Below are 144179 nucleotides of genomic sequence, written 5' to 3'. Positions count from 1 at the left end.
TCAGTGTTGTGGGAGATGGTGAACAGCCAGTCACTGTGGGAGATGTTGAACAGCCAGTCTCTGTGGGAGATGGTGAACATCCAGTCGCTGTGGGAGATGGTGCACAACCTTTTACTGTAGGAGATAGTGAGCAGCCAGTCACTGTAGGAGATGATGAACAACCAGTCACTCTAGGAGATAGTGTACAGCCAGTCGCAGTGGCGAACAGTCAGTCGCTGTTGGAGATAATGAACAGCCAGTCACTCTGGGAGATGGTGCACAGCCAGTAACTGTAGGAGATGGTGAACAGCCAGTCACCGTAGGAGATACTGAACAGCTAGTCACTGTGAGAGATGGTGAACAGCCAGTCATTGTGGGAGATGGTGTACCACCAGTCATTGTGGGAGATAGTGAACAGCCAGTCACTTTTGGAGATGGTGAACAGTCATTCACTGTAGGAGATTATGAACAGCCAGTTACTGTGGGAGATGGTGAACAGCCAGTCACTGTGGGAGATGGTGTAGATCCAGTCACTCTGGGAGATGGTGAACAGCCAGTCACCTTAGGAGAAGGTGAACAGCCAGTCACTTTGGGAGATGGTGTACAGTCAGTTCCTGTAGGATGTGGTGAACAGCCAGTCACTGTAGGAGATAGTAAACAGCCAGTCACTGTGGGAGATGGTAAACAACCAGTCACTGTAGGAGATGGTGAGCAGCCAGTCACTGTGGGAGATGGTGAACAGCAAGTCACTGGGGGAGATGGTGATCAGCCAGTCACTGTGGGAGATGGTGAACAACCAGTCACTGCAGGAGATGGTGAGCAGCCAGTCACTGTAGGAGATGATGAACTGCCAGTCACTTTTAGAGATGGTGAACAGCAAGTCACTGCGGGAGATGGTGAACAGCAAGTCAATGTGCGAGATGGTGAACAGCCAGTCGCTGTAGGAGATGGTGAACAGCTAGTCACTGTGGGAGATATTGAACAGCCACTCACTGTGGGAGATGTTGAACAGCCAATCACTGTAGGAGATGGTGAACACCCAGTAGCTGTGGGAGATGGTGAACAGCCAGTCACTGTGGGAGATGGTGAATATCCAGTCGCTGTGGGAGATGGTGCACAACCTTTTACTGTAGGAGATGGTGAGCAGCCAGTCACTGTAGGAGATGATGAACAACCAGTCACTCTAGGAGATAGTGTACAGCCAGTCACTGTGGGAGATGATGAACAGCAAGTCACTGTGGGAGATGGTGAACAGCAAGTCACTGTGGGAGATGATAAAAACCCAGTCACTGTGGAAGATGGTGAACAGCCAGTCACTGAGGGAGATGGTAAACAGCCAGTCACTGTGGGAGATGGCGAACAGCCAGTCGCTGTTGGAGATAATGAACAGCCAGTCACTGTGGGAGATGCTGATCAGGCAGTCACTGTAGGAGATGGTGAACAGCCAGTCGCTGTGGGAGATGGTGTACAGTCAGTTCCTGTAGGATGTGGTGAACAGCCAGTCACTGTAGGAGATAGTAAACAGCCAGTCACTGTGGGAGATGGTGAACATCCAGTCGCTGTGGGAGATGGTGCACAACCTTTTACTGTAGGAGATGGTGAGCAGCCAGTCACTCTAGGAGATAGTGGACAGCCAGTCGCAGTGGGAGATGATGAACAGCCAGTCAGTGTTGTGGGAGATGGTGAACAGCCGGTCACTGTGGGGGATGGTGAACAGCCAGTCACTGTGGGAGATGGAGAACAGCCAGTCACTGTGGGAGATGGTGAACAGCCAGTCGCTGTGGGAGATGGTGAACACCCAGTCACTGTAAGACATGGTAAACACCCAGTCACTTTTGAAGATGGTAAACACCCAGTCACTGAGGGAGATGGTAAACAGCCAGTCACTGAGGGAGATGGTAAACAGCCAGTCACTGAGGGAGATGGTAAACAGCCAGTCACTGAGGGAGATGGTAAACACCCAGTCACTGAGGGAGATGGTAAACAGCCAGTCACTGTGGGAGATGATGAACACCCAGTCACTGTGGAAGATGGTAAACAGCTAGTCACTGTAGGAGATGGCGAACAGCAAGTCACTGTAAGACATGGTAAACACCCAGTCACTTTTGAAGATGGTAAACACCCAGTCACTGAGGGAGATGGTAAACACCCAGTCACTGAGGGAGATGGTAAACAGCCAGTCACTGTGGGAGATGATGAACAGCCAGTCATTGACGGAGATGGTGAACACACAGTAGCTGTGGGATATTGTGAACGGCCAGTCACTGTGGGAGATTGCGAACAGCAAGTCACTGTGGGAGATGGTAAACACCCAGTCACTGCGGGAGATGGTGAACAGCAAGTCAGTGTGGGGGATGGTGAACAGCAAGTCAATGTGCGAGATGGTGAACAGCCAGTCGCTGTAGGAGATGGTGAACAGCTAGTCACTGTGGGAGATGTTGAACAGCCAGTCGCTGTGGGAGATGGTGAACAGCCAGTCGCTGTGGGAGATGGTGCACAACCTTTTACTGTAGGAGATGGTAAGCAGCCAGTCACTGTAGGAGATGATGAACAACCAGTCACTCTAGGAGATAGTGTACAGCCAGTCGCAGTGGGAGATGCTGAACAGCCAGTCAGTGTTGTGGGAGATGGTGAACAGCCAGTCACTGTGGGAGATGTTGAACAGCCAGTCTCTGTGGGAGATGGTGAACATCCAGTCGCTGTGGGAGATGGTGCACAACCTTTTACTGTAGGAGATAGTGAGCAGCCAGTCACTGTAGGAGATGATGAACAACCAGTCACTCTAGGAGATAGTGTACAGCCAGTCGCAGTGGGAGATGATGAACAGCCAGTCAGTGTTGTGGGAGATGGTGAACAGCCAGTCACTGTGGGAGATGTTGAACAGCCAGTCACTCTGGGAGATGTTGAACAGCCAGTCACTGTGGGAGATAGTGAATATCCAGTCGCTGTGGGAGATGGTGAACAGTCAGTCAGTGTTGTGGGAGATGGTGAACAGCCGGTCACTGTGGGAAATGGTAAACAGCCAGTCACTGAGGGAGATGGTAAACACCCAGTCAATGTGGAAGATGGTAAACAGCCAGTCACTGAGGGAGATGGTAAACAGCTAGTCACTGTGGGAGATGGCGAACAGCAAGTCACTGTAAGACATGGTAAACACCCAGTCACTTTTGAAGATGGTAAACACCCAGTCACTGAGGGAGATGGTAAACAGCCAGTCACTGTGGGAGATGATGAACAGCCAGTCATTGACGGAGATGGTGAACACACAGTAGCTGTGGGAGATTGTGAACGGCCAGTCACTGTTGGAGATTGCGAACAGCAAGTCACTGTGGGAGATGGTAAACAGCAAGTCACTGTGGGAGATGATAAAAACCCAGTCACTGTGGAAGATGGTGAACAGCCAGTCACTGATGGAGATGGTAAAGAGCCAGTCACTGTGGGAGATGATGAACAGCCAGTCACTGTGGGAGATGGTAAACAGCCAGTCACTGTAAGACATGGTAAACACCCAGTCACTTTTGAAGATGGTAAACACCCAGTCACTGAGGGAGATGGTAAACAGCCAGTCACTGTGGGAGATGATGAACAGCCAGTCATTGACGGAGATGGTGAACACACAGTAGCTGTGGGAGATTGTGAACGGCCAGTCACTGTGGGAGATTGCGAACAGCAAGTCACTGTGGGAGATGGTAAACAGCAAGTCACTGTGGGAGATGATAAAAACCCAGTCACTGTGGGAGATGATGAACAGTCAGTCACTGTGGGAGATGGCGAACAGCAAGTCACTGTAAGACATGGTAAACACCCAGTCACTTTTGAAGATGGTAAACACCCAGTCACTGAGGGAGATGGTAAACAGCCAGTCACTGTGGGAGATGATGAACAGCCAGTCATTGACGGAGATGGTGAACACACAGTAGCTGTGGGAGATTGTGAACGGCCAGTCACTGTGGGAGATTGCGAACAGCAAGTCACTGTGGGAGATGGTAAACAGCAAGTCACTGTGGGAGATGATAAAAACCCAGTCACTGTGGAAGATGGTAAACACCCAGTCACTGAGGGAGATGGCGAACAGCAAGTCACTGTGGGAGATTGTAAACACCCAGTCACTGTTGAAGATGGTAAAGACCCAGTCACTGTGGGAGATGGTAAACAGCCAGTCACTTTTGGAGATGGTGAACAGCCAGTCACTATGGGAGATGGCGAACAGTCAGTCGCTGTTGGAGATAATGAACAGCCAGTCACTCTGGGAGATGGTGCACAGCCAGTAACTGTAGGAGATGGTGAACAGCCAGTCACCGTAGGAGATACTGAACAGCTAGTCACTGTGAGAGATGGTGAACAGCCAGTCATTGTGGGAGATGGTGTACCACCAGTCATTGTGGGAGACAGTGAACAGCCAGTCACTTTTGGAGATGGTGAACAGTCATTCACTGTAGGAGATTATGAACAGCCAGTTACTGTGGGAGATGGTGAACAGACAGTCACTGTGGGAGATGGTGTAGATCCAGTCACTCTGGGAGATGGTGAACAGCCAGTCACCTTAGGAGAAGGTGAACAGCCAGTCACTTTGGGAGATGGTGTACAGTCAGTTCCTGTAGGATGTGGTGAACAGCCAGTCACTGTAGGAGATAGTAAACAGCCAGTCACTGTGGGAGATGGTAAACAACCAGTCACTGTAGGAGATGGTGAGCAGCCAGTCACTGTGGGAGATGGTGAACAGCAAGTCACTGGGGGAGATGGTGATCAGCCAGTCACTGTGGGAGATGGTGAACAACCAGTCACTGCAGGAGATGGTGAGCAGCCAGTCACTGTAGGAGATGATGAACTGCCAGTCACTTTTAGAGATGGTGAACACACAGTAGCTGTGGGATATTGTGAACGGCCAGTCACTGTGGGAGATTGCGAACAGCAAGTCACTGTGGGAGATGGTAAACACCCAGTCACTGCGGGAGATGGTGAACAGCAAGTCAGTGTGGGGGATGGTGAACAGCAAGTCAATGTGCGAGATGGTGAACAGCCAGTCGCTGTAGGAGATGGTGAACAGCTAGTCACTGTGGGAGATATTGAACAGCCACTCACTGTGGGAGATGTTGAACAGCCAATCACTGTAGGAGATGGTGAACACCCAGTAGCTGTGGGAGATGGTGAACAGCCAGTCACTGTGGGAGATGGTGAATATCCAGTCGCTGTGGGAGATGGTGCACAACCTTTTACTGTAGGAGATGGTGAGCAGCCAGTCACTGTAGGAGATGATGAACAACCAGTCACTCTAGGAGATAGTGTACAGCCAGTCACTGTGGGAGATGATGAACAGCAAGTCACTGTGGGAGATGGTGAACAGCAAGTCACTGTGGGAGATGATAAAAACCCAGTCACTGTGGAAGATGGTGAACAGCCAGTCACTGAGGGAGATGGTAAACAGCCAGTCACTGTGGGAGATGGCGAACAGCCAGTCGCTGTTGGAGATAATGAACAGCCAGTCACTGTGGGAGATGCTGATCAGGCAGTCACTCTGGGAGATGGTGCACAGCCAGTAACTGTAGGAGATGGTGCACAGCCAGTCACCGTAGGAGATACTGAACAGCTAGTCACTGTGAGAGATGGTGAACAGCCAGTCATTGTGGGAGATGGTGTACAGCCAGTCATTGTGGGAGATGGTGAACAGCCAGTCACTTTTGAGGATGGTGAACAGTCATTCACTGTAGGAGATTATGAACAGCCAGTTACTGTGGGAGATGGTGAACAGCCAGTCACTGTAGGAGATGGTGTAGATCCAGTCACTCTGAGAGATGGTGAACAGCCAGTCACCTTAGGAGAAGGTGAACAGCCAGTCACTTTGGGAGATGGTGTACAGTCAGTTCCTGTAGGATGTGGTGAACAGCCAGTCACTGTAGGAGATAGTAAACAGCCAGTCACTGTGGGAGATGGTGAACAACCAGTCACTGTAGGAGATGGTGAGCAGCCAGTCACTGTGGGAGATGGTGAACAGCAAATCACTGGGGGAGATGGTGATCAGCCAGTCACTGTGGGAGATGGTGAACAACCAGTCACTGTAGGAGATGGTGAGCAGCCAGTCACTGTAGGAGATGGTGAACAACCAGTCACTTTAGGAGATGGTGAGCAGCCAGTCACTGTAGGAGATGATGAACTGCCAGTCAATTTTAGAGATGGTGAACAGCAAGTCACTGCGGGAGATGGTGAACAGCAAGTCAATGTGCGAGATGGTGAACAGCCAGTCGCTGTAGGAGATGGTGAACAGCTAGTCACTGTGGGAGATATTGAACAGCCACTCACTGTGGGAGATGTTGAACAGCCAGTCGCTGTGGGAGATGGTGAACAGCCAGTCGCTGTGGGAGATGGTGCACAACCTTTTACTGTAGGAGATGGTGAGCAGCCAGTCACTGTAGGAGATGATGAACAACCAGTCACTCTAGGAGATAGTGTACAGCCAGTCGCAGTGGGAGATGCTGAACAGCCAGTCAGTGTTGTGGGAGATACTGATCAGGCAGTCACTCTGGGAGATGGTGAACAGCAAGTCAATGTGCGAGATGGTGAACAGCCAGTCGCTGTAGGAGATGGTGAACAGCTAGTCACTGTGGGAGATATTGAACAGCCACTCACTGTGGGAGATGTTGAACAGCCAGTCGCTGTGGGAGATGTTGAACAGCCAATCACTGTAGGAGATGGTGAACACCCAGTAGCTGTGGGAGATGGTGAACAGCCAGTCACTGTGGGAGATGGTGAATATCCAGTCGCTGTGGGAGATGGTGCACAACCTTTTACTGTAGGAGATGGTGAGCAGCCAGTCACTGTAGGAGATGATGAACAACCAGTCACTCTAGGAGATAGTGTACAGCCAGTCACTGTGGGAGATGATGAACAGCAAGTCACTGTGGGAGATGGTGAACAGCAAGTCACTGTGGGAGATGGTAAACAGCCAGTCACTGTGGGAGATGGCGAACAGCCAGTCGCTGTTGGAGATAATGAACAGCCAGTCACTGTGGGAGATGCTGATCAGCCAGTCACTGTGGGAGATGGTGAACAGCTAGTCACTGTAGGAGATGGCGAACAGCAAGTCACTGTAAGACATGGTAAACACCCAGTCACTTTTGAAGATGGTAAACACCCAGTCACTGAGGGAGATGGTAAACACCCAGTCACTGAGGGAGATGGTAAACAGCCAGTCACTGTGGGAGATGATGAACAGCCAGTCATTGACGGAGATGGTGAACACACAGTAGCTGTGGGATATTGTGAACGGCCAGTCACTGTGGGAGATTGCGAACAGCAAGTCACTGTGGGAGATGGTAAACACCCAGTCACTGCGGGAGATGGTGAACAGCAAGTCAGTGTGGGGGATGGTGAACAGCAAGTCAATGTGCGAGATGGTGAACAGCCAGTCGCTGTAGGAGATGGTGAACAGCTAGTCACTGTGGGAGATATTGAACAGCCACTCACTGTGGGAGATGTTGAACAGCCAGTCGCTGTGGGAGATGGTGAACAGCCAGTCGCTGTGGGAGATGGTGCACAACCTTTTACTGTAGGAGATGGTGAGCAGCCAGTCACTGTAGGAGATAGTGTACAGCCAGTCGCAGTGGGAGATGCTGAACAGCCAGTCAGTGTTGTGGGAGATGGTGAACAGCCAGTCACTGTGGGAGATGTTGAACAGCCAGTCTCTGTGGGAGATGGTGAACATCCAGTCGCTGTGGGAGATGGTGAACAGTCAGTCAGTGTTGTGGGAGATGGTGAACAGCCGGTCACTGTGGGAAATGGTAAACACCTAGTCACTGTGGGAGATGGCGAACAGCAAGTCACTGTAAGACATGGTGAACACCCAGTCACTTTTGAAGATGGTAAACACCCAGTCACTGAGGGAGATGGTAAACAGCCAGTCACTGTGGGAGATGATGAACAGCCAGTCATTGACGGAGATGGTGAACACACAGTAGCTGTGGGAGATTGTGAACGGCCAGTCACTTTTGGAGATGGTAAACAGCCAGTCACTGTGGAAGATGGTGAACAGCAAGTCACTGTAGGAGATGATAAAAACCCAGTCACTGTGGAAGATGGTGAACAGCCAGTCACTGTGGGAGATGGTGAACAGCAAGTCACTGAGGGAGATGGTGAACACACAGTAGCTGTGGGATATTGTGAACGGCCAGTCACTGTGGGAGATTGCGAACAGCAAATCACTTTGGGAGATGGTGAACAGCCAGTCACTGTGGGAGATGGTGAACAGCCAGTCACTGTGGGAGATGGTGAATATCCAGTCGCTGTGGGAGATGGTGCACAACCTTTTACTGTAGGAGATGGTGAGCAGCCAGTCACTGTAGGAGATGATGAACAACCAGTCACTCTAGGAGATAGTGTACAGCCAGTCACTGTGGGAGATGATGAACAGCAAGTCACTGTGGGAGATGGTGAACAGCAAGTCACTGTGGGAGATGATAAAAACCCAGTCACTGTGGAAGATGGTGAACAGCCAGTCACTGAGGGAGATGGTAAACAGCCAGTCACTGTGGGAGATGGCGAACAGCCAGTCGCTGTTGGAGATAATGAACAGCCAGTCACTGTGGGAGATGCTGATCAGGCAGTCACTCTGGGAGATGGTGCACAGCCAGTAACTGTAGGAGATGGTGAACAGCCAGTCACCGTAGGAGATACTGAACAGCTAGTCATTGTGAGAGATGGTGAACAGCCAGTCATTGTGGGAGATGGTGTACAGCCAGTCATTGTGGGAGATGGTGAACAGCCAGTCACTTTTGAGGATGGTGAACAGTCATTCACTGTAGGAGATTATGAACAGCCAGTTACTGTGGGAGATGGTGAACAGCCAGTCACTGTAGGAGATGGTGTAGATCCAGTCACTCTGAGAGATGGTGAACAGCCAGTCACCATAGGAGAAGGTGAACAGCCAGTCACTTTGGGAGATGGTGTACAGTCAGTTCCTGTAGGATGTGGTGAACAGCCAGTCACTGTAGGAGATAGTAAACAGCCAGTCACTGTGGGAGATGGTGAACAAACAGTCACTGTAGGAGATGGTGAGCAGCCAGTCACTGTGGGAGATGGTGAACAGCAAGTCACTGGGGGAGATGGTGATCAGCCAGTCACTGTGGGAGATGGTGAACAACCAGTCACTGTAGGAGATGGTGAGCAGCCAGTCACTGTAGGAGATGGTGAACAACCAGTCACTTTAGGAGATGGTGAGCAGCCAGTCACTGTAGGAGATGATGAACTGCCAGTCAATTTTAGAGATGGTGAACAGCAAGTCACTGCGGGAGATGGTGAACAGCAAGTCAATGTGCGAGATGGTGAACAGCCACTCACTGTGGGAGATGTTGAACAGCCAGTCGCTGTGGGAGATGGTGAACAGCCAGTCGCTGTGGGAGATGGTGCACAACCTTTTACTGTAGGAGATGGTGAGCAGCCAGTCACTGTAGGAGATGATGAACAACCAGTCACTCTAGGAGATAGTGTACAGCCAGTCGCAGTGGGAGATGCTGAACAGCCAGTCAGTGTTGTGGGAGATACTGATCAGGCAGTCACTCTGGGAGATGGTGAACAGCAAGTCAATGTGCGAGATGGTGAACAGCCAGTCGCTGTAGGAGATGGTGAACAGCTAGTCACTGTGGGAGATGGTGAACAGCCAGTCACTGTGGGAGATGTTGAACAGCCAATCACTGTAGGAGATGGTGAACACCCAGTAGCTGTGGGAGATGGTGAACAGCCAGTCACTGTGGGAGATGGTGAATATCCAGTCGCTGTGGGAGATGGTGCACAACCTTTTACTGTAGGAGATGGTGAGCAGCCAGTCACTGTAGGAGATGATGAACAACCAGTCACTCTAGGAGATAGTGTACAGCCAGTCACTGTGGGAGATGATGAACAGCAAGTCACTGTGGGAGATGGTGAACAGCAAGTCACTGTGGGAGATGATAAAAACCCAGTCACTGTGGAAGATGGTGAACAGCCAGTCACTGAGGGAGATGGCGAACAGCCAGTCGCTGTTGGAGATAATGAACAGCCAGTCACTGTGAGAGATGCTGATCAGGCAGTCACTCTGGGAGATGGTGCACAGCCAGTAACTGTAGGAGATGGTGAACAGCCAGTCACCGTAGGAGATACTGAACAGCTAGTCACTGTGAGAGATGGTGAACAGCCAGTCATTGTGGGAGATGGTGTACAGCCATTCATTGTGGGAGATGGTGAACAGCCAGTCACTTTTGAGGATGGTGAACAGTCATTCACTGTAGGAGATTATGAACAGCCAGTTACTGTGGGAGATGGTGAACAGCCAGTCACTGTAGGAGATGGTGTAGATCCAGTCACTCTGAGAGATGGTGAACAGCCAGTCACCTTAGGAGAAGGTGAACAGCCAGTCACTTTGGGAGATGGTGTACAGTCAGTTCCTGTAGGATGTGGTGAACAGCCAGTCACTGTAGGAGATAGTAAACAGCCAGTCACTGTGGGAGATGGTGAACAACCAGTCACTGTAGGAGATGGTGAGCAGCCAGTCACTGTGGGAGATGGTGAGCAGCCAGTCACTGTGGGAGATGGTGAACAGCAAGTCACTGGGGGAGATGGTGATCAGCCAGTCACTGTGGGAGATGGTGAACAACCAGTCACTGTAGGAGATGGTGAGCAGCCAGTCACTGTGGGAGATGGTGAACAGCAAGTCACTGGGGGAGATGGTGATCAGCCAGTCACTGTGGGAGATGGTGAACAACCAGTCACTTTAGGAGATGGTGAGCAGCCAGTCACTGTAGGAGATGATGAACTGCCAGTCAATTTTAGAGATGGTGAACAGCAAGTCACTGCGGGAGATGGTGAACAGCAAGTCAATGTGCGAGATGGTGAACAGCCAGTCGCTGTAGGAGATGGTGAACAGCTAGTCACTGTGGGAGATATTGAACAGCCACTCACTGTGGGAGATGTTGAACAGCCAGTCGCTGTGGGAGATGGTGAACAGCCAGTCGCTGTGGGAGATGGTGCACAACCTTTTACTGTAGGAGATGGTGAGCAGCCAGTCACTGTAGGAGATGATGAACAACCAGTCACTCTAGGAGATAGTGTACAGCCAGTCGCAGTGGGAGATGCTGAACAGCCAGTCAGTGTTGTGGGAGATGGTGAACAGCCAGTCACTGTGGGAGATGTTGAACAGCCAGTCTCTGTGGGAGATGGTGAACAGCCGGTCACTGTGGAAGATGGTGAACAGTCAGTCACTGTAGGAGATGGTAAACACCCAGTCACTGTAGGAGATGGTAAACACCCAGTCACTGTGGAAGATGGTAAACACCCAGTCACTGTGGAAGATGGTGAACAGCTAGTCACTGTAGGAGATGGTAAACACCCAGTCACTGTGGGAGATGGTGAACAGCTAGTCACTGTAGGAGATGGTAAACACCCAGTCACTGTAGGAGATGGTAAACACCCAGTCACTGTGGAAGATGGTAAACACCCAGTCACTGTGGAAGATGGTGAACAGTCAGTCACTGAGGGAGATGGCGAACAGCAAGTCACTGTAAGACATGGTAAACACCCAGTCACTTTTGAAGATGGTAAACACCCAGTCACTGAGGGAGATGGTAAACAGCCATTCACTGTGGGAGATGATGAACAGCCAGTCATTGACGGAGATGGTGAACACACAGTAGCTGTGGGAGATTGTGAACGGCCAGTCACTGTGGGAGATTGCGAACAGCAAGTCACTGTGGGAGATGGTAAACAGCCAGTCACTGATGGAGATGGTAAACAGCCAGTCACTGATGGAGATGGTAAACAGCCAGTCACTGTGGAAGATGGTAAACAGCCAGTCACTGTGGGAGATGGCGAACAGCAAGTCACTGTGGGAGATGGTAAACAGCAAGTCACTGTGGAAGATGGTGAACAGCCAGTCACTGTTGAAGATGGTAAAGACCCAGTCACTGTGGGAGATGGTAAACAGCCAGTCACTTTTGGAGATGGCGAACAGCCAGTCACTGTTGAAGATGGTAAAGACCCAGTCACTGTGGCTGATGGTGAACAGCCAGTCACTGAGGGAGATGGTAAACAGCCAGTCACTGTGGGAGATGGCGAACAGCCAGTCGCTGTTGGAGATAATGAACAGCCAGTCACTGTGGGAGATGCTGATCAGGCAGTCACTCTGGGAGATGGTGCACAGCCAGTAACTGTAGGAGATGGTGAACAGCCAGTCACCGTAGGAGATACTGAACAGCTAGTCACTGTGAGAGATGGTGAACAGCCAGTCATTGTGGGAGATGGTGTACAGCCAGTCATTGTGGGAGATGGTGAACAGCCAGTCACTTTTGAGGATGGTGAACAGTCATTCACTGTAGGAGATTATGAACAGCCAGTTACTGTGGGAGATGGTGAACAGCCAGTCACTGTAGGAGATGGTGTAGATCCAGTCACTCTGAGAGATGGTGAACAGCCAGTCACCTTAGGAGAAGGTGAACAGCCAGTCACTTTGGGAGATGGTGTACAGTCAGTTCCTGTAGGATGTGGTGAACAGCCAGTCACTGTAGGAGATAGTAAACAGCCAGTCACTGTTGGAGATGGTGAACAGTCAGTCACTGTAGGAGATGGTGAACAGCCAGTCATTGTGGGAGATGTTGAACAGCCAGTCTCTGTGGGAGATGGTGAACAGCCAGTCAGTGTTGTGGGAGATGGTGAACAGCCAGTCACTGTGGGAGATGTTGAACAGCCAGTCTCTGTGGGAGATGGTGAACATCCAGTCACTGTGGGAGATGGTGCACAACCTTTTACTGTAGGAGATAGTGAGCAGCCAGTCACTGTAGGAGATGATGAACAACCAGTCACTCTAGGAGATAGTGTACAGCCAGTCGCAGTGGGAGATGATGAACAGCCAGTCAGTGTTGTGGGAGATGGTGAACAGCCAGTCACTGTGGGAGATGTTGAACAGCCAGTCACTCTGGGAGATGTTGAACAGCCAGTCACTGTGGGAGATAGTGAACAGCCAGTCGCTGTGGGAGATGGTGTACAATATTTTACTTTAGGAGATGGTGAGCAGCCAGTCACTTTTGGAGAAGATGAACAACCAGTCACTCTAGGAGATAGTGGACAGCCAGTCAGTGTTGTGGGAGATGGTGAACAGCCAGTCACTGTGGGAGATGTTGAACAGCCAGTCACTTTAGGAGATAGTGTACAGCCAGTCGCAGTGGGAGATGCTGAACAGCCAGTCAGTGTTGTGGGAGATGGTGAACAGCCAGTCACTGTGGGAGATGTTGAACTGCCAGTCAATTTTAGAGATGGTGAACAGCAAGTCACTGCGGGAGATGGTGAACAGCAAGTCAATGTGCGAGATGGTGAACAGCCAGTCGCTGTAGGAGATGGTGAACAGCTAGTCACTGTGGGAGATATTGAACAGCCAGTCGCTGTGGCAGATGGTGAACAGCCAGTCGCTGTGGGAGATGGTGCACAACCTTTTACTGTAGGAGATGGTGAGCAGCCAGTCACTGTAGGAGATGGTGAACAACCAGTCACTCTAGGAGATAGTGTACAGCCAGTCGCAGTGGGAGATGCTGAACAGCCAGTCAGTGTTGTGGGAGATGGTGAACAGCCAGTCACTGTGGGAGATGTTGAACAGCCAGTCTCTGTGGGAGATGGTGAACTGCCAGTCAATTTTAGAGATGGTGAACAGCAAGTCACTGCGGGAGATGGTGAACAGCAAGTCAATGTGCGAGATGGTGAACAGCCAGTCGCTGTAGGAGATGGTGAGCAGCTAGTCACTGTGGGAGATATTGAACAGCCAGTCGCTGTGGCAGATGGTGAACAGCCAGTCGCTGTGGGAGATGGTGCACAACCTTTTACTGTAGGAGATGGTGAGCAGCCAGTCACTGTAGGAGATGATGAACAACCAGTCACTCTAGGAGATAGTGTACAGCCAGTCGCAGTGGGAGATGCTGAACAGCCAGTCAGTGTTGTGGGAGATGGTGAACAGCCAGTCACTGTGGGAGATGTTGAACAGCCAGTCTCTGTGGGAGATGGTGAACATCCAGTCGCTGTGGGAGATGGTGCACAACCTTTTACTGTAGGAGATGGTGAGCAGCCAGTCACTGTAGGAGATGATGAACAACCAGTCACTCTAGAAGATAGTGTACAGCCAGTCGCAGTGGGAGATGATGAACAGCCAGTCAGTGTTGTGGGAGATGGTGAACAGCCAGTCACTGTGGGAGATGGTGAACAGCCAGTCACTGTGGGAGATGGTGAACAGCCAGTCACTGTGGGAGATGTTGAACAGCCAGTCACTGTGGGAGATGTTGAACAGCCAGTCACTGTGGGAGATAGTGAACAGCCAGTCGCTGTGGGAGATGGTGTACAATATTTTACTTTAGGAGATGGTGAGCAGCCAGTCACTTTTGGAGATGATGAACAACCAGTCACTCTAGGAGATAGTGGACAGCCAGTCGCATTGGGAGATGATGAACAGCCAGTCAGTGTTGTGGGAGATGGTGAACAGCCGGTCACTGTGGGAAATGGTGAACCGCCAGTAGCTGTAGATTATGGTGAACAGCCAGTCACTGTGGGAGATGGTGAACAGCAAGTCACTGTAGGAGATGGTGAACAGCAAGTCACTGTTGGAGATGGTGAACAGCAAGTCACTGTAGGAGATGGTGAACAGCAAGTCAATGTGCGAGATGGTGAACAGCCACTCACTGTGGGAGATGGTGTAGATCCAGTCACTCTGGGAGATGGTGAACAGCCAGTCACCTTAGGAGAAGGTGAACAGCCAGTCACTCTGGGAGATGGTGAACAGCCAGTCACTGTGGGAGATGGTGTAGATCCAGTCACTCTGGGAGATGGTGAACAGCCAGTCACCTTAGGAGAAGGTGAACAGCCAGTCACTGTTGGAGATGGTGAACAGCAAGTCACTGTAGGAGATGGTGAACAGCAAGTCACTGTAGGAGATGGTGAACAGCCAGTCACTGTGGGAGATGGTGAACAGCAAGTCAATGTGCGAGATGGTGAACAGCCAGTCGCTGTAGGAGATGGTGAACAGCCAGTCACTGTGGGAGATGGTGAACAGCCAGTCACTGTGGAAGATGGTGAACAGCAAGTCAATGTGCGAGATGGTGAACAGCCAGTCGCTGTAGGAGATGGTGAACAGCCAGTCACTGTGGGAGATGTTGAACAGCCAGTCACTGTGGGAGATGGTGTACAGTCAGTCCCTGTAGGAGATGGTGAACAGCCAGTCAATTTTAGAGATGGTGAACAGCAAGTCACTGCGGGAGATGGTGAACAGCAAGTCAATGTGCGAGATGGTGAACAGCCAGTTGCTGTAGGAGATGGTGAGCAGCCAGTCACTGTAGGAGATGATGAACTGCCAGTCAATTTTAGAGATGGTGAACAGCAAGTCACTGCGGGAGATGGTGAACAGCAAGTCAATGTGCGAGATGGTGAACAGCCAGTCGCTGTAGGAGATGGTGAACAGCCAGTCACTGTGGGAGATGGTGTACAATATTTTACTTTAGGAGATGGTGAGCAGCCAGTCACTTTTGGAGAAGATGAACAACCAGTCACTCTAGGAGATAGTGGACAGCCAGTCAGTGTTGTGGGAGATGGTGAACAGCCGGTCACTGTGGGAAATGGTGAACCGCCCGTAGCTGTAGATTATGGTGAACAGCCAGTCACTGTGGGAGATGGTGAACAGCCAGTCACTGTGGGAGATGGTGAACAGCAAGTCACTGTAGGAGATGGTAAACAGCCAGTCACTTTAGGAGATGGTGAGCAGCCAGTCACTGTAGTAGATGATGAACTGCCAGTCAATTTTAGAGATGGTGAGCAGCAAGTCACTGCGGGAGATGGTGAACAGCAAGTCAATGTGCGAGATGGTGAACAGCCAGTCGCTGTAGGAGATGGTGAACAGCTAGTCACTGTGGGAGATATTGAACAGCCACTCACTGTGGGAGATGTTGAACAGCCAGTCGCTGTGGGAGATGGTGAACAGCCAGTCGCTGTGGCAGATGGTGAACAGCCAGTCGCTGTGGGAGATGGTGCACAACCTTTTACTGTAGGAGATGGTGAGCAGCCAGTCACTGTAGGAGATGATGAAAAACCAGTCACTCTAGGAGATAGTGTACAGCCAGTCACAGTGGGAGATGCTGAACAGCCAGTCAGTGTTGTGGGAGATGCTGAACAGCCAGTCACTGTGGGAGATGTTGAACAGCCAGTCTCTGTGGGAGATGGTGAACATCCAGTCGCTGTGGGAGATGGTGCACAACCTTTTACTGTAGGAGATGGTGAGCAGCCAGTCACTCTAGGAGATAGTGGACAGCCAGTCGCAGTGGGAGATGATGAACAGCCAGTCAGTGTTGTGGGAGATGGTGAACAGCCAGTCACTGTGGGAGATGTTGAACAGCCAGTCTCTGTGGGAGATGGTGAACATCCAGTCGCTGTGGGAGATGGTGCACAACCTTTTACTGTAGGAGATGGTGAGCAGCCAGTCACTGTAGGAGATGATGAACAACCAGTCACTCTAGGAGATAGTGTACAGCCAGTCGCAGTGGGAGATGATGAACAGCCAGTCACTGTGGGAGATAGTGAACAGCCAGTCGCTGTGGGAGATGGTGTACAATATTTTACTTTAGGAGATGGTGAGCAGCCAGTCACTTTTGGAGATGATGAACAACCAGTCACTCTAGGAGATAGTGGACAGCCAGTCGCAGTGGGAGATGATGAACAGCCAGTCAGTGTTGTGGAAGATGGTGAACAGCCGGTCACTGTGGGAAATGGTGAACTGCCAGTAGCTGTAGATTATGGTGAACAGCCAGTCACTGTGGGGGATGGTGAACAGCCAGTCACTGTGGGAGATGGTGAACAGCCAGTCGCTGTAGGAGATGGTGAACAGCAAGTTACTGTGGGAGATGGTGAACAGCCAGTCACTGTGGAAGATGGTAAACAGCCAGTCACTGAGGGAGATGGTAAACAGCTAGTCACTGTGGGAGATGGCGAACAGCAAGTCACTGTAGGACATGGTAAACACCCAGTCACTTTTGAAGATGGTAAACACCCAGTCACTGAGGGAGATGGTAAACACCCAGTCACTGAGGGAGATGGTAAACACCCAGTCACTGAGGGAGATGGTAAACAGCCAGTCACTGTGGGAGATGATGAACAGCCAGTCACTGACGGAGATGGTGAACACCCAGTAGCTGTGGGAGATTGTGAACGGCCAGTCACTGTGGGAGATTGCGAACAGCAAGTCACTGTGGGAGATGGTAAACACCCAGTCACTGTTGAAAATGGTAAACACCCAGTCACTGAGGGAGATGGTAAACAGCCAGTCACTTTTGGAGATGGTGAACAGCCAGTAACTGTGGGAGATGATGAACAGCCAGTCACTGACGTAGATGGTGAACACCCAGTAGCTGTGGGAGATTGTGAACGGCCAGTCACTGTGGGAGATTGCGAACAGCAAGTCACTGTGGGAGATGGTAAAAACTCAGTCACTGTGGAAGATGGTGAACAGCCAGTCACTGAGGGAGATGGTAAACAGCCAGTCACTGTGGGAGATGGCGAACAGCCAGTCACTGTTGAAGATGGTAAAGACCCAGTCACTGTGGGGGGTGGTGAACAGCCAGTCTCTGTGGGAAATGGTGAACAGCCAGTCAGTGTTGTGGGAGATGGTGAACAGCCAGTCACTGTGGGAGATGGTGAACAGCCAGTCACTGTGGGAGATGTTGAACAGCCAGTCACTGTGGGAGATAGTGAACAGCCAGTCGCTGTGGGAGATGGTGTACAATATTTTACTTTAGGAGATGGTGAGCAGCCAGTCACTTTTGGAGATGATGAACAACCAGTCACTCTAGGAGATAGTGGACAGCCAGTCACTGTGGGAAATGGTGAACCGCCAGTAGCTGTAGATTATGGTGAACAGCCAGTCACTGTGGGGGATGGTGAACAGCCAGTCACTGTGGGAGATGGTGAACAGCCAGTCGCTGTAGGAGATGGTGAACAGCAAGTCACTGTGGGAGATGGTGAACAGAAAGTCACTGTAGGAGATGGTAAACACCCAGTCACTGTGGAAGATGGTAAACAGCCAGTCACTGAGGGAGATGGTAAACAGCCAGTCACTGTAGGAGATGGCGAACAGCAAGTCACTGTAGGAGATGGTAAACAGCCAGTCACTGTGGAAGATGGTAAACAGCCAGTCACTGAGGGAGATGGTAAACAGCCAGTCACTATGGGAGATGGCGAACAGCAAGTCACTGTAGGAGATGGTAAACACCCAGTCACTGAGGGAGATGGTAAACACCCAGTCACTGAGGGAGATGGTAAACAGCCAGTCACTGTGGGAGATGATGGACAGCCAGTCACTGTGGGAGATGATGGACAGCCAGTCACTGACGGAGATGGTGAACACCCAGTAGCTGTGGGAGATTGTGAACGGCCAGTCACTGTGGGAGATTGCGAACAGCAAGTCACTGTGGGAGATGGTAAACACCCAGTCACTGTTGAAAATGGTAAACACCCAGTCACTGAGGGAGATGGTAAACAGCCAGTCACTTTTGGAGATAGTGAACAGCCAGTAACTGTGGGAGATGATGAACAGCCAGTCACTGACGTAGATGGTGAACACCCAGTAGCTGTGGAAGACTGTGAACGGCCAGTCACTGTAGGAGATGATGAAATGCCAGTCACTTTTGGAGATGATGAACAACCAGTCACTCTAGGAGATAGTGTACAGCCAGTCACTTTAGGAGATCGTGAACAGCCAGTTGATGTGGGAGATGGTGAGCAGCCAGTCACTCTGGGAGAAGGTGAACAGCCAGTCGCTGAAGGAGATCGTGAACAGCCAGTCACTGTGGGGGGTGGTGAACAGCCAGTCTCTGTGGGAAATGGTGAACAGCAAGTCACTGTGGGAGATGATAAAAACTCAGTCACTGTGGAAGATGGTAAAGACCCAGTCACTGAGGGAGATGGCGAACAGCAAGTCACTGTGGGAGATTGTAAACACCCAGTCACTGTTGAAGATGGTAAAGACCCAGTCTCTGTGGGAAATGGTGAACAGCCAGCCACTGTGGGAGATGATGAACAGCAAGTCACTGTGGGAGATGATAAGAACCCAGTCACTGTGGAAGATGGTGAACAGCCAGTCGCTGAGGGAGATGGTAAACAGCCAGTCACTGTGGGAGATGGTGAACAGCCAGTCGCTGTTGGAGATAATGAACAGCCAGTCACTGTGGGAGATGCTGATCAGGCAGTCACTCTGGGAGATGGTGCACAACCAGTAACTGTAGGAGATGGTGAACAGCCAGTCACCGTAGGAGATAGTGAACAGCTAGTCACTGTGAGAGATGGTGAACAGCCAGTCATTGTGGGAGATGGTGTACAGCCAGTCATTGTGGGAGATGGTGAACAGTCAGTCACTGTTGGAGATGGTGAACAGCCAGTCACTGTGAAAGATGGTGAACAGCCAGTCACTGAGGGAGATGGTGAACAGCCAATCACTGTGGGAGATGGTGAACAGCCAGTCACTGTGGGAGATAGTGGACAGCCAGTAACCTTAGGAGAAGGTGAACAGCCAGTCATTTTGAGAGACGGTGTACAGTCAGTCGCTGTAGGAGATAGTGAACAGCTAGTCACTGTGAGAGATGGTGAACTTCCAGTCATTTTGGGAGATGGTGAACAGCCAGTCATTGTGGGAGATGGTGAACAGTCAGTTGCTGTAGGAGATGGTGAACAGCCAGTCACTGTGGGAGATGCGAAACACTCAGTGTCTGATGAGGATGATGGGTATGGCGAACAGCCAATCACTATTGGAGATAGAGAACAGCCAGTCACTCTGGGAGATGGTATACAGCCAGTCACTGTGGGAGATCGTGAACAGCCAATTGTTTTGGGAGATTCTGAATATCCTGTGTCTGATGAGGATGGTGAACAGCTAGATGGTGTACATCCAGCCACTACCAGTCACAGTGACAATCATGTGAGTTACAAGATTTCTTAAACACAGTAGCACAACCTTTGTTCCTAGTGACCCAAATATCAATCATTCATTAAGTTGCCTTTGTAAGATTGTGTATAACTATTGGTTATATAATGTTATATTTATTTTATGAATGACTGGGGTATCAGGGCTGCTTTTTTCAGATGGGAGGATGCGGGTGCCCTTTCCCCCTTAACTGTAGCCTATGGGGAGTGGGGTTGCCTGCAATGTCATTGGAGCTTGGTCAACTCGGTATAAGCATAACAGACCTGGTATGTGCGCGAGATCAGAGTAGGTGGTTACACCTATTTCTGGTCTGACCGTACTGATGGTAGGCATGCCGAGGGCATTGCTATTGCTGTCTCCAATAGACTGACCCCAATTATATTGCAGGTCACACCTGCTACACATCACATGGGTGTGCTATATGTAGTAGCTGTGTACGCTTCAACTGGGAGTGGCAACATTTCAGTGAGGGAAGCATTCTATGCCCAACTTAATTCGGTGGTTGATGCCATTCCTGAGAGAGACACCGGAGTTATCCTGGGGACTTTAATGCTACCACTGGTTCTAGTAGGAATGGATACGAGACATGTGTCAGTTCCTATTCGTCTGGAACACAGTACGAAAGTGCTTTCCAACTTCTAGACTTCGCTAGGAGTCGAGGTTGTGGTTCCTGGTTCCAGAGACCCAACCTTAGACGCTGTTCATCGTATTCCAATGACGGCGTCACAAGGAGATGGGAGATGGCGAGTGTTCCGAAGCGCTCAGTGCTTCAGCACCGATCACATGCTTGTTGTTGCTACTTTTAGGCTTTATTTCAGTCTCTAGAAAAACAGCTGTTGTGCCACGTTTGGATGTCCGTCAGTTGAGGAACCCTGTCATGGCAGCTGAGTGTGCAGCAGGTCTTGGTCGGGTGTGGATGTGCTGAGCGTGCTTGGCGATACAGAGCAGCTCTGGTCAGACTTCAAATCCACCGTTCTGAAAGTGTCAGGAACCCAGGAAAAACAGGCTGGCGATCTCCAAGGAATCAGTTTAAACAAATGAAGCAAGTCGCCGGGCCAGACTTGATGGAGACGTCAGACTGCACAGGGAGTTGAGGAGACACCAAGCCAAGTTCGAGGCGGAGGTCCTGGAGCTCTGTGAGTCGGTTGACAAGTCAGGCTTATAGAGCAATCTGGAAGCCATGCAGCTCGGCACCTGTGATGCACAGCTCTCCAGTGAAGACGGCAGATGGACGAATGAGTCTGAGATGAGTTCTCGCTGGGCGGAATACTATCAGGAGCTATTTCAGGCCAACCCTGCAAACGATGAGCTCAGGGTTGATGGACCTTCTGCCCTGGAGGTGGACTCTCTCGTTAATTGTGACCCACCTTTCTTAGTGGAAACTCGGAAGGAAATGGGCCAAGTGCGGGATGGGAGTTCCCTCGGGGAATGTTGAATCCGTCCTGAGATGCCGGCCAAATTCTGCATGGAGACGGCCTGGGGAGACCAAGAGCATCGTGGCTGAGGCAGATGAGCGTGTTTCTTGACGAGTTATGGGGCATATGCTGTGCCCAGGCTTGGACACGGAGGAGGCCAAAGCAGTGGGCGCTGAGGGGGGACGCATCAAGGTGCCACCCCGGCATGTGTCTCCATGAATGAATGTATGACTGAGGCTGTTTTTCTCTCATGTTATTCCAGGGTCATATATGTGGTTGACAGTTGATGATTGCATGCAAATATGGTAGCAGAACTGGGTGAATAATACTTAGTTCCATGTGTCAAAATTTTTATAGAACATATTATTTAAATACAGGGGTGGCTACATGGAGAAATAGGGAATATGAGAACAGAAGCTACTAAAAGTGGTGTTGAATTAGGAGTCCAATTTATTATTGGGTCAAAGGAAAAGGGTGTTTCTCCTGAACAAGTCAGAATTGAGGAGGATTATACTGTTGTAAAGGTATGTTTATTTCTAAATATGAAATATTTTGCGAAAGATTTGGAAATTGTTTGGGCATGTTGTTATTTCCATTATTTACAAATTACAAATTGTGCTCCCTATTAATGATAGTATAAAACCTATAAAAAGAATGGTTTTCTGTTTTTTAAATAAATATTACTACATGGTTAGAGTGATGTTTTTGACCAGTACTAAATTGTGTTTATTATTTAACTTAAGCTGGGAAAATAAACTATAGTTTCCTGTGATAGGTACTCAATTTTATTTAATATAACTGGAAAAAAATGTTCTATTTACATAATTTTTGTTCAGTTTCTGCCCCACATATTTAACATCATATATTTGCATATCTGTACATCTTGGTATACAAAAGTTGCAATTGGGATAAGACAACTGTTAATTTATAAATTAACTTTTATAATTGTTATTTGACCAGACCCGATTTCTGGCAATCGTTGAATTAAAGAACTAAGCTTTTGATCAAAAATTAATCTTACTCTTACATTAATTTCAATTGTGTTTAATATAGGATTGTACCAATTTCACTATATGAGTTTAATAAACTGATTCTCATTACAATTTAATCCAATATGTTAATTCGAAGCTTATAAATACAATTTATGTATTAATATTAGATAAATGATGCACCTGTACAAAGTCTACCTTTAGCTGAGGCAAAAGCAATTTTGGAAACTTCAGAAAAGCATATATCCTTGGTCGTTAAAAAAAGCATAGATGAAGTGGAAGATACTGAACTGAGTATCCAACACTATGATATTAAACAACAACACAACAATGAAAGGTAGTTATTTGGACTTGATTTTCAGTGTGTGAATGGAACATTACTATGAATAGAAATCAATTCATGCTACCAACATGGCTGTGATGCCTCACGCTTGACTTCTTTTTCAGCAGGACTAATTCAGTTCATTATCATGCACTCATAATTGGACACGAATGGTTGCCATGTAAAGAGGACATTTCACTTGCACTCATCCAGATGGACATAGCCACTACTTTATCTGGAGGGATTAGTACTGTTCATTGCATGGTGCCGTCAGCTACAGGTGAAGAAATCGCAGATGCTAGACGTTTTGGCATAGAGCTGGTCCTACCGAGACTGCAAGATCATTTGAAACATGAAAAACCGACAAGTAGATGGTTGTTGCATCCAGAATCCTACTACCCTCACCTCAAAGAGATGAAACATATCAAAATCATTGTTGGTCATGCTTGCAAAGATGGTACCGTGGATGCTGCAAGATGTATTCAACGTAATGTATTTCCAAATGCAAAACTTGCAATATTTAACCACTTCATCCCAGAAGATACACCAGCAAAACCTTGTGAACTACAAACATTATACAATAAAGTAGAGGAATATGCTAAATATTCTAACCTGGTAGTATCAATTGGTTCAAAAGTATACCGTCACTTTGAAAACAAATACCGAGCTTTCCCTGACACAACACATTACCTATACCATCCAGGTATTCATGAACTATTTTTGGATTCCAAAATTAAGAAACCTGATGATAGCCATGACATTGAAGTTCTTTCTGTATACTCCTCCTTGGCATCTGAATCACTTCAAGATTATGACATCGTCAGCCGTGCCATGGGAGAAGTAGCTGATCATTTTCATGATCAATATCATTCTGAGCCTTCTTGGAAATTCCGTAAGCACGATGCATCTATAGACAATTTGAACTATCTGACAAAGAAAGCAAACGCGTCCCACCTCAAAATTAGCCTTTATCCAAGAGGCTCTATATCTGACATTAGCACAGATTTAAAGCAGTGTCATCTCGTGGTACATGGTCCCAAAAGTGACCCATTTGGTGTTGTGAGCCTAGCTGCTATGGCAGTTGGAGTTCCCACACTTGTCAGTAAAGAGACCGGCATTGCATATTTTATTAATGAATATCTTCCAACATTTTCTGATATTGTTGTTGATGTTGGCCAACATGAGGATGAAACCAAAGCAGTAAAAGAATGGAAAAAGAAGTTGCTGAAAATTCTAAACCAGAAGAAATTTCCCAGGATCTTTGAACGAGCAAAAAGGCTTAGCAAAGAAATGAAAAAGTGCACCCAGGATGTCATATCTAAAACACACAACAGACTCCAGAGTTGGTGCCAAAGTGTCGTAAGTGACTTAGCCCCACAAAGTAAGTTCAATTAATTTATTATTAATTAATTTAATAAGTGTTATAAATTTTAAAATGTGATAATCATACTCAATACCCAATATTCATTCATTAGCTCGTTTTTTCGTTTGTTCATTAATTTATTTATTTATGATACATTGACAGTATGATAACACTTTCTTTCTATTTGATGTTTTAGACCGAGTACCGACCTTTACTGACCTAAATACAACTGTGCATGACAAAGAAGTGGAATTACTGGATGCAGTTAGTCTGATTTATGAAAAAGTGCCAGACCATGAGTTAGCAGATCGGATTAATGATATATATCATGAAAAGGGCCTAAGAGCACCAACAAGTAAGTAGTCATTTATACTGTGTATCATTCAAAATTCACCACACACGAATGAATGAATGAATGAATGAAAGAATGAATGAATGAATGAATGAATGAATGAATGAATGAATGAATGAATGAATGAATGAATGTTGGGTATTGAGTATGATTATCACATTTTTGTATTTATATGATGCATTGATGTGGTCAATTGTTTTCACCATATTTTGTTTCATTGTTCTATTATGTTTTTCATTATGCATGATGTTATTTCCTTATGATGAACATGATTAACTTTCGCTTTCAAGAGACGTTTAGAGGAGTCAACGTATTACATCAGACCTCGTATCTTTGCAGACACTGTCTGAGAGTTACTCTTCAAAGTTGACAAATTTGGCCAAGGTCGGAGTTCACATTAACATTTACCACAGAGGGTCGAGCCTCAAATGATTGATCTGGTCAAATAAGATTTAGGATTGTTTTTGGAATGTCACGTTTTAGCCATTGAATTATTAATAAGCAAATGTCAGATCATAAGAAGGACGTTTTGTATTAATGTTATGTATACTACCTTTAGCTTATTGTCTACTGAATCCTTTTTTTGTTTTGTAGTTCTTCGGGATTTGTTTGGCTGTAAATCTTGTAATCATTGTACCGAATGCGTTAATGTCTTCATTAATTAATTGTAAACCATCTCTTTTTTGCAGCATATCATCTGCCAATTCGAGTATCTTTTGAACAATTCAATCACGACAAGATTAAAGCAGTCAGATTGAAAACGGCACTGGATGAGTATTATAAAATCATTGATGCTCTCTGTGTCGTTGATAGTATTGAAAGGAAGAAATTAAACACGCTCTTAAAACAACGATATAAGGCAATATTGACAATGGTTGACCATGGTTCATTGATGCTAAATCTTCTCTTTTTGTCTGAGAAAGACAAAGATTATTTTCAACATCAGTGCGAGTCTGGCGAAGTGCAAAATGTCATGTCTGGCATACTTATCACACAAGCGATGCGACAAATCTTTGATGATGCTGATGTTACTGCAGCCATAAATGTAAACATTTTGCAGTCAACAGTAATTATCTCAACAGACAATATACAAGGTTTGTGCAGTGTATATGGATTCTTATTTTTGTCATGATTAACGAGAAGCCATTGTTCACACTGTGTGAACATATGGTACATTATTCCCTTGAAAGAATAAAATAGTCACACAAATGGTATCAAATCGAATCACAATATGCTACATCTTGTGTAAGATTTAATAAAATTTTCATTTATTACAGCTCATGGAAATATTCCAGATGTTCATCAAAGTGGAACTGCAGCGTGTGACTACTATACTCTCAATACAAGTGCGTGGACATTACAGCAGTGTGATATGTATTATATTCGTGTAGTTTTGTTAATCATACCTAGAGTTTTAATGTGTATATTAAGCCAGATGTGAGTGATGGCAACACTTCATTTATTGTTTTGTTTTTTCAGATGAGATTGAATTTCTAGTACGAGTTGGATCATATGTCGCAAATGTCAATGAAGAACATGATATTACAGAAAAAACACTACCTATCTTTAAAAATATTAGATCCATGGGCAATCTTCCATCTGTAATGGAATATTTTAAGAACGGAAATGGTTACAGTGTCAAACATTGTATTGTGGCTGATTGTGCACTGAGAGTTGTGATTGAATGTTCCAACTCCAAGGCATTTAGTTTGTTATGGGATACTTATAAAGAGGGAAACATCAATGGATTGTTCCAGAATGACATTGTGACAAGCAATGTTATCAAAGAATTCAGTGCAATAGAGATCATTTTGGAGACAACCGTTGAGACCTGGAATTATAAAAGATGTTTTTTCGAATTTGGAATTCTTGACCTAAATGGTGAGTTTGTTACTACACATGGGTGTGGTATAGTCTCTGCTAAATTATCTTGCCAGTCTAGAATATCTGTATAGTAATTATTTGTCTTGACACATGAAATTATAGCCTTCATTCCTTTACTGTATGTATTTTTGGAGGCTAACATCACATCAACAAAGAATGGATTTGGTAGAAATAGTGTGTATATCTCAATGAATGACTTTTTGGGGTGGATCAGTGCATGTTTGGATAAGTTGCATATTAATGCTATACATAACAGTATTTTTTAATAACAATAACTACAATTATTTTAGTAGATGTGAGTGGTGCGATTGTACGAAAAGTAAGTAAGGATATCAACGAAGTCAGTTTGTCATCAGACAAAGAAATTTCACGCCAAGACAATTTGGAAAAAGAGGTATATACAATATTACATTCGTGATTGAATAATTCTTCGGGTTTGAAATGTACTATGCATCTTATACATATGTATATATATGTATATATATATATATATATATACTGTACATATAGGACAGTTCTTGAAAAGTAGTTTAATATCGTTAATTGTATTGTTTAACCTCAAATGTTTGAATGGTGGCCACGCTTATTTTGATCTTATACTATTAATTGTTTTACAGGCATATGAAATGCCACTACTTCATGAAGCTGCGATGAATGATGATGTTACATTAGTACAAGATATGCTTTATTCTGGGGCAAATGTAAATGCTTTGTCAAAGGTATGTGCTACACCATAAATCCATCATAAATAATATCATCTCAACTATAATTTTCTGTTCTCACATCAATCAACATGTAATTGTTTTGTTCTATTATATCAACCAGTATACGATATTGATTGGTTTTCATGTGGTATGCACATACGAAATAAAAATTACCGATATACCTATGCCGCATCGCCTTAAATTATGTACTTCGCCTACTTGTATGCCAAATTATGACGCATGTAAAATCCTGCTACTGATATCAAGCGTTATCAGAAAGTATGAATGACACATATTCTGGAGATTGACATTTTTAAATTTATGAGTTGTCTGGCAGATCAATGTACAATTGCTCAAACGGATTAAACCTTATGTGTCTCACGTTGTACTAGTGACAAGAATTAGTGCATGAAGACAACAATATTATGGAAGTAATTTTTTTCGATGTAATTCTCTAATTCTTCATTAAGGATGGTAGAACTGCACTTCATGTTTCTGCTGAAGCAGGATGTATCAATGTTACAAGATTCCTGCTTCACAGTGGGATTAATTGGGAAGCTACTGATAAGGTACAGCATATTTTTCATACAAGAACTTGCAAATATTGATATTTTAATCCGAAGTGTTATCAGTTCAATGACTCGTTAACTCACGTTGCGACGTTGAAACATACACAACTTTGATTGTTTATTTTTATTTGTTCCAAACATAATCTAATGAACACACCCTCATAATGACCAGATGAATATGTGTAACCTGAATCTATAATGCCGCACACAATTACATGCATTTAAAACCAGCTTTTCATTCTAAATTCTCAATCAGAATTACCAGGCTGATAGTAAAATGATTATAAACTGCTAGAGATGCTAGTCCCATTGTTTTGGGTATGGGTTTGTGCCTCATACTCATTTTCATCAGCAGCTTAGCCTCTCGATGTCTGATTGACCATGAGTTATGGTAATGAACAAAAAGAGAGCTGGTGTATTTTTCGGGGGTACCAACAACAGACCTTCTCTATATCCGTAGATAAACAAAACAAATTACTGTCCGAAGGCCAGCTTCTATAGTTAGTTCGTCAGTAAGCTGAAACATGTCAATGGTCAGGCGAAGGATCTCTGAATGTCATAATTGACTAATGTTCTAATGACATAATATTCTTTTGTTAATTAATAAATTATTGCCTCTTACTTATCTTTGGTTTGTATTTTATATAGGATGGATATACAGCACTGGATTTAGCCAATATTAGAGGTCATACGGTAATTGAACACATAATAGAAGACACAGTACAAGCAGAATCGTCAAGAAGTATCTATGAACATAGAGGGAAAGCTGATACACAGGTACAGGACAATATTTATTCAAGATTTATATATTTAAATTTGAAAGTCAAAGCGGTTTTATTTTTCTTATTCATCTCTTGAGTGTAAACTTGTTTCCTGATTACTATAATGCAAACATTAAAAAATAGGTACATAGGACCGCTTTTATACATAACACAGCTACAAAGAAGCAACCACAATTGTCGAGGAAAAATGCAAATAAAAGATTTGTGGTAAGGGATTAAAAATATCAAAAATTGTTTCTGGTGACAGAAAGAATGTACATCATAGGCAATCATCTGATACACACCTTTAAACAATAACATGTGTTTTAATTTGTCATTGTTGCAGACATTCTATAAAGATTTACATGATGCTGCTTCAGAAAATAATGAAGATTTGATTGAGGCCATATTAATGTCAAAATTACATGTTGATGTAAGATCGCCGGTAGGTAAAATGAGTTTAACAATAGCTCACTTGTTTCAGGTTACATATAATTTTAATAAAGATACATCGATTCATGACATGCGGGAAAAGCATATTATCAAAATTGCTTTCTTATAACAAGCCTTACAAAAAGTTTAGACGTTCGTATTTAAAGACTGCCAAAATGATTAATAATTCCATCAACAGAATGGTAGAACTGCTCTTCATGTTGCATCATCAACAGGATCTCTGAATGCAGTGAAAATGTTAATTAACAATGGGGCTGGTAGAAACAATATAACACAGGTAGGAAAATGGTAAAACAGATAAAGACATTCATTTATTGAACCAGTAAAAAGTTGTATAAATGGTCATGCCAATGTTGTTGGGACACTATTAGAAGCAATTTTTGATACAACTATTCAAACCAACGTAACAATATATGTGTTTACTTCGTTTGGATGGCTGTATTTAGTGTGTCGTGAGATTGATAGAATAAGCGTCATATTTATATATTGCAGAATGGTATGACAGCTCTACATCTAGCATGTCAAAATGGTCATGCCAATGTTGTTAAGACACTATTAGAAGCATCTGTTGATACAACTGTTCAAGCTGAGGTACCAATATTTGTGTTTACTTTGTTTGGTTGACTGTATTTAGTGTATTGTAAAATTGACAGAATAAGCGTCATATTTATATATTGCAGGATGGTGTGACAGCTCTACATCTAGCATGTCTAAATGGTCATGGCAATGTTGTTAAGACACTATTAGAAGCATCCTTTGATACAACTGTTCAAAGCAAGGTAACAATAGATGTGTTTACTTTGTTTGGTTGACTGTATTTAGTGCATGGTGAAAATGATTGATTGAATAAACGTCATATTTATATATTGCAGGATGATGGGACAGCTCTACATCTAGCATGTCTAAATGGTCATGCCAATGTTGTTAAGACACTATTAGAAGCATCCGTTGATACAAGTATTCAAGACACGGTAACAATAGATGTGTTTACTTACTTTGTTTGATTGACTGTATTTAGTGTATCGCGAAATTGATTGAATAAACGTCATATTTATATATTGCAGGATGGTAGGACAGTTCTACATCTAGCATGTCAATGTGATCATGCCAATGTTGTTGGGAAACTATTAGAAGCATCTGTTGATACAACTGTTCAAGCTAAGGTAACAATAGAAGTGTTTACTTTGTTTGGTTGACTGTATTTAGTGTATCGCGAAATTGATTGAATAAGCGAATAATATTTATTGCAGGATGGTTGGACAGCTCTACATATAGCATGTCAATATGGTCATGCCAATGTTGTTGGGACACTATTAGAAGCATCCATTGATACAACTGTTCAAACCAAGGTAACAATAGATGTGTTTATTTTGTTTGGTTGACTGTACTTAGTGTATCGTGAAATTGATTGAATAAACGTCATATTTATATATTGCAGGATGGTAGGACAGTTCTACATCTAGCATGTCAATGTGATCATGCCAATGTTGTTGGGAAACTATTAGAAGCATCCGTTGATACAACTATTCAAACCCAGGTAACAATAGATGTGTTTACTTTCATTGGTTGACTGTATTTAGTGTATAGTGAAATTGATTGAATAAACGTCATATTTATATATTGCAGAATGGTTGGACAGCTCTACATCTAGCATGTCATAATGGTCATGCCAATGTTGTTGGGACACTATTAGAAGCATCCATTGATACAACTGTTCAAACCAAGGTAACAATAGATGTGTTTATTTTGTTTGGTTGACTGTACTTAGTGTATCGTGAAATTGATTGAATAAACATCATATTTATATATTGCAGGATGGAGTGACAGCTCTACATCTAGCATGTCTACAAGGTCATGCCAATGTCGTTCGAACACTATTAGAAGCACCCGTTGATACAACTGTTCAAGCAAAGGTAACAATATATGTGTTTATTTTGTTTGGTTGACTGTACTTAGTGTATCGTGAAATTGATTGAATAAACATCATATTTATATATTGCAGGATGGTGTGACAGCTCTACATCTAGCATGTCTACAAGGTCATGCCAATGTTGTTCGAACACTATTAGAAGCACTCGTTGATACAACTGCTCAAGCTGAGGTAACAATAGATGTGTTTTTAGTTTATTTGGTTGACTGTATTTAGTGTATTGTGAAATTGATAGAATAAGCGTCATATTTATATATTGCAGAATGGTATGACAGCTCTACATCTAGCATGTCAAAATGGTCATAGCAATGTTGTTAAGACACTATTAGAAGCATCAGTTGATACAACTGTTCAACACAAGGTAACAATATGTGTGTTTACTTTGTTTGGTTGACTGTATTTAGTGTATGGTGAAATTGATTGAATAAATGTCATATTTATATATTGCAGGATGGTAGGACAGCTCTACATCTAGCATGTCTAAATGGTCATGTCAATGTTGTTAAGACACTATTAGAAGCATCCGTTGATACAAATATTCAAGACACGGTAAGAATAGATGTGTTTACTTTGTTAGGTTGACTGTATTTAGTGTATCGCGAAATTGATTGAATAAACGTCATATTTATATATTGCAGGATGGTAGGACAGCTCTACATCTAGCATGTCAATGTGATCATGCCAATGTTGTTGGGACACTATTAGAAGCACCCGTTGATACAACTGTTCAAGCAAAGGTAACAATAGATGTGTTTACTTTGTCTGGTTGACTGTATTTAGTGTATTGTGAAATTGATAGAATAAGCGTCATAATTATACATTGCAGAATGGTGTGACAGCTCTACATCTAGCATGTCTAGAAGGTCATGCCAATGTTGTTCGGACACTATTAGAAGCATCTGTTGATACAACTGTTCAAGCAAAGGTAACAATAGATGTGTTTACTTTCATTGGTTGACTGTATTTAGTGTATTGTAAAATTGATTGAATAAGCGTTATATTTATATATTGCAGGATGGTTGGACAGCTCTACATATAGCATGTCAATATGGTCATGCCAATGTTGTTGGGAAACTATTAGAAGCATCCGTTGATACAACTATTCAAACCCAGGTAACAATAGATGTGTTTACTTTCATTGGTTGACTGTATTTAGTGTATAGTGAAATTGATTGAATAAGCGTCATATTTATATATTGCAGAATGGTTGGACAGCTCTACATCTAGCATGTCATAATGGTCATGCCAATGTTGTTGGGACACTATTAGAAGCATCCATTGATACAACTGTTCAAACCAAGGTGACAATAGATGTGTTTACATTGTTTGGCTGGCTGTATTTAGTGTATAGTGAAATTGCAATCAATTTGAATAAGCGTCATATTTATATATTGCAGGATGGTGTGACAGCTCTACATCTGGCATGTCAAAGTGGTCATGTCAATGTTGTTGGGAAACTATTAGAAGCATCCGTTGATACAACTGTTAAAACCAAGGTGACAATAGATGTGTTTACTTTCTTCGGTTGACTGTATTTAGTGTATAGTGAAATTGATTGAATAAGCGTCATATTTATATATTGCAGAATGGTGTGACAGCTCTACATCTAGCATGTCATAATGGTCATGCCAATGTTGTTAAGACACTATTAGAAGCATCTGTTGATACAACTGTTCAAACCAATTAACAATCGATGTGTTTACTTTGTTTGGTTGACTGTTTGTAGTTTATAGTGAAATTGATTGAATTAGTGTCATATTTATATATTGCAGAATGGTGTGACATCTCTACATCTAGCATGTGATAATGGTCATGCCAATGTTGTTGGGACACTATTAGAAGCATCCGTTGATACAACTGTTCAAACAAAGTTATAAATATATGTGTTTACTTTGTTCAGTTGACTGTATTTAGTGTATAGTGAAATTGATTGAATAAGCGTCATATTTATATATTGCAGGATGGTTGGACAGCTCTACATCTAGCATGTGATAATGGTCATGCCAATGTTGTTGGGACACTATTAGAAGCATCTGTTGAGACAACTGTTCAAACAAAGGTAACAATATATCTGTTTACTTTGTTCAGTTGACTGTATTTAGTGTGTAGTGCAATTGATTGAATAAGCGTCATATTTATACATTGCAGGATGGTTGGACAGCTCTACATCTAGCATGTGATAATGGTCATGCCAATGTTGTTAAGACACTATTAGAAGCGTCCGTTGATACAACTTTTCAAACAAAGGTAACAATAGATGTGTTTACTTTGTTTGGTTGACTGTATTTAGTGTATAGTAAAATTGGTTGAATAAACGTCATATTTATATATTGCAGGATGGTGTGACAGCTCTACATCTGGCATGTCAAAATGGTCATGCCAATGTTGTTTCGACACTATTAGAAGCATCCTTTGATACAACTATTCAAACTAAGGTAACAATAGATGTTTTTACGTTGCTTGGTTGACTGTATTTAGTGTAAGAACTCTTAAACGGGTTAGTTGAAAAGGATAAACAGACAAAGGTGATACAGATATTCATTTTACATATTATAATAGCCCGTACACTCATATATTTATTCATTGTATGTAGCATGTAACTCTTAAACGGGTTAGTTGAAAAGGATAAACAGACAAAGGTGATACAGATATTCATTTTACATATTATAATAGCCCGTACACTCATATATTTATTCATTGTATGTAGCATGTATATATGATGTATGTTTTGTCAAATACGCATTGGCTCTACATTAATATTCTCGGTATGTATTAAAAAAATCATTACGACACCGACATGCTATCAACTACCTAGCAAATAAATAAATTAATTGTCACTTTAATTTTATAATTGTACTTGAAGGATGGTTGGACAGCTCTTCATTCAGCATGTCAGCGTGGTCATACAGACATAGTTGCGATTTTACTAGATTACTCTGCGAGACATCAGTTGCGAACAAAGGTAACATTCTATTAGTTATGTTGATAAGTAGAAGTTAGTTTCAACTCACAAACATTGGACAATATATAATATATATTCAAAAGGTTTACATGTAATTGGATCACCTAGACTTTTTAGGTGTTGTCACTCTTCCTGCTAGTACAAACGGGAAAGCAAATACCATTCAATTACTATACAATTGTTATTTGTATTGACAAATTCAATAGATTATAAAATTATTGCCTTAGTCATATTCATCTTGAACTCATCTTAACATTTATTTTCCAGGAAGGATGGACAGCTTTACATCTAGCAGCTGACAGAAGATGTTTTGACATAATACAATTATTAATAAAGAAGAATGTTGACACAGATGCACATGACATGGTACTATAATAATTTGTTTTCTCAGTAATGATGGCAACATGCAACAATATCACGATTATTCACTAATATTAGTCGACATAAAACCTTTGCTATATTTAACTGAATTTATATTTATAGAATGAATGGACTGCACTCCACTACGCATCTGCTAATCGCTATCCAGAAATAGTATCTATACTTGTAAATAAAATGGTCAACAAAGATGCAAAAGACATGGTAAGTGTTCAGTTTATGCTACACTACACTGGTACAGGTAGTAATGTATTTCCAGTCATGTTGCTTTTGTATTTTATTACAGAACGATCAAACTGCTTTGCATCTGGCAGCTGAGAATGGGCATGTGAACGTGGTTAAAATATTATTAAAAGCAGGACTGGTGAAGTCTGCAGTTGACAAGGTACTGAATATTTCAACGCATATCCTTAAAGTATAGCGTGCCATAATTCATTTCAAATATGAAATGATGACCGACATGTTTGAAGTTACCGGCTACCTATCTTTGGGGCTTCACACGCCAAGCATTTAGGCGAGGAAGATGTATATTACAAAAGTTATTGAGAGGATACCGTATATTACACACTCAGGCAGTATACAGTTACATCTACGCATTGTACTGTACTATCCCTGTAATGCATAACATATGTATACTATATCATATTATAGTGAGTATATTTTGTTCGAATATATGTATATATGAAATATATGTATTCATATATTCATAGGATAACAAGACTCCGCTGGATTTAGCCATGGATGCTGGTCATGATAGCATTGCTGTTTTACTTCAAGGCACAGGAAGACCTGACCAAAAGGTACACATCTACAGAATATTTAATCATTTATTTTGTTTATTTCTCGAGTACTTTCACATTTTAATTACACACAGAAGAGGTGCCACTGAGACAATGTACCCTACTTTCATTGGCTACTTGACATATATATATATATAAATATCCTTTTAATATGTGTCAATGTAACTTTTATACTTATTTTATTATTCAAAAGTTATTCACAACCAGTAATTATGTTCAATATGAGAATGTGGTACTTTTAAATATTTAATCTATACAGGGAGATGATACTGTTTCCATGCCATCAGCTGTTGGTGAAGTTGACAGAAATGTTTCACCCAGAATACCATTCAATGAGATTTTACAAGAAATAATTCCATGTCTGCCAGGATATCTCCAAGACAGACCCCGTAATAAAGAAATTCCAGATGTGTATAATGAACTAAAAACGTACGACAGTAAATTCCAATTTACTGAATCAAATGCAAATACATGTACAACACAATTTGTATACTAACAAACTATTCAGGCTGACGAAGGATATTCGTGCAGATTACTCACAAATGATTGTTATGTCATTGTGTACATTCTAGAGGTTAGGTTAAGAGAAATGTTGTTGAAATTGTTTCATTTTGACTTAGATTGATTGACAGTATTCAAACATAAAATAGGGAATGACAACTTTTCTTTGTAAATCCAATTGTACATTTATGTTAAAGGAAGTAGTTCAGTCCTGTTTCAAAGAATATTATACACAAATGAAAGAATTCAGTAGTTGCATGATAACTATGATTTGAAAAAATTATTAAAATAAGTTTCCGACTATGGATTGATGAGTTTTATCAATGAAATTATGGCTGAATGATTTTAGAATAACTTTTCAATAACATAGTGCTGACTTAATTGAATTATTGGATTACTAGCTTGGTCATTGGGACATAGGTTGTATTTATTCTAGATTACATTACATGAATTTTACTGTACAATAATTCAATATATGGATTAGATCAACGTTTAAGTGTTGGAATAAAGCAGCATTTTGTCTGAGCATTTTCCCAATGGGTCAGTAAATACCATGATTATATTAGATCCAATGGTTTGGAATAGGCAACGTATATTTGATTGGTGATTTGATTTGATTTGATTTGATTTGATTGCTGATGTGATATACATCTATCGTTGTTAAATACAATAAGATATAAAATTATTAATCATACACAGGGTTCTCCCCAGGGCTTTTTAGCGCCGAGGTCCGCGGCGCTATACCTGTGAATCTCGGCGCTTCACTTGGGACCTCGGCGCTATGTGTTCCCACCTCGGCGCTTGATTTCATATTTGACATGCCAATATCAGATGTGAAAAATCTTTGTTCGCCACGTCGGTCGGCCCCGACCGTCACTCAAAATTAGTGACCACCACGGACATGCTTCCGACGAGGACTATTGTCTGATTGTTAGTATAATTACGTACCGACCGACACGCATCCTGTAAGTCGTGGATTATAATTTATAAACAATAGACCTAGTCGCACGATACGTAGCGGCTAGTCAAATTTGTGGAATTAGCACCTCTTTGTTTGTAAGTAAATACTTTCTGCGATAGACACAGTCTTTAGATTGAAAGTTAAAATTATTTCAAAATCAATTCCACCTCGATATAACATGGTCAAATCGGAGTTCACGATCAGTTCACGCTACTCAAGAAAAAAACGTGTTTATTGCGTGATTTGGTAAAATACATTTGAACTGTTATCATTGCGAATCATGTAAAAACTCTTCTTTCAAGACCTAATTTACCTTTTAAAAATTGCAAATCACCTATTTCGAAAGCTATCATGCAGTTGTCAATTGAAATCGATGCCAACACATCGTGCTCCGACATCGCTTTACTTCCGCAATGTAATCTTTATGATCACTACCATTCGGAAAACTTCGGGTTCTACCGGCATTACCATGCGGCATTTTGATTGGTTAATGGCATTCTTGACCCATCGGGTCAAAGGACACATGCTAATGTTTCACAAACATCATGGCGGGTCTGTTTTTTTTTACCGAAGCGATCAAGTGATCAAAAATAATCGCTCCCGATAAAAATAAGTCGGATTTTACTTACATTTCATATAAAAAAAAAAAAAGAAGTAAAATTTGTTGAGGAATTATTGCTATAACTGGTGTATAACATGGCCAAGTAAGTTATGTCACGTCGTAACTTTGATGATCGTTTTGAAGCTTTATTTGTTCGCTCATTACTGTAATCATGGATGTACATGCATGCTGTAATTGTAAACGTTTTAGAAGTTGATGGTACGAATAATAAATTACAACAATACGTCAATTAATTACGTGATCGATTTTTTGAAGGAGAATGTTTTTGGAGTGAATAAAATTATGAGATTCGTGAACATAAATCTGGCTTAACGTTTTGAATGCGTTTCCTTCAACGTTTTACAAAACAATTAAATTGCAACAATAATTTATTTGTGTTTTTAGTCTGCAGCATTTGTATTTCGAGAATGTTTCAAACTCTTCTAAATTGTGAAATATAATGTGTTGATTCCATTAAAAAAAATATTTGCCCTGTGACTGAGCTCACTAATATTCATAATTGTAAATAAGTTCTGTTAATCAATGAAGGAATTGCATGATATGTAAATGATATGCAAATTATTATGCAAATTAGCCCCGGCGCTATGCTTTTTTTCTGGGGAGAACCCTGATACATGGATTGTATGATAAACTAAAAATCTGTCCCTGTATAAGACAACCAATCAAATAATCTGTAGTAGCTAAATGACAATGTGTATATTGTTGCTTGTCTTGCTGTTCTTATTATGATTCTTTAGTTCTTTTTACTGTAGTACAAGATTAATAATCCGATCAATTGGATTGGTCGTGACTTAACATAATTTATGTCGGGAAATTTGTGTGAAAGTAGCTGTTTTCGCTAATAATAAGATTTAATTTTCTTTCTTTTTTCCACATTCCTAAAGATAATGTAGATATATTAGACAAGAGTATGGTTTTATTAGTTATCAACTAATGTGTTTTTATTTTACCGTGATCATATCTTAGGAAACAATTAAATATATATAAATTTAATACCTTTAAAGTGTATTTTTTATTTATAAGGTATGCGTACAACTGTGTGTGTCGACATGGATGAATGTTTAAGTGTTATGCATTACTAAGTGAATCACAAACTGACGAAGATATTGGTGTGCAGCGGAGTGTACATAAGATGTGCAGCAGAATGTGTTCAGATATTGTGCGATACAGTTGTTGATAGTATGCAGGAACTGTGTGTATTGTGGTCTGGTAAAATATATACTTATATTAGTTATCATAATTACGAAATGGGTTTGATCACCCAATTCATGCTATACTGGGCTAAATAAATATTAAGTCTACTTGAAAAAAGTAATATGGCATGCTCACCCACTTGAATGTCAGGTATTGGAAGGGCGATGGTGCCACTTGGCCAAGTTAGTTCTGTTTTGACAGATGACATTACTGATGGAATGCTAGTATATAATCCTCCAACGAGAAACTAATGTACCAGCACTTTACTTCCTCGCCAGGTGATAGATGTATAATGCTCAAAAATGTATAATGTCTTCATTAGCAAGATTGTCATACAGTCCTGTCACTTTGCTTGAAAATAGTTTCAGCGGCTTAAGACTTGAATTGAATTGAGAACTTGAAATTTGCATATTGATAACGTAAAGATGAAAAACTTTTGGCACCACAGACATGGCCCTGTGTGGATTTGCAAGCAATTGAAAGTCATGGATCGATCAAATTTTTTAGCATTGGCTGACCTCATGAACTCTGCATTACCATAGCTGAATCCACAACCAGCCAACAATATGGCCGTCACAATTCTATGTGTAGAATAAAATTCATTTATTGATTTACATATAGACCATACAAAATTTACATATTTCTTATGTAACAATTATGTAATAATAACTCAAAAATATAACAGTTTAATCCTAAGCATGGTTTTTTTTGACGTGTTGGCGTGTTCAAATATGGACGTGGAAAATATATTCCGGTGTCGTAACATTCAGAGTCAATGCAACTACAAATTCATAACGCCTAACAGTCAGACTAATCAGAGAGTTGTTTGTTGTATATCGGCAGGTTATTTCGATGTGGCAAGTTTTTTCTCTTACGTAGGTTTAGACTCAACTGCACATTTGAACACTTTTCGCACTTTAGATCAGGCATGTGCAGGGTAATACGTTTTTATACATTGTTCTGTTCCTCCAATGGATGCTGGTCATGATAGTATCATTGTTCTTTTCCAAGACACAGGAATACATGAACAAAAGGTATACAATTACAAGATTTTTTTCACAATTCCACACTTTTTCATCGTATCAATACTGTTCGTCTAATTGTATATTTCGCATATTTCGCAAGTGATTTCATATTTATATTACACACAGCTATGGGATAGACATAAGAACAATGATTTCCTCTAACTTCTTATTGGTTACTATATTGGAAATGTTGACCTAAGAATATAATAATTAATTGTTATAACTATGATTTGTGTTCAACATAGAAAAGTATTTGCATTTTTAATGTTTACAGGGAGATGACACCTATAACAAGCCAGTAGTTGTTGGAGCAATCAACAGAAATGTTTTACACCGAATACCACTAAAGATGATTTCACCTGAGATCAAACCCTATCTGTCAATGTACTCCCCTGATGACAGACCCCACAAAAGAGGTATTCTTGATGTATTTTCCAAAGCACCAAACAGAATGTACAATGATATGTACACACAATGTCCAAATATGTACTCATTTACTGAGTCAAGGGTAAATTCAATGTCATTGTATGTATTTTAACATAATGACCAGGTCATGTGATTACTCACAAATTGTTATTTACTGTTGTCATTATATACAGGCTATTACATCTGCTGCTTGTAGTTGAAATTGTTTCATTTTGGCTTATAACACATTTTGAGTAACATAAAAAGGGGAACATGGAATAATTTAGTGACTTTTGATTCCATTGGAAAACCAATCTAGATGAATAAAATCAGCATATAAAATCATATTTTTCGAAACATTAACCCAAGTCAATGGGTTAATATACCAGCAGTTACTCGGATCCACAGTTTCCATTGGCGTAACGTATGCTGTGAGTGAATTTGATACAAAGGGATGGTTTGGAATGGGCCATTTCAGTTTATATCTGCACCCCCCCCCCCTTGATGTGGTCGGATTTCCAGCACTGTATGATGGGGAAAATACCCCGGAATTCCAACGTATATGGAGAAACAGAATCTGGAAATCCAGACGAGTATGGAAAAAAATTCCTGGAAATCCAGGCAGTTATGGCTACTAAATAAAATATGGCCTAGTTTATCTCGCCATATACCGGTTGATGAGGTTGGATTTCCAACAGTATGACTAAAAAAACTTGACTTATGACTGTATATGGTAAAAAAAATTGGGCCAGTATGAAATAGTTATTACTGAATTTAGATAAGGATGGTGGCACGAATGAGCTCATCAACACTGTGAATCAGGACTAGTTTGGATTTCCATTATCAAATATAAAATTTTGAACTTGGTAAATTAGCATATGATGAGAGTTATATTTGGTAATCCTACTCTGTATGGTGTCACAAAAGAACTCATCAACACCATAAGTAGGAACTATAGTTTTGGATTTCCATTACTGTATGGTGAATGGTGATTTGGAAATAAAACTTTGTATGACTTATACACCCATGGAAATTATACCCTGTATGAAGTAAACACACATGAAGCTCATCAACAGGGGGTGCAGATATGAACTGGAATGGCCCAATAGGGAAAATACGTTTTGTTGGTGATTTTTTTTTCTACTGTAAAAACTGTGAGTTTAATGTTTAATTGCAAAATGCATATAACACATATAGCTCGCAAAAAAAAACTATATATATTAGCTTTTGAATATAAGGGAATTAGATATGTGTTATTTTTTATAAAAGATTTCCGGGTCCTATGGTTGCTTAACTATGCATTAAATGAACAGTTTTTTCAGTTGTTAATAACTAGAAGGTAATATGTATATTTGAGCTTGACTTGATATTGTATTCCATGGCAAATTGTAATTTTATTTCAAACATACATTTGCAGTTAAATTGTTAAAGCTATTAGTGATGATTGTTTGTTCAGATATTTTTAATTAATCTTGTAATCTTGTTTACAGCAATTTGTCAACAGTTTTAAACTTTGAGCTCTTATATATTCTTATCATAATTCTATACTTCCCTTTTTGTTGTGTAAGTTTAGTAAAAAAGCCAATAAAAATAATGTCGAGTGAGTGAATTTTTAAGTAAATTAGGTAGACAAATGTAAGTGAAATCCATATTTCTTTTAAAATTCTTTAGAAATTGTGACATAAAGAAAAGATGTAAATATGTTAGACAAGAGCACAGTTCTTTAAAACCTTATTTTGTGTTGATTTTTTGTATTGATTTGTTATGCTAGCGACTTCACGTTCGCACAATCGGTTCACTATTGTTTAGAACAAACAACTTGCATTTTTAGGGTGGAGATTATGAACATATATTTAATGAATTTGACAAATAGATTGTTTACTTATTGTATTTAGTAGTGGCAACTTTGCAAGGCTTTAATCGTGAGACACATACCTGGTAACCTATATTAATCGTGTCAACGACTGCAGCGATTGGCCAATCGCATTTTTACTCTGCCACGCCTTAGATTTTTGACTTTTAAGGAAGAGAATTTGTAGAACTGTGTAGCGAGGGGTTATCTCAACTGTCTGTTTAAAAGAATAAAGCTGGACTTTCTGTAATGAACTATATGTGTATTACTTTGGGTTGAATCCGCTATATCTATGTGTAGGTGGTATTAGCTAAGTGGGTCAAGTTCCCCGAAAACAATGTCAGTGTTCTTAACATATGAAATAAATAAAAAATAATGTTCATCTCACATTTAAGGTGTATTTATAAGGCATGCATGCCACTGTGTATGCTGGGTGTGTGCCATGACATGTATGCAGTATTAAGTACATTGAAAAACGACGGCAATTATTGAGCAAAAGGGTAAAGTATGTAGAGAAGAATGTAAGTAGCATGTGATATTGAAGTGCATAGTAGTGTAGATTACATAATTAAGAAATGGGTTTAATTACCGAATTCATACCATACAGGGCTACTATTCCTACCAGTCAGACCTATCAGTGAGCAGTTTGCTGCGTGTTTGTTACACGTTTTTCTTGACATATTAAATTCTACCTCTTACATATGCTGTTATATTTCAGTACATGCATGTATTACATATATATGATAACATGTGTTTATACCTTGATCTGTTCGTCGAAATTAAACATAACGGTTTGCACATTAAGTTGTATTATTAGCGGGATTGCAATTTTGAAATTATCTATTTGCTGTATCTTTCAAGTAACATTTCTTCATCTCCAGCTTATGGTGTGTATACATGTCTCAACTTTCAAAGCGGGGGAGTCGTCACCTACGCATGCGTCAGGTAGCCATAGCGTGTCATTGCTTACAAACAAGCGTCTACCCATGAGCCTTTGCGTTCTTAGCGTATGTGGCTCAATTCTCACGTGTGCGCAAGTGACGATCGACCCTTTAAGAAACTGCAAAACATGCAAGCCATTTAACGAGTTTCGAGTAAGACATAGCTCATTAGCTGCAAACCTAGTTAAGCAAGGTTACTCAAGAAATAGACCTTCAACAAAGTTTTTCTGACGACATGAACAGATACTTACCAAACATGATTTTTATGTCAAGCTAACCAGCATTCCTAATTACGACTTGATACTTTAGATGTAGTGTTGAACCAAGGCAGTTTTCACCACTTAGATGTAAGGCTCCTTAACAGTCAAAGGGCACCATGTCAACAGAAATCAACTGCTTTATAAACTTAGCTAGGAGTGACTCGTAAGGACTAGGCCCGAAAACGTGGTACTTACTCATCACATCAGAACTAGATAAACTGTCTTGTTAACTGCATGGGTCTCCTTTCGTTTAACCAGAAGCAACCTCTTCATAATAGACTTGAAATTGACGGTGATGTCTAGTAGGAACCGATCAGTCATAATCAAACGTGTTGCTTGCTTGAAAACAGGAGAGGTAAACAGCTGATTTTAAAATAGGGCTGTACGGAAAATATGCGAGCACCCCCCCCCCCCCGAATCGCCCTCTACAGTTCTATCACACAAAATCCTATATAGAGTTAACACATTTCTTCTTCAGGGCTCATACCACTAATTGAATTTCCATAGACGACAATGTTAACATATGACGAGATTGCTATATGAAAATGACGAAGAAAGTTGAAAATATGGCTCAAAAATGGGAAATCAACATGCCAGTAATCAACCATATGAAAAAAACTAACATGTTGGCCAGCTCAAACTCTTGCAAATCTCAGGTAAACAAGACACACCTACTGTATTTGGATTGCACCAAGAGAAATCACTGGAAAAACACCAAGATTAGAACATCCATTAACACACAGAATAAACCCACAGGTACACAGCCGCTAAGTAGTAAACAAAAGACCACATGTTGGTCTCACCTCTGACCCAGGTGATTACGCCCTCAAACAGGGAGCACCTGAGAAAAATAATATTTAAAAAATTTCATTGGTTCTTGCTGGGCATTTAAATTGAGGGCTACGAGCAGCCATTGGTTAATTAGTGGCATGAGACCTTCATAGTCTGCATGTGCGCAAGATAATCTCACTTAGCTGCGTTTTCTTGCGTATCGTGTATATAACGACTAGGTATTATCTATCCCTACCCTGGTGATTGTAATAATAACAATATAATTGAAGTAATGGATTTCCCACCGAAATTGGGAAAGATCTCCCTAAACAGTCACAGGGTGGCGACTCTTTGTACAAAATGTGAAGAATTGCATATGCTCATTAATTCAGTTGAGGACGAACAACATTTTATCCTAGATTGTGAATTTCTCAATAAAGAAAGAGGGGAGCTGTTTCAGGAAATAGGAATTAAAAATAAACTAAATAAAACAGATAATTTCATTAAAATAATGACGTGCTTCATACCCCTGGCAAAGTTTCTAAATAAGGCAAAACAGAAATCAGGTATATGATAGCTATCATCTCTACATTGGGAGAATCCTGTAACTATCCTTAATTTGTTTTTCCTATTAAGCTTTTAACATCTTTTATTTTTAATTTTATCTTATAGTCTAGCTACTGTATTTTTTCTTATGATTTGTATTTTATTTACCATACTGCACCCTCTGATGGCATAGTAGTGTAATAAAGTTATTATTATTATTAATGTGTTTTGATAATGCAGAATGATCTGTTGACAGCAAGTTTATGTTTCATTTGCAATCTACTGGCATTTGCTAGGGAGGGGAGGAGGACCACTTGTGGAGTTTTAGTACATTTACAGGGTCCAAGTTATCTTTATTTATTTTTACTTTATTTTTATATTGAATGTTTCTTACGTTCTAGTGCAGGAGTTTACTTAGAAGGTGGATGTAGGCTAAATGACCGGCTTTCCACGAAACGAAACGTGAAAAAAATTAATTAAATTAAACCAAAATTTTGAACGACTTCAAACATCGCCACATCACAGAAATATATTTGTGGAGAATATTAATTTCCACCTCTTTTTCCGCCTACTTTGCAACTTGATTCATTTGTGCTGACATGACATGACAGCCATTTTGGAATTGTTGAACACTGATGGCGCTATTCATTGTGTGTTTCACAGTGTGAAATTTTCTCAGATATTATTAGGCCTATGAAAAAAAATGCGAGTTAGGGTTAGGGTTTTGTTTTGTTTCGTTTTATTTTGTTTCGTGGAAAAGACTTAGCCTAACTGACCTTTGACTCTCATCAGTAGCACAGAGAGTAGGAAAAATATATTGTCAAAATATAGTTCGTCTTTTATCTACCCCTGAAGGACCATTCATAGCCGGTTTACTGAATGGAATGCTTCACTTTATCAAGGTTTACTTGGTAAATACCAGTGTAAATTATCAGTGCCTACTGTAAGCTGGAAATTGATAATGTACACTGATGTTAACCTTATGAAGATGATGATATGAGGGAGGGGTAGATAAATGACAAACTATATTTTGTAATATCTGTTGATAATACCGGTATATGTACAAATATCTTATTAGGCACCCAATATTAATAGTACATTTTGTATGTGTGAAATAATACAATTTAGGTGATTACTTTCTTGATTTCTTGATTGTCAAAATCTTAGTGAAACTTTGCATTGACTACCCGGTACTTACTCTTATAAGTAGGTGTAGTCTGCCAGTAGCAGCATGGAAATGCATTTCATTTATGTGTCTTAATATCATGTTTTTTTTTCAGGTCTGGTTATAATAAAAAAAAAATTATTTCCACTACTAACTAGTTTTCACAGGAAGCATATTAAATGCATCTTAACATTCTATTTTTATAATGCCATAATTAATGCAAAATAAAAAGTTCAGTGATTTTTATTAAAAAACAATTGAAAAGGCACATATGTATAGAACAAAAATATACATCAAGATAACTTGAATAATGATATAAAATACACAAACAAAAACTCATATCAAGAAACCTGAATAAATCTGAATATAAATAGAATATGCAATATTAAAGAATGTGACAATAAAGTGATTTATATTAGTAACCATACATTGCAAATGCCTGGCCTTGAATTACAAGTGACATTTTTATTTACCATAGCCATAGTGGCGGTGGGTAAAGTATGAATGCACTGTGTAACATATACTGTACTGTAGCCCACAGATGATGGTATAGTCTATATTTATTGTGACTAATATGTTAAAAACTTGATAATGCATTCAATGTGTTGAGTATTATCAATCAAGTCAGCATATAAATACATGGTCATAGTTGAAAAATTACGAACACGTACACTGTGTAAGAAGTGCATGGACAGATTAAAGGGCGATGGTAGTCATGCAGCGGATTTTCAAATTTCATGTACACAAATGGTGTATTTTACATGTGTTGTGTCCCATATCAAACACGAAGCAACAAGACAACCACTGCCCTTTAATGTATTTGGGATGCAGGACTAATTGGTTTTTTTTTAAATATATCTTTTTAAAGACAGTCATAAATTGTAGATTTTTTCCATAATTCATTTGGATTAACTATAGAAGCAGTCAGCTAATTAAAGATAACACATTAAGATACAGGTTATTGGCTGGTATAATGTAAATATTGATACATAAAAAAAAGCAAACTTCATATTGTATTGTACATACATTTTACTGGGATTCTTTATGAACAGAGAGTCAAAAGATTAGGTTGCTAAGCAACTAGGTGAGGTCACTGAGCAACTTGGTGAGGTCACTGAGCAACTTGGTGAGGTCACTGAGCAACTTGGTGAGGTCACTGAGCAACATAGTGAGGTCACTGAGCAACTTGGTGAGGTCACTGAGAAACTTAGAAAGGTCACTGAGCAACTTGGCGATTGGAGTGATTCAATAAATGCCTTTAAAATATTGAACCTTGAAAAGTTCAATATAGAACATGGTTCTTCAACTGTCTTTGTAGCGTCATATATGTAAATTTATCATCCATGTGGTTATGTTATACCTATCTAAATATGGGGGAGGTCACATGAGCTGTGCCACATTAAGTCACTGTAACAGCTTACAGTAGTCAAATTGAATAAATGTAAAAATAAAACACAAGTCAGGGACGTACTTCTCTCAATTCCAAAATAACATTCTATGAAAAATATCAACAACAATAAAATCTGATACAGCTAAGTATTTACAAATGTATTCCTAATGGTTTAGTAATAATCCAAATAAAATATATCTGATATGTATATTTGGTTGTCTAAAAATCTGTTAAATAAAACCAGCTAAGAAAATATATACAAATTAAAGTCAATATTTTCATCAAAATTATATGCAGCTAAGATGATGAGAAGTATAATCAACAAAATTTGGGCTATACAAAGTCAAAGGCTGCATGCATCCAATCAGATTGTAAGAAATTATTACACAAGTTTCAATGACCAATGAAATTAAATCATCAAAAGTTAAAGTGACCAATCAAAATGTGCAAAATGACTTTGGGAAAGAACAAGTTTAGATTAATGATGAGAAAACTGTTAAAAGTGTTATAACTATTCATCAAGAATTTCAAAATGTGACTTTTTGTAAACAAAGTCAGTAAAAATGTGTATTTCCTTATAGAATTCTACAATTGAACTTGAAAAACATTTACCCTTAACACCATTAACTTTATTTGTAAAAAATATTGAGATTTATTTTATCAAAAGATTGAAATATAAAATGTTTCAAAATCCACTGTTGTGATAAAACCCTGTATAATGCATCAGCTTTAACTACAGAGTATCTAACAAACTCTATTGTATTCATGAACAATAAACCACTTTAAATGTAAGACAAATTTTCATATATTTCGCAAGGTGGTGATAATCACAAAATTTTCTAGCAGTGGAAATTTCTCTCGAGTCTTACAATAAGGAGTGAAAATTCAAAATTGAAAATTAAACAATTTACGGAATTCATCACAACTCAAAAATACGCAAAGACCAGTGAATTTTCTTACTGCCATCTAAATATTGCCTTCAATATTCCAACTGACACCTCAGAAAAAATACGGCCATAGCTCCATGCATTAAAGGTTTCATTAATATCAAATCAGTGCTATCCTGAGATCTCATATTGTTTTTCTGTTTTGTTAATCCAATGGCTTCAGTGAGTTAAATTATTCCACTGTTAGGTTGAAATAAATAAATCAAGAAACTGTAAATGAAGCTGATAAGACATAAAATATTTTTATCTAACACCATTCCAACCACTGCTAGCAGGTGTTAATCAGGGTATTTTTTGGCATCTTTGTGACTTTCTTGTCAATGGTCGAAAACCCATCATGTTTGAAACTACTTAGCAGGAATACCCAATATTACACACCTGTATTAGTGATGATCTAAGATAGCCACCAATAGTAGCGACCATCTAAGATAGCCACCAATAGTAGTGACCATCTAAGATAGCCACCAATAGTAGTGACCATCTAAGATAGCCACCAATAGTAGTGACCATCTAAGATAGCCACCAATAGTAGTGACCATCTAAGATAGCCACCAATAGTAGTGACCATCTAAGATAGCCACTCAATGTACTTTCACAAATTCAGATGCCCTTCATAATGGAGATTGGTTACTCAATCATGTAGGACAAAATGGTGATAATTTCTCAGTTTAAAGGATGATTTTTCAACAGATTTTTTTAAAGAAGGAAATTAATAAAAAAAAATATGTCAAAAAATGCCCTTGAAAATGTCAGTTTAAAGACTGAAACATGAACTTATCTTCCATCATTTTCGCCTTTATACATGTGTTTATTCGACCATACTGGTGCCAAAAGGGGGATCACATGGTCACATTAGACAGGTGGCCTTTATGATAGAGGTCAATTTACATGTGAATTACCCTGGTGTTAAATTACAAAAGAAGGACATATGACAGTAGTTTCATTTTGTCAGTGAACTCACTATGGCTTTGTTTATATGTATTTATATATGTGTTTATATATATGTAAATTCTCTACCAAAAAAAGCAATTTACCTGTCAGTCTTTTTGAGTCAATTATCATTTTGTACAACATTTTAGTATAACAGAATATAGGAGAACAGAATCACTCTGAAGCAGAAATCACATGCATTGTGTTGACACACCTTCTGACTTTAATATTCAGGCAACAGTATGTGTGTTTTCATTTCTCTTTTAATCATCCTACAAGCTTTGGAAACTACATTGTATTAGGCCCCCAATTTTAGGACCCCCATATTACGACCCCCCCCCCTAATTACGAACTCCCATATTCATAGTTCTTTATGGCCATAGACACACACTCATAGTCCCAACATGGTTGGTCATATGGCGCATCAATAAACATATACTGTTGCCCTCATAACAAGTCAATATAAATATATATTGCCTTCACTGTAAATTCATAGTAGTTTACTGACTCATAAGGGCATTTGCCTCTGACTCTTGTTGTTGAATCTTGCGGCGCCGATTTCTACGTCGAGCCAATTTATCCTGTAAGTCTTGATCAGCCCTCGCTTTATTTACTTTTTGTGCTTTTTCTAATTGCACTAATTCTTCTTCATGTTGTTTCTTCAACTCTTCAATATTACCTAAAAATAAGAAATATACATTTCTTATAAGATGTGTAGGAGTAACTTCAGTAACATATTAGCTTCAACTATTGAAATGTTTAATCCATTAAATTAATAGAAGCACCACAACATAAACAATGTCTAATTCAAAACAACAAACCTGCTACTGTACTTTTAAGGTGAGTATTGGAACAAAGGACACTAGTTATGAAAATTGAATAATCAAGTACAATCAAATAAATGCTAATACCGTTGTCATCATTCACAAATTTGAAATCCGTATAATTTCTTCATTGCAAATATTTGTAATGAGGTCACATGACAATATATTGTTATTAAGTATTTTGATCAGATCTTCAATAAAGCACTGGTTGAATTTCTAAATCTCCAACAATGTTCAATATAGACAGAAGCACGCTGGTAACCGCTGGTAAAGCAGCAAATTTTTATTATAACTGATAATAATTGCAATTTTTACCAAAAAGATCATCTGAGGTTGGTGGTGGCGCTAATTCACCAGCTGGAAGGGGAGTTGGAGCTGCAGCACCATCTTCTTTACTTTCTGGAAGGCTCTGAGAAAAGTCAAATCAAAGACATGCTTAAAAACTAAGTTGCTATATATGTGGTACACACTGTACACATCAGTGTGCTCTCCAATAGGACTGATTTTGTAGAAAATCAAAATAAAATCAGCCAGCTTGTTGACTACTGGGAAGAGAGGTCTCCATGGATTAATAAACATTGTATGTGGCTGAAGGGAGTTTCTGAAGACACAAACCAAAATGTTGTGGTCTCAGATTTTATTTTGTTTATAAAATGAGAATTTCGTAATTCCATAACTACATCTACAATAAGATGTTTTTCATGATCACTATAATATCAGTATAATTTCACTAGTGGAATAATGGTGTTAAATTAAGATAATTCATCAAGACAAATTAAACTGAAGTTTAGTTGCTCAGGCCAGACTTTTTTTATTCCTTGTTTCTCATGTTTTTATAAGGCAATTTTTTTGAGGCGAGCGAAAAAAAAAAAAAAATTAATTCTTTTTTTCCATTAGATTTGAGTGATTCTCAAAGAATTGTAAGTAAGATCATTGATCGAATAGAAGAAATGAAATAAAATTTTATTCCATGTATAACCTTGTTTCTCATATGTGCAAGACTTCGGTACTTTGATCATGATACTCCCACGGAAATGCAACTTGGATTTGGTATGCGGCAGGCAGTAAAAAAATTAAGATAAAAATACTATTTTTTAAGCAATCTTTTGCGTTAACAAGTCGGCGGGCGCGAGAAATTACGCTGAAATAAAATTTTATTTTATTTCATTTTCGGCACCTGTTCATTCCGGGGGTTCGCGAAACAAGGGATAATAAAAGTCTGGCCTCAATAAGATGTTGATTTTTGGAAGAATTTTCATTATTATAACATTATTGGTTTGAATTAGTTGTGAATAAAATGTGTTTGACGCAGGTTAACAAAAATAGAAGAAAAAATTCATGACAATTTGTCCAAACTGAACTTTTATTACTGTCTTGTTCAATAAACTGTGATAAAAATAATACTGTGATATTTAAACATCATATTTCTGTCAAATTAATATGTTTTACCTGTGAAAGATCACCAGCCATGGAAACAGCATCAGCCTCGACCAACCTTGCCAATTCAGCATCAGGATCATCTTGAAAATCTGGAAAAATTTTAAGAATTTACAAATGTGTGCAGAGCGCCCTCTAGTGTCAGAAACCTACTTCAATGCAGCACACTCAAGATATATTTTACTGGTTTACTGTTATCCTCATGGTATATACACCAATAAAGTCAGAGATGAAGAAAAACATTAAATTGAGAGAAATAAATGATTTAATCACAAAAAAGAAAGCCAGCCATGAACTCAATGCTTGAATTGAACAGCGCCACCAAGTGTCAACTTACCTGAGGATCCAATCTGCGCATTATACTCAGTTGTGACATCCGTTCCTTGACTTATTTTTATCTTTTCTTTAATGAGTTTGATTCTTTCCGCTCTTAATTCCCTCTTCTTTGCATCTACAGCTTTATTAGCTGTATTAATATCAGTCATAATTGTACCATTAATAACCTGAAAACACATTACCATGATACAATCAGCATTTTTGTGGTTCAACTTTTAATGCAAAATTTCCAAACATGGGCGTAAAATCAGTATATGGGAAAAAATATGTAGAAAATCTGTATTTGGAAAGACATCAAGGCACAAAAACAAGTGATGTCTTCATAAAGTAATTCTCCTGTGTAATTGTTAACACAATGCCTGCTCCTTTTTTTTTCTATTCATCTCAAGTCTCTATGAAAATTTTCAGCATGTAATAAAAATGCATTACAATTCTCATAATAGTAATAATTTATTAATGTATACGATCACCAGGTGATGGTTAAATATGCAAAACATAAACATATATCCTGTGCTTAAAAACAGAAAAAAGACAGTTGCATATTACTGTATACTTGTTTACTTTATAGCCAGTCATTTCATGACGTGGGTCATCGTTAATTGGGCCATCGTTTAATTTTTCCAAATAATTACAGTGTCCATTGTGAATAGGGTGTAAACGGCGAAACTATGCTTCAACATGATACGTTCACTATCGTGAAAGGTATTATTTATAGGTATATATTTTTTCCACACTCAAGTTACTTTTCAAATATTGTGAATCACCAGTTTTTTTAAACAATGTTATCGTCAATATTTGGAAATTCTCAGAGAATTGCGTCAATAGAACACTGCATTCTGTTAATAACAGATTTGACCTTGTCAGGACGTAGCAGAAATTGTTTGCTTGAAGAGTTTGTGTATGATCAAAAAACATTCAACAACAAAAATGGTATGTAAATAATATTGTAATAAAATGTAAGTATTTTTGTGATCATTTTTGTTTTTTTTAAATTTAAGTGCTTGTTGTGGGATTTAATGATGATGCAACTCATTTTTCAATTTTGTTTTTCCCAAAAAGATGAAGTATTCCCTCTAACGTGGCACATGGAGAAAGAAAATTGACTTCTATTTTCTGTAATCATTTTTTATTTTATTTTTATCAAGAGTAAATAATGGAATGGTGTTCTCTGCTTCAAAATAGTTGAAAAAAAAAGTAAAATAAAAACTTGCACCAACAAGAGAATAAGTATGGTGTTCAAACGAGTAAAGAATTCTAATTAAGTACTAAACTAGCAAACTGAGTATTCTTTACCAAAACTTGTATTAATTGCTGAGAATTATCAATATCACTGCTGAGCACTGAATGCCCTGAAATTTCCCTTTGTTTAATCCAAGGTTTTTACAAGTACCAATGTTAACCTGATTTGGAACAATCATCAGAAATTGGTTGCTATGTGCACATTCTGTTTATGTGAGACTCACCACGTGTACATAGTAAGGTAATACATACCTGATCAAACCATTGTACAAGTGCTGCAGCTCTACGATGTGTTGTAGCAAAACACGCCATGGCATGCTGATGTCTATTTGCATCTCTCATATCACTGAATATATTAGCAATAGCGGTGTTCAATGTCTGCATTTCTTGTGGTGTACAGTATGGGAATTTAATTGTGTTTAAGTATCTCTGGGCACTGGTGATGTTTTGTGATGCTGCAATCAAGTTGTTTCTAGTTTCAGCTGAAGCTTGATATAAATTATTCATATTTCTAAAAAATATAAATATTACAAAAAAAACATGAGATTGCATTAAAATTTAGTAATTGCATTACATAGTCCCTGTGAACTATCAAATTTAAGAAATATATAAAGTTTGAGCATAAACAGTCAAAGAATATCAGAGATATGGCTCTGGAACAGCAACCATTAAAACAAAATGGCCACCTGTCAGCCATTTTGAATCTGATTTAAAAAAACAAAATGATGTAAATCAAGATCTCATCATGTGTAATGAATGTAAATAGTTTGAACGATATACGACCATACATGATCAAGATTCAGTTCCAGAATGGCAGAAATGCTAGATTTTGATAAATTAAAATGGCTGCCATTCGAATAGAACCTTAGTATATATGTGATGTAATTGTGAAGTTTGAGTCTGATCGAACCAGGTATGTCCGAGATACAGATGGAGATACATGGTAGCACACACGCATGTTGAGAAATCGAAACATGAATAGATCCTCACAAGTGATGCACTTATATTGTGGGGCTCATACCACTAATTGAATTTCCATAGACGACAATGTTATAAACATATGACGAGATTGCTATATGAAAATGACGAAGAAAGTAGAAACAAGCAGCCTCTTGGCTGAGATAGCTCCGCTGTTAGCAATGCACATTCCAATTAAAGAACTGAAGACATCATTAGAAAATGAACAATATGTATAGTATCAAAGCAATCAGACTTGCAGTTTTTAACAAGAAGTCGAAAATATCACTTTCTACCAAAAATTACAAAAATATTCACCAAAATTAGAGAATTGAAGATATCACAAAATGAACAAATCTGAGAGAGGTCCACATGTAGTACATATATATGTAATATCAAAGCAATCAGACTTACAGTTTTTAACAAGAAGACGAAAATATCACTTTTTACCAATAATGACAAAAATATTCACCAAAATTAGAGAATTGAAGATATCATCACGAAATGAACAAATCTGAGAAAGGTCTACATGTACCAGGGGTAGTATCTATATATGTAATATCAAAGCAATTGAACTATTGGTTTTTAACAAGAAGTCGAAAATATCACTTTTTACCAAAAATGACAAAAATATTCACCAAAATTAGAGAATTGAAGATATCAACATGAAATGAACAAACCTAAGAGAGGTCTACTCAAAATACATATACACCAAGTATCAAAGCATTCAGGCTTGTAGTTTTCAAGAAGAAGTCGAAAAAGTAAAACATTGACACGAACGACAACGACGGACAATCACTCATATGATAAGCTCCGCTCGACAAAGTCAACAGTGGAGCTAAATATGGCTCAAAAATGGGAAATCAACATGCCAGTAATCAACCATATGAAAAAAACTAACATGTTGGCCAGCTCAAACTCTTGCAAATCGCAGGTAAACGAGACACACCGACTGTATTTGGATTGCACCAAGAGAAATCACTGGAAAAACACCAAGATTAGAACATCCAAATACACACAGAATAAACCCACAGGTACACAGCTGCTAAGTAGTAAACAAAAGACCACATGTTGGTCTCACCTCTGACCCAGGTGATTACACCCTCAAACAGGGAGCACCTGAGAAAAAAAATATTTAATAAAAAATTTCATTGGTTCTTGCTAGGCATTTAAATTGGTTGATTAGTGGCATGAGACCTGTGGCAATAGACATTATTTGCAAATGGCTGCAGAGATCTTGTTGCAAGTGAGTCACATGACTTACTATAGCCCCCAAGCATGCCATGATTATTAATGTAGACTGATATTCTGATAAGACAGGACACTTAGGGTAACATGATAGCATCCATCTATTATCAATAACCATCAAATTGTATCTGCAGATATAGTTCTATCCCATAATATCAGCAATGATATCAAATACCATGCTGTCTCATACAATTTTCATATGAGCTGATCATAACGATGGCAAAGCTTCAAATTCTGTGGCTAGACATATGAACGACAATTTCTCAATGCAAAAATTAAGGACAATAGTAAAAGTTATGTGCATTTCTCGATGTATGTGGCATGGCACAATGAGCACTACTTCAATTTGAAGTGCACAGCTATGTCCGGTTATGTTCCGTGTGCAATCATGACTGGATTCATATTTCTTTACATGTTTCTGTTCCTAAAAAATGTTCAATGTTTGCACAACAGGAAAAGGGCAAAACATACAGATCAACATTTGAATGAAATGAAACAACTGTTCATACATGTTATTCATATCTGGATTAATGGTTTTCAAATTGACAGCAAAACAACTCAACATATTGAGTGTAGCAACAGTGGTGGAATGCTTTAACATGTGTATATCTAGGGGAAAATATAAATGAAATCTTAATATCCTGACAGTTTGAAAATGGTGGGGGAGGGTGATTTTGCTTGTTCACAAATTATGTGAAATGAGATATACAGCTCAGTCAGACCAATACAAATATTATGGTAAAAGTTAATTTTATTTCAATGGCTTAGACTCACATATTGAGAAAATGAAATTTAATTTTCAATTCAGAAAAAATAACCTTAATTTCATTTATGTGTGGTGTCATAGGTACATGCAGTCTTGCAGTCTCAATGGGTATTACCGGTACCAGATCCCCTACATTATTTGAGCCATGAAAATATAATTATTTTCAAAGATGGCTGAATTGTTAGAAAGAAAAGTAAAAAAAATTGAGTGGCTGAATCATTAAAATTTGATTTTTCATTATTAAGAGGTGAATTGATAACCAGGTGATTGAAAAGTATAACAATATTGTCCAACTAATAGAGGAATAAATTTATTATGATTACCACTGGGGGATAAGTAGCAATTATAAAAAAAAATATTCATACAAATATGAGAAGGCTTGACATTTGAAAAGATGTCTTGTGTGCAGACTTTAATAACAGAATTGTATCTAAAAACACATTTCTCTCCACCAATTTCCCTCCAACAAAAAATAATAAAAGATGAGAGACTTACCCTGGTGGTATCCTAGCGACATCTCCCCATCTTTTCACAGAGAATGCCAGTTGATTGGTTGCATGATGCAGAAGTACACGAGCATTATGCCATTTATATTTAGCAACCAATATCCTCTGTTGTCTTTCTGTTAACATATCTAACTCACTTTCTAGTTTATATTCTGCATCACTACCATATTTATTATTGAATATACTCTCTAAAATAAAAAAAACAAAACAAGTTTTTAAAGTACACTCTTCTTCCTGAGTACCCACTAAAAAGTCAAATAAATACTTAAACATTTTTTATTAACATTTTTTTCCAAACTGAATTTATTATTAGTTTTCTTTATAGTTACTGTAAAACCATTTAAGGTAGCGGGACTATTATTTGCATACTTGTTTTCATCTTCCAGTTGTGACTAAATGACTACAAAGGAAAGTATATATTTTTAGAATCGCCAGACTTCAAGCTTTTCACAAGTGTATTTTGCATGCTCGTATCTGCATTCTATGACGTGTTACTCAATCAAAGGTGAAAAATTACTTTTTCTGTAAAAAAAATAATTACGCATTTATGCTGGCAATAAGAAGTATTTTTTTTCACTTTTCCTAGTTGTTCAATAGTCAGGTAATGTGAATGTGTCTGGTCAGTTTTATTCAAGCAACGCGTTTTAAAAAATAGTGTGCTGAATTTCAATTACTGTTTTAGTCGCATTGCCCACAACTCAAACCACAACTCGTTGGTAAATAATCGATGAAATAGTTTGTCTGGACACATTCAAGTTCCTCTCACTGTCACCTTAAAGCTGTGAAAATTTGGTGTTAATTCGACGACAATAAGTATACGTTATTTTTTGTTAAAGACCTTGTATTTTGAAAAACATAAACTCCTAGAAAACGTCCATGAAGTAACAGCAAAGATTTTCAAGCTTGTTTATCGGCACAATCAATTTGTTTTCCCATCAAGGTCTGTTTTAACATGTGTAGGGACACCCAAATGTGTAAGGCTATTGGAAACCAAAAAAATAAAGGAATGGGATAGCTATAATTGGATAAATTCGACATATGAAAACACCAAAATCAATGATTTTTTTTCAGTGGCTGTGTGACCTTGTGTCTAATGCATTCATATGCAAATGACTAATCTGTGAAACAAACAGGGGCGGAGACAAACCACTCAAATGTTTGGAAACACTCATTGTGTGTCAGATAGCTACTGATAACACATCCTAACATTGCTTTGTCTTGAGTTTATCTTTGAAACTTATAGGCACACAGATTAAACCTGTGTTGCTGATTTTGGAAAACACTACTGAGGCTGCCTTGCTTCCCTTCAGAAAATCTACATTTTAACCAACTTACATGACATTCTATATTATGTTGACTTTATCACATGAAAGTTTATAGTGCATTTTATCAATTAATAAATAAATATGAAAATCGTAATTTTCAACACAAATAATAGTCTCGCTACCTTAATTTTACTGACATTTAATGTAATTTCACTATTTTGATGTTTTGAGCATATTCACTGTGTTTTACAAATTTGTCAAGAAAACAATGAGTTTTATTGTTATTTTACATGTAATTTAGCGGATTTTACTTATCAGCAAAAATAGCAAAATTAAAACCCAGTGAATAATTAATGCATTTACAGAATATATAAGCATTACAAAAACCTGGAAATGTTCAGTGCATTATATTATCACCTTATCAACTAAATATTTCATTCTTTTTTTCCACTTACTTTTAAAAAATCTTGAAACCAATAGTTTTGTGATCTTTCCCGAAGCCAAAATTATTGTCAAACATTTTGATTAAAACATACATTAAGAAATAATCAACTTGTGTTTGGCTCAATTTACTTTTTAGAAGATTTGAGTTTATTTTGTTTACAATACTCTCAGTGCAACAACATTCTCTTCATCTTTATAAATATTTATAAATTTAACAATTGAAACTGAAATGAGAGGCTTCTATTGGCTGAAAACTTTTTAAATGACATGGTTGATTGGCTGGTTGAATTCAACTGCCATTGAAATTTATAAATATTCATGAAGTTAAATCAAATGCCTTTGTTGCGCTGAGAGTAATGAAATAATTAAAAGCTATACATGTACTCACTTAATAATTTATCTTGTTCGTTAACTAATGCTTTAAGATCATCAATATCACCCTGACCAGCTTCCTGTTCTAGCAACAACTGTTCCAATCGTTTTTTCTTAGCACTGAGCTCTTTGTTTGCAACTTCTTGTTTATTCAATGCATCCATATATTCTTGTTTTTCTTTTGCCATCTGCTCATCATACTGCATTTGTGACATCATCTGTTTAACCGATGTATTCTTACCAAGGTCTACCACATCTTGGTATTCTTTTCTCCTAAAATTAATTAATGTAACAAAACCAATTGTATAAAAAAATGCTCTGACATGTTTATGGATGAGATTTTGGTATTAAACAAAATAAAAATCAATGGTACATATGTATAAGAGGTATTCACTGGAGTGAACATCCAGGCATTTTTACTGCATGACAACTGCTAGTTGTTGAGACTCTCCTGAACAGTAAAACAAGATTACCCCTACATGTGCAACATATATAAATCTGTGGGTTGTTCAGAATTAATTGTCTTATAGTTGGGATTGTGTTGTTTTTTCAACTTTAGCTGTTTTCACTAGATCTATGATTGAATACATGGGACAGTGGTGTGCCTCAATCTTAGCAACATAGAACATTCTGTAAAGTAGCTCTGCCTCTAAGAATAACAGATATGCCATATATATGCTTTATCAAAGAAACATGCATACAAACCATTGTATGCTGTGTCATTAAAATATGACTTGACCACACATGTATCGGTATGCGTTACTGATGAAGCAAATATTTTATGCATTTAGTAGCAATTATTAGCTTGGTGTCTGCATGACAACCATTTTTATTCTGCACATTTACAATACTAATATAAAATAAAATATTTTGCTCATTAACCAGATAAATTGATTGCAACATCATTCAGAATTTAATTGACAGTTGCACTTTCATTTCCGCAGCAACTAAAAGTTGATATATAGCATGTAGATAAATGTAAAACAGTCCATCACTGATTTAAAGCAGCGTATTCTGATTACCAGTGTGAAAATGAACTTTATGGCCACACACTGGTAGCAAAAACAAAATATCGCATTCATTTCAGACATCAATAAAGAGTGGATAAGTAGAACAGTAGTTGAGTACCCAGGCTAACATACAGTCAAATGTGTTTGCGTATATGTATATATGTATAAAAAACACAATTATATTCACATCTACATGTGTATTTATTTGTGGTTACACAATACACTTTTTACCCAAAATTCTTTGATTTATTGGAAAACGCCTTCAACTTAGAATTCAATACTTATGTTATAATGTTATAGTAGCATAGGTTCATTCAGGTGTAAAATTGAGGTATGCGTATGGTCCTAAAAAGACTTTGATGACATAATTAAGAACCCATTTCCTGTTATATAAATCACACAAGAATAGGAAATACATTCTTTGCACACAATGTACTGAAAGTCTTCAGTACTTTATAATGACACAGATTATATTGCCATGGAAACATGAAGTGATATTATTTGCTGAAAATATAACCTTGTTTTTATGAAAAGATGTTGCATTAGATGACCTAGGTGATGTTCAATTTAATCAAAAACTGCATTGTGGGTAATAATAAACTAATCACTGAAAATTATTCAAGAAAAAGACATAAATGATTTGTAACTATGGTTACCAAAGTCAGTCTATGTATGTATGGATGGAATTAAAAGATATACTTAGTCTTTCATACATCTTCAAAACTGGGATAGTTTTTAAAAACAGATTGAAAAAATTGGTACGTTTGACTGCAGAAGATAATTACTAGTAGCAATATAATGAAAGCATTATTATTATTAACTGTGACAGAATAAATGTAAATTATTATCACTATGAAGTGCTAAAATACAGTTTATATGACGGAAGATGTGCATGGCTACACACTATTCAAAAGTCTCAATTCATTCATCAGACTTTTATGGCCAAATGCCTGAGGAGGAATCTTCTGACACATAACTACAATACGCATCACGATACTCTCATCTTTATGTGGTTACCATGGTGATGTAATCACCAGCCTGGAACAGTACACTCCCTGATATTGTATTGTACAATAGTAACTATGACAACATGATATTGCCGATTGTATTTCATTCTCAATCATCCCTTTTTTGTACAGGTGAACTATAAGAGTTCTCTACATGGCTTTTAATAACTGCACTCTGATTTAAGAAATTTTATACATAAAAAAATGTTTTCAAATCTAATCTAATTTGACTGATGGCAGTATCAGCTGCCGATAGCCTTTCATCTCATCATCCTAGTGTTTACTGATTAATGTGAACTTCGATATTATGAAGGCTCTCAATTTCAAAACCAAAAACTATAATGCTTTAGACCTTGAGGGATGGATTAGAGTGTAAAGTGACAAATACGTAACTATATTATTTATAAAGTGAATCTCTATAAATTATTTCAGGTCTTAATAAATATGTACACTGTGTACATGTGAATAGTTTTGTAAAGCAGGAATACTGTGGAATACTTTATTTTCGCTGGAATTAATTTTCGCTGAAAAGGCATTTTAAGCGTTTTATATGGAATATATTTTCACTGATTTTTGATGAGTTTAATGTGAAATATATGAAAAAAAAGTATATTCGCTGGATTTTATTTTCACGGAATAATCCTTCAGCGAAAATAGCGAAAATAAATTCCAAGCGAAAATAAAGTATTCTACAGTATTCAAGAATTAATTTGAATTAATTTGTAAGAGTCGTTATATGTTTACATTTATGTCTTCTTTTATGCGAATGTCACAAATGTCATTCACTGATCAATACAAGCTCACAATCTGCTGTTATATATTAACAGGAACACATACATAAATATTCAATAACAGAAGCAGGGAACAAGTCATTAAGGTATAGATGCATGTTCGTGGGCACTCAGAGTGAATTTTTTTTTTTTTGCTTTTCTTGACAGTCTTGGCTAGATAGTGTTGAAATTTCGGAGCATTGTCAATAATGGAACATGCCCAAAAATGGATTTTAAAATATAGGGAATCGAGGCACGCGTATGTGATTAAAAGTCTCGAAAGTTTGTTTACGTTGCTCTTTGATTGACAAGTCACTATTGATGGTATATGCAAATGAGTTGCTGGCCTCAGTTACGGTTACCTTCAGAATGAAATACCGGCGTACTTGCCACCCAGAAACTATTAGCAAGCATGTAGCCAAATGTAAACAAATATAACACCCAAGACATGACAAGATTCTACTGAGAGATAATTTAAAAGAGATTTTATGAACAATTAAAGCGGGGGAGTCGTCACCTGCGCATGCGTCAGATGGCCATAGTGTGTCATTGTTTACAAACAAGTGTCTACCCATGAGCCTTTGCATTTTTATAGTGTGTTATTATCGTCGCTTGGGACTCAATTCTCGCGCATCCGCAGGTGACAACCCTCTCACTTCAACTAAATTTTGAAAATTCGTATATAATTATGTCATCTCTGAGATTTAGTTATTCTGCTATATTGGTAATGTTACTGCTGTTACCTTACTCCTGTGACAGTCGGTTTATGATTTCAGGTCACATGTGAAATGCTGTAGCACCTGTTCTATTGACATAGATTGATTCTCTGTTGAATGACATTGTTACAAAAAAAATCTAATTTTCAGTTGAATTGGATGATGTGTGTCAACCTTGTTTAGAGAAATTCCAAAATCAAAACCAATTCACAATGTTAATGATTGCGACATAGAATTTCAATGTGTAACTTTCAAATAACCAAGAACTAAAAACTAGCATGTTCAGATTCTCAATGAAATGAACACATGTTTGAGGTTTATTCCCTCCCCATTTGGGTCCCCCTCTGAACTTGTCTATGACTTGCATTATAAATCAAGTTATAAAACACACTATATTTCTCTTGCTGTAACCACAAAGATACCAGGTTATCACCAAAAAATATCTTCTTGCAAATGAGGCAGATTTATAGTTTTATCATTGTTTCTTTGTAAGGCTAAAATTGTTTTATTCACAAGACGGAATTTGATATGTCAAAAAAAAAAACTGTCAACAAACAAACTGGTTTCTGATTGGTCTAAATGTTAGGTGTTAGGGTTGGGTAGCCAATCAGGAACAATCTAGTAAGAAGCTTACATATTTACACACATTTTAAAACACCAAATGTGGAAGTCAAAACAAAATACTGTAAAACATGTTGAAATAGCTGTATACATTGAATTAGCAGAAATACATAGATTAGTTAAAATAACATGCAAATTAGAAAGACATGTTTTACAGTAGTTTTCTTTTTACTTACGTTTGTGCTTCAAGCTGTCTGAATTTGTCATCGCATGTCTTGATTTCCATCTGTAGTTGATGTATTTCTTCTGCTTTTACACCATACCTTCTACCCACACCTTTGGATTCAAGTAACTGGATATCTTTCTCCAATTCCATCCATTTCTTCAACAAACCTTCATTAAACTCAACCTGTTCAGGCTAGAACAAAAAAATCATTTTCTCAATATTTAATATTTTTTATTAATTTCAATATTTAATATTTTGCTCAATATATTATTTGATGCAAATTTTTGATCAGAATTAAGCTAAAAACAAGTGGTACTTAACATCAAATATTGATGTAACATATTTCTGTTTTTTGGTCATCATTTCACCTATTAAGTATAAGTAGGTAATAAAAACAAGCTGTTTTGTTGTCAATTTATCTAAACACTGCATCTGACATTTTAAGTATCAACCGATGGGTGGTGTCTGGGTATGATATATTTCGATGACATTACAAATCAGACACAACATCACATCACATCGTCATCGTTGTGCTAGCTTCTCATATTGAAGAGTTGACTGCTATCAGGTAACACTTGCAATTACTCAGAAATGTCAAATCCCCATATTCTTTTCTGTTTAAAGCATTTCTAATTCAAAATGTTTTGATGATTGTTCTTTATGAAAATGCAAAAATTCATGAAATTAAAAAAACAGACCAATTTAAAATGAGGCATTCCAATAAGCATGATCAGTTTTTCTTTACATATGGTTGCTATGACAAAAAGTAGGAAAAATATACACATACTAAATTTTGTATAACAAATGTTATTTTAATCAGTATTATTATTAAAATATTAAATGTCAATCAGACAATTTGTGCAAATATTAAAAATTTATCATAAGAAATATATTAAATTGATATATTCTGTTTGCAGATTTTATTTAAACCGATATTATTATATTATTATATTTCTGTGAGCCAAATAAAATTATCAGCTCCAAGTGATTGTCTAAAAACAACTAAAACCTAATTATAGATTAATGCCCTCATTCTTGGAGCACTGACTAAATTTTTACACAAATTATGTTTATTTATCTTGTTTACAAGTTTTGTTAACACCTTTTGTTTACATATTAATCTATTGTCATAAAAATCTAGCTCTAAATGGCAGCACATGATGGTTGCTACAAAAAAGCCCTGGTGAAATTCATCTATATTGTAGTTTTTAGTAGCTTACAAATGCACCAATCAGCATGCCTCCCAGTGAACAGTGAACCAATCATTCTACTTGTATAAGCTGATAATCTGTGCCCTTGTTGTAAAACGAATGCTGATTGGTCATCTGCTTTTATGACATTTAAATCTTAGTGTCAAAGCATAGAACTTAAATTAATTGTTGGTGTGTATATTTTGCCAAATTAATTTTGGGACCCAGTGGAAAATTATATATGATGAGCGGGATGAAATTTCAGATATTTTACATACAAACACCACTTAATATAATTGCATGTACTTTGTTGCTTGTTAGTATGAGGGTTCAAACATTCTCTTTCTCAGAGCTCCTTGAAGTTAGAACACTAAAAGTATCTCTGCGACCACACACCACCATTTTTGTTGGTGAAACGCCACAAGACTTTGATTACACATATTCTTGGCATGTTTTTATTATTAGCGGGCACTCATATTGCTGGGTGAAATACTGAGGTTACACTCTGCTGATTGCCACTGGTGAAGAAATATAAACAATCAAAAGTATGTTGTAGTTTGATGGCTAACTCGTCCTACTGCCGCTTAGTTTGTGCTATGGAAAGTCAAACATGAGCTTCTCACCATGGAGCCAGCCAGAATCTTACAAATATTGATTACCCTTTTGTCAGGTTCCAAAATCGAACATCAGCATAGCAATGTTTTGGTGGACATTTTTAAAATTAGTACCATTGTAATCCATCTACCAACCAACAGCGAGCATAAGTTCCCAAGATATATTCTAAGAAATAAAACTCTGCGTGGGAGATTGTGTTTCAATATCACATTCTATTATGGCAGAGTATATCTTCAAATTTGTTAATCTAATATATACTGTATAAACAATTTATTTTTTATAGTAAGAATTTTTGCAATTTGATAATTTAATGGTGTTTGTGAAGACAAAATACACAAACTCTTCTAGAGATAATTTAAAATTTGACAAAGCTAAGTCATACATAACTTACCACGTACCATTCAATAGCGCATTTTGGATAGCAAAGTCCATTGAGGTTCATTTGATACTCAAAATATGGAATGGTGGTTCATGTAGGGTAAGTAAGACTCAGCTTAGTAAAATGAAGGTGATTGTGACAACACAATAAAATCAGTGCTGTGGTGTATACAGTTCAAGATAGTAGTAGAAAAATACTGCCTACCCCGAATCCCGACTTGAAATGCTGATTAAAACAGAAACAAAATGTTTTACCTCATCATCCGACTCTTCTTCTGGCAGTGGCTGTGATACTGGTTTGGTTTGTTGTGGTTGTACGGATGCTGTTGGTTTACCTTTAGACTGAGTACTTGTACCAGCATCCTGTGAAATTGCACAACCCATCTGTGAATAAAATTAATATAATAATTCAAAACAGGTCAGCCAGACAATCATGAATGGAAGTAATCTCCATTAGAAGGGAAAACCTACTGTCAAATTAAACGAACAGCAGGGAGCAAATATAGAGCAGGCAGGTACTGAAAATGTAAACAGTAAAGTCATATTGGTTTAAGACAATAGTATATTTACATACAGTCTACTCTTTAATGATTGATGTGTCTGTTCATATCGGTAAAATAGCGAATATCAAGATTTGCTATAGATCAGCATATGTAGTGATTCAATGTACATAGTGATCATAGTGTGTACATTGGTTACACATACACTATAGTAACTTAGTACACTGTCAGCTGACTTGAAGAAACAATAGAGTTGGGTCAAATTACCTACTTATATTTGTTTGTTCCATCACTTCATGACTCTGAGTCAGAAAAAGTAGGGAAATATGTTACAAGAGGACCCCTGGTTCAGACTTACTATTGGAACTTGAAAGGGCAGTGTTCGTGCCACGTCCTGTTTGATATAGGACTCATAGTGACGTACACAGCACATATTAAATACATTGTTTGTTTATATGGAATTCAAACATATGCTACACAATGACCACCATCATTTAATAATATTTAATTAATCTGGAAGATCAACAGCTGTAAAAATACATAAGTGTCTGATATATGATGTTACTGATTAAATTATTCTTCCAAAATATTAATTATATTAATATTAGGGTATCAACAGCTATAATTAAATCAACTTCGAAAACTGACCCAATTAAAATGCTTGACTAAATCATATAAAATAAATGCAAATTACTGTTACATTGAATTTACCAACTGTTTGTGTAAATGCATTCTGATCATTTTAACTTTTAGGGGGTGATGGTCGCCACACCATGCCATGTTCGATATGAATTCCTCAGTGATATATGCAATGCAAATAAAATACATTGTTTGTTTACAATAAAATTGAACATTACGAGATGAATTCTACCTTTTAAAGTCACAAGCCAGTTTTAAAGAAGGTGGACCAATCTGCTTAGCACACATGTGTTTTACAACAGTGCAGTATATGATTTATGTCACACAATTCAATGCCACTCCTACCACTTACCGTCTATTGTCAGAGTTCAATTTCTGATCACAGTCTAGTTAATTCAATATTGAATTATTTACACCAAATGACTTTATATAACAAAATAAAACAGTTACCATGGCAACATTAAGTGCAGAAAGTGCTACTATAATCTGGCTGTTACTATTACTGGAATTGACAACCACATTACTATATAGGAAACTTTGATTATCAATGACACAAATTGGATTACAAGTTCCTATGATGGATTTAAAGCAGGCAAACCTCACAATAAGAACAACAAGTACCATAATTTGTAAGCAGTAATTTCAATTCATTCTTGAAAGTATTCAACTTGATTACTAATATGAAACATATTTAGGCAGGTTACTCAGCTCAACTTAGATATATGATTATTTTGAAAACAAGCTAAACTAGCTTTCAGCCAGCAAAATGTTAAGTTGTGCCTGAACTGCACTACATGCAGAGGTTTTTCTAGAAGAAATGAACAAGAGGGAGCACACACAGGCGAGGGAGTGGAGCAACATGGTGAATCGACCTGGAAACGCCATATCAGAAAGTTTCTGCGCTGTTTTAATGGTGTATCTATCGCCATTGTAATATTTTTGGAGTAATTTTAGTGTATTTGGTTTCCAGACACAATGTCAGCTGGTGTTGCTGGGAAGTTTTCACAGAGAAAAATATATTTGAGAAAGGTTTCATGTTGTACGGTAGCACGGAAGTCCGCGGCTCAAGAAATATATTTATGACTTGAAAGTTCAATCGGTAATTCAGTAAAAGGGCACCAGCCAAGAGTATCAGGGCGCTGCGCTCGTTATCCGGTTTAGAAAAACCCCTGCTATATGTATAGTGGTTCCTGGAAAAGTCTATTACCAACTGTTACATGTACATGTCATTTTTAAATCAATATTTTCTGCACATGGTGAATACATTAAATTTGGTCAGACAGTCTTGCTTTAATAGGAGTTTTTTTTTTTTAATCTTTAGAGAAATGTCACAAACTATTTAAAATGGTAGCTTAATATAGTTGCAATCTAAAAATTATATTTCAGTAAAGAAGACAAATATTGGAATAAAAATATACTGAATTGATTTGACACATTTTTTTACTACTTAAAAAATCCATAGCCTAAATGCTAGTTACAGCAAACCAATGTAAAATACATATAGTATATAGCATCCACCTCAAAAAGAAACTGTAGAAATAAAAAATATAAATATATTTGCTTGCCTTGATTAAGTTGCAAAATTTAGTTGTGAACACTTAACATCCAATTATCTACCAGTACTATCATTTTGGTATTTATACACTGAGATTCATTTGACCAAACTGGCAGCAAAAGGATAAAGGGCAGTCACTGATTACATTAGACAGGCAGTCTAATAGGGTCATTTTACATATATTGAGACTGCCAAAAGATGGGCACAATTTTTAATTTTTTTTTTTTTTAATTTAAGCAAAATATTTCAATGTCTATTACTTATAACTACATACATATACCGGTATATGCTGTATCAGAACACAATTTTAACAGCAGAAGACATAACTCTAAAAATACATTTACTGTATGCTGGATTATTAAAATATGACTATAGACATACCTCATAAGAACATGTGATATACTAATAGAATAAATACGGTAGTTATTCTTATGGCCATATCTGTATAGAAAACTGGTATATCAGTACTGTACTTATTCCCCTAACATTAACAACAATGTGACTTAATATATGGTAAACACAAATGACATGATAATCTCTCTCATGTTTCCGAGTAATAATCTATAATACAGGAAAGTACTACTAGATCAGTCTATGGAATGTTCTGAAGGACACAGTGATTATGGACAGTGACCTTGTCAGGTTATTACTTGAAACTGCCATTTGAAATGCTTTTTCAGTCAATCAAATGTTCTTATATTTATTTAGACAAATTACAATTAACAAATATGTTTACGTAAATCTCTGTCATTAAATATCAGCAGGTAAAAATCAGACTGTAGTAGGTAAGTACTAGTAAATGCCCTTAAACTATGGACGATTATTGTTACAAGTCTGCGCTCAAACCTTTCTAAATGTATGAAGGCTGCACATTATTATCGTTAAATGTTAATATAATAATTGTTGACGTAATGGAACAAAAATATACAAAAATGACGCTAACCACCTGTTTTTATTTGCATTTAATATTACAATAACAGAACTACCTGCTGGCTCCGATTCAGCAGTCTTACTGTGCAGTTGCCTGTGTATCTCACACATGTTTAATCATTTCATAATTGTAATATTACTACCGTTTTACAACACATTGTAGTGACTGGTTATGAGTTCATGTAATGGATTCACTGAATGATGGCACTGCAGAATGACAACAATGAAACCTTGAGTCGTCTGCATGGTTGAGGTCCACGGACTCGACCAAACTCAACACATAGTGTGTACATTGATAGTGACAAATCAAGTCGGCAGTTGAAGACGACAACAAAACACTGTTATCTAGTTACAGCTTGGACAATATGTTCTGATTTACCATCAGTCACTGACTATAAAGTCTTTGGAAACTTAAAATCAGATTTAAAACTCACCTTTCCGTTTAACAAATCTGGAAATCCGGTAAAAATCCAGGCCCCTGTCCTCGGCGAACAACCAGTCGAGCAAAGCCTCGCTTTCTATGGATCAATCTAATTTGCATATCAATATGTGACGTCAGCTCACTATAGCAATGGACATAAACAGACAACATCAGAAGGCAGAACGTAGAGGTTGTTATTCATGGTCATGCCTTCGTTACGTACATAAATACTTGAAAATAAAATAAACAAAATGAAACTGATTAACGCAACAAAAATAATCAAATTTACAAACTATCCTAAATTATCTCTTCGCCATTCAAAACATGTCTTATCAACATTCACCGAGTTGCTTCCGGGACGGAGACAGCAAAGTGAAAATGAGCAAACTGTATAATAAATTATTAAACTTCTAACGATATTTAACAGAAATAAAATATACTCTTCTGTCACCATTAATATATAAATATGCATTATGATATTATCAGACTGGCGGGGACTGACAACGAAACACGGCCATAAATGTATATGTTTTGATGTTATAACAAAACATCACAGTATCATAGCAACAGCTCTGGAATATATAAGACACGATGTCAAGGTTCATGATTCAAAATCAAGCTCAATTACCCCCAGATTTTAGTTTCGTTTTCATATACCAAGTTTTTCACAGGGATTAAAGGGTGGTGGTCGTCGCGCCACGCATGCGCGAGATATGGGTCCATATAAACAAAGACGGTGATTTTGACGGTTGCGCACACCAATGAGTGAAAACCGAGAGGTTACCAAGCTTTATTTATTTATTTATTTATTTATTTATTTATTTATTTATTTATTTATTTATTTATTTATTTATTTATTTATTTATTTATTTATTTATTTATTTATTTATTTATTTATTTATTTATTTATCGAAGGTATCGAAGAAGTCGTCAGCGATAATTAGTGGAGTGGCGCCCAGGACAAAACTCGTACTTGTGATTTCAATAGAAGAGCGCACTGGTTCGTGGGAAAATCAATGTTTATCAACACAAATATCGCACATGCGCGGTACGACGACTACCGCCTTTCAAACTTGGCAAAGCATCAGGAAATTCTCGTGTCCAACTTTATTATAACACGGTATGGAAAGATAGTTTTCAATTACTGGATGGTCTATCATTATCGCATGGGAAAACTTTGCCCATATACGTGTAAGAATATGTGTTAGAAGTAAAAAAAATCAGATACCTTCAAGATGACGAACCAAGGCGAAGCCGAGGTTCTTAATTGAGCTTCGAAGATCACTAAAACTTACTATATTCACCTAAAATATCAACATCATTTTCTATTTTCTAAACTACCCAATACATAATATTTTCACCTTGACTTAACCACAATTAGTTTCATTAGAGCAATCATTTCATATTAGTATAGTAATAATTTTGCAATAAAACGAACATGAACGTAAGTGTCTTGTTCTGAATCCGGGCGTTTTTAATCTACAGCAAATTGTATAACACACACGGCGGTTAATTAAAAAACAGCAATCTCTCTATGGTTCTCTAAATACACGTGATTTAAAAAAAATGGTCCATGGGTGCGTTATTTTCTATATATTGTGGAAATACAAGTATGGAACAAACCGTGACGAACAACGATTGTACTACTCATCACCTGTAACACATGCCATCGGGTAGTCTGTCGTAACGTTCACGATTGTATTACCTGTAGGTCTCCACAAGAACCATACCTTTGGTCAACATTTCGCGTTCCAGTCAGTTTGCGCATTTTTCCAAGTAACACGTGTACAGCCCGATTTTAACTATGTATGTATTTTTCTGTAGAGATTGTAATCGATTCACTTTTTCGATTGACAACACGAGACTTACACGTTTATGGTACCCAGTGTATTCGAATAAGGCTAAACAATCACGTGACAAATTATAGAAACCCCGAGAATGCTGAATAAATGTTTTGCCACGTCTCAGATAAAAATATTGCAGTATATCAGGCCAAACATTGTCCACATTTTTTATATATGGTTTGGTATCAACGACAATCCCACGTGCAGTATTTTGATACAAATTAAATACGGTCATAAATTATGATTATCTGCTTTTACTATTGGCGCAACAGACCCATTTCCTTCATTTTTTAATGAATATTCATAAATGGAAGTATAAATCTAACCAGCCAATCAACGAGAGCAGCACGCAATTTGAAATCGTTCCAATGTTATTCCATCGGCCAATAGAAAATTCTCAATTCAGTGAAATTGTTAAATTTGTGAATAAATATTTATAACGATGAAGGAAAAATATGATGTCGATAGTAACATTTCAGGAGTTAATAATTTACGACTCAGGGGTACCATATGCGCTATCTTATCGTTGATGGCGCACTAGCATCTGAAATTCCAGCTTTATGAACAATATTAAGAATATACGTCAGGTAGACCTGTATAATAAATATATGTTCAGCAGACTGTCTAATAAATGACTAACGTTTAGAGTGACTGTACGAAGTTTCACGGCACGGTAAATATCCAGGGTAGCATACGTAGATAAACTATAATGTGCCTTGATTTTGTGAGCTAGATATACTAGTATCACAGTAAAATTTATGGAGCTAGCCTGCTTCGTACATTACAATAAATTATTAATGAAAATTACACTGTGACAGAATATATAATAACTGATGTAAAATAATTTACAACAATCAACTATGTTACAGTAATAACATGAATCTTAGACGCTGCATATTGGCACTATGAGGAGACGATATGTCTATAGCTAGTTGATTATTCTACTCGTCACCTGTACATGCCGTCGGGTATTCTGTGTTAGAAATGGAATATAGCAGAGTGGGACTGTTAACGTTTAGAAGCATCTATATTTATATATACATGTACATGCAAGGAATTGGTATAAACTCACATAATGTATATTTTATATTATGCACTCAATAAATGAAACTGATAAAAAAGCAAGATTCAGAGCTTATCGCAGAGTTCACACAGGTACATCGATGTCTGATGTGAACCATCACACGGACGTCCATGGAAATTGTAATCGCAGCTAGACTGATTAAAAATGTACATAGCTAACACAATTTTGACTTTGAGGAATATCATGTGTTGCGCCCTCCAGTGACAGTGACGTCAAAATGCCGTATGCGGGTGAAAGCAATGACAAATGCATATTAAATCGATAATTGTGTTTTGTTTTGTTTTGTTTTGTTTTGTTTTGTTTTGTTTTGTTTTGTTTTGTTTTGTTTTGTTTTGTAATCGTTCATCATCTAGAACATGGTCAAATATCTTGGAACACAATCTTCATTACTGGGGTACTGCAGGTGAAAACGATTTGATCTCCTGGGGACAGTAGACATAAATCTGGGTTGAGGGGTGCCACAACCTTCTGACAGTGTGAGCGTTTTTATACCCATTCATTGAACAAATTTATACCCAAAGCACAATTTCTAAAACCTATATTTATCCAAGGCAAGCGACTTGAAGCTTGAAATAGCCCACAGTCGAGCAATAATAAATGCATGCATACTGGTATATTTTTATAAACATCATAGTGGGGGAAATAAATAAACTTGGCTTCGTTTACATTCTTGTGTTTAGATCTTGTCACTTTGGGATTATAGGTTATATGATATGTCTGTGATTAGTAAAGAGTTTCCCTTATGTCACAAAATTATCTAATCTAATGCCAGTGTAAGTCCATTCAAGATGCATATGTACAAAGTATCAATTCAATCAAATTAGTAGTCATCAAAAGATGTCAAATGGCGTTTTTGGCCAAATAATATTCGCTAAAATGTCAGATTTGACACGATATCGGCACGAAATATTCAAGTCTATTAGAGGTCCACCCAAATACATATATATATACGTCCAAGTATCAACCCAATCAGAGCAGAAGTTTTCAAGAAAAAGTCGAAAATATCCATCTTCGATGATAGCAAAGCTAATAAAGACAACAGAGACTTTAATTTTATTTATTTTGTCAAATGTTGCCAAACCAGCACTTAAAGGTACCGCGCCCTCCATTTTACTGTGTTTGCCTGAACTACATGAAAGGCGTTGCTGGGGCGTGATTGAAACAATTTGACGATATTTACGCGGGATTTCCATACTTGCACATAGATCCACTGTGACAATTATTCAAAAAGAGCTACCCCAGATCTGCCAGCTATTTATACAAAGAATTTATACCTTTTTTGGACATTAAAGAACCTCGATAAACAGGACCCATTCCAGTGGCACGTCGATCCCTTAATCCCGGTAATTTCTATATAGTGCACCCCGGGAACGATCTTCGTGTACAATTTACGTCATATTCAACTTTATGGTATTATTAACAATCAATAAAAATTATTATTAGTTCGTCGCTAGAGGGCGCGAATTACAAGAAATATGACGGAAAAATTTTGCATTGGGACGAGATCTGCTCACCAACCTCGCTCCTAAGGCGCGATCCAAAAAAAACAATTGATGAGAAATTAAAAGATAAGTTTACAACTGAGTGGAAAAATGAAATAAATAGGAAAAATCAAATTCTAAAAATAAACTTAGAACCTACAAACTTTTTGAAACCAAATTAGAACAAGAAAAATACTTAACAATTATGAAAAACAGTGAACTTCGCAAATCCTTAACAAAATTTAGACTTGGCAGCCACTGTCTGAAAATTGAAACAGGCCGGCATACAGGATTGGATTTTAAAGACAGAGTCTGCAATATGTGCGACAATGACCATGTTGAAGATGAACAACATTTTGTCATAAATTGTCCTCATTACAATGAAATAAGATTAAAACTTTACATTGTAGCTAATAAATGTATACCAAATTTTGACAAATTTAGTAATGAAAATAAATTCATATCATTACTAAGTGACGAGAAAATGTCAATTCCTTTAGCGCAATATTTAAAAAACTGTTTGTTTTAATACAAGCCAGCAGCACCTACATAAACTAAGCCAGTAACACATTCCTTGTACTATACAAATTGTTATAATTTTTTTTCTTTATGCTTTGTTTTCTTTACTTTTTATGTAGTTTTTTTTTTTTTTACTAATATCCGATTTGTAACCCTGTTCATCCCCTCCGGGGGATGTTGTGTGTTAATGAATAAATAAATAGGTGATCGGGGGCATTGAAATCTAGACCCTCTGAAACGCTATTATCTGCATTTTGAGGGGCACATTTTGCTGACACAAAGGGTTTCAGGAGATGAGATGTCCCAACATTTTTTTTCGAGGGGGAGATTGCGATTGCCCCCTCTGCCCCTTGTGCCGCCGCCACTGGTCTGTATGACACACTTTCAAACTTATCGCCTTTTTTAGAAAATAGCCCGAACCACAGTCCCTCAACGTTGAGGGACTGTGCCGAACGTCACATTGTTGGGCGAACTGGACGAACTGGGTGCGAAATCTGTGGTAACCGCGCCATCTACGTCGATCTTAAAAACTATGAAATACGCATGTGCGCTGAACTTCAACCCATACATGGTTTAAATCTCGATCACTTCCGAGGGAAGGACGTACTTTTCTTCGACTTTCTTATGAGATTTGTCAGTCTGTTGTGGTTTTGCTTCTCTAACTCCCATGCTCTGATTAGAACTATGCGGTAAGTTGAACATGTGCCACCGACTTTTCTAATTACCTTGTCATAATCGGCGAACTTGGACGTTGAAACTGATCGTTCACTGAGATACAGGCGCTGACTGCAAAGGTTGTAATCACAATTGGAAGTTGTGTTTGTTTTTGTCATCCGTGTCGGTGTTGACACGTCACGTTTTATTATTTAACTTTGTGACACCTTTCCATGTTAGTATATCGCAATAATGTCAAACGATGCCGGTGTGATTGATTAGAACACGCCGGGATGTTGAGTAGGCATATGGCAGACGTGACTCGAGGAAAATGACCTTGTCGCATGATCTCGTGCGGGACGTCCAGTGCTGTCACAATATAAAAATTACCACTGAGCAAAACTAAAATGAATGTTCAGAATCACGAAGTTAAAAACCCAAACAAATATTGTGAATTACATATGTTTAATGTTGTAGTTTGGATATGTACTCTGGATAGTATACTAGTTGGTCATAGTCTGGTTACCAGGGTAATACAGAAGTGAGCTGGTCACCAGGGCATTACACAAGTGATCTGGTTACCAGGGTATTACAGATGTGTGGTATTTTATTCTTGTTAGTGTGTCCATTGAATGAGGAGATGAGAAGCGATGATTTTCAATCAAAATATACGCCTTTTTGGCACCTCAACATGGATTTTAATGCGTTTGATGTTGTGTATGTGAATCTGAATCAAACAACTGTTGCACTTGGTGCAGAAAAATTGTTAAAAAACTCTGATAATGTGTGGTGGTTATACTGTTGTTTGTTGATGGGAATCCAAGATTCTGTAACCATGTGACCAAGTATACTGAACAAATTACTATGTTTTCTCAACTCAATTCACTGTATAAAATTTAGTTTGACCTTATTTGACCAAAAACCTGTACTGATCAATTTATTGTTTATTGAATGTTTTACCAACACAAAATACACAAAGTTAATTGAGTAGTAGTTTTGGATGTGAGCATACTGCAGATAAAATAAAGGCAATGTTAAACATGGTGTACTATGGAATAACATTTGTATGGGCTCAGACACCAATGTGTTAATTACCTGAAAAGCCATGCACAATACAGCTTAAAATAGAAATGAAATTATTACAAAAAAAATAATTTGCAACCCCAAAAAAAGCAAAAAAACACAATTACTAATCAATCAAGCATGGTGGTAGCCACACATATGGTACCCAACATCCGTATTCTATTATTCAAACCATCCATGTATTCCAAAAAGTATTTTATTTAAACCTAAATATAAATTTGGGTCTATAGAAGTGATTCTAATATTCAAAGATGTGTTTATTCTGGATATTATGACTCACAACATGAAAAAAGGCGATGTTTATTTTGAATTTTTCAAATCATGTGTTTTATTTTGTTCTTATACATGTAATACACCATATGGTGTAAACCGAGACGTACAGTTTGTAGCTCATCAATTTCCCTCAAGATATATGTGAAGCTAACACTGTCTGAACCAAACAAATGGAATAGGTAGACAGATGTTGGGTTTTAACTAGCAAAACGAAAATTTTTAACAAAAAATGTGTCTATCCACAAACAGATCATGACATAAAATTAATATTACTTCACTATTAGAAAAACAAGGCGCACTAGTTTTGTGTTTTGTCCACCTGAATATAATTATCAATCTTGTTTATGGGTTGCTGGCTGAAATGCTGAAGGTACAGTGTAGTTTTTGCCTAAACTACATGTATATTTATCGCACTCTTGTAGTCTATCTTTTGCATTCTCCACTTATGACGCTCACATCATCTAATTTCATCACGCTTTCTACACTGGGCCCGAATACAGTGCCACAACCATGGAAATAATTTCCTGGACGTTACTGTTCATTGAAGCTAGGCATCAATTTGTGTGCTTCTTGTATTAATTAGCAGCGATCATGGTTAAAATGTGCGATGCAAACATGAGATTAAAGCATGATGGGAAGGTAATAAATATTGGCCAAGTTTGCCATCAATGGGCTATACATGTAGGAAAGCGCTAAATATGCAACTGTCTTGTAATAATTGCGTGGTGTGAATACTAAAACAGGTTGTGCGAAAGCTGTATTGTAATTCTATGGGGAAAAAAGATTGTGTGCCTTGCATCATGGGGTGTCCTATAGAAACTAGTGAAAATGACATCACTCGTATTAACCATTTTTCAATTTTCGTTAATTTCATCAAATGATTGCAAAAGGAACCATATATTTTATCACATTTCAAAAAAATTGTTGGTTGTTATTGTAAACTTCATTTAGCAGAGTGCCAGACTCTAATGATTAGTATAGTTGCTAATATATTTATTTATGTATTCCTGAATGTTTACTTTACTATTTAATTACCAAACGACCAATCATATCACAGATATTTGCTTGGTTTACCCAGCAGCACTTTATTGGAACCGAACTATTGCTTCTCTCACCAATTTACAGGAACATTTAAATGGTTGTGGCTGTACATATTTGTGGAACAAAATTTGGGCTGGTTGTAGCAGCGCCTTTGAGTGGAGTTTCTCGTTAGGTAGGGCTGTATTTATACATGTATGGTCATTTTGATAGCTCAAGCTGCTGTCCCATTAAATTCTGTTGTTTTAACGAGGTAAATCTTGCTGTTGAAGTCTATGCAATTTCTGTCTAATAACCCAATAAACTTTGAATGCATCATTTTCTATGTTAACCTTTTCACCACCAGAATTTCTAGCCAATTATTTCTGCACTTTTTTCTTATATTCTTCAATATTTCTGGAAATGAACACTAATTTTGAAGCCGACAGACAAAATTTGAGTCAATTTTCACTCAACATATTTGGTTATTTTTCTTCCAATCTTCTGAAGGAAATTGCAGACTATAAACAGGATGATTTTGTAAATTTGTGATGAAAAGAGGGAACTGGTGGTGAAAAAATTTCCATATTTTTTCCTATAATTTTGTTAATATTAAACACAATTTGCAGAATTTCCCATTGATTCAGGTCTTGATAAATTCTATACAAAAAATATTGAAAAAATTATACAGGGTTTATTTTATGATATTGATAAACGTTAACTTTTGCTTTATTTTCTAGAAAAGGATGTTTTGTAGTATATTTGGAATACCAATTTAAAACTGTTATAACTTTTGCTGGTAGAAATTTGTATGACAAGTGGTGTCAACAGGGTATATATTTTATGACAATAACATGTACATGTATCCCTGTCTTTCCTACCTAAAGAACCCACAGTGAAATTTTCACAGATGCATATTTTTGAGTTTTCCAAAAAATAAAGCATTTTAAAGGGCGGCAGTCGGCGTGCCGCGTCCTGTTCGATACGGGACTCATAGCGACGTATACAACGCGTGTAAAATACATTGTTTATTTACATGAAAATCGAAAATCGGTGCATGACGACCACCACGCTTTAAATTAATATATCATGTTGATGTGTTGGGTACTATGAATACTGTAAAATATTTAATTTTCCCAGTTGGATAAAATTCAGTGAATAAAGCTTTTTTCTATATTTTAAATTCAATCATCAAAATTCAGTGAAAATATACTCCATACAAAACACTCAAAAAATCTTTTCAGCAAAAATTAATTTAAGCTAAAATAAAGTTTTTTATTGTACAGCGTACTGGTATTATATATAGTATTCCATATGCACACTTGTGAAGTGTTAACACTCAAACCGGGTTTTATTGATGTTTATACAATGACTATTTGTACTGTAAAATCATTCCCATTGAAATTACCACTATAAATTACCACCAGTTTTAAATCCAATGAATTTAATAAAATAATCAATACTTCCTCTCGAGTTATTATATGCAAGTTCTTCCATATGTTTGGTTTGCTGATATTTCGTGTATATGTATTTTTAAAAACCAAAATTTATAGGGGAATAATTTGCATATTTTTATGTATTTTTCTATAATATTTCTTTGTTAATTTTAGACCTAATGTTATTTTATAAAAATACAGATTTATATGATTTGATTGATTGAAATAATTATTTATAATTATGTTTATATTTTGTGTAACTGAATAAAAATGGACCTTAGCAATGATATGTGTATATGTAAAAACATAAAATGATACTAGAATGTCTGCATTCAGATCCGTACATGTGGGTATAACTTTGTCATTTAAAATCAACTGACCATAGAACAGTTACTATTACATAATACTGTTTTGAAAGCTTACTGTTATTTTCTCACTTTATCAAAAATAAAACTCAACTGCTGTAAATTCATTAATTATTCACTGCGTTATAATAATTTTGTTTTTGTTTACTTATTAATAAAATCTGCTGTATTAAATCTATGCATAATTAAAATAAAATTCATTATTTTACTAATAAATTCTTTAAATCCCAGTGAATTTGGTTAAATTATCAAAATAGGAAAAATAAATTCCAGCGAATATATTATAAACTATTACTTTACAACTTTTTTACGACTAACTCATTAAATCTGATTCATTCCACAACTTGTACCTGACCCGACCCGACCCGACCTGACCTGACCCGACCCGACCCGACCTGACCTGACCCGACCCGACCTGACCTGACCCAGCCCAGTTAAATAATGTGCTTTACAACATACCTTTGCATGAAATATATTATTAAATATATTGATATATTTAATTAATATACTAGTATATGGCTGATATTAAACTAAAATATATTCAGGTGGTATGATTGAATCCAAATCAGTTTGACCTTTGACACCAAAATATGTTCTTTTCTCACAGTAGATAAAAATAATTTGTCCTGTAAAAATTACTTTGCTAGATATTAATGAGATAATGTACTTAATGCTTTGAATATCATATTTTTACTCTCCAATATTTTGATCTTATATTTTTATCAATTTAAACCAAGTTGTTAAATTATCTTTACTGGCTACATAGTCTTGACCAAAATGTTTGAAAAAAAAGATATTTTGGAAAAAAAATATTTGTATTATTATTATAATTATTATTATTTTTTTAATCGTAAAAAATGTTCACTTTTGTATTCTGAAGGTGCAAGCTGTGACTACTTGTCCCACAATTGCCATTGATAATATTCATGTCAAAGGTTATGCTATTCCATTACTGACAAACATGAAGGATGTTTAAATACTGCCAAATACTGTATTTTAGCTAGAATTAATTTTTGCCGAAAGGCTTATTGGGTGTTTTGTTTGGAATCTATTTTCAATGATTTTTGACAAGTTGAATGTAAAATATAGGAAAAAGATATAGTATTTGCTGGATTTTATTTTCACTGAATCATGCCTTCAACGAAAATAGCGAAAATTAATTCCAAGCGAAAATTTAGTATTTTACAGTGAGCCATTTTTTGAATTTCTTTAGATTTCAGTTTTTGCATGAAATCGAACACAAAAACAAAGAACAAACAAAGCCTGTAGTATTGTAGTGTTAAAATATTCAACAGATTTGAAAGTATTTTTGGGGTATTTCAATGCGTAATACTGTGCTATAAATATTTAATGAGGGTTAATTTTGGACAGGTATTTCAATATTATTCTATAAAAAACAGATATTCAAGCTCAAAATCAAATGATTTGATTTTTACGACTGATGCTTGATTCTTTCCTGCATAATGTAAGGAATTTTTCAACTCAGTATTGTATAATTATTGTACATAGAACATGTGATAACTTTTCATTATTTTTTAAATACTCGGGTACACACAGTTCTATGCATGTTGTTTTCAGCACGTGCAGATCTAAGGGCGGATCCAGGTCAGATTCGCCAGAAAGTTTCAAAAATAATAGGAATTCTCCAGAAATCAAATCAAATCATGACAAATATTTCAGTTCTGCGCTTCTATATGCAAGCTTGTCTCCAAAACATCACCATGTGTTTGGAAAGCAGGGCTTAGATTGCTGAGTAAACAATTTGCTGGGAAAATCAAACCCAGTATCTGCCTGATGCAAGGTAAACATGTTAACCACTGTACCATCGTTTCACTTAATTAAAGTTTTTTTTTTTTTTTTCTAATAGGCTCCACCATATTTGCTGTATTAGAATAGAATCACATCTCTTCTCTGTTTCATTTACTGTATTCTGATGTAATGAATCACCTTATTAATAAATAAAATTATTATTACTCAAATACTGTAAAATATTTTATTTTAGCTGGAATTAATTTTTGCTGAAAAGACTTTTTGGGTGTTTTGTATGGCAATTTACTTTTAGTGATTTTTGACCAGTTGAATCTAAAAAATAGGAAAAGGGTATATTCGGTGGATTTTATTTTTACTGAATCATTCCTTCAGCAAAAATAGCAAAAATTAATTCCAAGCGAAAATAAATTATTTTCCAGTATAATTATTATCAATACTACAGATGGTGTTACACGTTCCATTTTGTACATGTATATACAATGAGTTTCCATACCATATGCTATCTTATTATATTTACTGAAAGCAGGATTTCAAAATAAGCACATTTGCAGTCCGAATGTACATGTTTTAGGTTTAATATAAAAAGTTTTCTAATGAGACAGGTGGATAAAATAAATTCTGTTCCCAGTAATCACAAAAAATGTTTGTAGGCACGCAGTTTTTTTCTTGTTCATTAAATAAATTGTTGAAAGAGATGACGTACACATACTTTGCAACGTTTGATGATAAATTTTGCTTGATTTTTGATAGGAAGTTAATAATATGAATATTTACATATACAATGCTTGTTTAAAATATTGAAAACGTGCAGTGTCAGGAATTCAATTATAGTGCCTGTGAAATGCCTGCTATTTTCAGTCCCAAAATCATTTGTTGGTACATCAATATTATTTGTTATGCTATTATCTACAAAATACAATTTTTAACTGAAAAAATGGGTTTCAATCCCAATCTACTCCAATTTTATTTTTATTTATTTTAAAACGAGGCTCCTCTTAACTTCTCATTTTCAAACTCAAATACCTTTTGTAACATATGAAGGGGAACTTGCTGGTCAGCGTACATTGACTAAATTGCCACTCATGTATTTATTTCTCAAGGAGGAGTGGACCATATTATCAAGTTTATTGTATAGGGTTGAGTTAGATACAAAATATACACCAATTTATCTCTCCAGGCGTAGCTGGTCGCCGTGATCAACTGTGTACTGCACAATCATAGTAACTTGTATAGTGGTTGATAAAGTCGGTTGAAGTGCTGACATCTATTGCCATGGAACTCTCCACGTTCTGTCTATTTGAGTTATTGAGATTGTCATAATTACTCATTATGTCATATTATGTGGTTTAAACATTAAAAATACCTGGTCACAAAATATTGACAGCCCACTTATTATGCAGATCAAATTGCAAGAAAAAACCACAGAAGTGTGAAGTCAAGACCAATCACAAAACAGTTCATGAACTTTAGACAGCATAATTCAAAACAATTAATTTAATCGGTTTTCACGTCACGTCGTAACACATAACACAAACTATATGGTCTCTATAATACGTTATTCAGATTCCCAAAATATTTGAAACGCTTGCCAGACGCTTCTCTCTTTAATTAGTCCCCGTCGGACGTAGTCCAAAACGAGGACTTATGTTTTGGGTACCTTAAGTTTTTCTTCAAAGGTGGTACAAAGACAAGTCATAATAGGAGACATCTGCACATTGATTTATTTTTGATTTGGTTGACCTTTGTTTGACTGGCGGTCATTTTTTTAAAAAAAAACATCAAAAATCAACATTTGAACATTTCATCAATCGTTTCTTGGGGCATGCCTTGACTGATTTCATTCAAACTAGGCATTGACATCAGTCGTGGTGGGTTACTGATGTATGTCATTTTTCTTTGTGATTCAATTAAAAATGGTGGACTGGTGGCCATTTTGTTTTTACAAGTGTTCTGCTCATTTTACAGAGATGATTGTACAGATTTAGGTTTTGTACAAAGATATAATGGGTTAAATGTTGTTTTCAGTTATTTTTTTGTTTTCATCAAAATTTAGCCAACTGACAGCCATTTTCATAAAATTTTTTGTCTAGCTGTATCTCCTGAAGGTAAAACCATTTTTTTTATGAAGTTGGTCATGAATCACAATTATTGAGATATAGTTGTATGGTACATGTATCATGAAACAAAATACTGTGTGTGTTACAGTACTGTATTATGTTTAAATTTTATGTTGTATACACATGACACTTTGCAATGGGCATTTTATCACGATTGGGGATATCATGAAACAAAATACTGTGTGTGTTACAGTACTGTATTATGTTTAAATTTTATGTTGTATACACATGACACTCTGCAATGGGCATTTTATCACGATTGGGGATATCATGAAACAAAATACTGTGTGTGTTACAGTACTGTATTATGTTTAAATTTTATGTTGTATACACATGACACTCCGCAATGGGCATTTTATCACGATTGGGGATATCATGAAACAAAATACTGTGTGTGTTACAGTACTGTATTATGTTTAAATTTTATGTTGTATACACATGACACTCTGCAATGGGCATTTTATCACGATTGGGGATATCATGAAACAAAATACTGTGTGTGTTACAGTACTGTATTATGTTTAAATTTTATGTTGTATACACATGACACTTCGCAATGGGCATTTTATTACGATTGGGGATATTCTCGAAAAATATATGTTCATAATTTTATTGAACTTTTATAACTGGCTTGCAATTCCAACCATCAAATAGATCCAAAAAGTATAGTGTCAGAGCATTTTGGCTCATTTTTAACAAATTTAAAATCATCTGGATAATTTTGTTTACTTTGCATGTTACATACATGTACATGTACACTTACAAATATACCCATAAAATATTAGTAAGAGAATTTATGTAATCAGGACAAAAGAAAGCATAATTATGTCTTTAAGTTTATGTAGGAATCCTAATAAATAAGATTTAAAAGTCACAACTGGTGACTTTGCAATATTAGGGACTGTCCATGGGGAGGGGGATGCTGCAAGATTTTTGTTTCTCGCAAATATTGTATTTACATTTTTTATTTACATTGACTATTTATACACAACAAGCTCAAAGCAACTGAAAACATCAAAACATCTGCGTCCTGGAAAATCAAGTCAAAAACAACTGATATTCACCAAATCTTCTATGAATTTTTGATAATGTCATTAATTCAGTCCAGCGGTTATTAGACGATGAACAGTTGGTGATACATGCACATGTAATAGCCAAGGGATGAGAGCATTTCAAAAACATGTTTTATATGTACATGTACAGTTTGAGTGTATTAGTCATACATGATCTCACACGTATGCATCTCAATGGTTTGATAATATGTTGACTGAATCGTAGCATTTCTGCCATTACGACCCAGATCTTAGTTACACAGACATCCATTGTAAATCTTGGTACAGGACCATAACTATGGGAATTGCAATCAAATTTGACAACTACATTTCATTTTTTGTTTCAAAATGGCTGGCTCATTTCAATTTTGCTTACTTATTAAACCAACAGGGATGACTTGTTAATAGTTGAGTCATTAAAGAGATGGATAGCTTAAAGGAGAACCGATACTATAAATAAGGGGCAAGATGGCCACCGTATTAGTATGCTAATCCGAACCAAGCCGCTTACATCGTGGCGGGAGCTCCGTGAAATGTGCCATTTACGATGTTTGGAGATCAAGCTGTGGTTCCAAATACATATCCACAAGAGCATGAATATGTACGCTAACGATTACACTCATCTGGTTGGGCTTTTGATGTATAAATTGTGTTGTTTTCGGTCGAAACGTCACGACAAGTAAAAATTACGAGTTTAAAATGGCGGCTAATATATGCAAAATGCCTGTCAACCACAGTTTGAGTAAAAGAAAATGTAAATCCCCTAGATGTTTATTTAATCTACAAAGCTTGTTGGTTTACAAACAGCATTATCGTTACATGGTTTGCCTGTGGTCTAAGCATCGGTAACACTGGGACATGACGATATAAAACAGTAAATAATGTCAATAACATTAGGTTACGGGCCCTCGGATACCCATTTCAATAACTGTAGAAGTAGAAATTATTCGCGTGCTTTTAATTTTGCGGTGAGTCCAAAAGCGCGAAATTAAAACCATGAAAATGTCCTGTTGGAATGCAAAACGTAATACCTAAGTCAAAACAACACTCGCCCCTGACCCACGATCTTACAAGTTTTACCGTAATCATTGACACCTCTCCAAGAGTACGATGTTTATTGTCTTCGTTTCGACAATGAGCTGTTATCACCATAAATAATGTTACATTAGTCTTCAAATCTTCAGTTTATCTTTGAAAACAACTAATTTTTTTTAACAAATCATGACGTTCTCCTATCAAAATCAAATGTAAAAAATTGTACTAGAACATCTCTTCCGTGTTGAATGAGCTATGGTAATTTGAACACGTTGGCATCACCCAGTATTTTGATTGGTTGATTAGCGATTTGACCAAAGTATCGCATCGAGCATTTACATGCGACCGGAATCATTCGCTTATGATGCAACTATGTTGAATTTTACTTGCATTTCATAACATTTCGACGAATTTAGTTTTTGTACCTTATTAATAATCACTACCAAGTAATAATCAATTGTGAAACGCAGCATGATCGGATTGCGCTACCGTGATCATTTTCTACTAAGCGATACAGTTGTGTTCGTTTTTATTTGAAACTTCTTTTAGCATATACTTTAGTTACCAACAAAATAAAAAAAATAAATGCATATTACATTAACTATGTTGAGTGTGTTTTGTCACCAGGTGATTTTTTTTTTTGATGAACTGAACTGATTCGTATGGCCAAAACGATGTTGGTTATTAGTTTATGGACATTTTTCCTTTTGATCGTATGGCAAACACTTGTGTTTTCTAAGGGTTGATACTTATAGTATAACTTTCTAGACCGTCTGGAAAAAAATGAGGGGTGCAGTGAGCTGCAAATGGTAGTTGTGTACTAAATACTGGTAGGCGTGCAGGAAATAACCGTTCTGTTAGAGGTTGCAAATTTCAGATATCAACAAGACATTGGCAGACTGTTTCATGCGGTGTTACCTTTTTGTTTTTATTTTTTCACGAAATACTTGGACAGCTCAAAACCGTGAAATTAAATGTTTCCACAGCACAAATCAGTGTCAGAGTACATAAAGTAAATACGCCATGCATGAAATGCATGAACAACCAAGTCCTGGCACAAGAAAATAAGTCAGTTTTTGTTTCTGTATTTGTCTGCAGGACGAAACGGTGTCCAGACAACACGTCACAGGCAGTCATATCTTTTATAATAGATCATTTTCATTCATGTGTTGCATATATGTCAAGAAAATTAAATCAAGTGTGTGTGTGTGTATATTTATATTCTGTTTTGGGATTCTTATTTTGGCCCTGAAAAGGGCCGTTTGATGCTGATGTCTGTTCAAGACACTTGATATTGCTTGATATATTTGTTTTGGCAGCATAACCAGTAGTTGTAGTCGCGCCATATATTGAAACAACGTCGACTTTGTAATAATTACAACGCTGTAGATTGGACGTTAAAATTGTTTTGACTAAACACGCTCATCTTTCTCGCCATTCAAATGATTTTGTCTGTAAACTCAACCCCACGTTCGCCTGCCAGACCACAAGAACTCAAATCTCACACGAGATACAAGCTATATATTACTAATGATTTTGTTATTTTATCACGGGGAATTTCCGTGTAATAAGTTTCGCTCTCAGTTTTAATGTATACAAGATTAGTACTGTCAATAGACCGATGCAATGAAAACAGACAAATAAACTTGTTTTGTGTTTAATATCTGGTGAGCTATCATCAACTTGAATGATTCTAGTTTCGCGTTATATTTGCCCGTCGATGTATATATTTAGGAGCACGCGATGTTTCAAATCATGGCAGATGAAGCTAGCTCTGTATTTGACGCAAATAACGTGTACTTGGTTTGAAATTCAATTGTTATGTTATATTTAAACAAGCAAATTGTAATCCGTTCAAAGGATGTTTATATCAGTTGTTGATTTGTGGGATTAGCGGGACAGGGGGAAAGATAAGCATTCATTTACTTAGTGGACAGAGGCAGAGTTAATTACCCATGAGCACTTGGTGCAATCCATGGGATTGACCGGTTTCCCTTTAAAGTTGGTTTCACGTTTGATGACTTGTTCTGGATAGATTAAAAGTTACTTTTAAAAATCATCATCGAAATTATGCAAGCATCATTGTCCACGTCAATTTCAGTGAGAAGTTGTATGTTATGTGTTGTGTTCTGCATGACTATTGTCTAAATCATGTTTAATTATTTACTTATACATAACAAGTACTGTTCACTTCCAGACCAATTGATATGTTATCAGAATTTCTGATATCTACAATAAAGCAGAAAGTTTTTAAACTTTTAACCTTGGAGGAGATGGAGGACGGGGGGGGGGGGGTCATCTTATTTGTAGATAAATTGATATGAGTTACGCTAAGTTACACTATATTTAGGACATTTTATGAGTTGTCACTTGTATTTTCTTACGTTTTTGTGAGACAATTTGTCTCATGATTAAAAAAACCCTGGGACAAAATATTTAAGCATGAGGCAAAGGTTTGATGTCTGGTATGAACACTCCAGTGAAACAATCATGATTAACACTAATTGTTTTTATTCCAGACTTTGTACACATTTCATCGTTATAGTTTTATAATATCATCGAACGGTTTCTGGCTTTAAATTACATCATCATGGTTATACAGTAATCCGCTGATCAGTGTCCAACAATGATTACAATGAGGTGGAGGAAGATTTACATAATTGGTGCTGCATTGTTTCTTTGCTGGAACATTGTCATGTACTATGTTTTTATTAACAGTAAGCAAACTAAAGGGGTAAGTAATGTACTTAATTATGTATTTTTATTCTTGTGTGCACGCACTGCATGGTTCATGTGAATCAGTGGTATGCATCGAAAGAGAAAAGATTTGTGTCATTTACTGAATTGCTTTTAACACAGTCATTGTACATTGTGCAATACATGTAAAAAAAAAATGTTCATAAGATTGATCAATACAGTTTTCAGAGTGTAAGTGGATTCCCAGTTGTATGCAGGAGGTTAGAACATGTTTTATCGTATCACCTATGTTTTATGATAGGACAAAAACTTGAACTGTTTATTTCTACATATATATCTATGGCCTGTTTTTGTTTTGTTTTTTTTCACCACCAGTTTCCTCTTTTCGTCACAAATTCATAAAATTGTCCCATTTATAGTCTGCAATTTCTTTCAGAAGATTAGGACGAAAATAGACAATTTTTTTTCATAAAAACTGAAAATTGACTCAAATTTTGTCCGTTGGCTTGAAAATTAAGGTTCATTTCCAGAAATATTGAAGAATAAAAAAAAATGTGCAGAAAAATTTGGGCGAGAAAGTCTGGTGGTGAAATGGTTAAATATCCATGACTAGTGTAGCGCTTGACACATTGCTTTATTTATCCAGAATTATAAAAAAAATCGCAAAGAAATTTTCTAATTGACTAGGAGATGTTTTACTTTTTCCTTAAAGTATCAACTCTATAATATACATTGGTTAATGCCGATATCACATTTTAATATATCTGAAAAATTTGCATGTATAGCAAAATAAAAAAAATAAAAATTCCAAAGACTCTGTTAAGACTGTATTGTATATTTTCATTTCTGTACATTTCTGCAACACTTATGCAATAATTATCTATAATTACCCGGGGTAATATTGATTTTTTTCTCTATGAACTGATATGATTAGTTACGTCCAGAGTTGCACCAATCATTAGGTTTCTGCTAATTTATTAAATTGTTTTAGTCACAGGTCGATGTCGATTGCTTTAGATTGGGGGTGAGGGGGTTTTGACCTCAAAAAGTTTCCATGCTACAAAAACGATTTTATTTTTAAATGAAGTCAAAAAAATCTTGGAGTATTTGTAGTTCTATCCAATCATGGACAGAAATAACAGAAAATGAAAAAAACAAACATCCAAGACGAGAAAATGGTTTGGTCTTTTTACACCCACTCGACAACCAACTGCTATGCCATACTACTGTCAGATTATCAATTTGTATTTAATGGTGAATGTAGTCTGATGCCATGACCAATATTTATCAATTAAGTTTCAGTGGGGGGTTGGGGGGGTTTTAAAAAAAACTAAAGGAATTAAGTTTTTTATCCGACATTGATCTTTTGACGTCGTCCCTAATACTATGAAGTTTTCTATACAATATGACAAGACAATATATTTTAATATCTTTCTTTGGGTGATGATATGTTTTTTAAATAATGACTATAATCTTTGGTTTGAAATTACTCTCAACCATTGGTAGTGAAAGTGACAATTTGTTGTAACCAAATTTAAATGTTGGCGATGAAGGAAGCATTCGAATTGAAGCTCTAGAAGTCTTTCGTAACAAGTTGTGCTATTATAATAACTGCGCCATCATCATAGTGCCGCCATGCTTCTAATAGAGCAAATACAAAGACACTAAAACCATTCAAGCTTGCACGACTTCTTATCTTGCATGTAAATGGGAAAAAAACACTTTGGTTGATGTCTGAAACTGATTTATTTTAATTCACTAATTAGTTGCTGTGTCACCAGATTACTAGTATATCTTTGCTTTTTTCTGATTGTTAGTTGATGACGTCAAAAGTTCAGACTTCGAGGACCAATCGTAAATTGCCTATATATTCATTTCCTGAAAAATACATAATTCATTGAATAGGCTTTATTGCTACTTACATGTATGTCTACTATTCCCTTATATAATCTCCAATGAACCATTTTCCGAAATTCTAGAGATCCTGTGTTACAATGTATGTACATCGTCAAACGTAAAATCAGGACAGAAACATGGTTATTGTGTTGTAGTGGCGTCAAAACATTGTGTGTGATTCAAAAAACATGAAGTTAATTTTGGGGGATTTTCATATTTCATACATGTATTATTATACATCAGTAACCGTAACGCCATAATTTTGCCGTAATTTTGCGTATAATAATGTATAATAATAACGTCATTACGAGGATACCTCAAAGTATGCACTCAGACAGTACACTTTCGCATCGACCTTCGCTGCGCCTTACTGTCTTCATGCAAACTTTGCAGTATCATAATTACCTCATAATACACTATACACATTTCATATTAGTCAATTTCATTTAAGTAAAGGTACATGTATCTCAATGCAATCTCCTTTTAAAAAAAATTGCTAATTCTACATAGAACTATAAAGAGAAAAAATCAAGTTGAAAATCAAATCTTTTGATTTTTGCAGCAGACCTTCGGCATGCACCTTTCACAAGTACCACAAGATTTCCTAAAAGTTCGGGAAAACCACTATTATTACAATTAATTTTAGAGATGTTATTTGGTAAAATTCGCAAGCTGCATGCAGCGACCAGACATTAGTGCATAATCTATGCAATATCGCATTTGCTATAGACCACTACACTAATACCTAACCACACCACTTAGTAATATGTTATGACATCAACAGTGTGGGGTTTTGATTGATGGGATGAAAATCCTTTAAAAATCATATAAACATTGTCAGTAGTCTGTCAACGCACGAGAGTGGGGAATTTCCTGTATGCTATATTTAATCCAATCCGCTGAACACGTATGACATACATTTGTACCATATATGGTGTTTTAACAAATGAAATTTATATTATCTGATTTTATTGTTTGTAACCACTGATGTATGAAGTAGAATATGATATTTATGTCAAATATTACAGTATTCCTCACTATTCGCAGGATATTCGGGTCAGACTTTACAAACATTACCAAGCATCTGAGTTTTCGGAATCTCAGGGAATTAAGAACGCTGATTCGCATTGAACTTTTATAAATATTTATAAATAGAATTTGAATAAATGAATCATTTTTCATGAGACTTAATTTGGTACATTTTAGGCGTATTTCTTCTAAATTCATAAATTAACTCTTAATGTGTGTTGCCACTACATGTATATCCACCTTCAAACATGGAAAATGTTGTACTTAGTTGGATGTCCTGATAAAATTAGTGACAAGTTGTGAGACTTGTATTTCACAAACATTATAACTACAGAATTTAGTGAATGGCTCATTTTACGAACAAATAATTACTATTTTTATTATAAAGGACTAATAGGATATAACTAACACTGTACTTAGGCATGAATTAGTATATTCTTGGCTTACTAAAGATTTTGCAACTAACTGCTGCCGAAATAACATATTTTTCTTTCATTTATTTCATGCGTTTATTGTCGCTTCATGTTAACAGGAGGTAAGATGCTTTGCACTTTATTGTTAGTAGAGGGGTGTTATTGTATGATGTAATTTGTGTGTGGTGGTGGTGGTGGTGATGGGGAGGTGCATGTCATGACAAATGCTATACATGTTTGTATTCTCATATTTGCTTAATTTTAAAATTGCATTTACTGTAGTAATAGTGTTTTTCCAGGTAACCATGGGTTACATAGTCACTTAGTTTAGGATTGTCCTTGCTTGATAGGTACATGTGTTTATCTATGTCATGTAGATCTGATTCTTGCTATTAAACAAGAAACTATTTCAGATTACCCACATGGTAATTACAGATAAATGATGTTATCGTGCTGACATTATAATGACACATGATTTATTATAGCATATATCTTACCAAGTGTGAAAGCTTCATGGAGTGAATCCAATTTTTAACACACTGAGATTTAATGATGACAATCTACTCTTAGCTACACTTCTAATATTGGTTGCTATCGGATTCAGTGTAACTTTCACGCAATCTGTCATTTTTTGTATTCACACCTCCAATTCTTTTACGGTCATGTATTTGTGGTATGCTTTTATCGCTGCATATATCATATAGTCCTTTGAAAGCATTTATTTACCCATTTATTCATGCTTTTTGATCACATTTGTGTCACATATTCACTTCATTTTGATTGATGCTCCAAATTCTATGTACTCCTAAATTCCATACTATCATGTTAAGCCCAATAAGTCTATTTGATCCAGTATGGTGTGCTAATGTGCTTGATAAACATAGGTGAATTGAGCTTGAAGAGAAAGCGATAAATATATTAATGTATGTTACATTTATTATCCCCTATTTAAACTATTGTTTTGTTATTTTTTATCAAACTGACAATCATTTTGGTTGGTGGTCTTATTTTTTCATAGAAATCATACAAAAGGGCATCAGATATTTTATTTCCTTCTGAGCTAAATGGCCTCTGTGGCATTAAACAAAAAATTAAAGGGTTACTGTAAAATACTTTATTTTAGCTTGAACTAATTTTTGTATGGATATTATTTTCACAGATTTTCGAAAATGTGTGTAAAATATAGGAATAAAGGTACACTGTATATTCAGTGAATTTTATTTTCATTGAACTATCCATCTCTTCGGTGAAAATAAAATCCAAAAGTAAATAAAGTTTATAGAGAATATCTCTGGTTATATGGCCTACATGTATATGTATGTATGCATGAATATTGCTGCAATATAAAATCATTGTATTATTAAAATTATCCTTTAAGCCAAGCCAGATCAATGTTGTACATTTGGTGCAACAAAGATTATTTTGACTCATGTTATAAAGATTTAAAAGAACAAAAAAATTATTGTAAAATCTGTTTCAGAAGCCGCGGCTTCTATTTAAATTGTACATGTACAACGCAACAGAGGGGATGCGGTTTCTATTAGAGCATCTACACATATGAGAAATCATGGTTGCAACTTCTATTAGGAATGCGGCTTCTAATACAGATTTTACAATAATAAAATAATAAGTTATATAATTTTATACATACATGTATACCCAGAGGTTATAACACAACAATACCCATGATATCGCATTGTATTTACGATAGTATTATAATGAGTTGCTAGCTTGCGTTCAAAACTGACACATTTTTAAATTATGCAGATTAATCTGCCGAAATGTCTCATGTTTGTAACATAGGTGAATACTATAAACATTGGAAGTGTCATGAGGTAATTCGTGATGTTCAATTTTCAACTGCCATGAATTTTATTTCTTTACCTGTTCTCAATCGACCATGGAATGCCAGTTAGAACAGTATGCTATTAAAGTATACAAAATATACAATTGTAATGACAACATTGAAACATCTGCTGTCAAGTTTTGTTAATGTATTTGGTGATTACAAATAAATAGTTCAGGCTACACAATAAAAATACTAGAAACCATTGATCAGAAACCATGTTTAGTTGGTGCAAGATTACTTTGATTTGTTAACTTTGATTACATAATACTTGTAGAATTTATATTTCGCTAGACGTGGAAAGGGAATGAAATAGGAATGCCTCACTTTCAATGACAAAAATACCTTTCCAATTTAATAAGTACCAGTATATATTTATGTCAATTTTTAATATTTCTGCTATTAATGTAAAAATTAAGTGTACCAAATTTATCAAATATCATATTTCTATTAGTACATGTATGCAAATTGGAAATAGATTGCAATTTTACATTCCTGATGAATGGCATGTATTATACTCACATCTCCTGAATGTATGTAATATTGTTAGTTGTTATGAAATACTGACAGTTTTCTACATTGTACTTAGATTGCATCTCTTTCATTGGAGGGTTCTATTAAGTGAACAATAAAATCCAGTGAAATCCCCAGATCCCATTATTTTGCATACTATATGTCTGGAGAGAAAATTAATATATACCAATACTGTTGAAATGCTGTTCCAGTGGAATAATTCATTCAAGCATTAAGTTTTATTCATATCGTGTTGAATTGTGTTCAGAACAAATTCATACTACAGTAAAATACTTTAATTTTACTGGAATTAATTTTCGCTGAAAAGACTTTGAGTATTTTGTTATAGAATTTATTTTCACTGATTTTTGACAAGTTAAATGTAAAATATAAAAAAAAAAGTATATTCACTAGATTTTATTTTCACAGAATCATGATTCCTTCAGCAAAAATTAATTCTAAATTAAAATGAAGTGTTTTACAGTATTTAAACTAAAATTCAGTATTTTTATACATTGTACGTGTGTGTAAGTTGTTAAAGCAGACAGTCTCAGTGTAACTTTATATTTAGCCGGCTTAAAACTGGCTTAGTTTGCTATCATCCCAGTAATATCTAATTTGAATAGACTAATCTGCATAATCTTATTATTAACGTAAGCAGATACTCAAAGAGAGTTGCAATTATTAATGATACTTACTATGAAAGTTTTATGAAAAGGTGAAATTAGCTGACAGCCAGCCAGCTTGGAAGTTAAATTATGCCCTGCCCTGCCCTGCCCTGCCCTGCCCTGCCCCGCCCCGCCCTGCCCTGCCCTGCCCTGCCCTGCCCTGCCCTGCCCTGCCCTGCCCTGCCCTGCCCTGCCCTGCCCTGCCCTGCCCTGCCCTGCCCTGCCCTGCCCTGCCCTGCCGGTGTACAATGTACAAGGTGATGTTGGAATTCTGCATACAGAATAGTTGTACAAGTTATACTTTGATACTTTGTTTTTAGATCAGTTTTTGTTTTTTGGTATTTTGAAAATCAGAATAAAAAATTCATTACCATTTCTTGATTATCAACGTTTAATTAAATTAATTTAATTTTTTTTATTGGCATTTCAATGGTTGCATATACTTCCACATTCCATTTACTTAATATGTGTTATGAATTTTCACGATTGATAGCATTCATATCTAAGTATCCCTTGGGCCGATTCTGTTCATTCTTTGCATGTGCCTAGTACTTTATGTGGGACATATGCACATGCAGTGATTTAGCGATTTGATTCAAAATGGCCGACTGGCAGCCATCTTGTTTTTTGAAAATGTTGTATTTTGGACATGCTTTGTCAGTTTTCATTCAAACTTTGTACATAGATTATACATACTAGGAAACATGTCCATGACGATTTATTTCGCAATTGGATCAAAGATGGCCGACTGGCATATTTTTGGACATGCTTTGTCAGTTTTCATTCAAATTTGGCACATGCATGTACTTTATACATGTTTAAACTCATAGTTGCTGTCGACATAGGAAGTAAAGTAAGCAAATAACACCGAATAAACGGCAAGGTAAAGACTATGTCTAATTATAGTAAATACGTACTGCGTGCGTGACTCGAACCGGCGCTCGCGTACGGCACCTAATCGCCTAGCTTCACGCCACTACACGTCTTCCCCTCGGCCACCGGGCATCCCCAAAAAAGGATGCTTAATAACCGAGCTTATTACGTGCAGAGAACGTGAAACCCGTCCACGCGATACGCGCCACACAGCATGGCCAGAATGCGGCAAAGGCCTTCAGATCTGGCTGTAGTAGGATGGTGAAAGTAATGGTACAGCATTTAAACAGTGAATAAGTACTGAGAAATAATTTTTAAACTCATAGTTGCTGTCGACATAGGAAGTAAAGTAAGCAAATAACACCGAATAAACGGCAAGGTAAAGACTATGTCTAATTATAGTAAATACGTACTGCGTGCGTGACTCGAACCGGCGCTCGCGTACGGCACCTAATCGCCTAGCTTCACGCCACTACACGTCTTCCCCTCGGCCACCGGGCATCCCCAAAAAAGGATGCTTAATAACCGAGCTTATTACGTGCAGAGAACGTGAAACCCGTCCACGCGATACGCGCCACACAGCATGGCCAGAATGCGGCAAAGGCCTTCAGATCTGGCTGTAGTAGGATGGTGAAAGTAATGGTACAGCATTTTAACAGTGAATAAGTACTGAGAAATAATTTTTAAACTCATAGTTGCTGTCGACATAGGAAGTAAAGTAAGCAAATAACACCGAATAAACGGCAAGGTAAAGACTATGTCTAATTATAGTAAATACGTACTGCGTGCGTGACTCGAACCGGCGCTCGCGTACGGCACCTAATCGCCTAGCTTCACGCCACTACACGTCTTCCCCTCGGCCACCGGGCATCCCCAAAAAAGGATGCTTAATAACCGAGCTTATTACGTGCAGAGAACGTGAAACCCGTCCACGCGATACGCGCCACACAGCATGGCCAGAATGCGGCAAAGGCCTTCAGATCTGGCTGTAGTAGGATGGTGAAAGTAATGGTACAGCATTTAAACAGTGAATAAGTACTGAGAAATAATTTTTAAACTCATAGTTGCTGTCGACATAGGAAGTAAAGTAAGCAAATAACACCGAATAAACGGCAAGGTAAAGACTATGTCTAATTATAGTAAATACGTACTGCGTGCGTGACTCGAACCGGCGCTCGCGTACGGCACCTAATCGCCTAGCTTCACGCCACTACACGTCTTCCCCTCGGCCACCGGGCATCCCCAAAAAAGGATGCTTAATAACCGAGCTTATTACGTGCAGAGAACGTGAAACCCGTCCACGCGATACGCGCCACACAGCATGGCCAGAATGCGGCAAAGGCCTTCAGATCTGGCTGTAGTAGGATGGTGAAAGTAATGGTACAGCATTTAAACAGTGAATAAGTACTGAGAAATAATTTTTAAACTCATAGTTGCTGTCGACATAGGAAGTAAAGTAAGCAAATAACACCGAATAAACGGCAAGGTAAAGACTATGTCTAATTATAGTAAATACGTACTGCGTGCGTGACTCGAACCGGCGCTCGCGTACGGCACCTAATCGCCTAGCTTCACGCCACTACACGTCTTCCCCTCGGCCACCGGGCATCCCCAAAAAAGGATGCTTAATAACCGAGCTTATTACGTGCAGAGAACGTGAAACCCGTCCACGCGATACGCGATACGCGATACGCGCCACACAGCATGGCCAGAATGCTGTACCATTACTTTCACCATCCTACTACAGCCAGATCTGAAGGCCTTTGCCGCATTCTGGCCATGCTGTGTGGCGCGTATCGCGTGGACGGGTTTCACGTTCTCTGCACGTAATAAGCTCGGTTATTAAGCATCCTTTTTTGGGGATGCCCGGTGGCCGAGGGGAAGACGTGTAGTGGCGTGAAGCTAGGCGATTAGGTGCCGTACGCGAGCGCCGGTTCGAGTCACGCACGCAGTACGTATTTACTATAATTAGACATAGTCTTTACCTTGCCGTTTATTCGGTGTTATTTGCTTACTTTATACATGGTAGGATGCATGTCCATGACAATTTGTTTCAAAAGCTAGTCAAGGATGGCCGATTGACAGCCATCTGAATTTTTGGCTTTACTACTATATTTCCATAATTTATGTACCATTTTCATTCGTATTTGGCACATACATCATACATATCAGTGTGTTTCATAATCAGATCAAAGATGGCAGAATAACGGCTGTTTTTTTTTTGGCCATATTACTACTACATGGAACACGTGTTTTGATGTAAATAAACAATCTGTTGTATACGCCACTTGGAACTCGAGTTTCAAGGACACTCTCGCGACAACCTCTCCGCTTTAATATGACGAGCACAAAGAACTTTCAAAAATTTAACGGGGACTGTGTCATTTTCAATGACTTCTTATACATGTATGTGCAATTGCATCAGCACAAACAGTGTGAAACACCTTGAGAAAAAGGGCAAACATAAAAAGTAGTGGGCTGAGGGAGAAAATAGCATGTATACTTCCGGATGCATACTTATTGTTTTGGAATTTACTGTTGTACATCAAATTACTTGCTTTGCTAAATTATTGACTCAAAGGTCAAAAAATAGCATGGGAATCAAAAAAAATACAGTGCATGTAAGTCAAGATATCACATGATGTGGATCAAATACCTCATACATGTACTGTAAAATCTGTATCAGAAGCCGCATCCTTAATAGAAGTCGCACCCATTCTTTTTGAATAATTAAGAACCAAAAATTCACCATTTCTCATATGTTTAGGTGCTCTAATAAAAGCCGCATCCCCTCTGTTGCATTGTACCATTTTAATAGAAGTGCTACATATTACTATGTATTATGACAGCTAAAACAATGGGACATGGTAAATATCACGGTTGCTCATATATCTGGTACTATAGCAACCTCATTTACCTATGAAATGTACGCCAATGTGAGCACGTTATCCTGAGAAGTAGGGTACTTAACACATGTTTTGAGAGATATAACTGTGTCTCTGTATTGATACAGATTACAATGGTTTTAGCAATGATTGTGGAGTACATAATGACTGGTGACAGCTGGTACATGCATTAACATCACTCTTCATTCATGTTCTATGCAGCATATCATTTATATTAAAATTTTATTTTTTTTATTTATTTGACCTTATTCAACTAGCATATCCTGATAAACTAAAAAAAAATTATCTTTCTCCAGGTCCTCAAATAATAAAAAAAATACATTTTCTGATCAGTACAATCAGTTAAAACTCACACCAAAATTGAGAACTTTTAAAAGACATCAGAGTTACTCCAATTTTAAATCTGTGATTTTTATTCTTTTGTACTCTGTAACTTACATCAGCAATACTGGAAATAATAATTACCGTACATACAACAAAATTTACTCTTGCTGTACCGATATTGATCTTACCTATTGATGTATGTTGGATGTTACCATTGTGAAATTTTGGTGAGGGGGCTGGATAAATTGGATTTTCTGCAAATATGTTATTTGACAAAAACAATGTATTTGTTACATATGAACGTGAGGTTATTTTTACGCAGTTAAAATCTATAAAATTACGCCCAATTTTTTGCACAATGAGAACACAGTTATAGAATAGAATAGAATGCACTAAGTAGACCTTTCTAAAAGGTTCTATAATTGTATGGTTACTTTCATCATGCACACAATCCCATTTTTTGTGTCAAACAAAAAAAAAGTACTGTAAAATCTGTATTAGAAGCTGCGACTTCTATTGAAATGGTACAATGCAACAGAGGATGCGGCTTTTTATTAAAGCATCTACACATATGAGAAATAATGAATTTTTTGTTCTCAATTATTCAAATAGAATGGGTGCGACTTCTATTAGGGATGCAGCTTCTAATACAGATTTTTTTGGTACTGGTATTTATACCCTTCCATACATTCCATAAATCTCATATCGAACACAACTGTGGCATTTTAAAAAGCGCTTCATTAAATAGCTTGATGTAATTACTGTAAAAGTGTTTGTCAGCTGCTTCATGGTACTTCCAAACATCTGTCTATCACTGGCAAAATGTCAATCACTTCATGGTACTTCCAAACATCTGTCTATCACTGGCAAAATGTCAATCACTTCATGGTACTTCCAAACATCTGTCTATCACTGGCAAAATGTCAGTCGCTTCATGGTACTTCCAAACATCTGTCTATCACTGGCAAAATGTCAATCACTTCATGGTACTTCCAAACATCTGTCTATCACTGGCAAAATGTCAATCACTTCATGGTACTTCCAAACATCTGTCTATCACTGGCAAAATGTCAATCACTTCATGGTACTTCTAAACATCTGTCTATCACTGGCAAATGTCAATCACTTCATGGTACTTCCAAACATCTGTCTATCACTGGCAAAATGTCAATCACTTCATGGTACTTCCAAACATCTGTCTATCACTGGCAAAATGTCAATCACTTCATGGTACTTCCAAACATCTGTCTATCACTGGCAAAATGTCAATCACTTCATGTACTTCCAAACATCTGTCTATCACTGGCAAAATGTCAATCACTTCATGGTACTTCCAAACATCTGTCTATCACTGGCAAAATGTCAATCACTTCATGGTACTTCCAAACATCTGTCTATCACTGGCAAAATGTCAATCACTTCATGGTACTTCCAAACATCTGTCTATCACTGGCAAAATGTCAATCACTTCATGTACTTCCAAACATCTGTCTATCACTGGCAAAATGTCAATCACTTCATGGTACTTCTAAACATCTGTCTATCACTGGCAAAATGTCAATCACTTCATGGTACTTCCAAACATCTGTCTATCATTGGCAAAATGTCAATCACTTCATGTACTTCCAAACATCTGTCTATCACTGGCAAAATATCAATCACTTCATGTACTTCTAAACATCTGTCTATCATTGGCAAAATGTCAATCACTTCATGGTACTTCCAAACATCTGTCTATCACTGGCAAAATGTCAATCACTTCATGGTACTTCCAAACATCTGTCTATCACTGGCAAAATGTCAATCACTTCATGTACTTCTAAACATCTGTCTATCACTGGCAAAATGTCAATCACTTCATGGTACTTCCAAACATCTGTCTATCACTGGCAAAATGTCAATCACTTCATGTACTTCCAAACATCTGTCTATCACTGGCAAAATGTCAATCACTTCATGTACTTCCAAACATCTGTCTATCATTGGCAAAATGTCAATCACTTCATGTACTTCCAAACATCTGTCTATCATTGGCAAAATGTCAATCACTTCATGGTACTTCCAAACATCTGTCTATCACTGGCAAAATGTCAATCACTTCATGTACTTCCAAACATCTGTCTATCACTGGCAAAATGTCAATCACTTCATGGTACTTCCAAACATCTGTCTATCACTGGCAAAATGTCAATCACTTCATGTACTTCTAAACATCTGTCTATCACTGGCAAAATGTCAATCACTTCATGGTACTTCCAAACATCTGTCTATCACTGGCAAAATGTCAATCACTTCGTGGTACTTCCAAACATCTGTCTATCACTGGCAAAATGTCAATCACTTCATGGTACTTCTAAACATCTGTCTATCACTGGCAAAATGTCAATCACTTCGTGGTACTTCCAAACATCTGTCTATCACTGGCAAAATGTCAATCACTTCGTGGTACTTCCAAACATCTGTCTATCACTGGCAAAATGTCAATCACTTCATGGTACTTCCAAACATCTGTCTATCATTGGCAAAATGTCAATCACTTCATGTACTTCCAAACATCTGTCTATCACTGGCAAAATGTCAATCACTTCATGGTACTTCCAAACATCTGTCTATCACTGGCAAAATGTCAATCACTTCATGGTACTTCCAAACATCTGTCTATCATTGGCAAAATGTCAATCACTTCATGTACTTCTAAACATCTGTCTATCACTGGCAAAATGTCAATCACTTCATGGTACTTCCAAACATCTGTCTATCACTGGCAAAATGTCAATCACTTCATGGTACTTCCAAACATCTGTCTATCACTGGCAAAATGTCAATCACTTCATGGTACTTCCAAACATCTGTCTATCACTGGCAAAATGTCAATCACTTCATGTACTTCCAAACATCTGTCTATCACTGGCAAAATGTCAATCACTTCATGGTACTTCCAAACATCTGTCTATCACTGGCAAAATGTCAATCACTTCATGTACTTCTAAACATCTGTCTATCACTGGCAAAATGTCAATCACTTCATGGTACTTCCAAACATCTGTCTATCACTGGCAAAATGTCAATCACTTCGTGGTACTTCCAAACATCTGTCTATCACTGGCAAAATGTCAATCACTTCATGGTACTTCCAAACATCTGTCTATCACTGGCAAAATGTCAATCACTTCATGTACTTCCAAACATCTGTCTATCATTGGCAAAATGTCAATCACTTCATGGTACTTCCAAACATCTGTCTATCACTGGCAAAATGTCAATCACTTCATGGTACTTCCAAACATCTGTCTATCACTGGCAAAATGTCAATCACTTCATGTACTTCCAAACATCTGTCTATCATTGGCAAAATGTCAATCACTTCATGGTACTTCCAAACATCTGTCTATCACTGGCAAAATGTCAATCACTTCATGGTACTTCCAAACATCTGTCTATCACTGGCAAAATGTCAATCACTTCATGGTACTTCCAAACATCTGTCTATCACTGGCAAAATGTCAATCACTTCATGGTACTTCCAAACATCTGTCTATCACTGGCAAAATGTCAATCACTTCATGGTACTTCCAAACATCTGTCTATCACTGGCAAAATGTCAATCACTTCATGGTACTTCCAAACATCTGTCTATCACTGGCAAAATGTCAATCACTTCATGGTACTTCCAAACATCTGTCTATCACTGGCAAAATGTCAATCACTTCATGGTACTTCCAAACATCTGTCTATCATTGGCAAAATGTCAATCACTTCATGGTACTTCCAAACATCTGTCTATCACTGGCAAAATGTCAATCACTTCATGGTACTTCCAAACATCTGTCTATCACTGGCAAAATGTCAATCACTTCATGGTACTTCTAAACATCTGTCTATCATTGGCAAAATGTCAATCACTTCATGTACTTCCAAACATCTGTCTATCACTGGCAAAATGTCAATCACTTCATGGTACTTCCAAACATCTGTCTATCATTGGCAAAATGTCAATCACTTCATGGTACTTCCAAACATCTGTCTATCACTGGCAAAATGTCAATCACTTCATGGTACTTCCAAACATCTGTCTATCACTGGCAAAATGTCAATCACTTCATGGTACTTCCAAACATCTGTCTATCACTGGCAAAATGTCAATCACTTCATGGTACTTCCAAACATCTGTCTATCACTGGCAAAATGTCAATCACTTCATGGTACTTCCAAACATCTGTCTATCACTGGCAAAATGTCAATCACTTCATGTACTTCCAAACATCTGTCTATCACTGGCAAAATATCAATCACTTCATGGTACTTCCAAACATCTGTCTATCACTGGCAAAATGTCAATCACTTCATGTACTTCCAAACATCTGTCTATCATTGGCAAAATGTCAATCACTTCATGGTACTTCCAAACATCTGTCTATCATTGGCAAAATATCAATCACTTCATGGTACTTCCAAACATCTGTCTATCATTGGCAAAATGTCAATCACTTCATGGTACTTCCAAACATCTGTCTATCACTGGCAAAATGTCAATCACTTCATGGTACTTCCAAACATCTGTCTATCACTGGCAAAATGTCAATCACTTCATGGTACTTCCAAACATCTGTCTATCACTGGCAAAATGTCAATCACTTCATGGTACTTCCAAACATCTGTCTATCACTGGCAAAATGTCAATCACTTCATGGTACTTCCAAACATCTGTCTATCACTGGCAAAATGTCAACCGCTTCGTGGTACTTCCAAACATCTGTCTATCACTGGCAAAATGTCAATCACTTCATGGTACTTCCAAACATCTGTCTATCACTGGCAAAATGTCAATCACTTCATGGTACTTCCAAACATCTGTCTATCACTGGCAAAATGTCAATCACTTCATGTACTTCCAAACATCTGTCTATCACTGGCAAAATGTCAATCACTTCATGGTACTTCCAAACATCTGTCTATCACTGGCAAAATGTCAATCACTTCATGGTACTTCCAAACATCTGTCTATCACTGGCAAAATGTCAGCCGCTTCGTGGTACTTCCAAACATCTGTCTATCACTGGCAAAATGTCAATCACTTCATGGTACTTCCAAACATCTGTCTATCACTGGCAAAATATCAATCACTTCATGGTACTTCCAAACATCTGTCTATCACTGGCAAAATGTCAATCACTTCATGGTACTTCCAAACATCTGTCTATCACTGGCAAAATGTCAATCACTTCATGGTACTTCCAAACATCTGTCTATCACTGGCAAAATGTCAATCACTTCATGGTACTTCCAAACATCTGTCTATCACTGGCAAAATGTCAATCACTTCATGTACTTCCAAACATCTGTCTATCACTGGCAAAATGTCAATCACTTCATGGTACTTCCAAACATCTGTCTATCACTGGCAAAATGTCAATCACTTCATGTACTTCTAAACATCTGTCTATCACTGGCAAAATGTCAATCACTTCATGGTACTTCCAAACATCTGTCTATCACTGGCAAAATGTCAATCACTTCGTGGTACTTCCAAACATCTGTCTATCACTGGCAAAATGTCAATCACTTCATGGTACTTCCAAACATCTGTCTATCACTGGCAAAATGTCAATCACTTCATGTACTTCCAAACATCTGTCTATCATTGGCAAAATGTCAATCACTTCATGGTACTTCCAAACATCTGTCTATCACTGGCAAAATGTCAATCACTTCATGGTACTTCCAAACATCTGTCTATCACTGGCAAAATGTCAATCACTTCATGTACTTCCAAACATCTGTCTATCATTGGCAAAATGTCAATCACTTCATGGTACTTCCAAACATCTGTCTATCACTGGCAAAATGTCAATCACTTCATGGTACTTCCAAACATCTGTCTATCACTGGCAAAATGTCAATCACTTCATGGTACTTCCAAACATCTGTCTATCACTGGCAAAATGTCAATCACTTCATGGTACTTCCAAACATCTGTCTATCACTGGCAAAATGTCAATCACTTCATGGTACTTCCAAACATCTGTCTATCACTGGCAAAATGTCAATCACTTCATGGTACTTCCAAACATCTGTCTATCACTGGCAAAATGTCAATCACTTCATGGTACTTCCAAACATCTGTCTATCACTGGCAAAATGTCAATCACTTCATGGTACTTCCAAACATCTGTCTATCATTGGCAAAATGTCAATCACTTCATGGTACTTCCAAACATCTGTCTATCACTGGCAAAATGTCAATCACTTCATGGTACTTCCAAACATCTGTCTATCACTGGCAAAATGTCAATCACTTCATGGTACTTCTAAACATCTGTCTATCATTGGCAAAATGTCAATCACTTCATGTACTTCCAAACATCTGTCTATCACTGGCAAAATGTCAATCACTTCATGGTACTTCCAAACATCTGTCTATCATTGGCAAAATGTCAATCACTTCATGGTACTTCCAAACATCTGTCTATCACTGGCAAAATGTCAATCACTTCATGGTACTTCCAAACATCTGTCTATCACTGGCAAAATGTCAATCACTTCATGGTACTTCCAAACATCTGTCTATCACTGGCAAAATGTCAATCACTTCATGGTACTTCCAAACATCTGTCTATCACTGGCAAAATGTCAATCACTTCATGGTACTTCCAAACATCTGTCTATCACTGGCAAAATGTCAATCACTTCATGTACTTCCAAACATCTGTCTATCACTGGCAAAATATCAATCACTTCATGGTACTTCCAAACATCTGTCTATCACTGGCAAAATGTCAATCACTTCATGTACTTCCAAACATCTGTCTATCATTGGCAAAATGTCAATCACTTCATGGTACTTCCAAACATCTGTCTATCATTGGCAAAATATCAATCACTTCATGGTACTTCCAAACATCTGTCTATCATTGGCAAAATGTCAATCACTTCATGGTACTTCCAAACATCTGTCTATCACTGGCAAAATGTCAATCACTTCATGGTACTTCCAAACATCTGTCTATCACTGGCAAAATGTCAATCACTTCATGGTACTTCCAAACATCTGTCTATCACTGGCAAAATGTCAATCACTTCATGGTACTTCCAAACATCTGTCTATCACTGGCAAAATGTCAATCACTTCATGGTACTTCCAAACATCTGTCTATCACTGGCAAAATGTCAACCGCTTCGTGGTACTTCCAAACATCTGTCTATCACTGGCAAAATGTCAATCACTTCATGGTACTTCCAAACATCTGTCTATCACTGGCAAAATGTCAATCACTTCATGGTACTTCCAAACATCTGTCTATCACTGGCAAAATGTCAATCACTTCATGTACTTCCAAACATCTGTCTATCACTGGCAAAATGTCAATCACTTCATGGTACTTCCAAACATCTGTCTATCACTGGCAAAATGTCAATCACTTCATGGTACTTCCAAACATCTGTCTATCACTGGCAAAATGTCAGCCGCTTCGTGGTACTTCCAAACATCTGTCTATCACTGGCAAAATGTCAATCACTTCATGGTACTTCCAAACATCTGTCTATCACTGGCAAAATATCAATCACTTCATGGTACTTCCAAACATCTGTCTATCACTGGCAAAATGTCAGTCGCTTCGTGGTACTTCCAAACATCTGTCTATCACTGGCAAAATGTCAATCACTTCGTGGTACTTCCAAACATCTGTCTATCACTGGCAAAATGTCAATCACTTCATGGTACTTCCAAACATCTGTCTATCACTGGCAAAATATCAATCACTTCATGGTACTTCCAAACATCTGTCTATCACTGGCAAAATGTCAGTCGCTTCGTGGTACTTCCAAACATCTGTCTATCACTGGCAAAATGTCAATCACTTCGTGGTACTTCCAAACATCTGTCTATCACTGGCAAAATGTCAATCACTTCATGGTACTTCCAAACATCTGTCTATCACTGGCAAAATGTCAATCACTTCATGGTACTTCCAAACATCTGTCTATCACTGGCAAAATGTCAATCACTTCATGTACTTCCAAACATCTGTCTATCACTGGCAAAATGTCAATCACTTCATGTACTTCCAAACATCTGTCTATCATTGGCAAAATGTCAATCACTTCATGTACTTCCAAACATCTGTCTATCACTGGCAAAATGTCAATCACTTCATGGTACTTCCAAACATCTGTCTATCATTGGCAAAATGTCAGTCGCTTCGTGGTACTTCCAAACATCTGTCTATCACTGGCAAAATGTCAATCACTTCGTGGTACTTCCAAACATCTGTCTATCACTGGCAAAATGTCAATCACTTCATGGTACTTCCAAACATCTGTCTATCACTGGCAAAATGTCAATCACTTCATGGTACTTCCAAACATCTGTCTATCACTGGCAAAATGTCAATCACTTCATGTACTTCCAAACATCTGTCTATCACTGGCAAAATGTCAATCACTTCATGTACTTCCAAACATCTGTCTATCACAGGCAAAATGTCAATCACTTCATGGTACTTCCAAACATCTGTCTATCATTGGCAAAATGTCAATCACTTCATGTACTTCCAAACATCTGTCTATCACTGGCAAAATGTCAATCACTTCATGGTACTTCCAAACATCTGTCTATCATTGGCAAAATGTCAATCACTTCATGTACTTCCAAACATCTGTCTATCACTGGCAAAATGTCAATCACTTCATGTACTTCCAAACATCTGTCTATCACTGGCAAAATGTCAATCACTTCATGGTACTTCCAAACATCTGTCTATCACTGGCAAAATGTCAATCACTTCATGGTACTTCCAAACATCTGTCTATCACTGGCAAAATGTCAATCACTTCATGGTACTTCCAAACATCTGTCTATCACTGGCAAAATGTCAATCACTTCATGGTACTTCCAAACATCTGTCTATCACTGGCAAAATGTCAATCACTTCATGGTACTTCCAAACATCTGTCTATCACTGGCAAAATGTCAATCACTTCATGGTACTTCCAAACATCTGTCTATCACTGGCAAAATGTCAATCACTTCATGGTACTTCTAAACATCTGTCTATCACTGGCAAAATGTCAGTCACTTCATGGTACTTCCAAACATCTGTCTATCACTGGCAAAATATCAATCACTTCATGTACTTCCAAACATCTGTCTATCACTGGCAAAATATCAATCACTTCATGTACTTCCAAACATCTGTCTATCACTGGCAAAATGTCAATCACTTCATGTACTTCCAAACATCTGTCTATCATTGGCAAAATGTCAATCACTTCATGTACTTCCAAACATCTGTCTATCATTGGCAAAATGTCAATCACTTCATGTACTTCCAAACATCTGTCTATCACTGGCAAAATATCAATCACTTCATGGCACTTCCAAACATCTGTCTATCACTGGCAAAATGTCAATCACTTCATGTACTTCCAAACATCTGTCTATCACTGGCAAAATGTCAATCACTTCATGTACTTCCAAACATCTGTCTATCACTGGCAAAATGTCAATCACTTCATGGTACTTCCAAACATCTGTCTATCATTGGCAAAATGTCAATCACTTCATGTACTTCCAAACATCTGTCTATCACTGGCAAAATGTCAATCACTTCATGGTACTTCCAAACATCTGTCTATCATTGGCAAAATGTCAATCACTTCATGTACTTCCAAACATCTGTCTATCACTGGCAAAATGTCAATCACTTCATGTACTTCCAAACATCTGTCTATCACTGGCAAAATGTCAATCACTTCATGGTACTTCCAAACATCTGTCTATCACTGGCAAAATGTCAATCACTTCATGGTACTTCTAAACATCTGTCTATCACTGGCAAAATGTCAATCACTTCATGGTACTTCCAAACATCTGTCTATCATTGGCAAAATGTCAATCACTTCATGTACTTCCAAACATCTGTCTATTACTGGCAAAATGTCAATCACTTCATGGTACTTCCAAACATCTGTCTATCACTGGCAAAATGTCAATCACTTCATGGTACTTCCAAACATCTGTCTATCACTGGCAAAATGTCAATCACTTCATGGTACTTCCAAACATCTGTCTATCACTGGCAAAATGTCAATCACTTCATGTACTTCCAAACATCTGTCTATCACTGGCAAAATGTCAATCACTTCATGTACTTCCAAACATCTGTCTATCACTGGCAAAATGTCAATCACTTCATGGTACTTCCAAACATCTGTCTATCATTGGCAAAATGTCAATCACTTCATGTACTTCCAAACATCTGTCTATCACTGGCAAAATGTCAATCACTTCATGGTACTTCCAAACATCTGTCTATCATTGGCAAAATGTCAATCACTTCATGTACTTCCAAACATCTGTCTATCACTGGCAAAATGTCAATCACTTCATGTACTTCCAAACATCTGTCTATCACTGGCAAAATGTCAATCACTTCATGGTACTTCCAAACATCTGTCTATCATTGGCAAAATGTCAATCACTTCATGTACTTCCAAACATCTGTCTATCACTGGCAAAATGTCAATCACTTCATGTACTTCCAAACATCTGTCTATCACTGGCAAAATATCAATCACTTCATGGTACTTCCAAACATCTGTCTATCACTGGCAAAATGTCAATCACTTCATGTACTTCCAAACATCTGTCTATCATTGGCAAAATGTCAATCACTTCATGGTACTTCCAAACATCTGTCTATCATTGGCAAAATATCAATCACTTCATGGTACTTCCAAACATCTGTCTATCATTGGCAAAATGTCAATCACTTCATGGTACTTCCAAACATCTGTCTATCACTGGCAAAATGTCAATCACTTCATGGTACTTCCAAACATCTGTCTATCACTGGCAAAATGTCAATCACTTCATGGTACTTCCAAACATCTGTCTATCACTGGCAAAATGTCAATCACTTCATGGTACTTCCAAACATCTGTCTATCACTGGCAAAATGTCAACCGCTTCGTGGTACTTCCAAACATCTGTCTATCACTGGCAAAATGTCAATCACTTCATGGTACTTCCAAACATCTGTCTATCACTGGCAAAATGTCAATCACTTCATGGTACTTCCAAACATCTGTCTATCACTGGCAAAATGTCAATCACTTCATGTACTTCCAAACATCTGTCTATCACTGGCAAAATGTCAATCACTTCATGGTACTTCCAAACATCTGTCTATCACTGGCAAAATGTCAATCACTTCATGGTACTTCCAAACATCTGTCTATCACTGGCAAAATGTCAGCCGCTTCGTAGTACTTCCAAACATCTGTCTATCACTGGCAAAATGTCAGCCGCTTCGTGGTACTTCCAAACATCTGTCTATCACTGGCAAAATGTCAATCACTTCATGGTACTTCCAAACATCTGTCTATCACTGGCAAAATGTCAATCACTTCATGGTACTTCCAAACATCTGTCTATCACTGGCAAAATGTCAGCCGCTTCGTGGTACTTCCAAACATCTGTCTATCACTGGCAAAATGTCAATCACTTCATGGTACTTCCAAACATCTGTCTATCACTGGCAAAATATCAATCACTTCATGGTACTTCCAAACATCTGTCTATCACTGGCAAAATGTCAGTCGCTTCGTGGTACTTCCAAACATCTGTCTATCACTGGCAAAATGTCAATCACTTCGTGGTACTTCCAAACATCTGTCTATCACTGGCAAAATGTCAATCACTTCATGGTACTTCCAAACATCTGTCTATCACTGGCAAAATGTCAATCACTTCATGTACTTCCAAACATCTGTCTATCACTGGCAAAATGTCAATCACTTCATGTACTTCCAAACATCTGTCTATCACTGGCAAAATGTCAATCACTTCATGGTACTTCCAAACATCTGTCTATCATTGGCAAAATGTCAATCACTTCATGTACTTCCAAACATCTGTCTATCACTGGCAAAATGTCAATCACTTCATGGTACTTCCAAACATCTGTCTATCATTGGCAAAATGTCAATCACTTCATGTACTTCCAAACATCTGTCTATCACTGGCAAAATGTCAATCACTTCATGTACTTCCAAACATCTGTCTATCACTGGCAAAATGTCAATCACTTCATGGTACTTCCAAACATCTGTCTATCATTGGCAAAATGTCAATCACTTCATGTACTTCCAAACATCTGTCTATCACTGGCAAAATGTCAATCACTTCATGGTACTTCCAAACATCTGTCTATCACTGGCAAAATGTCAATCACTTCATGGTACTTCCAAACATCTGTCTATCACTGGCAAAATGTCAATCACTTCATGGTACTTCCAAACATCTGTCTATCACTGGCAAAATGTCAATCACTTCATGGTACTTCCAAACATCTGTCTATCACTGGCAAAATGTCAATCACTTCATGGTACTTCCAAACATCTGTCTATCACTGGCAAAATGTCAATCACTTCATGGTACTTCCAAACATCTGTCTATCACTGGCAAAATGTCAATCACTTCATGGTACTTCTAAACATCTGTCTATCACTGGCAAAATGTCAGTCACTTCATGGTACTTCCAAACATCTGTCTATCACTGGCAAAATATCAATCACTTCATGTACTTCCAAACATCTGTCTATCACTGGCAAAATATCAATCACTTCATGTACTTCCAAACATCTGTCTATCACTGGCAAAATGTCAATCACTTCATGTACTTCCAAACATCTGTCTATCATTGGCAAAATGTCAATCACTTCATGTACTTCCAAACATCTGTCTATCATTGGCAAAATGTCAATCACTTCATGTACTTCCAAACATCTGTCTATCACTGGCAAAATGTCAATCACTTCATGGTACTTCCAAACATCTGTCTATCATTGGCAAAATGTCAATCACTTCATGTACTTCCAAACATCTGTCTATCACTGGCAAAATGTCAATCACTTCATGTACTTCCAAACATCTGTCTATCACTGGCAAAATGTCAATCACTTCATGGTACTTCTAAACATCTGTCTATCACTGGCAAAATGTCAATCACTTCATGGTACTTCCAAACATCTGTCTATCATTGGCAAAATGTCAATCACTTCATGTACTTCCAAACATCTGTCTATTACTGGCAAAATGTCAATCACTTCATGGTACTTCCAAACATCTGTCTATCACTGGCAAAATGTCAATCACTTCATGGTACTTCCAAACATCTGTCTATCACTGGCAAAATGTCAATCACTTCATGGTACTTCCAAACATCTGTCTATCACTGGCAAAATGTCAATCACTTCATGTACTTCCAAACATCTGTCTATCACTGGCAAAATGTCAATCACTTCATGTACTTCCAAACATCTGTCTATCACTGGCAAAATGTCAATCACTTCATGGTACTTCCAAACATCTGTCTATCATTGGCAAAATGTCAATCACTTCATGTACTTCCAAACATCTGTCTATCACTGGCAAAATGTCAATCACTTCATGGTACTTCCAAACATCTGTCTATCATTGGCAAAATGTCAATCACTTCATGTACTTCCAAACATCTGTCTATCACTGGCAAAATGTCAATCACTTCATGTACTTCCAAACATCTGTCTATCACTGGCAAAATGTCAATCACTTCATGGTACTTCCAAACATCTGTCTATCATTGGCAAAATGTCAATCACTTCATGTACTTCCAAACATCTGTCTATCACTGGCAAAATGTCAATCACTTCATGGTACTTCTAAACATCTGTCTATCACTGGCAAAATGTCAATCACTTCATGGTACTTCCAAACATCTGTCTATCATTGGCAAAATGTCAATCACTTCATGTACTTCCAAACATCTGTCTATTACTGGCAAAATGTCAATCACTTCATGGTACTTCCAAACATCTGTCTATCACTGGCAAAATGTCAATCACTTCATGGTACTTCCAAACATCTGTCTATCACTGGCAAAATGTCAATCACTTCATGGTACTTCCAAACATCTGTCTATCACTGGCAAAATGTCAATCACTTCATGTACTTCCAAACATCTGTCTATCACTGGCAAAATGTCAATCACTTCATGTACTTCCAAACATCTGTCTATCACTGGCAAAATGTCAATCACTTCATGGTACTTCCAAACATCTGTCTATCATTGGCAAAATGTCAATCACTTCATGTACTTCCAAACATCTGTCTATCACTGGCAAAATGTCAATCACTTCATGGTACTTCCAAACATCTGTCTATCATTGGCAAAATGTCAATCACTTCATGTACTTCCAAACATCTGTCTATCACTGGCAAAATGTCAATCACTTCATGTACTTCCAAACATCTGTCTATCACTGGCAAAATGTCAATCACTTCATGGTACTTCCAAACATCTGTCTATCATTGGCAAAATGTCAATCACTTCATGTACTTCCAAACATCTGTCTATCACTGGCAAAATGTCAATCACTTCATGGTACTTCCAAACATCTGTCTATCACTGGCAAAATGTCAATCACTTCATGGTACTTCCAAACATCTGTCTATCACTGGCAAAATGTCAATCACTTCATGGTACTTCCAAACATCTGTCTATCACTGGCAAAATGTCAATCACTTCATGGTACTTCCAAACATCTGTCTATCACTGGCAAAATGTCAATCACTTCATGGTACTTCCAAACATCTGTCTATCACTGGCAAAATGTCAATCACTTCATGGTACTTCCAAACATCTGTCTATCACTGGCAAAATGTCAATCACTTCATGGTACTTCTAAACATCTGTCTATCACTGGCAAAATGTCAGTCACTTCATGGTACTTCCAAACATCTGTCTATCACTGGCAAAATATCAATCACTTCATGTACTTCCAAACATCTGTCTATCACTGGCAAAATATCAATCACTTCATGTACTTCCAAACATCTGTCTATCACTGGCAAAATGTCAATCACTTCATGTACTTCCAAACATCTGTCTATCATTGGCAAAATGTCAATCACTTCATGTACTTCCAAACATCTGTCTATCATTGGCAAAATGTCAATCACTTCATGTACTTCCAAACATCTGTCTATCACTGGCAAAATGTCAATCACTTCATGGTACTTCCAAACATCTGTCTATCACTGGCAAAATGTCAATCACTTCATGGTACTTCCAAACATCTGTCTATCACTGGCAAAATGTCAATCACTTCATGGTACTTCCAAACATCTGTCTATCACTGGCAAAATGTCAATCACTTCATGGTACTTCCAAACATCTGTCTATCACTGGCAAAATGTCAACCGCTTCGTGGTACTTCCAAACATCTGTCTATCACTGGCAAAATGTCAATCACTTCATGGTACTTCCAAACATCTGTCTATCACTGGCAAAATGTCAATCACTTCATGTACTTCCAAACATCTGTCTATCACTGGCAAAATGTCAATCACTTCATGTACTTCCAAACATCTGTCTATCACTGGCAAAATGTCAATCACTTCATGGTACTTCCAAACATCTGTCTATCACTGGCAAAATGTCAATCACTTCATGGTACTTCTAAACATCTGTCTATCACTGGCAAAATGTCAATCACTTCATGGTACTTCCAAACATCTGTCTATCATTGGCAAAATGTCAATCACTTCATGTACTTCCAAACATCTGTCTATTACTGGCAAAATGTCAATCACTTCATGGTACTTCCAAACATCTGTCTATCACTGGCAAAATGTCAATCACTTCATGGTACTTCCAAACATCTGTCTATCACTGGCAAAATGTCAATCACTTCATGGTACTTCCAAACATCTGTCTATCACTGGCAAAATGTCAATCACTTCATGTACTTCCAAACATCTGTCTATCACTGGCAAAATGTCAATCACTTCATGGTACTTCCAAACATCTGTCTATCACTGGCAAAATGTCAATCACTTCATGGTACTTCCAAACATCTGTCTATCACTGGCAAAATGTCAATCACTTCATGGTACTTCCAAACATCTGTCTATCACTGGCAAAATGTCAATCACTTCATGGTACTTCCAAACATCTGTCTATCACTGGCAAAATGTCAACCGCTTCGTGGTACTTCCAAACATCTGTCTATCACTGGCAAAATGTCAATCACTTCATGGTACTTCCAAACATCTGTCTATCACTGGCAAAATGTCCATCACTTCATGGTACTTCCAAACATCTGTCTATCACTGGCAAAATGTCAATCACTTCATGTACTTCCAAACATCTGTCTATCACTGGCAAAATGTCAATCACTTCATGGTATTTCCAAACATCTGTCTATCACTGGCAAAATGTCAATCACTTCATGGTACTTCCAAACATCTGTCTATCACTGGCAAAATGTCAATCACTTCATGTACTTCCAAACATCTGTCTATCATTGGCAAAATGTCAATCACTTCATGGTACTTCCAAACATCTGTCTATCACTGGCAAAATGTCAGTCGCTTCGTGGTACTTCCAAACATCTGTCTATCACTGGCAAAATGTCAATCACTTCATGGTACTTCCAAACATCTGTCTATCACTGGCAAAATGTCAATCACTTCATGGTACTTCCAAACATCTGTCTATCACTGGCAAAATGTCAATCACTTCATGGTACTTCCAAACATCTGTCTATCACTGGCAAAATGTCAATCACTTCATGGTACTTCCAAACATCTGTCTATCACTGGCAAAATGTCAATCACTTCATGTACTTCCAAACATCTGTCTATCATTGGCAAAATGTCAATCACTTCGTGGTACTTCCAAACATCTGTCTATCACTGGCAAAATGTCAATCACTTCATGGTACTTCCAAACATCTGTCTATCATTGGCAAAATGTCAATCACTTCATGGTACTTCCAAACATCTGTCTATCACTGGCAAAATGTCAATCACTTCATGGTACTTCCAAACATCTGTCTATCACTGGCAAAATGTCAATCACTTCATGTACTTCCAAACATCTGTCTATCATTGGCAAAATGTCAATCACTTCGTGGTACTTCCAAACATCTGTCTATCACTGGCAAAATGTCAATCACTTCATGTACTTCCAAACATCTGTCTATCATTGGCAAAATGTCAATCACTTCATGGTACTTCCAAACATCTGTCTATCACTGGCAAAATGTCAATCACTTCATGTACTTCCAAACATCTGTCTATCATTGGCAAAATGTCAATCACTTCATGGTACTTCCAAACATCTGTCTATCACTGGCAAAATGTCAATCACTTCATGTACTTCCAAACATCTGTCTATCACTGGCAAAATGTCAATCACTTCATGTACTTCCAAACATCTGTCTATCACTGGCAAAATGTCAATCACTTCATGGTACTTCCAAACATCTGTCTATCACTGGCAAAATGTCAATCACTTCATGGTACTTCCAAACATCTGTCTATCACTGGCAAAATGTCAATCACTTCATGGTACTTCCAAACATCTGTCTATCATTGGCAAAATGTCAATCACTTCATGGTACTTCCAAACATCTGTCTATCACTGGCAAAATGTCAATCACTTCATGGTACTTCCAAACATCTGTCTATCACTGGCAAAATGTCAATCACTTCATGTACTTCCAAACATCTGTCTATCACTGGCAAAATGTCAATCACTTCATGGTACTTCCAAACATCTGTCTATCACTGGCAAAATGTCAATCACTTCATGGTACTTCCAAACATCTGTCTATCACTGGCAAAATGTCAATCACTTCATGGTACTTCCAAACATCTGTCTATCACTGGCAAAATGTCAATCACTTCATGGTACTTCTAAACATCTGTCTATCACTGGCAAAATGTCAGTCACTTCATGGTACTTCCAAACATCTGTCTATCACTGGCAAAATATCAATCACTTCATGTACTTCCAAACATCTGTCTATCACTGGCAAAATATCAATCACTTCATGTACTTCCAAACATCTGTCTATCACTGGCAAAATGTCAATCACTTCATGTACTTCCAAACATCTGTCTATCATTGGCAAAATGTCAATCACTTCATGTACTTCCAAACATCTGTCTATCACTGGCAAAATATCAATCACTTCATGGCACTTCCAAACATCTGTCTATCACTGGCAAAATGTCAATCACTTCATGTACTTCCAAACATCTGTCTATCACTGGCAAAATGTCAATCACTTCATGTACTTCCAAACATCTGTCTATCACTGGCAAAATGTCAATCACTTCATGGTACTTCCAAACATCTGTCTATCATTGGCAAAATGTCAATCACTTCATGTACTTCCAAACATCTGTCTATCACTGGCAAAATGTCAATCACTTCATGGTACTTCCAAACATCTGTCTATCATTGGCAAAATGTCAATCACTTCATGTACTTCCAAACATCTGTCTATCACTGGCAAAATGTCAATCACTTCATGTACTTCCAAACATCTGTCTATCACTGGCAAAATGTCAATCACTTCATGTACTTCCAAACATCTGTCTATCACTGGCAAAATGTCAATCACTTCATGTACTTCCAAACATCTGTCTATCACTGGCAAAATGTCAATCACTTCATGTACTTCCAAACATCTGTCTATCACTGGCAAAATATCAATCACTTCATGTACTTCCAAACATCTGTCTATCATTGGCAAAATGTCAATCACTTCATGTACTTCCAAACATCTGTCTATCACTGGCAAAATGTCAATCACTTCATGGTACTTCCAAACATCTGTCTATCATTGGCAAAATGTCAATCACTTCATGTACTTCCAAACATCTGTCTATCACTGGCAAAATGTCAATCACTTCATGTACTTCCAAACATCTGTCTATCATTGGCAAAATGTCAATCACTTCATGGTACTTCCAAACATCTGTCTATCACTGGCAAAATGTCAATCACTTCATGTACTTCCAAACATCTGTCTATCATTGGCAAAATGTCAATCACTTCATGTACTTCCAAACATCTGTCTATCACTGGCAAAATGTCAATCACTTCATGTACTTCTAAACATCTGTCTATCACTGGCAAAATGTCAATCACTTCATGTACTTCTAAACATCTGTCTATCACTGGCAAAATGTCAATCACTTCATGGTACTTCCAAACATCTGTCTATCACTGGCAAAATGTCAATCACTTCATGGTACTTCCAAACATCTGTCTATCACTGGCAAAATGTCAATCACTTCATGTACTTCCAAACATCTGTCTATCACTGGCAAAATGTCAATCACTTCATGTACTTCTAAACATCTGTCTATCACTGGCAAAATGTCAATCACTTCATGTACTTCCAAACATCTGTCTATCACTGGCAAAATGTCAATCACTTCATGGTACTTCCAAACATCTGTCTATCACTGGCAAAATATCAATCACTTCATGGTACTTCCAAACATCTGTCTATCACTGGCAAAATGTCAATCACTTCATGGTACTTCCAAACATCTGTCTATCACTGGCAAAATGTCAATCACTTCATGGTACTTCCAAACATCTGTCTATCATTGGCAAAATGTCAATCACTTCATGTACTTCCAAACATCTGTCTATCATTGGCAAAATGTCAATCACTTCATGGTACTTCTAAACATCTGTCTATCACTGGCAAAATGTCAATCACTTCATGTACTTCCAAACATCTGTCTATCACTGGCAAAATGTCAATCACTTCGTGGTACTTCCAAACATCTGTCTATCACTGGCAAAATGTCAATCACTTCGTGGTACTTCCAAACATCTGTCTATCACTGGCAAAATGTCAATCACTTCATGGTACTTCCAAACATCTGTCTATCACTGGCAAAATGTCAATCACTTCATGTACTTCCAAACATCTGTCTATCACTGGCAAAATGTCAATCACTTCATGGTACTTCCAAACATCTGTCTATCACTGGCAAAATGTCAATCACTTCATGTACTTCCAAACATCTGTCTATCACTGGCAAAATGTCAATCACTTCATGGTACTTCCAAACATCTGTCTATCACTGGCAAAATGTCAATCACTTCATGTACTTCCAAACATCTGTCTATCACTGGCAAAATGTCAATCACTTCATGTACTTCCAAACATCTGTCTATCACTGGCAAAATGTCAATCACTTCATGGTACTTCCAAACATCTGTCTATCACTGGCAAAATATCAATCACTTCATGGTACTTCCAAACATCTGTCTATCACTGGCAAAATGTCAATCACTTCATGTACTTCCAAACATCTGTCTATCACTGGCAAAATGTCAATCACTTCATGGTACTTCCAAACATCTGTCTATCACTGGCAAAATGTCAATCACTTCATGGTACTTCCAAACATCTGTCTATCACTGGCAAAATGTCAATCACTTCATGGTACTTCCAAACATCTGTCTATCACTGGCAAAATGTCAATCACTTCATGTACTTCCAAACATCTGTCTATCACTGGCAAAATGTCAATCACTTCATGTACTTCCAAACATCTGTCTATCACTGGCAAAATGTCAATCACTTCATGGTACTTCCAAACATCTGTCTATCACTGGCAAAATGTCAATCACTTCATGGTACTTCCAAACATCTGTCTATCATTGGCAAAATGTCAATCACTTCATGTACTTCTAAACATCTGTCTATCACTGGCAAAATGTCAATCACTTCATGTACTTCCAAACATCTGTCTATCATTGGCAAAATGTCAATCACTTCATGTACTTCCAAACATCTGTCTATCACTGGCAAAATGTCAATCACTTCATGGTACTTCCAAACATCTGTCTATCACTGGCAAAATGTCAATCACTTCATGTACTTCCAAACATCTGTCTATCATTGGCAAAATGTCAATCACTTCATGTACTTCCAAACATCTGTCTATCACTGGCAAAATGTCAATCACTTCATGGTACTTCCAAACATCTGTCTATCACTGGCAAAATGTCAATCACTTCATGGTACTTCCAAACATCTGTCTATCATTGGCAAAATGTCAATCACTTCATGGTACTTCCAAACATCTGTCTATCACTGGCAAAATGTCAATCACTTCATGGTACTTCCAAACATCTGTCTATCACTGGCAAAATGTCAATCACTTCATGTACTTCCAAACATCTGTCTATCATTGGCAAAATGTCAATCACTTCATGTACTTCCAAACATCTGTCTATCACTGGCAAAATGTCAATCACTTCATGGTACTTCCAAACATCTGTCTATCACTGGCAAAATGTCAATCACTTCATGGTACTTCCAAACATCTGTCTATCACTGGCAAAATGTCAATCACTTCATGGTACTTCTAAACATCTGTCTATCACTGGCAAAATGTCAATCACTTCATGGTACTTCCAAACATCTGTCTATCACTGGCAAAATGTCAATCACTTCATGGTACTTCCAAACATCTGTCTATCATTGGCAAAATGTCAATCACTTCATGTACTTCCAAACATCTGTCTATCACTGGCAAAATGTCAATCACTTCATGGTACTTCCAAACATCTGTCTATCACTGGCAAAATGTCAATCACTTCATGGTACTTCCAAACATCTGTCTATCACTGGCAAAATGTCAATCACTTCATGGTACTTCCAAACATCTGTCTATCACTGGCAAAATGTCAATCACTTCGTGGTACTTCCAAACATCTGTCTATCATTGGCAAAATGTCAATCACTTCATGGTACTTCCAAACATCTGTCTATCATTGGCAAAATGTCAATCACTTCATGTACTTCCAAACATCTGTCTATCATTGGCAAAATGTCAATCACTTCATGGTACTTCCAAACATCTGTCTATCATTGGCAAAATGTCAATCACTTCATGGTACTTCCAAACATCTGTCTATCACTGGCAAAATGTCAATCACTTCATGGTACTTCCAAACATCTGTCTATCACTGGCAAAATGTCAATCACTTCATGGTACTTCCAAACATCTGTCTATCACTGGCAAAATGTCAATCACTTCGTGGTACTTCCAAACATCTGTCTATCACTGGCAAAATGTCAATCACTTCATGGTACTTCCAAACATCTGTCTATCACTGGCAAAATGTCAATCACTTCATGTACTTCCAAACATCTGTCTATCACTGGCAAAATGTCAATCACTTCATGGTACTTCCAAACATCTGTCTATCACTGGCAAAATGTCAATCACTTCATGTACTTCCAAACATCTGTCTATCACTGGCAAAATGTCAATCACTTCATGGTACTTCCAAACATCTGTCTATCACTGGCAAAATGTCAATCACTTCATGTACTTCCAAACATCTGTCTATCACTGGCAAAATGTCAATCACTTCATGTACTTCCAAACATCTGTCTATCACTGGCAAAATGTCAATCACTTCATGGTACTTCCAAACATCTGTCTATCACTGGCAAAATATCAATCACTTCATGGTACTTCCAAACATCTGTCTATCACTGGCAAAATGTCAATCACTTCATGTACTTCCAAACATCTGTCTATCACTGGCAAAATGTCAATCACTTCATGGTACTTCCAAACATCTGTCTATCACTGGCAAAATGTCAATCACTTCATGGTACTTCCAAACATCTGTCTATCACTGGCAAAATGTCAATCACTTCATGGTACTTCCAAACATCTGTCTATCACTGGCAAAATGTCAATCACTTCATGTACTTCCAAACATCTGTCTATCACTGGCAAAATGTCAATCACTTCATGTACTTCCAAACATCTGTCTATCACTGGCAAAATGTCAATCACTTCATGGTACTTCCAAACATCTGTCTATCACTGGCAAAATGTCAATCACTTCATGGTACTTCCAAACATCTGTCTATCATTGGCAAAATGTCAATCACTTCATGTACTTCTAAACATCTGTCTATCACTGGCAAAATGTCAATCACTTCATGTACTTCCAAACATCTGTCTATCATTGGCAAAATGTCAATCACTTCATGTACTTCCAAACATCTGTCTATCACTGGCAAAATGTCAATCACTTCATGGTACTTCCAAACATCTGTCTATCACTGGCAAAATGTCAATCACTTCATGTACTTCCAAACATCTGTCTATCACTGGCAAAATGTCAATCACTTCATGGTACTTCCAAACATCTGTCTATCACTGGCAAAATGTCAATCACTTCATGTACTTCCAAACATCTGTCTATCATTGGCAAAATGTCAATCACTTCATGTACTTCCAAACATCTGTCTATCACTGGCAAAATGTCAATCACTTCATGGTACTTCCAAACATCTGTCTATCATTGGCAAAATGGCAATCACTTCATGTACTTCCAAACATCTGTCTATCACTGGCAAAATGTCAATCACTTCATGGTACTTCCAAACATCTGTCTATCACTGGCAAAATGTCAATCACTTCATGGTACTTCCAAACATCTGTCTATCACTGGCAAAATGTCAATCACTTCATGGTACTTCCAAACATCTGTCTATCACTGGCAAAATGTCAATCACTTCGTGGTACTTCCAAACATCTGTCTATCATTGGCAAAATGTCAATCACTTCATGTACTTCCAAACATCTGTCTATCATTGGCAAAATGTCAATTACTTCATGGTACTTCCAAACATCTGTCTATCATTGGCAAAATGTCAATCACTTCATGGTACTTCCAAACATCTGTCTATCACTGGCAAAATGTCAATCACTTCATGGTACTTCCAAACATCTGTCTATCACTGGCAAAATGTCAATCACTTCATGGTACTTCCAAACATCTGTCTATCACTGGCAAAATGTCAATCACTTCGTGGTACTTCCAAACATCTGTCTATCACTGGCAAAATGTCAATCACTTCATGGTACTTCCAAACATCTGTCTATCACTGGCAAAATGTCAATCACTTCATGTACTTCCAAACATCTGTCTATCACTGGCAAAATGTCAATCACTTCATGGTACTTCCAAACATCTGTCTATCACTGGCAAAATGTCAATCACTTCATGTACTTCCAAACATCTGTCTATCACTGGCAAAATGTCAATCACTTCATGGTACTTCCAAACATCTGTCTATCACTGGCAAAATGTCAATCACTTCATGTACTTCCAAACATCTGTCTATCACTGGCAAAATGTCAATCACTTCATGTACTTCCAAACATCTGTCTATCACTGGCAAAATGTCAATCACTTCATGGTACTTCCAAACATCTGTCTATCACTGGCAAAATATCAATCACTTCATGGTACTTCCAAACATCTGTCTATCACTGGCAAAATGTCAATCACTTCATGTACTTCCAAACATCTGTCTATCACTGGCAAAATGTCAATCACTTCATGGTACTTCCAAACATCTGTCTATCACTGGCAAAATGTCAATCACTTCATGGTACTTCCAAACATCTGTCTATCACTGGCAAAATGTCAATCACTTCATGGTACTTCCAAACATCTGTCTATCACTGGCAAAATGTCAATCACTTCATGTACTTCCAAACATCTGTCTATCACTGGCAAAATGTCAATCACTTCATGTACTTCCAAACATCTGTCTATCACTGGCAAAATGTCAATCACTTCATGGTACTTCCAAACATCTGTCTATCACTGGCAAAATGTCAATCACTTCATGGTACTTCCAAACATCTGTCTATCATTGGCAAAATGTCAATCACTTCATGTACTTCTAAACATCTGTCTATCACTGGCAAAATGTCAATCACTTCATGTACTTCCAAACATCTGTCTATCATTGGCAAAATGTCAATCACTTCATGTACTTCCAAACATCTGTCTATCACTGGCAAAATGTCAATCACTTCATGGTACTTCCAAACATCTGTCTATCACTGGCAAAATGTCAATCACTTCATGTACTTCCAAACATCTGTCTATCATTGGCAAAATGTCAATCACTTCATGTACTTCCAAACATCTGTCTATCACTGGCAAAATGTCAATCACTTCATGGTACTTCCAAACATCTGTCTATCACTGGCAAAATGTCAATCACTTCATGGTACTTCCAAACATCTGTCTATCATTGGCAAAATGTCAATCACTTCATGTACTTCCAAACATCTGTCTATCACTGGCAAAATGTCAATCACTTCATGGTACTTCCAAACATCTGTCTATCACTGGCAAAATGTCAATCACTTCATGGTACTTCCAAACATCTGTCTATCACTGGCAAAATGTCAATCACTTCATGTACTTCCAAACATCTGTCTATCACTGGCAAAATGTCAATCACTTCATGTACTTCCAAACATCTGTCTATCACTGGCAAAATGTCAATCACTTCATGGTACTTCCAAACATCTGTCTATCACTGGCAAAATGTCAATCACTTCATGGTACTTCCAAACATCTGTCTATCATTGGCAAAATGTCAATCACTTCATGTACTTCCAAACATCTGTCTATCACTGGCAAAATGTCAATCACTTCATGGTACTTCCAAACATCTGTCTATCACTGGCAAAATGTCAATCACTTCATGGTACTTCCAAACATCTGTCTATCATTGGCAAAATGTCAATCACTTCATGTACTTCCAAACATCTGTCTATCACTGGCAAAATGTCAATCACTTCATGGTACTTCCAAACATCTGTCTATCACTGGCAAAATGTCAATCACTTCATGGTACTTCCAAACATCTGTCTATCACTGGCAAAATGTCAATCACTTCATGGTACTTCTAAACATCTGTCTATCACTGGCAAAATGTCAATCACTTCATGGTACTTCCAAACATCTGTCTATCACTGGCAAAATGTCAATCACTTCATGGTACTTCCAAACATCTGTCTATCATTGGCAAAATGTCAATCACTTCATGTACTTCCAAACATCTGTCTATCACTGGCAAAATGTCAATCACTTCATGTACTTCCAAACATCTGTCTATCACTGGCAAAATGTCAATCACTTCATGGTACTTCCAAACATCTGTCTATCACTGGCAAAATGTCAATCACTTCGTGGTACTTCCAAACATCTGTCTATCACTGGCAAAATGTCAATCACTTCGTGGTACTTCCAAACATCTGTCTATCATTGGCAAAATGTCAATCACTTCATGGTACTTCCAAACATCTGTCTATCATTGGCAAAATGTCAATCACTTCATGTACTTCCAAACATCTGTCTATCATTGGCAAAATGTCAATCACTTCATGGTACTTCCAAACATCTGTCTATCATTGGCAAAATGTCAATCACTTCATGGTACTTCCAAACATCTGTCTATCACTGGCAAAATGTCAATCACTTCATGGTACTTCCAAACATCTGTCTATCACTGGCAAAATGTCAATCACTTCATGGTACTTCCAAACATCTGTCTATCACTGGCAAAATGTCAATCACTTCATGGTACTTCCAAACATCTGTCTATCACTGGCAAAATGTCAATCACTGTTACAAAATAAAAATAGTTGTTTTGTTGTGTCACATGGATTATTTATTATATAGGGCTTAACCTTTTCACCACCAGAGTTTCTTTCAAATTTTTCTGCACCTTTTTCTTATATTATTCAATATTTCTTGAAATGAATCCTAATTTTGGAGCCAACTGGCAACACTTGGGTCAATTTTCAGTTTTTACTCCAACAAATTGGCTATTTTTATTTTTTTTTTGGAAGGAAAGTATAGAATTTGTGAAGGGAAAAAAGGGAACTGGTGGTGAAAGGCTTAATTTATTTGCCGGGTAATATTTGTGCTTATTTTGCTGGCAGCTTAAATGTGATGAATTAAAACTCAGCAAATATTCAAACTTAACAATAAAATAAAAAAATTTATTATATTTTTTTCCTTCACGAACTAGTGAATTAGAGACTCAGTGAATCATATTGCAACCACAAACCTACTATTTAAAATTATACTCAGTGAATATTTTCCTTTCCACTTTCTGGTTCAATAACACCATAGGTTTCCTCCTAATGAAATTTGTATTGTTTCTAAAAACATATGAATTGTAAATCTTTCTTTCATTTTCCTTGCATGTATGTAGTGTCAGGTGTATCATCAATCATATCGTTATAATAATAATAATAATAATAATCATTATTTCAGACACTGACCAGGTTGTCAAAGAAGTTGTCAAATTTACAAGATCAAATCCATCAACAAATTCAAGAAAATGACGAGCTATTAGAAGATATAAAGAGACAGAAAGATATTTTTATTAGTGAGTGATTTTCTGCTTTTCAAAACATAATTGTATACGTAATACCTGTCACATATCTGTGATGTGGCTTGCTCTGCGCCATGCACTTGGTTCATGTGGAACATTCTTTGATGAAATCTGTCTAAAAACTGAATTTTGTTTGTTTTTGGACTCAGTAAATGTTATTTATGTAAATGTATATATATGTGAGATGAATTGTCAAATCCAGAGGTTTCTACCTACATTATTTTTTACTGCCCACCATAAACTTTTTTTGACCATATTTGAGAAAACATCTGAAAGTTGTGGCAGGCTTTGAAGAAGATTATACAGAAATTTGAAACATCGCAAAACTTTAATAGTAATGTAAACAACTTTATACATGACTTATGACTCTCATATCTGCAAACAAGTTTTTATACGCAAGAAAAAAAACACCGTAGTAAATCTTTAATCTACTCTATTTTTGAAAAGCATGTTATAGGAACAGGGACCAGTTGGTTTACACCACAACACACAGCCTGATCTAAAAATTTTCAAACTTTATTAAGTTTTTATTAAGCCTAAATACCTATCCCAAATGAAAAAATAATTCAAACTGAAATGGATTTTATTTATCACATGAAAAAAAGAAGTCTTTTTAGTCCCCGTTCGGACAAAGTCTGAAAACGGGGACTTATAATTCGGTCCCCGTTCGTCTGTGCGTCCGTCCGGAGTCATATCTCAGAATCCCTTGGACCGATTCTGTTTATTCTTTGCATGTGCCTAGTACTTTATGTGGGACATATGCACATGCAGTGGTTTAGCGATTCAATTCAAAATGGCCGACTGGCAGCCATCTTGGTTTTTGAAAATGTTGTATTTTGAACATGCTTTGTCAGTTTTCATTTCAAACTTGGTACATAGATTATACATGTTAGGATACATGTCCATGACGATTTATTTCGCAAAGATGGTCGACTGACAGGCATCTTGTTTTTGTTTTTTTATGCGGTATTTTGGACGTGCTCTGTCAGTTTTCATTCAAATTTGGCACATACATGTACTTTATACATGTTAGGATGCATGTCCATGACAATTTGTTTCAAAATCTGGTCAAGGATGGCCGATTGACAGTCATCTTGTTTTTGTTTTTTTATGCGGTATTTCCACAATTTATGTACCATTTTCATTCGTATTTGGCACATACATGTACATCATACATATCAGTGTGTTTCACAATCAGATCAAAGATGGCCGAATAACGGCTGTTTTTATTTTTGGCCATATTACTACCACACGGAACACGTGTTTTGATGTAAATAAACAATCTGTTGTATACGCCACTTGGAACTCAATTTTCAAGGACACGCTCGCGACAACCCCTCCGCTTTAATATGACGAGCAAAACGAGAACTTTCAAAAATTTAACGGGGACTGTGTCATTTTCAATGACTTCTTATATTTGAAAACATCCAGTATTCTGAATATAATTGGCATGATAACTTTGCAACCAGAAAAAGGCTAGTGGTCTTGTTTCAAATTTATGTGTTGTTATCTTATGTGTAGATGATTTTTATTTTATGTGTAGATGATTTTTTAGGAATCTTGTGAACCCCTAGAAAAGTACACTTACAAGCCAGTCTGAAAAACTACCTCTGAAGAAGTCTTACAATCACATATGTGCTTGTCTTCAGCCCACATGAAACTACTTTGAAAGAGAATTTGCAATCACATGTGTACTTGTCTACAGACCATCATGCAATTTGAATGCTGTGTGGCTGATATAGGCTGTGATTTGATAATAATTGTTTGCATATGTCTATCTTACAGAAAAACAAAAATCCCTTGGTATTTCTTTTGATTTTAAAAGCAAAGAAGAGGCTGAGCCACCTGCTGTTGCTCATCATAGTGGTGTTGTCATACCAGTCTTAGTTATAGCATGTAATCGACCTACAGTTAGAAAATGTATTGATTTATTGATCAAGTAAGTTATATAAATGTACTACAGTTAACACCTGAGCAGAACAAAATGGCCACTTGGCATAGTCACCAATGACATTTATAGTGAGTGTAAATATGATTATTTCCCTGATAAGCACTGAGCCATGTTTACATTATTGCTCATACTGAACCTCTGATTGAACTTGCTCATGTGCATACCTGGCTGACATAGTACAGTTTTCAAAATAAAAATGCAAAATGCAAACATTGTTGCTATTGTAAATATTGTGCAGTGGTTATTGAAGAAACAATCATAATATTTCTTTACCCTCACTGTAACCATCATTGGTGAGTACACTTCGACCACGTTATTCCGAAGACAAACAAGCAATGAAAAGTTGACGAAAAATTAGTAAAGATGTATCATGGAAAAAGTTGTTTTACTAACTTTAGTCTAAATAGTTTTGATCTATAATTAATATGATTGCAATATTTTAACAGGAGATTGCATCAAATTTGATATTATTGAAGTTTAATTTATTGTACCTATGATGATTTAGTGATCTTTCAAGTTTTTGGGACAAACATGCGTCAATATAAAAATATCTGTGAATTATAAAAAATAAAGTGTTTGTTTGGTTGATTGTGGTGGAATGCTGTTTCAATAGTGATTTGCATGACACCAAAATAAGAATTTTATTGGTTCTTCAGACCTGGAAGTTATTTACAATAATTTCTAAAACTGCATGTATTTGACTAGTGTGGTCACTATTTCCTCTGATATCTGAAAAGGCATAAATGTATAAATGCCTGTATCGCTTAAATTAATCTAGCAATAAATTTTATAAACTGCATTAATTTCGTTAGGGAAAACTTCATGTTTTGTGAGTCATTGAAAATCCTACTGGTAGCCCAGTTTGTAAGAGTTCCTTACGGTCCCCTCTGATGAATATCAGCAACATTCATTATTTATTTCTCAAATTCACATTGTTTAATCAATCCAAATTTGGCACACTGACAATTGTATTTTGTACATCACCGAATGGGTCATGACCCTTTCAAACGATGGCCGACTGGCAACCATTTTGTTTTAACAAAATCAGCAATCACTATAGACATATTCATTACATGTATGTATGTGATAACATTATCAGTTCTCTTCTCTTGTCGCAGATACCGACCATCTAAAGAACAATTCCCCATTATTGTAAGTCAAGACTGTGATCATGAAGAAACTGCTAAAGTTATACAGTCATATGGAGATCAACTCACACACATACAGGTATGTAGAGTTCTTCAACCTGAATTTTAATATCACAAAACTGCAAGAGAAATCTACAATGCATAGAATTGGTTGATATTCCATGCTTATCTGCAAAGTGGTTACTGTGTGCGTTCTGAATGTAGTGACAATTTTGCTCATCTCAGTTTAAAGCGCGGTGGTCGTCGTGCAGCGCGTGTTCGAATTTCATGTAAATAAACAATGTATTTTACATGCAATGTATACGCCGTTATGAGTCCCATATCGAACAGGACGCGACGCGACGACTCCCGCCCTTTAACCTTTTCACCACCAGACTGGAAACTGGTTGTGAAAAAAGTTTAACAATTTAAATATTTCCAAGACCTAGGTGAGGGTACAGTGGTTATTGTGTTCACCTCATGTCAGGGAAATTGTGGGGTCAAGTTTTGGAGCAGACTGTTATTATAACTCAACAATCTAAATCAGACTGCTTTGCGATACATGTAGTATTAGCTTAGGGAGACTGGTTAACACCAGTGACTTCAATATCTGGAAATTTTGCATGTTACAATTATATTAAAAAAACAAAATGTGTATTGTGTATGTTCCTAATCTTTTATGAAGACTGGGTATAAATCTTTATAATCCCAAGAATTTATAAGATTAGGGTGTGATAAGGCATGAAGATATGATGCAAATTGAATAAATCATAGGTATTTAGATATTATCACAAAACCACACGAGAAACTTACATTTCTAGAAATTCTAATGCATAAAGTGGATCATGTTCATCTGAGATCATTTTTGGTAATTTTCAAAGCATTTAATTGTGTTTTCAATGCATCGATAATATCACTTATTTCTGTTTAAGCAATCTAAACATTTCTAAGCATCCATCGTATTCTGTGACACTATTAGCTACAACTACATTTGATTTACCATACAAAATTGCAAATTCTCGTAAATCAGGAGAGTTCACTTCGTGTGAGATTTTCATCTCATCTGTACATGATTATAAATCTTTGAATATACTTTATGTATGAAATAACAGCATATGCATGGCAAAGCGAGTTAAACATTTACATATACATCTGTGACTTGTATTGCAGTAATTAGGCATCCTCATAACGAAAAAAATGTATTCCATGAAACCTGTCCAAGCCAGGTTACATATTTACTTTGCCGTGCATACACTGTTATTGCATAGCCTTCCTAACCAGATGAAAGATGTGTGTTGTCTAGATAAGTGATTTGGTACTCTACTAATGTATGCATAATAGTAGGAGTTTATATTGCTGTGCTATTTCATAACTTTACTGTGTATTTTCCAGCAACCTGATCAAAGCAATATTTACCTTCCTCCAAAAGAGGTGAAATATCAGGGTTATTATCGCATATCAAGACATTACAAATGGGCTTTAGGACAAGTATTCAATCAATTTAGATACAATAGTGTTATAATAGTTGAAGGTATGTTATTATGAAAATTTTAAATTACATTCACCTATGCTTTACTATTGACTAAGTTTACACCACAAACTACTCGTGACAAACTCGGTGTTTCTGTCACAAACCCACAGCCATGTGATAGTTTGATAGTTTGTGGCTTGTTTCCTCATGTGCTTGTCCTACATTTTGAAGTGTTCGATAATTGTCTGTATGGTTATAATTCAGAAGGAAAACAAATATAGCTGAGACTTGTTCACATGTCATAATTGATTATGATTGTTGTAGAGCCAAGAATTGGTGGATATGCTACCAACTTTCTTTTTTTGCATAGACATATTCTCAGAATACAAAGATTTCAGATGTAGAATCAGAGACAAAATACTAATACATGTACACCATTCCTGTAAATAACGCCCTCTAGTGACAGACTATTGATATTGAACTCATTTGTAACAAATTTTTAAAACAAGAAAAATTTGATCTTTCAGATGACTTAGATGTAGCTGTGGATTTTTTTGAATATTTTCTTGCTTCATATTCAATTTTAATACGTGATCCAACACTCTATTGTGTGTCTGCCTGGAATGACAATGGCAAAGAGAAGCTTATATCACAACAAAGCGGTAAGTTATTAAATTTAACACATTGGTATGTAGATTTTCATAACCATTGTTATATGTCATGTAAAAAACCTTTTAGACCCAATTTTTTTATAGAGAAACAATTAAAAAAACAAACATTTTCTAATTCACTGAAATGTGATAACTTGTTCTGCTTAACTCCTAAAATCTCTACAAGTTTTTGGCATTAGCGCCCTCTGGTGACAAATGTTGACATATTCCATATTCTACCACCTGAGGGCAGTCGCACAATAATTTTATTATTACAAAATTTTGTTTGTGCTGTCTGTATTCAAAGCTGTTATGTTTGTCATATTCTAAGCTGTTGCGTTATATAAATGTACATTTATTTTTAGATTTACTATATAGAACAGATTTTTTTCCCGGTTTGGGTTGGATGATGACTCAAAATATGTGGAGTGAATTGGAACCAAAATGGCCCAATGGGTAAGCATTTAGTTTAGTCATTATAAGTAATACAATGTAGTATTGTATACAATATAATATATTTTGGGGCGTAACCATTTGTTGTCGGATTTTGTGTAAAAGCACTTTGCCAGAATTTGCATATTAGAAAACATATTTCCCTGGATTATCATTTGTTTTCTACCTGTTTACTAGTTTCTGGGATGATTGGATTCGAGAACCAGAACAAAGGAAAGGTAGATCTTGTATTAGGCCTGAAATATCTAGAACTGATACTTTTGGTAAAGTTGGAGTTAGCAAGTAAGTGTTCGCCACTATTGTATTATAATCTCATCTTCAATTAATACACAAATAAACTAGTAAATTAGTATTTCATTTATTGTGTACTGGATCATTCATCCATCCAGACTCATTTTTTAGACTGATTTCATCGATACAACAGAAAATGACAAGCCTGTAACTTTGCCTTATAACTTAATTCAAGACAGGCAGCTAATTTAATATGCAAAAAAGACTCAATAGTTGCCATTTTTATTTTATCTGTGACATACTTAGACCATTTACATGCAAACTTTACAAATACATTCATTTTGTGACTTATGATTGCCTTCTGGATGTTATTGATGTTCTGTCTATGTATTGATATATTTCACTCAAAGTAAAGAATGTTACATTCATAGATAAAAATGACAATTAGATTGAAAACATTGAAATATGGGGCTGAATTGATCATTATTTACTGCTAGAAATGTTCAAAGCATATAATTTTAAAAACACTGTGACTCCCCTGTGTGAAGAGCTCTCAGAGTTTTTGACTTACAGAATTCACAGAGACTTGTCATTCATTAATGATATCAGTTGTAAGTAGTTGCTACTGAGTTTTTGAAAATGTTTTACTAAAATATGTCTGTTTCTTTTTTTAATAAATATAATTGTGTAATTTTATTTTTTTCAGGGGACTGTTTTTTGAACAGCATCTCAAGTTTATTAGATTAAATACAGATTTTGTGGAGTTTACAAAAATGGATCTCAGTTACCTCATCAAAGTATGTATCATGTGATCTAATGCTGATATCATGTGTTTTAATGCTGATATCATGTGTTCTAATGCTGATATCATGTGATCTAATGCTGATATCATGTGACAGTGCTGGGGGTATCATGTGATTTAATGCCGATATCATGTGATAGTGCTGGTGGTTGGCCTTTTTTAGTCCCCGTTCGGACGCAGTCCGAAAACGGGGACTTATGTTTTGCCCTGTGTGCGTCCGTGCTTCCGTGCGTCCGTGCGTCCGTGATCACCTGTATCTCGAACATGCATGGACCGATTGAGTTCAAACTTCACTCATACATCACACATTATATGGGACATATGCACATGCATTTTTTTCATGATCCGATTAACGATAGCCGAATAGCGGCCATTTTAAGGCCGAAAATGCATCAAAATCGCACATTTTCACCATTCCGGACCCGGATCTCAGTTATGCATGGACGGATTTTGTTCAAATTTGGTACATACATTAAACATAATAGGACCTTGATGCACGTCATTTTTTTTTTTGGATCGGGTTTGAAATGGCCGACTGGTGGCCATTTTGTTTTAAAGAATTCAGTTCTGGATCCGTATCTGAGACATGCTTGGATTGATCGAGTTCAAACTTCACACACACAAGGTACATCATGTCACAAATATGTATGTGCATTTGTTTCATGATCTCATTAACGATAGCCAAATGGCGGCCGCTTTAAGGCCGAAAATGCATTGAAATCGCACATTTTCACCATTCCGGACCCGGATCTCAGTTATGCATGGACGGATTTCATTCAAATTTGTTACATACATTAAACATAATAGGACCTTGATGCACGTCATTTTTTTTTTCGGATCAAGTTCGAAATAGCCGACTGGCGGCCATTTTGTTTTAAAGAATTCAGTTCTGGATCCGTATCCGAGACATGTCTGGATTGATCAAGTTCAAACTTCACACACACAAGGTACATCATGTCACAAATATGTATGTGTATTTGTTTCATGATCTCATTAACAATAGCCAAATGGCGGCCGCTTTAAGGCCGAAACTGCATTGAAATCGCACATTTTCACCATTCCGGACCCGGATCTCAGTTATGCATGGACGGATTTCATTCAAACTTGGTACATACATTAAACATAATAAGACCTTGATGCACGTCTTTTTTTTTTTCGGATCAAGTTCGAAATGGCCGACTGGCGGCCATTTTGTTAAAGAATTCAGTTCTGGATCCGTATCCAAGACATGTCTGGATTGATCAAGTTCAAACTTCACACACACATGGTACATCATGTCACAAATAGATATGTGCCTTTGTTTCATGATCTGCTTAACAATAGCGAAATGATAGCCATTTTAAGGCCGAAAATGCATCAAAATCACGTATTTTCACAATTCCAGAACCGGATCTCAGTCATGCATGGATGGATTTTGTTCAGATTTAGCACAATGTGTTGTACATATGCAGGTGCATTTCGGTCATGATCTGCTTTGAATGTATATGTCACTCAAATATGAACGGAACGGGGACGTGTCATTGACAATGACTTGTTAAATGTGTGCAGTGAATACCGTATTTGTCTTCAATTAGGTGCCACTTTGTTACACTTTCATTTCATGGTGGCGCTTATTTGTGGTTAAATTTGAGCAACTTTGTTTCAAATGACACTTATTTCAAGCACTTCAAGTTCTAGTACCGGTAACTGTGTTTCAAGCCATTGTCTTGCTCTATTCTGGTAATACATTATTGGCAATATTTTACATTACAGTCTGACGCTTAGTCACTGTAGCCTTTATTTTAAATACTGAGTAAATGACCAGTTTTCGGACAGTCTAGAAAGTTATACAAAAATTATCATACTTTAGAAAACATTCACAGTTTGCCGTACGATCAACAGAAAAATAAAACGAACACAAATGCATTGCTTAGTAGTCAATGATCATGGTAGCAAAATCCGGTCATGCTGCGTTCCACAGTTACGATTATTACTGAGTAGTAATTATAATAACATACAAAAAATAAAATGCAAGTAAAATTCAACTTAATTTCATCGTAAGCGAATGATTCTGGTCGCATGTAAACACTCGACGCGATTCGATGTCTGCCATGCTTCCTGTCTAGGACTTGACCTGGAACGTGTTTTTTGACCTGATAGGTCAAATCGTTAATTAACCAATCAAAATGCTGGATGATGCCAACGTGATCAAATTACCATAGCTCATTTAAATAATGTATGAACGCAATGCGAAAGTGATTTGCCGATGTTTGCGATATTTTGGTTTTGATTTTGGTGGGAAAAACGGCATGATTTTTTTTTTCAAATCAAGAAATTAGTTATTTTTGGAAAGTAAACTGAACATTTAAAGAATAATTTAACACTGTTTACTGTGACAACAGCGCATTTGAAACAGAACATTTTAGCGTTGTTTTAATTTCGTTTTTATGGACTTACTGCGAAATTAAAAACCACGCGGATATTTTCTACAGTAGACTAAAGAGACGTGTTTCAAGAGATTATAGACAAATTTCTTAAAATTTGTTAGAAACAAAACCTTTTTTTTTTTACATAAAAGCCATTCGTACAGTAACAGCAAGGGACTACCGCAATCGCGTCCATGGCTATGTATCAGTAACCGATAGTCGATCCGCCGGCCCCCAATTCACGATCATTACGTGCCAAAATTTCAACTTTGTCTGGCGCTTAATTGAGGTGTAAAATACAAAGTTTTTGTGGCACTGGCACCTAATTGAAGGTGGCGCTTAACTGAAGACAAATACGGTACTCTTATGTTCATTGGCTTGTTTATACAGTATATTACTATCAGTGTAGCTAGGCATTAGTGTAGTGGTTTATAGTAAGTGAAACATTGCATAGATTCTAAGATGCATCATCTTCGCCTGCCAAGGACCATTTATTTGGCCAAAGCCTCAACATTAACCTTTGGCAGATTTCACCCTGATTTACTGTAAGTTGCGCACCCTCAAACGATTATAAGATTTATAGTTGGGCTTATTTGCATTACCCAATCAGAACTCATGATAGAAACAACTCATTACTTGGTAAAATTAAAAAGGTGGAATACAGAAATCAACGTTTTGCTAGCTTTTTGTTCTGTGAACAAGCTTACTGAACAGAAAATGCTTAGTGCTGTATCTGAGGGAAATGATGTGTTTCGACAGTTTTGTCAGTTTACTACACGGTTTGCACAAATATTTAGACATTCCATCGTCTTCGTTCACTTGCCACGAACAATTTTCAATGATGGAATACGAAATTTTGAAAATGTGTCAACAAATATAAACCTTTTGTTTTTTCAATTTAACAGCAGTGAAATACAGCTTTTCCTAACACGATCACGCACGCGGCACGGGTTCAGGCCGGTTATGAATGACCGGCTTTAGCGAAAGCGTGCGATTCGAAGAATGAAGATACACTGAATATTGCTATCATTGTAGCTAGGCATTAGTTTAGTGGTTTATATTATTCAAAGTGGAACACTGCATAGAGTCTTAGATACATATTGCAAATATCCAAAAGTGTGTTGAATTTCATAATTAAAAATGGTAAATTGCATTAGTCCCATATTTGTTTTACTTACTTACTTTGTATGTGCCTCTCTTTTCAGGAAAATTATGACCCAAAGTTTTTAAAACTTGTTTACGAGACTCCCAGCATTACAGTAAATCAGCTGACACGTGAGAATGGCCGAGGATTACATACTGTTAGAATTCAGTACTCTGATAATAATTCTTTTAAAAGCATTGCCAAAGTGTTAGGAATTATGGTTGATTTCAAGGTGAGCATACATCATTTTAATTTATTGAGAATAATTATTTCCATTAAAAAACTTTCTGAACAATATGATTTTTCCCTTTTTTTTGGTTTATTTTTAGACCAAATGAGCATAATTTCCCATTGGCTGCAATCCTAAACTATAATTTTTAATAAACTTGACAAAATAAAGAAAAAAGAAATTGCAGGTTTATTCTGTGAACAGTGACAAAAGTATACTTTGGAATTGGAAAGGTTAAAGGTCAACTGGTGTTTTTAGGTTTATTGGAAAAGGTGATCTTTAACTTTTAAATGTGGTACATAGTGGCAAGGTTCCCCTATCAACTACTGTAAAATGACTATTTTTCAATTCGATATAATTTCGCTGATTTACCATTTCTGGCATATTCAGTGGGTTTTAAATTAACGGTTTTATCATTTAGATAATGTGTTCTATGCTAATTTTACATATTCATTGGGTTTTAATTTAGCACATTTTCCAGTCAGTGAAATAAGCAATGAATAAGCAATGAATAAGCATTGAATAATTAACCCTTTCACAGTATGAAGTGTTTTGTGACTGCCAACCTAGATTGTGCATGTCTGTGTGTCATTCACAGTATGCTTTCTGTGCACGAGTCTGCTTCAAAATCCACAGCACATATAGATTGTGAAACCATACATATGAAACCAAAAGGGCTTAGTCTTTTCCACGAAATGTGAAAAAAAAATTAAATTAAACCAAAATTTTGAACGACTTCAAACATCGCCACGTCACAGAAATATATTTGTCGAGAATATTTAGTTTCCACCTCTTTTCTGCCTACTTTGCAGCTTGATTCATTTGTGCTGACATGACGTGACAGCCATTTTGGAATTGTTGAACACTGATGGCGCTATTCATTTCATGTTTCACAGTGTGAATTTTATTAGGCCTATGAAAACAAATATGAGTTAGGGTTAGGGTTGGGTTTTGTTTCGTTTTGTTTCATGGAAAAGACTAAGCCAACCAACAGCAACTCTGTGATATTGTCCCATTTTACTTGTGTTCTTGGTATTTGGTGATCTTGAAATGTATGCAATATCGCATGGAGCACAACTTCAACATTTTATACACCTCACTTTTTCGCCCAAATTTTTCTGTACCTTTTTCTTATATTCTTCAATATTTCTGGAAATGAACCCAAATTTTAAAGCCAAAAGACAAAATTTGAGTCAATTTTCACTTTTTACTAAAACAAAATTGGTTATTTTTGTTCCAATCTTAACGAAACTGCTGACTATAAACAAGACTTTTTTGTGAATTTGTTATGAAAAACAGGAACTGGTGGTGAAAAAGTTAAAGACTAAATTGCATAATTAATTACTTTTTAATAACTCATCATCATTCACTCTGAAAATATAGATGGATTATGTTAAAGCATTAATTATTCACTGGGTTTCAATTTTGCTCTTTTCAATGATAAGAAAAATCAGCATAAACATGTAAAATAACAATAGGACTCGTTTCTCACCAAATTAAATTAAAACCCAGTAAAATGCTCAAACATATAAAAATAGTAAACAATAGTTTTAAAGTACTCCACACATTTTATCAGATTGGGGTTAAAATCTTTGAATATTAATTGCCTAATTTGCATAAATAACCAACTTTTCATTTGTTCTTCTGATATTTAAATAAAGGTTGGTGCGTAGGTTATCTGGACATGGGAATTCTTTCTAAACTTTCTTTAATTATCAGTTCACATATTTTCTAATAAAGCTAATATGTAATTGTCTTCTTTTTTTCAAGGCTGGAGTCCCAAGAACAGGCTATCTTGGTATTATTACTTTTATGTACAATAATATTAGAGTTTACCTGGCACCTGCACAGAGCTGGACAGGATATGATCCAACCTGGAGTTAACATTAAATTTATAATCAAAAATTTCTTTGCAATAAAAATTAATGATTATTTTTGTAAAAAATTGTAGTTAAAAAAATCTGTAAAAAATCAAACTTATTTTTAGATTACTGAATTTTGCAATAAAGTGCAGTTACAATTATCTATTTTTTTTTAATTAATAAGTAACATCAGTAATCAGTTGAATCAACCAATGCAGTTATGTTTATTGAAATGGACATTAGTGTGATGAACAACAAACAAACAAACAAACAGAAAGAAAGAAATATATTAATTATTGTCACCTTGGTATTTGTAATACTCATAACATGGATTGTAGATAATTTTTTGAGTTTGATTTTCAATCATTCAGTGACAGTTTTTTTTAGTTTAATTTTTATTTTTTTTTTGTTTAACTCTCACAATTATCAACTTCACATGACATGTAATTTATTTGTAATAAAAACAATCTTTATCAGTTACTGTAACTATAGCAACGTATGTTTTCAGCAGACTGATATATTGGGAACAGAGCTATGACACTCCCCTTATACACCATGACATGTCATCCATGTATTATATACCATGACACTCCCTGTATGTACCATGACACGCACTGTATGTACCATGACACACACTGTATATACCATGACACACACTGTATATACCATGACACACACTGTATATACCATGACACACCCTGTATATACCACGACACACCCTGTATATACCACGACACACCCTGTATATACCACGACACACCCTGTATATACCACGACACACACTGTATATACTACGACACTCCCTGTTTATACTACGACACTCCCTGTATATACCATGACACTCCCTGTATATACCATGACACACCCTGTATATACCACGACACACCCTGTATATACCACGACACTCCCTGTATATACCATAACACACACTGTATATACCATGACACACACTGTATGTACCATGACACACACTGTATGTACTATGACACTTCCTGTATATACTATGACACTCCCTGTATGTACCATAACACACACTGTATGTACCATAACACACACTGTATGTACCATAACACACACTGTATGTACCATAACACACACTGTATGTACCATAACACACACTGTATATACTATATGTATGACACACACTGTATATACCATGACACACACTATATACTATGACACTTCCTGTATATACCACGACACACTGTATGTACTATGACACACTATATACCATGACACATACTGTATATACCATAACACACACTGTATGTACCATAACACACACTGTATATACACAATTATCAACTCCACATGACATGTAATTTATTTGTAATAAAAACAATCTTTATCAGTTACTGTAACTATAGCAACGTATGTTTTCAGCAGACTGATATATTGGAGAACAGAGCTATGACACTCCCCTTATACACCATGACATGTCACCCATGTATTATATACCATGACACTCCCTGTATATACCATGACACACATTGTATATACCATGACACACACTGTATGTACCATGACACATACTGTATGTACCATAACACACTGTATATACCATGACACACACTGTATGTACTATGACACTCCCTGTATATACCATAACACATACTGTATATACCATGACACGTACTGTGTGTACCATGACACATACTGTTTGTACCATGACACACACTGTATGTACAATGACACTCCCTGTATATACCATGACACATACTGTATGTACTATGACACTCCCTGTATATACCATAACACACACTGTATATACCACGACACATACTGTATATACCACGACACACCTTGTATATACCACGACACTCCCTGTATATACTATGACACTCCCTGTATATACCATAGCACACACTGTATATACCATAACACACACTGTATGTACTATGACACTTACTGTATATACTATGACACTTACTGTATATACTATGACACTCCCTGTATATACTATGACACTCCCTGTATATACCATGACATTCCCTGTATATACCATGACACTCCCTGTATATACCATGACACACACTGTATGTACTATGACACTTCCTGTATATACTATGACACTCCCTGTATATACCATAACACACACTGTATGTACCATAACACACACTATATACTATGACACTTCCTGTATATACCATGACACACTGTATGTACTATGACACACTATATACCATGACACATACTGTATATACCATAACACACACTGTATGTACCATAACACACACTGTATATACACAATTATCAACTCCACATGACATGTAATTTATTTGTAATAAAAACAATCTTTATCAGTTACTGTAACTATAGCAACGTATGTTTTCAGCAGACTGATATATTGGAGAACAGAGCTATGACACTCCCCTTATACACCATGACATGTCACCCATGTATTATATACCATGACACTCCCTGTATATACCATGACACACATTGTATATACCATGACACACACTGTATGTACCATGACACATATTGTATGTACCATAACACACTGTATATACCATGACACACACTGTATGTACTATGACACTCCCTGTATATACCATAACACATACTGTATATACCATGACACGTACTGTGTGTACCATGACACATACTGTTTGTACCATGACACACACTGTATGTACAATGACACTCCCTGTATATACCATGACACATACTGTATGTACTATGACACTCCCTGTATATACCATAACACACACTGTATATACCACGACACATACTGTATATACCACGACACACCTTGTATATACCACGACACTCCCTGTATATACTATGACACTCCCTGTATATACCATAACACACACTGTATATACCATAACATACACTGTATATACCATGACACACACTGTATGTACTATGACACTTACTGTATATACTATGACACTCCCTGTATATACTATGACACTCCCTGTATATACCATGACACTCCCTGTATATACCATGACACTCCCTGTATATACCATGACACTCCCTGTATATACCATGACACACACTGTATGTACTATGACACTTCCTGTATATACTATGACACTCCCTGTATATACCATAACACACACTGTATGTACCATAACACACACTGTATGTACCATAACACACACTGTATGTACCATAACACACTGTATATACTACATGTATGACACACACTGTATATACCATGGCACACACTATATACTATGACACTTCCTGTATATACCATGACACACTGTATGTACTATGACACACTATATACCATGACACATACTGTATATACCATAACACACACTGTATGTACTATAACACACTGTATATACTACATGTATGACACACACTGTATATACCATGGCACACACTATATACTATGACACTTCCTGTATATACCATGACACACTGAATGTACTATGACACACTATATACCATGACACTCCCTGTATATACCATGACACATACTGTATGTACTATGACACTCCCTGTATATACCATAACACACACTGTATATACCACGACACATACTGTATATACCACGACACACCTTGTATATACCACGACACTCCCTGTATATACTATGACACTCCCTGTATATACCATAACACACACTGTATATACCATAACATACACTGTATATACCATGACACACACTGTATGTACTATGACACTTACTGTATATACTATGACACTCCCTGTATATACTATGACACTCCCTGTATATACCATGACACTCCCTGTATATACCATGACACTCCCTGTATATACCATGACACTCCCTGTATATACCATGACACACACTGTATGTACTATGACACTTCCTGTATATACTATGACACTCCCTGTATATACCATAACACACACTGTATGTACCATAACACACACTGTATGTACCATAACACACACTGTATGTACCATAACACACTGTATATACTACATGTATGACACACACTGTATATACCATGGCACACACTATATACTATGACACTTCCTGTATATACCATGACACACTGTATGTACTATGACACACTATATACCATGACACATACTGTATATACCATAACACACACTGTATGTACCATAACACACACTGTATATACTACATGTATGACACACTGTATATACCATGACACACACTATATACTATGACACTCCCTGTATATACCATAACACACACTGTATATACCATGACACATACTGTATATACCATAACACACTGTATATATCATGACACACACTATATACTATGACACTTCTTGTATGTACCATAACACACACTGTATATACCACGACACATTGTATGTACTATGACACACACTATATACTATGACACTTCCTGTATATACGACACACTGTATGTACTATGACACACACTATATACTATGACACTTCCTGTATATACCATGACACATACTGTATATACTATGACACTCCCTGTATATACCACGACACACACTGTATATACCACCACACACTGTATGTACTATGACACTTCCTGTATATACCATGACACACTGTATGTACTATGACACTTCCTGTATATACCATGACAATCCCTGTATATACCATGACACACACTGTATATACTATGACACTCCCAGTCTTACTAAATTAAAGCAGATTACATTATTTTCACAAATTTAAATCCCTGCTGTTGCTGTGCTTCATCATGTTTGCTAAACTTTCAATGCTCTTGTGACAACGACTCTGTTTAACATATTGGTCTTGTATTACTATAAATATTCATTATAGGTTCAATTATGAAAATAAGTTGTTTAATCTTCCCACAAACGAAATCACTTAGCGTTATTGACGGCTAACTTGTCCTATTGACACTCGAATAGCTTCTCATTTTGAAAACGGTCATAATCTACAAATGGCGTGCTCACTTTCGTCAGGTTCGAAAATTGAACACTTGTATGGCAATGTTTTGGAAAGCAGTACCACTGTGGCATATCGACCAATTAAAGACAAACATAAGTTCTTCGGGTGGCAGAAATATATTCATAGAAATATAAAACTCTGCCTGCGAGATTGGTACAATGATAGGTACTGACCCACAGTTCCAAACCTCTCCCATAGGTCTTTGCAATTGAGCAATTTTTGAGTTACGAGGAACGTTAAACAAAATAAAAAATATATGTTGTTCATAACTGAAAGTTTGGTTAACTTTTAATTGAAATCATATTTGGCTGTGGCTCCACAAAAGTGGGCATGGTTTCTGAAATATGAGCATGGTCATTTTTGTTTCCCTGTTTTTTTAACTTGATGTTCGTAACTTGAACAATTCAGCATCTCGTTTGCCACAGTTCCTCCACAGGACATTCTACGTTGCTAAGACACGCATCAATGTACAATGTATTTCTATGGACTTTGCATGTGCTACGCCGGTGAAAATAGGTCATTGAGAAAACAGCACAACCGCAACTATGAGAAATCCCGAACAACCAAATTTAATTTGTTGCATATGAAGGATAATCTTGTTAAACTATTCAAGAGAGTCTCAGTAACTAGCCCAATGTACAGTTTTTTACTAGCTGTGGTTGCCAGGCAATGAAAATGTCTGAATGTTCGCTCCTGATAATAGAGGGACTGAGGCTGACCACATCACTTTGAGGAGGCCGATAACTAATAGTAATGACTAGTAACTAGTACCATATTCTGATTTCCCATCATGTTCTCACTCTTGTTTTGTTTCTTTGTTTAAAACCAGGAGAAACAAACCTGATTACAACAAGCCCTATTTCCCCGGGGGGCTCACTCTATATGCTGTTACTACCCCTTGTGCGTTCCAAATTTAGCGGGAAAGCGGGGTGTTTTCACCTTCCAGAGCGGGCCCGCGCGGGAGGCAAATAGGCCACCTTTAAAATGGTAATGTCTGTAATAGGCCCCCAGAAATAAACTCACAGGGTTGCTGCGCCCGCTGTAGGCCCTCTCTCGCAACAACCACTCTCATACACCGCCCTAGGCCCCGAATTGGCGGACCCATAGGCCGCAAACGTCCGCCTGAACTTTCCCACTGGGACTTACCCCTGACTTCCAATACGAGCATACGGAGAAGACTTATTGTAATCGAAGAAACGAAACAGGATAACACAAATAATAAAAATTGAACTGTATTCAGTGAATATGGGTTTAATATGCTCACAATTTACAAAATATTTGCCGAAAATAATAATATTTAATACGTATATGGCTTGTTTCGCCATACAACTCTGTAATTAGCGAAACAAGGTTCTTACACGTAAAAAATTACAACTGTCGGTGGAAACTTGACCAGTATATTTAGCTTTCAGTACGTACGTGTCAGACTCTTGTTTCTCTGATTACAGATTTCGATTATCTCTAATTAGCGAAAGAAACCATTTACTAATTAAAATCCCGTTATTTTCGGCAAATGTTTTATGTTATTATATACACTCTGACACGTACAATATTCACAACTGTCGACGAAACTTGACCAGTATACCTTTCAGTAAGAGTACATAACGAAACAAAACATTTGCCGATAATAACAATATAATCAGTAAATGTTTCGTTTCGCTAATTACAGATAATCGAAAATCTACAATCACGCGGCGAAACAGGGTCTTATTAAATTACAGGTACAATAATCACAAATATCGGACGAAACTTGACCAGTATTTTTAACTTTCAGTCGTGTATACAACAATTACCTATAATTAGCGAAACGAACCATTCACTAATCATAAAATCCCGTTATTTTCAGCAAATGTTTCATTGAGTTATACACGACTGAAAGGTAAATATACTGGTCATATTTTGTCCGACAATTGTTAATACTGTACGTGTCAGACCCTTGTTTCGCTGATTACAGATTTTTGAATATGTTTTATGTTGTTATATACACTACTGAAAGGTCACGGAATATAGTGGTCAAGTTTCAACCGACGGCTGTTAATAGTGTACGTGTATTCGCTGATTACATATTTTTGATTATCTGTAATTAGCGAAACGAGCCATATACGTAATAAATATTATTTTCGGTTAATATTTTGTAAATATTGTGCGTATAAAACCCATTTTCACTGATTACAGTTTAATTTTTATTATGTGTGTTATCCCGTTTTCTTTCGTTTCGTCGATTACAATAAGCCGCATACAGAAAGTCATTCCCCAGTGTCATCCACACTTCCTAAACTTCTTTCGCGCCTCGGTCTCATTTGCATCCAGCTCCTGCTTTTTTTCTGGGTTTTCTACCCTGTATTCATGCCAAAGTCACTTGGAGCCGAACATAAAATTTCGTAATGATATCTAATGGAATAAGAATCCCGGCAACACGTCACGTGATAGAGGGACTGTAATGGGGTAGGATGTTCTCAATATGTGTCTGAAATAGGGGGTGTTTTTTTCTTTAATATGTCTGCTCTAGGGGGGTACTAAATTTACATTGCGTCCGCAATAGGGGGTGTGGTTTGCCAATGTGCTGCCAGCCCTAGGGGCCTATTATTTTTTAGCAAGAACGCACACGGTGTAAGGTTTTAATATAGAGTGACCCCTGGGCCTATTTCCCTTGGTTACCTGACGTCACTTACATTTATAGTCGATCTATATATAAAACAGGGGTTTAGCTCTCAAATGCTGCACGAATATAGAACTATTTTGCAAGAAATG

The 144179-nt window shown here is 37.1% G+C and overlaps 2 protein-coding genes across 2 annotated transcripts; one reads left to right on the top strand and one right to left on the bottom strand.

Annotated features, from left to right (window-relative positions):
- Positions 1-48519: 48519 nt before the first annotated feature.
- Positions 48520-68327, bottom strand: LOC100370218 (uncharacterized). Its single transcript, XM_002736306.4, has 10 exons — positions 68254-68327; positions 64451-64579; positions 62023-62204; positions 57739-57995; positions 55631-55829; positions 52417-52675; positions 50927-51092; positions 50602-50681; positions 49468-49561; positions 48520-49007 (listed from the first exon to the last, which is right to left on the bottom strand). Exons 2-10 carry the CDS (start codon positions 64577-64579, stop codon positions 48829-48831), a joined length of 1545 nt encoding a protein of 514 aa, XP_002736352.1. The 5' UTR covers positions 68254-68327; the 3' UTR covers positions 48520-48828.
- A 5388-nt stretch (positions 68328-73715) lies between these two features.
- Positions 73716-137054, top strand: LOC100370369 (alpha-1,3-mannosyl-glycoprotein 2-beta-N-acetylglucosaminyltransferase-like). Its single transcript, XM_006818445.3, has 12 exons — positions 73716-73857; positions 86490-86704; positions 124123-124237; positions 126029-126182; positions 127313-127421; positions 128714-128852; positions 129320-129454; positions 129808-129898; positions 130073-130177; positions 130833-130923; positions 134539-134709; positions 136477-137054. Exons 2-12 carry the CDS (start codon positions 86597-86599, stop codon positions 136588-136590), a joined length of 1332 nt encoding a protein of 443 aa, XP_006818508.1. The 5' UTR covers positions 73716-73857; positions 86490-86596; the 3' UTR covers positions 136591-137054.
- The last annotated feature ends 7125 nt before the right edge of the window (positions 137055-144179 follow it).

The sequence above is a fragment of the Saccoglossus kowalevskii genome, chromosome 21, assembly GCF_978046115.1.
Source record: "Saccoglossus kowalevskii chromosome 21, keSacKowa6.1, whole genome shotgun sequence".
NCBI lineage: Eukaryota > Metazoa > Hemichordata > Enteropneusta > Harrimaniidae > Saccoglossus > Saccoglossus kowalevskii.
Note: the sequence above shows the minus strand (reverse complement) of the source record. Positions and strands in the feature narration are given on the sequence as shown.

Bases quoted from the DNA above. Each gene is read 5' to 3' on its own strand.
- LOC100370369 (XM_006818445.3), top strand. From the start codon at position 86,597: ATGATTACAATGAGGTGGAGGAAGATTTACATAATTGGTGCTGCATTG. The intron at 86,705-124,122 runs GTAAGTAATGTA...TCATTATTTCAG, and splicing joins ACAGTAAGCAAACTAAAGGG to ACACTGACCAGGTTGTCAAA. The intron at 127,422-128,713 runs GTATGTAGAGTT...TGTATTTTCCAG, and splicing joins ATCAACTCACACACATACAG to CAACCTGATCAAAGCAATAT.
- LOC100370218 (XM_002736306.4), bottom strand. From the start codon at position 64,579: ATGGGTTGTGCAATTTCACAGGATGCTGGTACAAGTACTCAGTCTAAA. The intron at 57,996-62,022 runs GTAAGTAAAAAG...AATTAATTTTAG, and splicing joins AGACAGCTTGAAGCACAAAC to GAGAAAAGAATACCAAGATG. The intron at 52,676-55,630 runs GTAAGTCTCTCA...TATATTTTTTAG, and splicing joins GTCGCTAGGATACCACCAGG to AAATATGAATAATTTATATC.